Consider the following 144,179-nt stretch of genomic DNA (forward strand, 5'->3'; position numbering starts at 1 on the left):
AAGCACTAAAATAAACTGCTCTGAAACGTACCACAAAAGGAAGTTAGGACTTCCTTGTGGGGGTATAGCCCATTAGTAGAGCACTTGCGTCACATGAGCACAAGGCCTAGACTCAATCCACAGCAGCCAGAAAGATCTTCCTTGTATCCACAGTGAGGGGTCTCTATTCTTTCTGATGAACTATGGTTAGCTTTTCTCATTAGGGATAAAACTGCAGTTCTGTCTGAACTCAGGTGGACAGACTGAAGAATTTATAGAACATGCATCCCCATAACTTACTAGCAATGCAAAATTAAATTTTTTTCCAATTTCCTTACTGTATTTTTTCTTTAAATTTCTCTATCAATGTACTGGTCTTAAAAAAAAAAAAAGTAGTAAAAATAGGCTGGGCCCAGTGGCCCACATCTGTAACCCCAGCAGCTCAGGAGGCTAAGGCAAGAGGATCACAATATGAGGCTAGCCTCAGAAACTTAGTGAGGCCCTAAGTAACTTAGCAAGACCCTGTCTCAAAATAAAAAAATAAAAAGGGCTGGGAATGTGGTTCAGTGGTAAAGCGCTAATGGGTTCAATCCCTGGTACTAAAAAAAAAAAAAAAAAGTAGTAAAAATAAGATAAAATTCATATAGAGCAGCCAGAAATAAAACAAACATGCTAAAATGCATTGATTAATTATCAACTTCTTAATTTTGATGACCATACCATGGTGATGCAAGATGTTAACAGAGGAAATGGAGTGAAGGGTAAGTGTATTATTTTTGCAGTTTTTACGTAAGTCCAGAACTCTTCCAAAACCAACGCTTAAAAATGCATCAGTCACTTGGGCAGTTTATTTAATTAAAGTGCTTTGAGAATACAGTCTTCTTTTTACAAAGAATATTTGCACTTTAAAGATCCATGATGCTTGGTCTTTCCAAATTGTTTGTGTTTTAGAACTGTATATCCTCTGGAGAAACTGTTGAGTTAAATTGATCAAATTGCTGGAAAATAACACACACACACACACACACACACACACACACACATTTTCAAAGTAAGGTGAGCCAAGAGTTGAGGAAATCCGAAAAGAAATATGACTGGCATTCCCACTGCAGCTCAAAAAGTGAGGCTCTCTAATCTACACAGTAGTTTACACCATGTTCTATGGTGCTATGGTGTTTTATGCCACATTGCAATTTTTTTCCAATGGGAAATGTGTGCAGAATTAGCAGAACATAGATGGTTACTGCAAGAAAGAACCTTCGAGGGCATGCAGTGTCAGGGGCCTAACACCTCTAGGCTCAGGAACAGAATGTCAGTGAGTGAAGGCGAGTGACGAGTAGATGACAGATTGGTGGCACTGAGTCAAACCTGAAAAAGGGAGACATACCCTCCCCAAAGGGATTCCAAATTGCACTAAAAACTTAAGTAAAACAAGACAAAGCACTCCCACCAGATAATAAAACAGATTTACTAGTCATCACTTACAAATCATGATTCGGCTCCTTTCATTTTCCAGATGAGGAAACTAAGGCCCAGAGAGGTAGAATGTGTTCAAAGTCACATAGCACTTTTAGGACAAGAAGAGAACAGAATCTAGTTCACCTTTAGGGTCTAAGACTTCATAGACAACTCTAGGGTGATGGGAAAGAGAGCTTACTGATATTGGCCCTTAGTCAAGGGCAAAGGGTAATACAATAACAATGGATGTATGTAGAAGTTCACCTCCTGGACTCTGAGCTGCTTACAAACATCCATTCATTTATCCTGGATCCTTCGTGTGAAATACGTAGGTGGTGAATTTTCATATCATATGGGGAAGAACAAAGACGTAGCTGGTACAGAACCTTCAGCATCAGGAATGTGTAGCCAGCTAAGGCAAGTATTATCACGGTCTCCCTCCTCCTTTATTACTCTTGACACCTTTCTTGTGCAAACACTTCATACTTTAAGCAATTTCAATTTTATATTAAAACAAGCACTTGGGGATAAAAAGAACCAAAAGTTTCTCTAGTAGAAATGGGACCCTCTCCCATTCATTCCTCCAGATAGGTACTGACTATGTACTGTGATGATAGATACTGTTTTAAGCACTGGTCTTCATTTGCTTGGCCAATACTAACCCAACTGGGTCTGAATGCTGCTCCAGAATTAACTGGAATATGTGAACAGATACCACTATAATCTCCTTATTTTCATGGTTTATTTCCATTCAAATCCAATGGGAAATATTTGCATATAGATTCTGGAGATCCTCTCAACTCTCATTTAATAATATTTTCAATATTCTATATTTGTGGCTGCTAATCTGAGTCTACCTGCAACACACCTTATAATGGAACTATGTCAGAACAGATGAACCCAAGACCCACATGTTAAGAAGCAGTATTGGGAAGAGGGAAAAGGAAAATTAGATGATGTGACGGAAGAATTTACATTAACCAGTCAATAACAATAAGTAAGGTAGCATACTATGTTTCTTTTTTATCATTAGTCCCAGAATTAATGTAGAATTATAGAATATAATAAGATTACTTCCTATTCCCCATTTTTATAAGAAAGAGAAAGGTGACATTCATTCTTCCAATAAATATTCAGTGGTTTCCTAGCAAATACACCAGGCACTGAGGATACAGCACTGAATAAGACATGGTCAAAACTAAATTCCAGAAAAAACAGTCAAACATCATCATATTAAGTCATAAAGTAAATACAAACCAAACTCCTAGAACTTCCACAGTAGTCAAAGAATGGATATTCATAACATTTGGTGACACTGCAAAGACTAGAAGTACTTCCTGAACTATAAAATAAAACTAAATCGCATCCAACAATATTACATTTTAACTTCACGTTATTATTTACTTTGCTCTGTCTATGCACAAAATACCACCGGGCACTACAAAACAAAAATCTATGCTCACAACTTCATGTGTGGGGAAGTCATTAGAAAGACAGGCTAACCCATAGGAAACTGCTGATAAGAACTCTTTCAAAAGGAACAGTTTTTATGGCTCAGGCTACTGTGAGAAGTTACATAAGAATAATAGAAATGTCAAAAAGCAGAAAAAAATAATTTCCAATTGACATTATAAATTAAATGAAATCAAAGGGAAGAAAGAAGAAAAGGAGAATGAACCAGGGACTTGAAGATAGTCCCTGAGGATGAACCCTGAGGTGGGTGGACAACATTCCAGAGGGGTGAGCAAAGGGATGGAGGCAAGATCCAGAACTTGGTGCTGGGAGACAGGGAGTAGATGAGCTGAGCGGAAGCTGAGGAACTTGGCATGAGGTGAAGGTTGGGGAAATGGATACGGGGTGGCTTTCCACCAACTTACGGAACTTCTAATAAATGAGGAGTTTGGAAGCATTGGTATTCTTCTCTGAAATTAAAAAAAAAAAATCTACATGTGGATCATTCAATTTATTGTCACATTCCATTAACCTTTGGCCAATTCATTTGATAAAGAGGAATTTAACCAAAGTAATGATAAAACCTTGATGGAATTCAGATGAACTGCACTTAGAAGCAGAAAGACTGAGGTCATTATATTAGGCAAGAAGAACAATATTACAGTGTCAAATAAGATAGTCTAACTAGAACAGAGCCCTTTGGCATGGACCTCAGAAAAAGGACACCTTCCTCTTCTTTACCCCCCATCTGACAGTCTTGGCTGTTTTTCTACTAAAGACAGTTCTTGTCTGTAAAGATAATGAAAGAAATCAAGAAGTGAGGACTTTGCCCCAGCCGAGCACCAGTAACTACAGAACGTTGGTTTGAAAAAAAAAAAAAATCTCTTTATAAATGCAATAAAGAACAGGGCACAATGGCGTACATCTATCATCCTAGTCTCAGGAGGCTGAGGCAGGGGGATCACAAGTTCAAAGCCAGCCTCAGCAACTTAGTGAGGTCCTAAGCAAGTTAGTGAGATCCTATCTCAAAATAAAATATAAAAAGGGCTAGGGATGTGGTCCAGTGTTTAAGCACCCATGGGTTCAATCCCTGATACAAAAATAAATAAATAAATAAATAAATAAATATAAGGAAGCCACAGAGAATACAGACCACCTCAAGTGTCCTAAATAGGATAATAAAATTTCCTAAGAGAAGTATTCATGTTATCTCAAGTGTAGCATACACATGAATATACATTTGAATGGCCTACTCTCCACTGATATGAGTTTGTACATTTGGGAATATGAATTCTTATGGTTGGACCACTGGGATATGGTCAGAAGGAGCAACAGCACAGAAAAGACCTGGTTTCCACTTGTCTACTGGGTGGCCTTGGGAATGTCCCCAGACCTCTCTGGTTATTAGTTTCCTCATTTACAAAAAGTTAAAAATAACAATATCCCTATGGCAAGCTGATAGTTGGGATTAAATACAGCAAAGCCCCTTTTAAAATTATCAATGGATATGGAAACTTAAGTTGTTATTATTATGATTCCTGGTATACATATTTTCATTATATTACCACTTCAATTTGTTTATGTTAAATCATGTCTCTCTTCATTCTTTGAATCACTTATGAAAAATACTAGGCAGAAAATAAAGAATAAGTTTTGATTTCAATGTCAAATTCGTCATTTCCATTTTTAAGCCTATCAAGGCTTATTCTTTTAAAAAAATTTTTTTAGATGTTGATGGACCTTTATTCTATTCATTTATTTATATGCAGTGCCTCACACATGCTAAGCAAGCAGCTATACCCTTGAGCCACAACCCTAACCCCTAAGAAGGCTTATTCTTAGCCTTTTTAGAACTTTTTAGTTAATCCTCAAAACAGCCCTATGAGGTAGGTAGTACAGTATCTCTAAACTTACAGATGAAGAAACTGAGGCATTAAAAATGTAAGCAAGTTGGCCAAGATCTCATATCTAGCAATAACAACCATAAAAGCAAACCCTTTCCTGGTGGTTACCCTAGGTAGCACCATTCTGAGGGCTTTCCATGCATTATCTAATACAGTAGTCCTAATACATCTGTAAGGTGGATACCATTACCATACCCGCTTGACAAACGAGGAAAATACAGTGCAGAGAAATTAAGTCATTTGTCCAGATCACACAACTGGTACGTGGCAGAGATTTGAAGCCAAGCAGAGCTCTCCCTGTTCTTCTAATGCTACGCCAACCCTCTTTCATTGGTGGTATTTATCCAGCACTCTGTGTGTCTAAGTGAATTTTCTAGATAAATGTTAACTTCCTTAATACATACAGATACATACTTCTTTCAAATTAATTAACTTCCAATCTTTTGGCAAAATACACTAAATACTGTGTGTAACTTTCTCCTGAAGGCTTAGGGTCAATGTTCCAGTTGCTGAGCCTTATCTATTCTATTATCTATTATTTTTAATTTGTATAGAAGGTTTTTTTTTACAGTCTCTTTTCTTGATACAAACCAGCCAGTTATTGTTTTGTCACTCTGACCCTGCTGACTACTTTGAAACTAGAATATGCTATGTCGAATAAAAATAATCTGAATATGAGATTTAATAAGCTGAGTACATGACCTTTATTATAATAACTGTTATACTTTTAGCTGAGGAGAAAACATAAAAATATGAGCAATTGTTTTGCTAAATGAGAAATAATGCTAATACTGCTCATATTCACGTTTTGGGTTTATTTTTTTTTTTAATCTTGATACCTGTCAGGTATATCATGAGGTCACTTTCCTCTGAAAGGTTGAATCTTCCAAAACTGGAAGACTCATTCCCAAGTCCAAGCCACACACACCATCCTCAAGCTAACATTTTCTATTCTCTCCTTCTGCTTTATTTTTCCCTGATTACTTATTTCTTTCCCCTAAGTAGAACATACTACAAATAGTTAACTTTTACGTGAGACATCCTCTGTACCCACTAGTGTTCTAAGAATCCTATCTGTGTTAATTCATCCAGTGTTCACAACCACTACATTTTTACAGGTGAGGAAACAGGTGCAAAAATTAAGGAACTCATCTGAGGTCTCCACTTTATAATAGTGGAGGAGCTAGAATTTGAACCCAGGCACTCTGGCTAAAGAATCTGGGCCCTGTGAACTCTGCTCCAATTCCCTGAGAACAGTGGCGAGAAAGATGCCTTTGTTCTGTTCATAAATGAAAACCCAAGTGCTAATTTATTAACTGTCTACAAGAACTTCTAGCTCCTCTCTGCTACCCAAGTGCTCAATTCAGTTCACTATGCCTTCAGCCTCAAAGTTTGGCTCCAACAGGCAGACTAACTTCCAGACCCTTCTTTCACTTTCTAAATTACTCTACTGGTTACACTTTCTTTTGACCTACCAGCTGAGGAGCTGGCATGAAGCCCTGGACCCACCATATGGTCAATATATACTTACTGAATGAATGAGTATCTTACCTATATCAGAGCAGTTGCCATATACAAAAGTTCTTGGTCAAGTGGTATAATGACATGATGTGGTCCGAGAAATTGCTCTTGACAGAATCAAAAGATTTCTACCTTTTGTGAACTGACCATGGAATTAGCACAAATTCCAATAAGGTACTATGCACCTGGTATAGATTATTCACATTTCATCTTTAAAACAATCCTATGAGGTAGGTGCTATGATTGGCCCATTGTACTCATGAAAAAGATGACTAGAAACTAAGTAACTTGTTATGGGCCACAGAGCTAAAATATGGGAGCTAGGACTCAAACCATTGTAGTATTGACTCCAAAACACAGGTCTTGGAAAGCATACTGCACTGTCATTCTCTCTTTAATAATCTTATGGGATGTATGATGGAATCTTACAGCTACCATCACATATGGCATGAAACTGTAGACTGTGAATTGAAATAGTTTCCACCTACCAAGGGACTTGAAATTAGAGTAAAACCTATAAACAGAACATTCTTCTTTTGTAAGCAAAAGTTTCATTGGCCAGAAGTGATCCTGATTTTTCTGAAACTACCTGTCATGAGAAAACAACTCCTCGTTTTTTGGAGATTCATTCATTTAGTGACTATTTATGGAGTACCTGTCACTTGCCTGGTGATACAACGATGGCAAGTAAGACAAACAGTTCTGCCTTCACAGACACGGCTCAAAGGAAGAAGCAGAAAAGTAATTAGGCGACACACAGAAAATGCTTGGGGGATGAGAGCAGTAGCGCGGGGACTTGGGGGTCTGTTTCAGGCTGCTTGAATGACAGGTTAAAAAATGAGGCAGGAGAAAACATGGCACATTCTGGCAACAACCAAGCTAAAGGAAGGTCTGAGAACTAGATTTAGGGTAATGGGGAATAACTGCATGACTTCAAGCAGGGAAGGGAGACACCCTGATTTTTTTGTTTTGCTTTTTGGTGCTGGGGATTGAACCCTGGGCCTTGTGCATGCAAGGCAAGCACTCAACCAACTGAGCTACATCCTCAGCTCCTGATAACCTGATTTTTAAAATATCAGTCTAATGACGGGAAGAAAAATGAATTAGATAGGGACACACTAAAATCGGGGGAGACAGTTGTCAAATACTGTAACCAATGGATTAGTGGAATTTGTTAGATAGGAAGAATGGAGATGCAGGAACTGATTCAACATCTATTAAGAAGGTATATCCTTAATTAAAAAAATTGAGAGAGATGTCGAAGAAGAGGCATTGTCACAGATGCTGCCCAGGATGTGGTTTTAGGGAACTGAGCAGATGATGGGGTCAAAGATAGGGAATCCCAGGGCAGTAGCAGGCTGGTGGGGGGTGGGCCGAGATGCCATGTAGGTTGGTGGAGCTAACTGGCAGTCGGATCTTGGAGTCTGGGGCATAGGAGAGCAGGCTAGGCTGGAGGCAGAGGCTTTCTAGTCATCAGCAGAGAGATGGTGCCTGAAAACACAGCAAGTGGAAGGGCTCACCCAGACTGAGCAAAAAAGCCCAGGGGCAAAGAGCAGCAGCATGTGAAGGGAAGGCAGAAAAGGAATGTTCATAAAGGAGATCAGACTGAGCTTCCAGAGGCATGGGAGCAGAGTGAAACAGACACACTCAGACTCCATTTAACCAGAGTAACTCCTTGATCCAACGTTGTGGATGGCTCTTTCTGCCCGTCCATCCGTCCAACACAAACCCATCTGCTTTGAGGAAACTGGCTATCGTGACTCCCCTTCCCAAGCCAGCCCGCATTCTCTTCCCCGCCCCCCGTGGAGTGAAGCTGGCTCCCGAGGCTGCGGGCCGCTCCACCCGGACCTGAGTGACTCCCTGGAGACCCTGCTACAAACCGCACGCCGGCACAGCGGAGCACCTGCTCCCGCCCCACTCACCACGCGGGAGGGACGGTCCCTCCTTCAGGACAATCTCCAAACCGTCGTCATCTTTGATACTGCTGCTACCCGCTGCTTCGGGTCCCACCCTCCCCCTAGCTCTCTCCGGGTCCCCTCAACCTCTGGAGCACCTCAGCCCGCTGCACCGTTGGTTTTTCAATCAAATCCTCCTTCTTGCCACCAACCGGCGCTGGCTGAACCAATGCCGAGGCATCTTCCTTCACCTTGCCGAGCGCCTCAGCCAATCTGGAAGGGCCATGCTGCAACGTGCAGAGCGCCATAGCGACGGGTGACGCCTGCCAGAGTTGCCCTAGCAGCCAAAGAACGCTCAGGATCCAGCCCCAAGCTGCAGGCACAAGGTGGCAAGAATTGCTTAGCACTCTACTGCAGTCTTTGCCTGGACATTGAACAATCTATGAACAGGTCTCCCAATCTGTGCAGATTTTCCTAGACTTCTGATGCCTAATCTTTAGGAACTGAAATAAAATGGGTAGGAAAGAGCAATCTGGGGGTATTTCGGGAAATGCTGTGGACTCAAAATCAAATTGATTCTCTCCCAAAGCAAAGATCTAATTTGAAAAGGAAATCAATGCAACATGCTACTCATATGGCACAAAAACATTCTCAGTTGAGCATGCTGCATCTCGGGCAATGAGAAAATGGTGCTGTGAAAATAAATGACCTAGGATTCAAGAGGTCTTTATGTTACAACTACCACTAGTTCATCTTATGTCCTTGGGCAAGTCACTTCGCCTTGTGATATCTACAGATTCTTAAAGAAAAATTCAACTGCATTAAATAAAGCAATAAAAGGATACAAACAGCATGGAGCTTTAAGTATCAAATTTATTGAGTGCTAAATTTTGTCCCAGATATATTCCAAGTTATTTCCTCATATTATTTCACCCACTCGTCATATCCTTTTTCATCCTAGAACTGTAAACAAATTGCCTGAAGAGCCCAAAGTGACAGAGCTAGTAAGTGATGGAGACAGTAGAACCTATGCTGTGACTGTCTAGAGTCCTGTCTTAACCACAAGGATGCTCCCTTGACAATTTATTCAGGTATAGCCCTACCTCAATCCTACCTTAACATCCCTCAAAATGAACATTAAGTGTATCAGCACTTGACAAAATCTCCCAACCTTGATTTAAAATGAATATGGTGCACCCTTACCTAATATTTCTCTGATTTTAATAATAAGTGAACCCAAAGATACATCAGTACTTCAGGTTGTGTATTGTGAAAGTATTCTTATTAAAGAAAATAAAAAGAAAAACAAAAGGGAAAAATCCTATTTCAGGAACATAGAAAAGGGATGAAAGCCAAATCCAGGTGAATATACCAGAATTCAGCTTCAGGGGACATAAAACAATCAGGATTAATGCTGCTCTTCAAAAATGGATACACTATTTATTTCAGTGTCTTTTCTGATTCTGCTTTTTCTCTTCATCTAAAGTATACTGGGAGGTAAGAGGCAGAAACCCCTTATTTTCCTTCCTCTCCTACCCCATGTATCAAGCTGAGAAAGCTATGCCACTCTTGGAGTACAAAGTCAAGACAATAACCAACAACTAATTAAGTAGACTTTTATTGCTCTTTCAACTTCAGTAACATCTACAAAAAAATAGTTTTCTTCTAACAATTATGAAACAAATTTGAAAGGCAGGATCATTCACATTATAGACTTGGGTAGAGACTTGTACTTCATAAAAATGAAATATAACAGTTCTACAATTTAATGTTTAATTTACTTTGGATTTTATTATAAAAGAAAATATCACTGTAATTATAAAAGTCATAAAAATTGTTAACTGTACTGTGAAATTACACCAAGGTATCAAATATTACACAAATGAACAATAAAATTCAATTTTTAAATGTAGTAAACACTGGAAGATGCCCTCCCTTCTGCAAAAACAAAAACTTTGATAAAGCAACAAAAGCCACAGCACAAAAACCAATCAATGTGCAAAAAATTATGATTAAAAAAAACCTGGGGCTTAACAAGTACTCTAAATATGAGCTAATTAAACTTAATTTTAAAGATAATCTTTAGATGATTCCATTTCCAACTGTTTTCCTGTAATTGACACTTATTTTACTTTCTAAAGTTGGAAAAGAGACTTTCCATTAAAATTGCCAAATCTTAAAATTTGAACACCACTTTAAACCTTGAATGTCTTTAAAGTCTTTTTAAATTTACTTTCTAAAAATAAATAATTGTTGGAATAAACAACAGGGCATTTCACATATTTGCACTGCATAAGATAACAATGATGTGATCTACATAAATAAATTTAAAATATTGCTATTTAATATAAACATTTTGAATTACAATGTTATATCCATGACTTACATATCCAAAATCTGAGCACTTTAAAAACAGGATTCACCAACTGTTGAGCACATTTACAGAACTCATGTACATGACATAATCCTCTAACTAGCAAGCTCTGGTGGTATACCTCAATTTCAGAGACCATTTTTCTTCTTACAGAATTTTGAACCTGCCTTTGTGAAAGGAAAAAGTTAGAAAGCTATTTTATTCACACAGAGTATGTGGAAGAAACAGAAATGTTTTTTGGATGTAGAAAACAAAAGTTATTAAGTCTGAGTGGTAAACAAATCTTTATAAATACATGCATTAGCACATAAAAATTATATCCTACATGTTTTACAGAAGACTTGGCAAATATGAACATTGGTACGCCATATCTTTAAACAACCTAAGAGATTTAAGATTGATAATATCACACACATACACACACAACACACTCACTCAATACACTTTTGAAAGACTGTGCTTCATTTCGACATACCTAGTATTATTAAAAAATATATAGAATCATCCTTTTATCATAAGGAAGTTTAGTTCATTGTTTTCTCAAAAGCTGCTATTTTAGATTGAAACAGCCATCAGAAGAAAGTAAATTTCAAATGGTCAACATCAGAATTTATTATAGTCTTTGTAAACAGACATCTATAAATAAATAAAAATATGGTGGAGAAAAGAATATCCTGAGGCGGCTCTATGGCCAGGGTATTCAGTAGCACTAAGCTCTATTCTGAAAATCAAGGCATCTAAGAAAGTGCAGGGCTGTTTATTTGAATTTATTTTGTAAATGGAATATGTACAGGTTTAACTATTTTGCACCTTGAGGTAAATCAGTACATAGCAATTAGCACTGCTCATATACACCTATTTAAGGCAACATTTAAAAATCAATATATATAGTAAATTATATCTTTCACTGTCTTACAATGAATGCTATCCATGATTGTAATTTTCAAAAAGTGGAAGAAATACCATAACCACTTAAAACAAGCAGTCAATTACTTAAACATGAGTTTACCTTCGATCTTCAATGGAGGAGTAGTCATATCATATCATTTTGCAAGTCAAGTAGTCAAAAGCAAGCAGAAACCAATAAGGAATCAGAAACACCTTAAAATATTTTGAACACAGAGAATTTTGCAAGTCATGGTTTTTCTGGCACTGGACAATTACTATACATAATTAAATAAAATCACAGAAACACTATATCCCAGGTAGTTTTCAGTTTAAATTTTAAAATCACTTCCTGTAAAATAAGTACAGTTGCTAACCCTTTGATGTCCAAACACAAGGAAATGATGTGAGGAAATCCTCTAGTTTAGATACATCAGGGTATTTTTAAAAATAGCAGCAGATACCGGGACTTTGGAAATGACTATGCTGCTATGAATGGAAAGGAACCACTGAAATGGAAGCTCATAACAATAATCAGCACCATGGGTAATACTCTCCATCAATTGCCAAGAGTCTAAAACTCTTTTTAGGCAGTACCAAATGATGCCATCTACAATTTCTAAAGAAAAAGCAGCTAGATTTCCAACATCTCATCTGAGGCAGAAGTTGAATCTATTATAAACTCTGACAAAACAGTCTCAGATGGGGAAATTACAATAGTTATTATTTAGTTCAGAATGGATCTAAACACCTCAGAATTGCTAAAATACCAGCTTTTGGCATTTCTCATGATCTTCTATAAGATCAATTACTCATACTTTTATACTTTCATTATAAATGAATAAAGGGAACATTGGAATTACATTAAATTTTTCATCCTAATATTCATGTCACCATCTTCAGTATTTCTATGGCTTCTCAATATTTACTTGGATTTTGTAAATTATTCTCTTGCCAAATCAGTTTCACAACCCCATTCATCCAGTCCTACAGGCTTCACAAGAAAAACATTTATTTATTTTGTGTGGAGCTAAGAGTATATAAAAGATAGCTAAAACAACTTTCTAGAAGTTAAAAAGGCAGCTCAGAAAAACTAAGTAACAAACACTAACACAAAATAGGAAGAATGCCATCAATCTGAGCTATACATAAAATGTCTAATTTCCTTTTAAAATAGAAATATGGCAGTGCTTTATATCAAAGATGTAAAATCTGTCAACTGTTTTTAGATAATAAACATAAATGCAAGTGAGCACCAAGTATTTACATTAATGATTTACTCTCTATGTATTACCTTTTCAAATGTTTTTATAATATTTAAGTATCGTATCAATTAAAATAAATAAAATATTTTTAAATGAAATTGTGTTTAACCACCTATTAAATACAATCTATGCAATAGAAAGAATAACAGAAAGTAAAAGGTCAGCCTTAATAATTAATACTGATCACAAACCCATTCCAGAGAATTCTGACTCCTGATTATTTAATCATACTACTTATAAGCAAGAACTTGAACCTGATACAAACTAAACTACTTTAAGAGAGCAATGGTAAAGAATAGAGTGGAAATTGTGAATTTTTAAAAAGTACAGCTATTCAGAAAATAATTTCTACAAAGGTAGCAAAATTTAATTACTGCAAACTGGTATTTTATAGTTTCTAAAATTCATGAAGTTACCAATGGTGCAGGTGCTATTACAAATCATTTGCAATTTTACTTGACTGTCAGAAAGGAACCCTAGATATTAAATTTTAAGCTTTAAAAAAAATTCCTAAAATATAAAGGTTAAAAACTATAGTTTCCTTTCTAGAAAGTTCCCGCTTGACCTCTATGGTCAAGAAAATTCCATCACTTGTGATACATGATGGACTCTACATAAATGAAATGCACGGAGAAGCCATGGCACAGTACTTTATCATAGCATGGGCATACACCCTGTTCTTCCTATAAAGCACTAACAAAAGTGAAATAGTCTGAAAATTTTTAGAAACTCAAGTAAAAATTATAAATATATGGACTAAGTACGTATCACTTGAGGTTGATATGAATTGCTGCTGTGAACAAAGAGATTTAAGAAAAGCAGATTGAATGCATTTCCCCACGTCTTTCTATTGCGGAACAGAAAAACTTTCCCCCAACAGAATAAATATTTGAATAAGAACCATGTACCTCACTTCCAAGAGACCATTTCATTATTACACACAATATCCATGGTGCCTATTACAAACTTCAGATTCCACTTCAAAAAACCCAATGGTCATGCATAAATAGCATGACATACAATATTGTTATATATAGTGACATGACATACACACACACACACACACACACACACATTATATATAGAGATATATATATATCTATATATAATTCCTGTTGGTTTAATTCTATAACGAAGTTTCAGCATCCATGTATTTCTTTGACGGTTCATCTTCAAAATTTATTGTCACACTCACAGGTTTTTCTGGACTGTTTAAAACAAAGAATGAGAAAAAATGATTACTGAAAGAACAAAGACTGGATGTTGAAAACATCCAACAATAAGTATCTGTAGTAAACCTTTTGAGATGCTCATTAACACTACTAATTTATGACTTCCTATTATAATTTTACTTTTTTTTTACTGTCAGTAAGTTTAATTTAAAAAACACAGTAAAAATCCTCAAGTTTTTAAAAATTGCATGTTTTTGCTTGCAATTCATATTTTTCTTATAACTAAAGAGAAGTTATTTAAAGTGAGTCTGTGACTACATTTGATTTATGTTTTACTTCATGTGTGAACACAGTTGTAGTACTGACATTTACTTCACTGACAAATCCAGCAATATATAAATCTTTGTTAATATAAGCATCAGTTTCTTACAATAGGTAACAAATTGACAAAACTGTTGCCCCTAAATTTGGTTTACAAATACAAGACCAACACGCCTACTTATATGCATAAATATATGCTTTTTGTTTGTTTGTTTTGGGTACCGGGGATTAAACTCAGGGGTACTTAACCACTGAGCCACATCCCTAGCCTTTTTTTATATTTTACTTAGAGACAGAATGTCTCTGAGTTGCTTAGGGCCTCTCTAAGTTGTTGAGGCTGGCTTTGAACTCATGATCCTCCTGCTTCAGCCTCCAGAGCTGGACGGAATTATAGGCATGTGCCACCATGCCTACATGGCTTATGTGTTCAAGTTAACATCAAACGCTCTGAGACTCCACGTATATGGATTTAAATGATTGATTTTTATTCTAAGACAGGAATATCAGGATTCTGAAAAAAATTTTACTGAAAAGTACAGAAATACACTATGGGTTGCTGCCTTATTCAAAAAGTCTGAAGGAAAGGAGGGCTCCCAAAGATTTTTCTGTTAAATGACATAGCCAAGACATTCTTTATTTTCATGAAGGGAGGAGCAATCCAAATGAAAGGTAAAAGTATAAAAGATATGTTAATATTATTATAAGGCCTTTACGTTTATCATAAAAAAATTGCAATCTGGCCCAAAGGTGCTGACAGGATATAAAAAATAAGTGTCAGTAAAAAGAATATGAGTTCGGGATGATCCAAAATGACAAAGAATTTAACTTTAAAATTTTACAAAAGAAAGAAACAGCTCAGCTTAGAAAGATAGGACTTGAGAAACAATGACTGAAAAGAAAGACATAAGAGAGATAATTACAACAAAGGTTCTAAAGAGAATAGAGAAAGAATGAGAAAAAGCTAATTAATTTTTATCACAAGACAAGAGTTCAGAAAGATAGCAACTAACCAGAAATAGCTACACTGCTTGCATGCCTGGAAATGTTTTGATCTGAAGCCCAGGCAGAATATTCCAACACCCAACACAGCAAGTTATACAAGAGAGACTTTCTGAATATGAGTAGGACAACCTTGTAGGACAATGCCTCATTTCTCCAGAGACCTGAAGAATTCCTGAGGTCTCAGGCCTCCAAGTGAGAGCAAAAAGAGAAAAAAGTGTTCCATAACAAGAAACAACATCAAGGATTCTCTGAGTTTCAATACATGGTCCATTATGAAACTAAATGCTTTTATATCAATGAATTAATTTTCTTTCCAAATATCTTTAGGGAAAACATTTACCTCACCCGAAGAAATGATACACTTAAAAAAAAAAAAAAAAACCAGCAGAGCAAAACAAAATGAAATCGTTTTTCTTTATTCTTGGACCATCACAAAACATGACTCAGGTGGTATTCAATTGGAATGTTTAATCTCTTGTAATTATCTTTCTTTATATAGTTTTGACCTACATATTTTTCCATATTTTACTATAAAATAGCTCAAATTAATTTCAAATGATACAACTATAAATTTAAAAATGAAATTACAAAACACAATCATTATCTACATCTGATTATTGTCACAACAAAATGATGGATGAAAGCAAGAAGGGAGAGAAGTAAAAAGGAAAGAAGAGTGGTTTTGATAAGCAAGAATATAAATTAGGTTAAATGTAATGGTTTTACTGCATCAATATCAGCACGTTAAGTTGAAAACTGCCAAGTTTGAAAAGGCATAAATAATTATAACTACCTCGTGTTAGATCTGGTTACTTTGGCATTCTCAGTATTCATGGAAAGTGCCTTCCACTGTGCAGTTTTGGCCATTTCATCTGATATATTAACAACTGAGGGATCAACACTGAAGAACAAACACACTTTTCGGTTAGTATATGCAAAAGCATTAATACTGTCTTTCTTTTTTATCTATGTCATTATTTGCTTTCATCAACTTAAAATTGAGAAAATCCTTGCCATGCACTTAAACCAAGGCCTACAAAGATATCAGAATTTGGAGGTTCTATTACAAAGTTCCCATGGAGAATTACATCTTCCTTTATAATCAAAATGAAGAGTAAGATGAACTTGGCCTCACAATTTGATTTGGGGCATCAGTAGTACTCCTGCAATGATGCCCTGCAAACATCTTGGTCACAAGTAAATTATTGAAATAATATAAAAGGATATATTAATGTGCTTAGGAGTTAAAAAAAACATAAAATCAATTAGAAAGCCTTTATAATTGGCACAAATTTTAATATCAAATAAATATTACAATATGTAAGGAAAATAATTTTTAAAAACCCTTGTTTTTCATAGCCTTTACAAATCATTAAAAAAAAATTAGAAAAGGTGACACTTCACAATTAAAAATAAACCTCTGAAAATATTTTGACAAAGAAAAACAACTTTATAAATATCACTTTTAGCTGGCATTTACATTTTTGTGTCAAAAGTGTTGTTTTATCAAATGTATCGAAAAAAGAATGCCCATTCATTATAAGGGACAAATGTAATCACATTCTATGGTTCTATGAGTTACTGCAAAAATGACTTCCCGAACCCAAATCCAATGATGATGATATCCATAAATAATTAATTTGAGGCTCAAGGGTATCAGCACAAGTAATATGAAAGTATCATGAATCGTGAAGTTATCAGAAATATATTTGCAAGTCCTTTTTTAATGAAAAGAAATGTTTCATGCAAAAAAAAAAGCTAGAAATGCAAATGTGAAATTAGATCATGTTAAATTAACAATGTGATGGCAGCTGGGTTACAAAAATAATAAATAGTAGTCACTTAAAAGGTGTTATCTTTGTTTATACTTTAAATCAGAAAGTTGTTTCAAATTCAAGATTACAGAAAGTGTGACATGGTCACTGAGAAGTCTCTAGGAATGGCGGCTGTACTTTTTACCAAGACTTCTTTTTCAGAAGTACATAAAATTTAAGCGCCCAGTCACAATGGCAGAGCCATCCAATCTGAAACTTTTGCCTACGCTGAGCAAACAATTTATTCACTTGGTTGTGAATTTCAAATAATGAAAGAAAGGAATTCCTGAAGAAGTTTCCTCCTTCAAGTAAGAACTTTCCCATTAGAAGAAATCAATCTTTTTCAATATAGCATACATTTTACTGAGCCTCAAAATAAAACTAAATGGAAAATTTTTTCTATAAATTTATTGTTATATATTTACATTGTTATATAAATTATTTTCATATTTTATAAGGCTTTAGGTTTTCCAAATGCTTTCATATATTATCTCATTTGATCTTCATGGCAAGTAATCCAGAACTATTTAAGATGTAAAACTCTGGCAAATAAACAGATTAGCCATTTCTTGGCATTCTCAAGGTTCAATTTTTAAGCAAAGCAGAATTATGGTTCATCACTTAAAAGACAAAAGGAAAAACTCAGATATCCATTCTTTTGGTTAAATATCAGACAGTTAAAAATAAAAAAAAAATTTTGAAGCAGGCTAATCAACTGGTCAGAGAGAAACCAATGTGCATTCTAAAACTGAATTCTCTATAAATAGCTTATCAGAAATGGAATAGATATATGGGAAAAGGTATCAATGTGTACATATATACTATAGGTTTTTAATCTTTTAAAACTCCCCCCCCCAAAAAAGTACAAGTTTGCATTTCCCAAACTCTGCATCTTTTGTCCTTAAATTTAAATAAAAAATGGTTCATCAAAATAAAAACTGATGAATTATACAAAAAAAATCTATTAATATGTTTTCCATAATATGAGCCCTCAGACCTTTGAAAACTAGAGAGTGCTATAGGGTCTCTAAACATAGGTATATCTGGAGGGTTACCATATGGATTACAATCGTTTTATTTTCCAGTGCACACTGACTCCATTCCTGATAAAGGGTAGAAAGGAAAAAGCAAAGCTACCAAGAAAATGGAAATAGTCTGAAACTTGTGTACTGATTTAAAATTTCACCAGGATAGAAAGAATAATAGAAGACAAGTAAAATATATTAGCTTGACATGAGCTTTCATGTAAGGCTCTGGTCCAAGTCCAGCTTTTTCTTCGTTTCTGCCTGTAACCTGGTTGGGCAAGGACCAAGAGATTTCCTTTTCAAACTACAGGAAGCTTCCCTTTAGTTGATAAGATACAGATTTTATCATCTTTTTAAAAACAGATATCACTACTTTAAAGAAGCACTACATGACTTACTCATGCACCTGACATGTGTATATAATAACTTTTACAAAACAAAAGTTCCACCTCACCTGTATTTTAGGGCCTTGACTGGAATTTGCAGGAGACTTCCTCCTTCAAATGGAAGGTGCACAGTGTCATCATCATCCTGAAGCATTCGTTCAGCTTCCTTAGAGCACACAAGAAGGGGTTACTTCTCCCAGAATACTCCCAGAAGGGGCAGCTACTAAAGAACACCTTAAAGACTTGGAAACCCAAGCTGAAAACATTATTTAAATACATCAACTGTAACTAAAGACTTCATTTTATAATTATGAACACATACTTGTAGAATAAAGATTAATTTTCAACGGTATAACTTTCATTTCTGAAAGTGAATCACTAATACTATTTGAAAATCACTTTAACTACTTAAGTTTGAGTGCCAGCTATTATATGGTTACATGATGAGTTAAAATTTTGTGAAATCTCATGTCTCTTATCATATTATGAGGTGAATAAAGCCTCATTTGTATAAGGAAGGGTTTTTTAATCTCAGCAATACAGACATTTGAGGCCTAATAATAATAATATTTTTCTTATGGCAGGGGAGATAGGGGTGGGGAGATCTGTATCATATATTTTTCAGTCTCCTAGGCATCATCTACCCATTAGATGGCAGTTTGCAGCCCCTTCAGTTGTGACAACAGAGTATTACAAACACTGATAAATGTCTTCTGGAGGGGAAGCCATTCCAGGGTGAGAACCACCTGCACAGCACACATGGCATCAAATTATGGCATGCTAATAATGGAGGCAGGGGATAAGGCAGCAGGAGAGACTGAAAAAGCATTTATATTCTTCTTCCTTACACAGAAACCCCACTTATTTGGAGGTGGCAATATGCCCTGATTTTTAAAATGAAACAAAGAACTCCTACATTTAACTTCCCAGTAACTCAATGGGGCCACATAGTATAAGTAGGACTTACTGAATGAAATTTTTGGAAAGATTCCTTCCTTAAAACACAATTCCAGGGTAAAGTCTCTACTTTGCCTTTGGTCTTTCCTTCTTCCTGCTGCCTCTAATGCTAACATGACAGCTAGAGTTTAGGAGCCATATTGACCCATGAAGAAAACCTGAGGATGGAAACTACATGATGAGGATGAGAGGAAAGTAACAAGGAATCCCTAATAACTGTGGAGCCATCACACTAGTTTGAGAGTTTTACGTGGGAGAATAAATCCTTGTTTTGTTTTATTTTCCCTATTTTGTGCCACTGGGCCTTATTCTAACTGAACAAAAGTAATAAACAGGCAATTTGACCTAAGTATTTTATAAATAAATTATATAACATTTGGGGAAAAAAAATCACCAAAAGTTAATACATACTTATATATATATAACTTTAAAGAAAATAACTCTTAATTTTAAAATTTTGGAGCCTCATTCAAAGTAATATCCTACTTATAATTCTTGTTGAAAAGTAAACAAAACCAGTAATTTTTCTAATTCTACTTAAGAAAGAGTAACATTTAAAAAATGTATATCTTTCTTATCTTTGCTTCTCAAAATTCTAAAAGGGAAAACTGAGCAAGAAATTAGAATCAACAAAGCTATATGTTCTACATATACAGTCTCTACTTCTTTTTATTAAAGTGACGACCACATTAATAAAAAATAAAACTCAGATTATTAATATTTAAATCTTAGTATACAAATCAACTAGTGGTACATAATAGTACATAGATAAACCTTTAGCTGGATGTGATGGCATATGCCTATAATCCCAGCTACTTGGGAGGCTGGATCCCTTGAGCCCACAAGTTCTCAACCTGGATAACATAGCTGGGCACTACCTTAAACAAAAAAAGACTAAAACTTTATTAAAGTTTTTTAACAAAAAGATATTTATTTAAATCCCCTTTGCTATGTCAGATTATTAAATGCCTTTAAACCTAAAATGTATGCTAAAAATAATATAGTTCATGTATTTAAGGTTAAATCAGATGATAGAGTGATATAGTATTATTTTCTGTTGTCTATGTTTCAATATTGCTAAAAATTCTAATTTTGCTTTTGTAAAATGCACACAGTATGTAACTTTTTAAAAGTATCCATATGTCAGAACAATGAGGGGCAAGAGGGTGAAATGAGTAAGAGCTAGCATTTGGGACACATTACTTAACTTCTCCTGCCTCAGTTTCGTTATTTACAAAATGGGGATGATAACAGTCCCTACTTTATAAGGTTCTTATGAGGATTAAAGATGTTGATTCAAGTAAATAGAGCTCACTGTATGGTACAAAATATTAAAGAAGGGAATGACGTAAATCTATAATTATTGTTTTTTACCTCTTTTTCTTTTTTCTTTTTGTCATCTTCTTTCTTTTTCTTACTTTCTGGCATGAGATCATCAAGCCAACTAAGTTCTCTCTTTGTGAAACACAGGTCCATGAGCTTGCGTACAAACACCAATGCCAGAACCTTAAAAAAGTGGGGAGGAGAGAAAATAGTAACATATAATATGAATTATATAATTTAGAGAGGAAAGAAGTATTTAATAAATCTTCTAAATGACAAGAAATATATTTTGTTTAAGATTATTTCATACATTGTCTTATTGCAAAGAAACTGAGTCATATATATACACATACACACACACACACACACACACACACACCTTTTTGAACTGTCTGCTCAAAATTTAAAAAGTACAAAGGAAGAAAAAAAATTGACATTCTCCTGAGTCACTTGCACTCTGCATAGAACTTATAAAGGTTAGTAAGCATTGTGAATATCATAATAAAAAGATGATTTTTATGACTTTACATGATATTAAGTATTAAAAAAAAAAAAAAAAACTCGCAGTACAGTGCAGCATGCCTGTAATCCCAGAGACTGAGGCCAAGGCAAGGGACTGCAAGTTCAATGTCAGCCTCTGCACCTTAGCAAGACCCTATATCAAAATAAAAATAAAAAGCAAAAAGGGCTGGGGATGAAGCTCAGTGGTAAAGCACCCTTGGGTTCCATCCCCAGTACAGAAGAATCAAAAAAAAAAAAAAAAAAAAACCACCTCCTAAGCAACATGATGGTTAGAGTACCTATTGCCAGCACTAGGTTTTAATTTTTCAAACACATTGCAAAAAAGGACATAAAATTGCTTTTCTTTGACTGTAATAAGCATTTAAACCGCTTGGGTTTCCTCTTCTCTCACTTGTTATCTCCTTTCTTTTGCCTGTATTTTCCTATTGGTTTTTATACCTTCTGTTTATGAATTCATGAGTTCTGTGTAACTGGGATTCAAATCCTCTACCTGCCTTGTGTTACATATATTTCTCCCAGTTCACAATATCATTTTCTTGTTAATCATGCCTTTTATGATATAAAAAAACAATTATCTTCTAGGTATACAAAAATACTCTACTATAATTTTATTTTTTACCATTTAAATCCTGAATTCATTTATATACATGACAGAGTACAAACAAACGTACTTCCAAGAATATAGTTAACTCTTCCAACACCATATACTAAATTTCACCTCTGAAATAATCTGCTTATGATACTCAAGTGATAGCACTGCCATATATTCAGGTAAATTTGTAGATGTGTTAGTTATTAAGTATTCAAAACAAAGAACATGCTATACCTATTGGTTCAGGTCTTATTCTATATCCTTAAATAATGTTGTGAATTGAATTTTGTCCCATACTAAACAAGTTGAAATAATTCCAACTACTTGGGAGTCTGAAGCAGAAGAATTGCAAGTTTGAGGCCAACCTTGCCAATTTTTTGAGAGTCTCTTTCAAAATTAAAGGGGAAAAAATGGGCCAGGGACGTAATTCAATTGTATAGTATTTGCCTAGCCTGTGCAAGGCCCTGGGTTTAATCTCCCTATCCCCACCCCCTGAAAAGGCAAGCTGAAGTCCTAAACCCCGTATCACAGAATATGACCTTATTTAGAAATAGGAATATTGCTTATGTGAGTAAGCTAAGGTCATACTGAAGTAAAGTGGGCTTCTAATACAATCTGAGTGGTGTCCTTGTAAGACAGTCGAGGGACAACGCAGACACACAGGAAGAACCATGACACAACAAAGGCAGACAGGAGTTAATGTGGTTGCAAAATGAGGAATGCCAAAGACTGCCTGCAAACCACCAAAAGCCAGTTAATAGGCAGGTACCAACTCCCCTGGGCTTCCAGAAGGAGTAGGTACTGCCCACACCCTGGACTCAGACAGCTAGTCTCCAGAATTGTGAGACAATACATTTTCGTTTTGAGCTATACAATTTGTAATACATTGTTCCAGTGTCCTGAGGAAACTAATATAAACACTATTGCAAAGCTTCTTTTCTTTAAATTTCTTTTTTTCATTTTAGTTTATTCTTAAATATTTCATGGATTTTAGTTATTATTATGAATAAGATGTTTTCTATTTTTAGCCCTACTACAGAGATAGAAAATATCAATTCATTTTTGTCTTTTTAATTCTAGCCACCTTAACACAATTCTCATTAATTTTATTAAGGGTTTTTAGTCTTTTTAAATTCAATTTAAACCTGCTTATATTTATTTTACATCTTCTTGAATAATAAAAGCAATGCAGGGTACACATCTTCCTTTGAATATAACAAACTATGGTCAAAGTTTTAGAGACACATTGTTATAAAGGTCTCTCTTTTGTTACGTTATATAGATTTTTAGCTCAATTTTCTATCCAAGGTCAAATTTCCAAATATGTAAGGTTATATTAATGCCTTTTAAACATGCAATATAATTGCAATCAGGAAATATTACCTGGATAATTTCTACGGTTTAGTTTTTATAAGGATGTTCATAGCCATGTACATAACCAATTTTTACATGGTATTTATATAAGTCATCTATAGTCTTTATAACTTTTAAACTTCTACATCTGTCAATTTCTGAAAAAGATACATTGAAATATCTTATTAAGGACTCATTCAGGGATGTAGCTCAGTGGCAGTATGGGAGGAGACCCTAGGTTCAATATCCAGCCAGGAAAAAAAAAAAAAAATTTGTTTTAAAGGCATCTGTCAGGCAAGATGGTACATGCTCTAAATCCCAATCAATTGAGAAGCTGAGCCTGCAGGATCATGGGTTCAAGCCCAACCTTGAAGACCTTGCCAAAAAGGGAGAGGGGGAGAGGCAAAGAGAGAAAACCTGTTGTTTTGAATGCTTTGCTTTTTACATCTGTCTATCTCATTTGTTCAACAAAAATGTTCTAAATTCTGAAATTGTTAAAAAAAATACCAAAACAGAGCTCTACAGTACAGAGACTTTAAAAAGTCATTTTTTTAACTGACCAGAAAATTCGCATTGGAAAACATAGCTAGAAACAGTTAGTCCACATTGTCAAACACCCAAGAAACATTAAATGGGCTATTCCTTTTTCCAATAGCAATTATAAATATAAAGAGAATTACAATGAAAATATACATAAACAATCATGTTATTAGATAGTGACCAAAAAAGTCTGGAAAAAACTTACCATCATGGGAAAAACTACCGCGGCAGCTGAAGCCTTTATCACCCATAAAAGAACCAGACAAGTAAGCTGAATGACTGTGAAAATATGGACCTTCCAGAGAGGCACATAGCGGAGGTAGATCAAATCAGGCTGATGCTTGGCAGGCATTCCAAATAACTTTATACGGTCAAAAAACTACATAGAGAATGGAGAAGAAAAAAGAAAGTTTAAACAAAATATCGTTTCTGCTATTTAGGAAAAGAAATTCTACCCAATCTTAGGGTTTTCTGTATTAAATTTAAATGGTATGTTCTGATAATACCAGAGATTACTTTCTTTAACCAAAAATCTCTGGATCCAAGTAGAGAGAAAAATAAATAAATAAAGGCACTCACTTCAACTACTACAATTAACTTAATCAGAAAATTCAAAGCAAAACATTTTAATTTGGGGGGATTAAAATAGTTAGATCAATTCACTGGTCATTTCATCTCTTTAACCTTGTTTTCTAATATGTATGATTAAAACAACAATCTGAATGACTTTTAAGGATCTTTCCATGTATAACAAGGCTTATTTTATAAAAACAACTCAAAGCAACAAGTACTAAATCTTCATTCACTGAAAATGAAACTTTGAGCAAATTCGTTGGTCTTTTTAAGCTTTAAATTCCTTAATCATAAATTGGAAATAAAATGAGTCCTACCACCTCAGAAAACTGTTGTGAAAATCAAGTGAGATAATTAGATTCTTTCTTGACCAATGGGGAGAAGACCCAGGCTAAATTAAAAAAAAAAATGAAGCTGGTGTCTTTGAGAAGTCTTGCCAGCCACCAGTTGGCACCTTAGAACACAGCCTTGGCATGAGAAGAGGTGATCAGGTGAGGCTAACTATGCTGATCTAAATGTTTTCCATTATCATCTGTGCAAACCTGAGTAAGTTTTATGAGCTTGTTCTCCAGGAATTGTTATAAATAAGACAAGAGAAGGGAAATCACTGGCTAAACCTCCTACTTCCTCAGTCCCTCTATTTCTGTTACCTGAATTATGAAATTAGGATGTCTTCCTTTCTCCTTCACAACTATCATTTTGAGGATCACAGGAAATATTTTTTTGTGCCAGGTCTTCAAATCACATTGTGCCATACAAATGGCAGGCTTCACCATTTTTATAGGGAAATTAATACCTACCTTTTCTCCTTAAGTACTGAAAGTGCCATTTTACATGTTAGAAACAACATTTCCCCCCCATTCCAATTCTTTTGATCCTCCCTCTCACTATAGTAGTCTTTAGTGAGTTTAATTAAAGATAGGTGAGGATCACATCAATTCCTGATACTATTCTTTACAGAAAAAAAAAAAAAAATGCGCTGTAAGCAATAATCACTTGGCAAATGTGGATTCGAAGTCATCAGTTAGAAAAATAATCAGCTCTTAAAATACCAAAGAGTTGAGAATAAGTCAGTACCATAATGAAAACAGTCTCTTCAAATTTAATATAGGTTTAACTTTTTCTACAAATTCACTAAATACTTAAGACTTGCCTGAATTCCTTTCAATGAGGAAACTCCCATATAAAGGAAAACACCATATAGAACAGGCATTGGAATAAACTGTAAGTAAAAGGACCACAATTAGAACTCATGCTACAAAAACCATTTCACAGCAATGAATACATGGTGACAGAAGTAAAAGATCAGTGATAAGGATTAGACAAACTTCACATTTTTATATGTAAGAAAATGCTAATAATCAACAGATCCTTGGAAAATTGCTCATCTTCTACAAAGGAATAGGTTCAGTAGTTTAAAAGTACGATAGAATACTTGGCTTAAAAGCCTAGATAATTTTTAAACAAAATCTTTCTGTAGTGTACTTTCTACATCAGATTGCTGTGAAAATTAAATTACTTCATATACATTTAAAAAACTTGAAAAGCACCTGAAACTCAAAGAGCATTTATATTACTATGAATACCTCCCCTTCATTGCCAATACTGTACATAGCATTTACTAACTACAATAATTGAAATCCACCTCTGGAATAAAATACTCATTACTCTGGTAGTTAGAGAGATCCCAAATCACCTATCTGGCCCATACCTAGGCATTTTGTAGTGAAGCCTGGCTATTAACAGTCCCCATCAATTTACTCAAAAGCATAATGACCCAAGGGAGAGGCCTGTAAGAAAAAAAAGACTCAGCAACTACAAAGGAAATTCATATATACCTCAACTCACCAACCTAGTATGTTTTTTTCTAAGGAGACCCTGGAAGAAAAAGCAGTAATTCATCACCCTTAGAAAAGACCAACTAGGTTGGTTAATTGAGGTGTAGATAACCAACTCCCCCAGGGAACTTTTAAAAAATATTTATCCAAAAAGTAACTTCAGAATGATAAGGAATGGGAATGACCAGAATGAATAATTCCTAGAAATTGTTTAAAGATATGATTATTCAAGTAATTAAAAACAATTCTGTAATAATAATTTTAATAAGACTAAAAATCAGTGTAATGATATAGAAAATGGTAGAAATACTCTCTAATAGTGAGATGTGAGGGAATCAAAATGTAAGAATAACTTCAGAAGGTCTGGGATCTGTTTAGCTTGGGTGGGGCGTGGGGTGGAAAGGCACAAGTACCTGAAGATACTAAAACCAAACAGATACATAAAACTGGCCTCTAGAAAACAGTGAAACAATGACATTGAGGGAGGGAAGAAGGAAGGGAGGAAGGGAAGGAATGAATAAATTTATTTGGTTTTGATGCCTGCACTGTTATTTTTTATGCAGTAGGATTTAGTAAAATAAGGTGGAGTTCCTGGCCAAAGCACTGCTTAGTCCTCAGTAAATATTTTTATCATCATAATAGTGATTATGAGTTTCCAGAAGATTTACTTTTTTATGATTTCACTTACTGTAATGCATGGAACGCCTAATTATAATGACAGCACAAAATGTTAGTACCTTTACAATAAAACTAGAAGTATAAACCACGCAAGGCAGGCGTTAGGAGGGAGTGTGGAAATGGAGGATAAACACAAGCATGCTAAACTCATCCCGAAAGATAGGCTTAGATTAAAGGTTCTCAAAGATTTTGATGTCAGAACCCCTTTATACTCTTAAAAATCCTGAGGACTCCTCCCACCCACATCTCCAAACACTTCTGTGTGAATGTGTTAGAAATATAAGATATTCATCATGCTAGAATTTAATTTTAAATTGCCCCTCCCCTTTTATTTTGATACCACAGACTGAACCAAGGAGCGCTTAATCACTGAGCCACATCCCAGCCCTTTTTATTATTACTATTATTTTGAGACAATGGCTCACTAAGTGGCTTAGGGCCTCACTAAATTGCTGGGGCTGGCTTTACACTTGCAATCCTCCTGCCTAGGTCTCCCAGGGCCCTGGGATTACGGGCACGTAATTTGCTATTTTTAAATTAATTTGATAATAACAATACTAAGCCCATGATAAGTTAATATAAGGAACATATTTTTATAAAAAATTATAATTTCCAAGCCAGGCTCAGTAGTGCATGCCTGTAATCTCATTTTTACTTATTTTCTAATGAGTGTTTGTTACCTTTGTTTCATAGAGTGCATCAGACAGAATGCATTAACTTCAAAAACAGCATTATATTTTTAAAAACTGGTCAAATAATTTTCATCTACCTTTCAATATAACTTCCTCTAATATTTATAAAAAATTCTGAGAATATTCTCTCCTTTTAAATCATAACTAAGCATTGATCAACTCCTCCCAAATCTAGTCTTTAATACTACCCTTTTACATTACTTTTAAAATGGACACACCTATCACTGAAATGTTTACTATGCTAAAAACCTTACCAAATATTATTTCCAAAGTAAATTATAGGACATGAAACTGATGTTTTAGATACTGATTTCAATGTCTCATTTTCATACAACTAAGTATAAATGTTATGATAAATAAGATTTTTAAATGCTACCAGAGACTTTACCTTTAGTACTGAAGTCATGAACACAGAGAGGCCCATTAGAATAAAAATCATTAGTCCTGTAACTCGCTGTTCACGAATTCCCAAAAACTTGGGTTGTTCCCCTGGAGCAGAACATTCAGATTCAACTTTCAAGCTGTTGACATGACTTATTGACAACACCGTTGCAGCCACAAACCATGGAAGTCCCATGACAGAGCAAACTCCCAACATAACACCAACCATGAGCAAATCAAGGTGGTAGCCAGCTCCTTTCTGAAAAGTGAAATAAACAGGAATATCTATTAGTCTAAACTGGTCTTTCAGGTTAAAATTCTATATTAGTTATACAAAGGGAAGAAACTACTTTCCATCTTCCATCTTTTAATGTTCTAATTTGGGAACACCATAAACCTTTGAAGAAATCACAACACTTAAGGCAAAAGTTGGAAATCACCTTCAATTTGTGCTCCTTTCTGTTTATGATGACAGCTGTAATTTGTTGATCCATAAAGATGAGAATGGTACAGAGCAGGGCTGGAATAGCAGCTATTAATAAGGTCCACCAAGGATTATCTCCCAATGGGCTTATGATCCAGCCCCTATTTGGATCAGTAGGCTGTTAAAAAATTAAAGAAAAAAAAAAAAAAAAAGAGTTTCATTTCTCTACTGCACTAAATCTCCACAGCATAGACAGGGTCTATTCCAAGAAATACTAAGGGATAAAAAAGAACTGAACTAAATCTTGGGATGTGTACTCAGTTATTTGTAAAGAGTGCCAAAGGACTTCTTCCCGTTTTTACAAGCATGCCCCTTGCCATGTAACTTAGCCACTCTATATCTAGAGGCAGAATTTATTTCCCTTCCCCTTGAACCTGGGATGACCTTAAAACTTTAACCCATGAAATAAGGCCAAAGTGACACCGACTTCCAAGTCTTGACCTCAAGAAAACCTGCAGCTTCTTCTCTTAATGCTCTCAGAACCCTAAGATGATTATGCTGTTGAATAAGCCTAGATAAACTAAGCTTCTTGAAGACAAGAAGCAATGTGGTGGGGGAGCCAGGCAGGAGGGGTGGGGCAGACTACAACCACTCCCTCTACTTTGACCATCAGAGCTGAAGCCCCAGATTAGTGAATGCAGCCACGCTGACATCAGGAAACCATCAGATGACTGCAGCCACGTGAAAGGTCCCAGGTGAGATCCAGAAACCAGGCTACTACTCAGCTAAGCCCAGTCCCTACTGGCACATAACTACGAACAAACAAAGAGCTGTTGTTTAGAGATCATATTTTCAGGAGGTTTGTTAAGCAGCAACAGGACAAGCAAACCAGAAATCAATCTACCTACTTGATCAACTCCCAAATTAAAACTGCTATACAGATCCTGTGCTAGTGATCTTAGCAGGATGGTACTGAATCTGAATCAGCCCTTTGGATAGTATTTTTCCAAAACAACTACTGACAAAAAGCTGGAATCAGATATTAACACATTTTAATGATGTTAACACGAAACTTATTTTTGTAACAAAAAATTTTAAAAGACTGTAACAGAGTTTACGGCTCTTGGAGGATACTGGATGTATTGAAACTTAAATATATTTTTATTACCTAGATTTAATATTCAGGCTATTTTTCATGAAAGCATTTGACAGTACAAAAGGGAAACTTAATACTTTCAATGTTCAGGTATTCCAATCTTCCTACAGCTATATATAAAACTGCTTCATACTTCTATATCTGAATAAAAATATTTTATTTACACAATGCTTTCATTCTTAACTATTTCTTGATTTGTCTCCCCAAATACATTTGATGCTTCTCAAAATTGAGACTGCTATCTGAATAAAGAAATAAAGGAATAACAGAAATATATTTAGGAACCAGAATTATAGAAAATTATGTCAATATTTTAAATCAACATTAATTTAGCTTCATTTTCTTATATACTCTTATAATAAGACTTGGTAAAAACAGTGACTTTCCTATCCTAGCCATTTCTTAACAACCTAGTGGCACAATGTCTACATTTTTAAACAGAAATCTCCAAATTTAGAAACAAAAAATTAAAAATAAACTGTACCAAACTGCTCTATACTCACTCATATACTATATTACTATACCTGTAACAAAGATTAATTTTTCTTATTTTTAAATTTAATATTGTTGGTAGATTATTTTACATCCATGCACATGTACTTTGGAAACCACTGGTTTTTAAAATACTGTTAATTTTTTGATCACAATGAAAGATAAAGCATACTAAAATTATTTCCATTATATACCTTGTTTCAGATCCCCTTAAGCCACCTTCTTCCAAAAGAAGTCACATAATTTACTCAAGGCAAAAATAAATGTAACCAGTAACACAACTTAAAAGTTGCTTCCTCTTATACATCACAAACAGAGGGAGGAATAAAAAATTACAGACCAGAAAAAAAATACAGAACAGACGATTATCCAATATCTGGGGAGGGTTGGTTGGGGCACCAATCTCCTTGTGGTCAAAAATTCCAGTTGTAACTTTTTTTGTGGGGAGTGGGGGACAAAACTTGAACCAGGGGTATTTTTAACAGTGAGCCACATTCCCAGCCCTTTTATTTTTTTTTTTTATTTTGAGATAGGGTCTGACCAAATTGCTTAGGGCCTCACTAAGTTGCTGAGGTTGGCAACAGTAGGTACTATAGTAGATTTCAAAATTATGATTTAATACCCCATTCTTTACATTTATTTATACCTCTCTATGAATGATAGCATATATAGTCTGTCTGCATATGTTTTGATAAATTTTTATTTTTTACAATAAATTTTTGTGTTACTTTACGGTAATGAGTAATAAACCATTCTGTAAATATACATTATGCATTCATGGCATAACTTTTTCTTAATTTTTTCAATATTTCTAGGTCTTTGTGAGTCCTTTGAAAGTGCCCCCCACTAAATTGCAGCAAGCCACCACCCTACACCCCAAATCAGCATCTAAACTGCACAGTTCCAACCCAGGCTGTTCAATAGGATACAAGTTTGCCAATGAAAGTAAACAATTCAAATGGAGGCTTGCATTAAATATTTTTCTTATAGAAAACATTTTATTTTTTCCTGATTTTGCTGGAAAATGTTACATGGAGCTTTCCAATTACTGTCAGATACATGGCCCTTCTAGAAATTTAACTAGGGTCCCACTGTCATTTTTCTAAATTCAAGTTTAGGTTACTTCTTTGAAGGATGTTTCTCTTCCCCTGGAAAACACACTAAGAGAGAGATCCAACTAGGAAAGCAGAGTCCATTTTTTAAATGGCTCCCAACTCTTCACCATGGATGTTTTCATTTGCTTTGATATATGAGCTATATACTTTTCCTAAATAGGTTCTCTCATCTCTTTTTTTATTTCATTTTTTCATATGTGAGAAATACACATATAATTTTTCCTGTCAAAGCATCAGCTCTTCAAAGAGACTACACATACTAAGGGAGGAGTGTCTCATTTTTAAAGTAGTTGTAAAGTAGTTTGACATTCCCAAGGAAGAAAAAAAGCCACTTGTTTCAATCCTTACCTCAAATTTTTCAGGAACATGAAGTTTAGGAGATGGAACTCCTACAAGGTAGTCAACTGCAACCATTATTACTATTGTGAGAAATACGGCAAAGTCACTGATTGTCGATCGCACCTATGTTAAAGGCATTATGTTAATATAAACAAAAAGTATGTCCCCTTTCTAAATAATTCATCTCTTTCACAGGCAAAACATCACTAAAAAGTATGAACGGAATTTTTAATTACTGATAATGGCAGTGACATACATTTATACCTAATTCTTTCCAAATGATTACATAATTCACAACTAACCTTTGCTTTCTTGGTATCAGTATCTTCCCACTGTGAGCTCAGACATATACCATACATTTTTAGTATAAGTAATTTATAATTACTTGGCAAAGTATTAACCTTAAATGATATACTGCTATTTTGAAATAAACCAAGAAAATGAAAACCAAAAACATGATAACCAGAATTCCCAAAATTACATCCCAGTTACCTTGGTAGGAAAATAACGCTTGGTCTTAAATTGCTTGAGGAATGAAGACAGAAAAAATGTTGTGAAAAATAAGATGACACACCAAAAGAGCACATCTGGAATATAAGGTCCATGAGGACTACAAGCTGATCCTACAAATGCACCATGAAAGGTTTTACATTCCTGGAAAAAAGGGGGGAGGAAAAAAGAAAATAGAGGAAGTTTTCAAACATCCAATAAAATTAATAAACTTCATTGACTCTAAGATGCAAATTTTATGTTTCACTTTGCAAGAAAAGGGGCACTGCAAAGTCAACTGTATATAACACATCATCGATGAACTGTAAGACAGCACCTAAGTTCAGAGATGCTGTGACTTGTCTAAGTCAATGAAATAAGACTATTTCACTTATGTCCTCCTTTCCTTCAATTATATATTCCCTTTAGTAAAAGGACTATAATGAGTATTATTTATGAAATGTTTCACCTGCATTCTTGTTGGTCCACAATTTACTGTCTTTCCTGTATTTTTGAATAGGTGGCTTATACCAAAGCAGCAGACAGAAAATCAGTCTTATGCCCTGTTACAATGCTGAATAGAGATGGCTGCAGTAACAAACTGAAATCAGTAACAAAATCTGTGGCTGGATTTTCTGATTCAAACTCAAGATCTTAGAATTGAAACCATGGTCTTTCATGAGGAAGTAAAGTAATCATTAAGATAATATATCCTTTGACAAAATTGATAACATAATACAAAATATATCATATTTGATAGAAGTCCATTGACTTAATTTTCCTTTAGAAGAAAATTTAGAGATTAGAGGAAGTGCCCCAAATATAACTCATTTTAAACAACAATAACGAAAAAAAAACTATCACAAGAAAATTTTAAAGATTCCATTATTTTTAATTCCAATCCATGAAATTAAAGGCTATAAAAAAAAAAAAAAGAATGCCACCACCAACATGGCAAAATGAATATCAAAAAATATACTGGAGCCTGGCGCAGTGACACACACCTATAATCCCAGTTGCTTGGGAGGCTGAGGCAGAGGGATCACGAGTTCAAAGCCAGCCTCAGCAAAAATGAGGCCCTAAGCAACTCAGTGAGTCCCTGTCTCTAAAAAAAATACAAAATAGAGCTGGGGATGTGGTTCAGTGGCTGATTGCACATGAGTTCAATCTCTGGTACCAAACAAAAAACAAAAAAAACAACATATACTGGAAAGACCTGTGTCTCTAATGTCAAGACAGGATGCCCATCAGGAATCAGAAATCAAATTCTTTTTTTATTTTTTTAAACATTTATTTTTTTAGTTGTAGTTAGACACAATACATTTATTTGGTTTATTTATTTATTTTTTTAATGTGGTGCTGAGGATCGAACCCAGAGCTTCCCACATACTAGGCAAGTGCTCTACCACTGAGCCATAATCCCAGCCCCAAAGCAAATTCTTTTTAACAAGTCACTTTTGACTACTTCAATCAGCTATACCTCTTCCACAACAAAAAATAATTTGCTAATTACAAAACAGTAAAACATGTCTCTAAGTTGCTATGAATAGTACTGATTCATAAGAGAATTCCTGTGATGGAAATGTTATATATCTGCACTGTTTAATACAGAAGCCAAAAGTTTTATGAAGTGACTGTGGCTAGTCAACTCAGAAACTGAACTTTTTATTAATTTTATTTAAACTTAGACACATGTTAAGGCTACTGTTTGGATGGCACAGCCTTAAATTACCAATAGGATAAAATTTCAGATATTTTTTTCAAATTATTTAGTTAGGGGCTAACTATCACCTTTAGTGAGAAAGGATGGATTCAGTTACTTATATAATCCCCCTATTTAAAAAACAAACAAAAAAAAAAAAAAAAAAAAACTTCTAGAGAATTTCAGGGGATCTTTGTTTTAATTCTGACTGCTGGCTTCACTTAATATGTTTATGCCTAGCTCATAAGCAACACACCATGGATATTACAGAGCAAGGACAACATTTCCCAACATAATACAAGTGCCTATAATAGTATTCAGTATATAGCAGATGCTTATAACACATTTTGCCCTTTTTCCTTCCTGTTTTCTTAAGAGCTTGAATCAGACTAGACTCTTGAGTTAAACAAAGTTCACAAGTATGTTCACATCTTTTTAATAACTTTTAAAAAAATCTGAGAAGTGCAGTATAGTCTTTTTATCTCCCTAACCTTCATTCTTTTTAGCCTATAATTTCTAGTGCATGATACACAAAAAAGTGGGACCTCCTATTTGGTTAAAACACTATATTTTGAAAACATACCATAAATCCATTGATCAAGAAGAAAATAAGAATAATCTGAAAAAACTAAAGAATTTATTTAATACAATATTTATAGCATCCTCCATTTTGTAATATACTTACAGAAACAGTGAGATTTCCCCAGGAAATACTGTGTGCTGTTATATTCTCTTTCTTCCATAGCTCTAGAGTTTCATTACTAGGGTCAGGAGGTTCAATACATACACATCTGAAAAATCACAGTAGGTGAAATTTTTATTTATTTAATTAATTATTTAGTACCAGGTATTGAACCTGGTCAATGAAATAAGACTATTTCATTCCACTGAGCCACATCCCCAGCCCTTTTTATTTTTTATTTATAGACAGGGTCTCACTAAGTTGCTTAGAGCCTCATTAAGTTGCTGAGGCTGGCTTTGAACTTGTTATGCTCCTACCTCAGCCTCTCCAGCCACTGGTATTACAGGCACTGCACCCAACATGGTAGGTGAATTAAAAGTCACGCATTTCATGCTTACATTTTACTCAATCAACTGCACGGTGTGGTAGCTTTTAATTTCTTAATTTTTTTTCCATGTTGCAAAGCATGGAGACTAGAAACGACACATATCAAACAACAGAATGGAATAAGACTGGTATGATATTAATAAAATTAGTTCACATAAAATATTTACTTTATAAAATTGGTTAAATATATCCCTTGGGGGGAACATGTTTGTTTGTTTAATCTAAGAGGACAAAAAAATATTTTTAAAATAATTAAAAATTTTAAGATACCACCGTGTTTGGCAAGATTATTCTCCATTAAATCCTATCTCCTCAATCATCACAGCAGTCACTGTTGTCTCTTCCTATCCCTGCAATACAACATGTATTTATTCCCAATAAAAGTTACACTGCTATTGATTTTTTTGTGCTCGCACTAGACCTAATACTCATATTCACCCTTTAATGAATTTAAGATTCACTCTCAAATAAATAAAAATTTTCATCAGGACAATACTAAGAAAAATAAGATCAGAGTTCAGTTCATATTTAGAACTATCTCAACTGCCTAAATAAGCTAGAAACACTTAGCAAATGAACCTCTAAATATAAATTTAAAAAATAAAAACAAACATGATTACTCCCAAATTAGATAATGAACTGTTTGAGAAAAGATGAGAAGATGGATCTGGAGTCCACCCAGGTGTTGTTACTTACTAGCTGTTCAATCTAAGGCAAGTTTTAACCTCCAAGAGCTTCAGTGTCTTCAGACAAGAAAGGGGCTATGGTATAAACACCGTTCACTAGTATATTCACAAGAATTAAGAAACGAGCTTCAGTGTCTTCAGACAAGAAAGGGGCTATGGTATTAACACCGTTCACTAGTATATTCACAAGAATTAAGAAACACTCTGAACACAATGCTCAACGCTCATAAGCTATATGGTGAGTAGATGCTGTTCACATGCAGCTACTCAGTTAATCAAAAGGAAACATTATTCTAAGGCTGGTACTAACAATAAAAGTCATCATTCAGAGGTCAAAGGAAAAAGTGCACAGAAAGAGAGAAAATGAAAAAAAAAGTAAAGTAAAGCATGTAAGAACAAAGAAGACAGCATATCACAAATTTAAAATCAAAGTATCTCTAATGTTTTCAAATAGGTCAGTACTTATACAGAATTTCATACCCTTCCCTACTTTATCTATCAAAATTGAGGATATACTAGGAAGACAAAGAAGGAAAAAAAGTAACAAAAGTATGAAAAAAGGGGAAGATACAGGATCTCAGGTCAGGCTTAGGTGGAGAGAAGGAAAAAGGTGTGCACCCTTTCTACTTTAGATGACTACATATCCCTATATGTGTCAATCAAATGAAACACCACATTTATACCAAACAAGATTGTGAAAGACAACAAATAGAGACACTTCTTTGATATGTCTAGTTTTAACAGTCTGCTTTACTTTTATCTAAATATATTCACCAATCTTTTGTAACTATTATATGTCACTTTTCAAATCCTATTTTATTCTAGAGTTTTAGATTATGTTCATTTCATTCCTTCTTCTAATCTTTTTTTTTTTTGTCATCTTGATGGTTGAATAATACTTTTCTTATTCGCAAGGAAAACACTCCATTAAACACAAAATATACTAAAATAAAAATATACTAAAATTCTACCACAAAACTTCAATATATGATAACAAGTTTCAAAACTATTAATTAAGACACAAAATGTGAGGAATATACAAATACAAAAAATAATCCCACATCCTACTATACATGTAGGATGTGGTTATGTAGTTAAAGAATTAAAATCTAATATTATTGCCTAAAGCAAATATATGGTAGGCTAATTGCCAAACAAATTTAAATAGACCAATATAATTCAAACAGAAGACTGAAAATACACACATATAATTTATTTCAGTGAACAAAATGAATGAACTTGATGAACTACATTTATGTCCTCTGAAAGCTTTGGTAAAATCTCACCTGAAACAAATATATCAACTACTAGATGGCTGGTAGTTGTTGCTAGATACAGTGGGCATTATATTGTCAAAAAGAAAACACAAAAGGCATTTTCTTAGGCTCTGACATCTTGACAAAAATACTTTTTAATATTAGTGAGAAACAGCACTTACGAGTAGCTGGTCAGTTTATTTAAGTTGTTGTGCATATTAAATGCATATATTTCTCCTAAATGAAAAAGCTTCTCCAAAGCTTCATAGATGAATATGATGCAAATGAGAGCTGCAAAAGCCTCTTCTGTAAACCGAGTGATGTAACACACAAGGCTGCTCGCATCTGTTGCAACCAAAACAATGCACAAGAAAGAAGTCCACAGACCAATACTGGTTCTTAAAGACAGATAGGAAAGGTGATAATCTCTGTTCAGAAATAAAAATGTGAACATAATCAACATATATATAGGGAATAGTACTTGTACCTTAAAATTTTCATAATAAACAATAAGAACAAAACATGATTCCTAAAAAAAAGAGAGAGAAGGAATTATAGAATAACAAAATAATGATTAGATAATGCTCTACTTTTCTACTTCAACTGAATGAAGACTTACTGGTTATTACATTTATATAAAAGATTCATAGTACATATCTATTAGGCAATAAATATTTCAAAATTAATAGACCTCATTTTAGGAATCAATTATGAGAAGTAAATGACAGATTAAAAAAAAAAAGAATTGTATTTGACTCCCTCTGAAGACCAGGAAGCTACACATCAATACAGTAAAAACAGCTCCAATGTCTTGCCATCACCACCGCCACCTCCTCTCCCACCATTATAACCAGAGAAAGGTGATTTCTTTTTTTAAATTTCAAACAAGCAGCTACTATATTTCAAGTCATGAAAGATTAGAATCACAGTCAGCTTGTTTAGTGGGTACAAAATCAGAACAAGAGTTAGATGAACCAATTATTTAAAAGCATCAAGTTGTTTCAGGCTAAAATGTTCAACTGCATTTATGTCATAAAAAGACAGTATTGGCCCTGTTGAATTCAAAGCATACCAAGTCCAATCCCCTGTATTACCTCCACACCATAAATAACCTAGTCAGTGGAAACTGACACTTCTCTCTGATTGCTTCAGTCTCATATCTGTTAAACAGGACTGACTGGTAAAGTTACCTCTTTCTAAACTTCCTGTATAACAACAACGTATTGTTTAACAAATAGTTCAGATGAATATCTTCTTATCGGTTGAAATTTGCTAGAACAAAGGATTTTTATGATCTGTTTATCAGTACTCAAAATACATTGATTTTGCATTGATGGGCAATCTTATTTTCCTCATCTCTAAGTTACTGAGGTTGGGATGGTGGTAGAAGCCTTGATGGGGCCAACCACAGTGCAGCCCAAAAAATTAAAAATGCAGATATTGATCAGAACTTTTCAGTTGCTAATAAACAATAATATATAATTGTACATATATGCAAATACACATGATGAATAGAGAACTATTACTTACCTGCAGAATTTAAATAAAATTTTTTCAAACACTAGAACTGGACCTGTGCTCCCCAGTATTGTTAGAGGTTGCCCAGCAAACAATGAATAGGCAATCCCAGTTAATGATGCTCCAAAGAGAGACTCTATTGCACTCTGTTCAAGGAAAAAAGAAATGAATAGAAGCAATACATCATAAACACATTTCTTACCTAATATAATACATGTTAGACAGCTGTAAAATAAAAATACAAGCCAAGTAGTTACAAATATAATGGAAGCACAAACTTATGGCTCTTAAAATTAAAATTTCATTACATAAAACTACAAATACATTCCAAATACACAGAGAAAACTGATTTGTTTTGGTATATTTAAAAGTAAATTTTTTGTAATCATCCTTAATTCAAGGCAATACTGTGAGATGCAAATAGTAAATGGAGGAGACATATATCAGGGATTCAACTCTATCTAAAGATGTGTGTTATTTTTAATATCTCTGGCATGTCTGAAATAGTTCATTAAAAAACACATTTAAATGCTCAATACAGAGGTACAAAAAAGAATCTTTCAAATAGATAAGGAATTAACATTTGACCCTATTTTTCAAGCAGATTTCATATATAAACTACTGATAAACCTAATCAATTGATATCAAAAATGACATACTTAACATAAACAAAATCTCCATAAAAAATTCATACCAACCATAATAGAGAAAGTATCTTATCATTAAAATTTGACAAAATAAAAAAAAAAGATGAGAAAAATGTACCACCACCACTATAACATCCCAACTAATTAGGTTATGAGATGATAAGGGGTGATGATACACCATACTACTAGACAAAGGGAAGGGGTCAGAAAGAAAGAATAGTTTACCATTCACAAACACCACAGCCAAGTGGAATGTACTACCCAGAGCGGGAAAGCCCATAGTTGGTAAAGACAAGAAAAGGAAGTTTTCAAGACAACACTCCTGAAATGAGAGGCAGTAGGCAAAGAGAGTAGGGCTTCAGGACCAGATCCAAAGTGGAAGACTGGTTAGTGCCATGCACTGAGCTCTGGCTATATCACAACCTTTGAAAGCCAAAGCTTTCTCATTTTTAAATGGGAGGAGATTACAACTAGGAGACCTTAAGTGGTATTTGTAGAAACACCCAGCAAGCACAGTATATGGCACCTGGAATGTATTTAATAAATAATAGCAGTTCTCATTATCAACTGTAACAAGTATCTTCCAAAATCAGAGCATTCACAAAGTAACAAAGACAACAAAAGTATAATTCAACTATCAGAATAAAAACAGGATGAAACACATACAAATTTGTCTCTTGGCAACATAATGGAGAAGCATCCATATTAATAATACATTTGTTAACTGTATGAGATAATTTATTTTCTTGCCTATGGGAAACCAGTTTGTGCTAGAAGACACTGGTAAGCCACCACAAAATATTTAGGAATGAATTTTGGTTAAGCTTAAGGGAAAAAAGTGTAAATGATATTGAGGGGGAAAGAAACTGAGAAGAGGAGAGTATAACAGATGAAAAAAAAAGTTAACAGGAGCAGATGGGCACAAAATTAAGGTTCCCCTCCCTCAACCTTGGTTTAAAAAACAAATGGTGCCACTGAAAACCCTTCCTCACAGCCTCTCCTCTTCCTTACTGCCATAGCTACAAAAGCAAAACATTCCCTTATCCAGATCTATTTTTCCCCTTACCCAGACTATTTTTTTCTAAGTTTTGCTCAACTTGTAGTTCATTCCCAAACTAAAACCTGTCTTTCCCTTAGAAAATCACAGCCCCATTGCAATGTCTTCTCTACCACACTCTACAGTTATAAGTTTCCATTTTGCCTATCAAAAGCCCTCTTCACACCTCCCTACTGTTCTCCTTTACGACTGTACTAAATCACTGAACACCTCCTTCTAATTATTCCTCCTCAAAACTTCTAGTTGGCTTCTGCAAAATTACACCATCCTCAATTCTCTTCTAGGGCTCTGGCTATACCTGTGTCCAATCTATTGGGTCATTTTCATTTTCCACCCTGCCCCTCTACCCCATCTCTCCTCCATTCCATAAATCTAGGTTACTTACCACTTTTCCTTCTCCTTCTCTCCCTATAAATTATCTTCCTTGTTAACCTCCACTATTTTCAGTTTCAAATCTCATTTATGGTTTCCCAATCTGTACATTTCCCCCTTTATCACTCTATAAACTCTGAAACTGTACCTCCTAGTACGTCCATTTCTACCTAAAGTTCAGCAAAGCAAATGAAAACAAATACATGATACTTCTGCTTTTTTTATTTATCTTACTCCAATTCCCACCACTCACGTGGCACAGCAAACCACAGTGTAGGAACCATGTATATATTATCATTCTCTTTCACTTAGGTTAGCATCCTTGAGGACAGGAGACACGTGCTCTTATACTAGTCTGCCCTCCTCCAGTGCCTAACACACATCACATGCACATGGTATCAAACAGCAGAAGGAGACGGGCAGGTAGTGACAGTCCACAAGAAAGAAGGAGCACTTTCATGAAAGTAACAGATAAAACACATTTCCACAAGGACCAGCAGTTACATGTACAATTTGTGACAGCATTTATAGCAACTTACTAAAAATATCTGCTTTTGATATATTGAATACAGAATAAGGTAAGAAGAATCTAAATAATCAAAAATAAATTCAGAGTTGCATGAAAATTTTTGTTTTCAGATTTATCTTGTGTTCAGGTCATTAAATACTTCAAATGAATAATTATCATTACTTAGCTTTGGATATTTTTTTAACTTTTATCTATAAAAATATAAATTTTAACTCAAGAGTAAATATTATTAGGTAAAAATACACTTACAAATTATAAATCATCTCATTTAAAGGTCATTAAAATACATGAGCCCCGCCCCCCAAAAAAATATTTTTCAAAATTTTACAAAGTACCATAACTCCTAATACAGTAATACATTAAAAATTTCATTTTAGTCATATCAAAAGAAAGAGGCAATTTTCAATTATATTTTCCAAATAAAAGCCTTTGCTACTTTCACACAGATTTATTAGTAGCAAAATTAAAGTAAATATCACTTCAAAAATCCATCATCTCCACAATTATGTTCTATTCTTCCAAATAGTCTAGCTTGGGCCTACCAGCCAGGGCTGATGGATTCATATTAATCATATGATTCTAACTAATCCTATGATACCTCACAGGGTGAAATAGCCCCACTGATGAATTCCCCCACCCACAATCCCCCACAATCCACCCACCCACCAGGAGACAATGCAAGCCTTTTACTCAATTATAAAACCATTCCATCCAGCAAGGCAGGATAAGTTTTTGTTGTTGGTTTTTTGTTTTTGTTTTTTACCTCAACTGTGCATCTTCTCCTGTTCAAATGGCTTCCCCATGTTTTCCACAGCAATTACCTTTGGGGGAAGTCTGCTTTGGGACAGGTTAATCTTGCTGTGGGTAGACTCTTCAAATAAAAGTACCAATAGTGAGACAAATGCATACAGACACTTGCCTCTGAAGAGCTAAGAGCCTGGCCACTACCAATCTTGGTACTCACTATTCTGCCTTCTGTAGCTTCTCCAAGCAGCCCTCCAAAAGTGATTACAGGAGACATACAGGCACAGTATAGGAAAAGAATCGAGGCCAGGCACTGCAGGCTTAATGCATCCTTGAAGTCACTCAAGAAAAAAGGTGCTTTCCTTTTGATGTCAAGTATCAAACCACCAAAAAGCCTAAATAGGTGAGATGAAACTCGTCAAACTGTACACTAGAGGATTCTAGCTAGTTCACACTAAAACTATGGGCTACATAAAACTGCTGGTGCCTAGCGTTTTCTCAACAAAAATTTAAATCCAACTTAAAACAACAGTATAATTTATAGAAGATACACTCATTTAATCTACTGATGATAGAGGAAAGATCTCATTAAGCTAAAAGAGACAAACACATTTTTTTATAGACTATATACTGACAAGACTGCAGGCAATGATTTTATATGAGTAAATGTAACTTTGGACACAAATGTGCAAAGAAATATACAATAAACAAAACCTAGCCATTCATGAAAATATGCATAAGCAATTCTACTCATTATTGTCTACATTATATATCTTAAAGGCACTGTTAGAAATACAAAGAATGCAATTATAATCAAAGTATCCTTTAAAATGAATGTAGTATGCTGTACTTAGTTGCACAAATAGTTATTAAATAATTTTAATAACTTTAAAAAATTTGTGCTTCAATTATATAATTATTTCTGTCTAGGAACAAAACCTAAAAAGCTATGTCGGTATACTTAGTTTATTACATATGTAGTCAAATTAGTACATATATTAATAAACCTATGAGATTAAAATCTATATTATATTTATAAATGCAAAGGGGTGAGGATGTAGCCTAGTGGTAGAGCAGCTCTGGGTTCAACCTCCACACTACAAAAAAACGAAAAAAAAAATTCAGACTTTTAGATACATCTAACTTGAAAATTTCCCCAAAATATATAAGCTCCATAAAAGGAGTTTAGTAACCTATCTCCATTGTCTAAAATACTACTTGGGGGATAGTAGGTACACTCAATAGATGCCAGTGACTCAATCCATAATTCAAAAAAGTTCTGTGTCATAAAATAGGTAATAATTCAAATATCAATTGCAAGAATTTTTTTACAATTAATTAAGAAATTAATTGTAAACTTTCAAATGCTTTGGATGTTCTGAGCTTTCTCATTCTATTTATTTTAAAGCTAATAGTGAAATACATCCTAAACATACCTTTACAAGTGTTGGAAGTTATTCTATAAATAATCTGATATCAAGGGAAATCAGCTTACAATAAAAAGATGCCAATGTATCTATAACATCAAATCAATAACTAGTTATTTAAAAGATGGCTTATAGAGGCTCTAAGGTGACTGTGAGATTAGTGGGGGGTCTAATTCAGAGAATAACTCTATCTCCATATAAAGTTCAAAGAAATGATAGCTAATAGACCAGCACTGTCTACACAGCAATGGTATTTTATTCTTTTATATTCATAGAAACTAATACATTAGTCAATGAGTCACATTGTGAGTTTAATTTATACCCAGTATGCCCATTGTTATTTTTCTTATACATAGGACCCTTTAAGACATGTCATCAAAATCCCTAATACAGTGTCTATATATGGTATCCTAGTTTTATAAGCAAAGATTTTAAGATTCACGATTTTTGAGTTCCATACTGCTCCCCAGTAGACAAAACAGCATCAATACCCATATATATGGAAACACCACAGCATTTATCTACTTCTACAAAACATTTTAAAACATTGTAAAGATGTTTATACCTGGCAACAATTCTATTCTTTACTCCAAAAGTTAACTTTTTACTTTTTCTAAAAAGGTTTCCACAGAGAATATTACAATTTAATCATGCTTGTCCATGTAATTCTATAGTATCTCATGATATTTTACATATATGTGTGTGTGCATAAAATATTATATATAAATCTATACGTAATACAAAATCATTCATTATAATTCCTCTTCCCAAAATTTGATATGATGAACTCTATAAGGACTCTAACCCTTCATTAAAAACCTTAGTAGAGGCAATGAAAATTAACCTATATACCAAATAACTGCAATTTTTAAATATATGGTCCATTATTTCCATTTTAAACTAAAGTTTGGTATGTACTATTAAAATTACTTTTAAATGCATATAAAATTTTCTCAGAACTATAGAACTTATACAATAATATATATTTTTAAAAACACAAAAGAAAGACTGTATAATATTAGGTTCCAAATACTTGGAAAGAAAAACAAAATGTTCATGCTTTTTTCATCAAATCAAACCCTGGTTTCAAAAAGATGTCAGTATCTGGGTACCCACCGTCCAGTCCTCTGCAGCTCAGGCCCAGCATGATGAGCAGCCTCCTTAGGAGTCTCACCAGATACAGGGGCAGATCCATTGGGAAACACTGGAATCTTTCTCTTTTCCTGAATTTCATAAAAATACATTTTCAGAAATCTGTTTTTTAAAAAACTGAAGTGGTACCTTTGATTGAAGGTAACATCAGACCTTATATGGATTATATATCTAATCAGTGATCTAGAAAAATGCTTCCTAAAGTAAACTTCTCATTAAATAAATTACACTGTGAAAAAATAAATTAATTACACTATGAACAGAATCTAATGTATTCTGAATTTATGATTAGCTTTTTGTATCATATATTCTAAACATGTAAACATACAATTTCATTTACTCTTCAGCAATAGTTATGAATAGTCTCCAAAAAAAACCTCTCTCTCACCAGAAATCTTTATAAATACTGTTCATATCAACTACTGAGAAATGTACACTAATTTTGAAAATGCTGTTTTTCTTTCACTAAAATACTTCCCTTTAAAAAGTAGCACAAGAATTGTTTATTAAACATGTTTTAATGAAAATCAGTTTCCTGCTATATTTCATTTTAAAGAGTACCATTGCCATGACATAGGAGAGTCTCTCTCACAGTGAAGACAAAGGATTGAGCTTTTAATTTGTTACCTCAAGAGGTAACTAAACTAAAAGACTATGTACATGTTTGCATACATATGCACATATATGTAAGGGGAAGGAGGGAAGCAAGGGAGAAAGGAAGGAGACAGAAAATGAGGCAGAGTAAATGTGGTCCCAGGAAGTCACCTGAAGTCAAAGGCTCTGGCTCAACCACAGACTTATATGGCCTGGTTTACATATCCAATATTTATAAAATTACAAGACTCATCTGTAAATATAAGGTTACCATTTGAAAATGTCAAAATTAAAACCACCCTAGGGTAAAGAGGAACCAAATTTATAGAATTCCTAGAAAACAAAAACAATGGAAAACTCTACATAGCATTTATGTATATAAAAAATTAAGCACTCATATTACAAAAAAAAAAAATTAAAATGAATCAAATGTAAAAGGTAGCAAATGTAAAAACAAAAGTCTTTCCTAAAAAAAAAAAAAAAGTGAAATGAAATCAAACAACTAAAATCAGAAACTGAGGTAGGAAAAAAAATTCTTTAAAAAAAAAGGTAAACTGACATTATTACCCTATGTGCATATGATTACATGACCTGTGTACGAGACGAATGAAAAGTTATACTCCATTTATGTATGACGTGTCAAAATACATTCTGTTGTCATATATATTTTTTAAAAGCTGCTGTTTAAATATGATAGATGATTAGCCGCTAGCTAAACAACAAGGAGACAAAAACTTCACAAACTGAGGAAAAATATATAGAGCAAGATGCACAACTGTTTTCAAATAAATTAAAAACTTGGATGAAACAGATAATATACCAGAAAAGCATGATTTATAAAAACAAACCCCAGGAAAAAAATGGAAATTACAGAAACCAAATTCCACAAAAGAAATAAGTAAGATGTTAAACTCTATCATATGACAAAAGATGCAAGATCAAACTATTTTACAAAGTAATTCTTCCAAACTTTTGAAACCAAAATATTCCATACCATTTAAACTGTTTAAGAACAACAGAAAAAAGAAAACTAATGTTTTTATGAAACAAATGGAATAATGATATCAACACATGAAGATAGCACAAAAATCTATAGACCACTCTACTTACAATGGCGCAAACATCTTAAATAGAATAGGGACACAGTCTACTAGCACTTTAAAGTCCAAGCTGCACTCACTCTAACAATACTAGTGTTTTACATTAAGAAATCTACTAATAAAATTTACCAAACAGGTGACAAATAAAATTAATATAATTCATTGCCACAGATGCTAGAAAGGCATTTGATAAAAATTCAACATCCATTTATACTAAAAATTTCAATAAAATAATAACTGGTACTTTCTTAACATGATAAAATGTACATTTTGGCCCCAATATCAGTATCTTATTTAATAAGGGAAACACTAGAGACACTGACAAGAGTTAGAAGCAAGATAAGGAATGCCCTTATTTTAAAGCCACTGCTAGTTAATACTCGTCAGTTAACACAATTAGACAAGAAAAATATTACAGGTAAAAGATCTAAAAATGTAGGGAAAAACCTCTCTCTTATTACAAACAGTATGACTGAAAAAACTACCATATATAGGTGTGTCTCCCTCTGAAGACAGTCTACATTCTACCTTCAATGTGTATTCCTTGTTTTATCCCAAAGGCCTCTCACTCTTGAGATAGGCCGTATTCTGCCTTGAATATGCCTCTGCTTTCCTAAATAAACCTTCTTGTTTCTGAAAACAATAAAACCAACACATACAATTAAAAAAAAAAAAAAAAACTAAGAAGGGTTTTAGGACAAAAAACACATACATGTAAAAACAGTTCACACACACACACACTTACACACACACACACACACACAAATGAAACTAAGACCTCATTTACACTAGAAACAAAGTATTCTATGAATATGCTCTCCAAGAAGCAGGCAAAGTATAGATAAAGAAAACTTTGACATTCTTTGATGCAAAAACTAATGTGAAACAGAAAATTGATTGGGGATAGACATATCATGTTCTTGGAAAAAAAAAAAGATTCAGTGTCAGAAAGATGTCAATTCTTCCTCAGTTCACTGGGAAATTAACTGTAATCGTAACTCTAAAAACCAGAAGGTTTTATTTCTGGACAAAGAAAGCTGATCTTAAAGTTTATATAGAAAACTAAACATGCAAAGACGGTCGAGAGAACTGAGGAGGAAAGGAAAAAGAAAAAAAAATAGGCAAAAACAAGTCTGGACCTGCCAGATATTAATATATACCAAAAAGCCACAAAAAAATTAAGTAGTATAGAATTAATTCATGAATAAACAGAATATAAAAGAAATTCAAGAATCAGACTCAAATGTAGATGGAAATTTAATTAATGTGAAGGCCACATCATTAATCAAAGGTGTAATGCTTAATGTTTTAATGACCTGGGATAACCAGGCAACAAGGTACAAAAAAAAGATAAAGTCTGATGTATAATCTCATATGACACACCATGACAAACTCCAAAGGATCAATGAATGATTTTCAATGGTCAAAAAAAGGTGGTAAAGGGCAATGAACAAAACAATAATCAATGTACACTCAGAAAAATGAGAAATTATATCCCATCCATGTATGATATATCAAAGTACATAAATGCATTCTACTGTCATGTATAACTAAGACAAATTAAAAAATTAAAGACAATAATTATGAATATTCAACCCCACTCATTAAAGAAATGCATATTAAGACCTCATTAAAAGATAATCAGCAAGATAAACATACCAATCAGACTGAGAAATACTTGAAAGTTTATTAGTGAGGATGCAGGGAAACAGGCAGTCCTCTAACTGAGAGTTTTAAAACAGTTCAAGATGACAGGGGATTCTGGTAATATCTACTCAGATTATAAATGACTCCCCCTTTGAACCAGCAACCTATTTCTGGAGACCTATCCTAAAGATATATTTATATGAGGCTAAAATGGCCTGTGAGTACCATGGTACAGTTTGTAATAGCAAAAGACTGAAAATAACCAGAGCTCAGGAATAGGATAAACAATGGTACATCCATAAATGGAACAGAATGTAGCTATAGAAAAAAGAATAAGGAATAGCTCCATCATTACTTATGAACACATCTCCAGGATATACTATTATACAGGTTAGTATTCCTTATCCAAAATACTTGGAACTAAAAATATTTCAGTTTTTTAAATTTAAACATATTTGCACAGATTCTACTAGTTCAGGATTCAAAATCTGAAACATTTTAAGCTTCATGTCAGAATTCAAAATGTTTCAGATTTTAGAGAATTTTGGATTTCAGATTAGAAATGTTCATCCTCTATAAAAAAAGATACACAATATTATATATAGTATGAAAACCTTTGGTAAGACAGAGGAATAAATAAGACTGTATTATGGGGCTGGGATTGTGGCTCAGTAGAATAGTGCTTGCCTGGCACGCAAAGGCCTTGGGTTCAACTCCCAACATTACAAAAGGGAAAAAAAAAAAAGAAAGACTATATTACACGTGCATACTTCCATGTTCTGAATTAAACTAAACACAACAAATCGTCACCCAGAGAGGTGGGCATAAGGGTAAGAAGATAAAGGAGACAAGGTGAATGTAGCTCTGCCACCTACCAACTGAGCTGAGGACCTCACACACTAAACAGTGGTAAATGCTCTCCCACAGAGCAATGTCCCAATACTTTTAAGACTTTTTAATCATAGCAATGTATATTCTGAAATTTTATCTAGTTGTTTTTTTTTTTTTTTTTTTAAATTAAAAAAGTAACTCATGGAAGAAGACCTCTGGATGCTTACCTGAGAAGGAACACTTTTGGGTGGCTCTATACGTATGGAAGGATCCCATTCTCCTGGAGGCAAAACAGTTACTTGATCTAAAAATTCATCAATTCCAGATAAGAGGTCATTTCTGTCTTTTGCTTTATAAGCTACATCATGAAAAATCTAAAAAGAAAAACAAATTGGGTATAAGAATTTTAAAATGGTAAATTCACTTTAGATATCATAAATAAGTTACCCACCCTGGGCAACAATCATAAAAGATAACTGAATGAGGCCTGATCTCATAATAAAAAAATAAAAAGGATTGGGGATATAAATTTAGAAATTTCTTGAAATCTAAGCTAGGAAACCTTTCAAACCTCAAAGAAAGTAGTCAAAAATTTCAAATGTTTAAAAATAAGAATTAAAAAATATCAATACTCACCGATCCTTACCAAAGACAAATATTTGAAAAGTAAATATAAAATAGTAGAGACATTAAAGACAATTTTATAAGCTGTACTATGAAAGAGAAGACTATAATTTAATCCCATAGTAACTGTGTATTTCAAAGGTATTTAACTGTTATTTCAGTACCTCATCTGTCATGAGAGTGGCTATCGATCTGCCAATTTCATGGTACTGTGGTGCCTTGCCTGCTGGACCCAGTAACAAAAACAAAAACCTAAGGGAAGATTGAAATACATAAATTTAAAAACAAAAAGCATACACATGAATCTATACAAACTTGTGTTGAAAAGATCATTCAAATGCAAACACAGAATCAACATTCAAACCTCTTTTTCAATCCCCTACAAGAACAACTAAAACAATGGCAACTCAAAGTAAAGCAGATCACAGAGCTAAGCAAAGGCCTTCAAAATTAACTATCTGTGCAGCAGTCAGATCACATCACCCTTGGGGCCAAATAGGAATGAAGAATGTGTTTTTCATTTAATCCCCATCTTCTTTAGGATTAAACAAATCTGGTCTGAATTAACAACAAAAATAAATTAGTATATACAATGAATATCAATCCTATTAAATATCTGTGAGTTCTGTCAAATAAGTAGTTAGGAGTATACACAAAAAAAAAAAACAAAATTTGTAAAGAAGGGAAGAACAGAGGGAAAGGAAGGAAAAACAAACAAGCGTGTACACAAAAAAAAATATGTAATTCTTCAAATCTGCAGTTCTCAACAAAAACACTTAATATTATAAATATGTGATTTTAGTCAACAATTCCCTTTGAAGGGAAAAATAATTTTTACTTATACTCCAAATTTAACAGAAAAACTCTATTTTTCTAGTGACTAAATAAAAAGTATTTCATTTTCTCTTTGGTTATAACTTTGCTAACACTACAGTAAAATATTAATATTCACACTTGTTCAAACTTGGAAGTATTCACCCTCCCATTTTATGAGAATTTACATATGAATCCTCAGAGTTATTTTTCTCACTTATCTCAATACTTGCAACATTAATGAAAACTGAAGGCTGAGGTACAGCTCAGTGGCAGAGAACTTGCCTAGCATGTGGGAGGCACTAGGTTCAATCCACAACACAGAAAGGGAGAGAAAGAAAAAAAAAACCCTCAGTAAAACAAATTGAAAATAAGTATATTTCCATCAAGTTCCTATTAATTCTTCATATTCATTTATAAAAAAATATATATTTTAGAAATGAGATTCATCTAAAATTAAGCTCCTAAAGCTAACAAACTATAGAACTGTCTCTTGCATAGCTAACAGACTGATTAACACAACACACAACTTGCAAATTTTTCTTATAGATATTACCCTCCTCCCCACCCTCATTTACTTATGATGTTCACTGAACAGAAAATTTTTACTAGGACAGAACAAAGCATTTTGTCTAATTCAAAGGTATTATTACATTTAACCAACCATGAGGTGTCCTCACTTCATAAATGAAATAGAAAATTTAAGTAAGGCTTGACCCCACTTCCATAAAAAGAAGGGACAGAGAAAGAATTCAACTCCATTTTCTCTGATTACAATGTTTTGCATTACATTAAATAATATGTCTCCAATGCTTAACTGGGCATGGGAACATAGCTCAATGGTACAATAGATACTTAGGAGACACCAAGGCCCTGGGTTCAATTCCCAGCACCAAAATAAGTAAACAAATAAAAAATAAAATGGCTCACTGTTTTCAAACTGAAGATTCTAAGATGCCAAACTTCTTATAAAGATACACATGCAAATTTTTTTAAAAGAATGATGTTATTTTATTTTTTAGCTCTAAAAGAAAGATAACTGTTATGCTCTAATACTCAAAGAATTTTGGTACACAGAATGAATATTAATAATTAAAAAACTTTCATTACACAAAGCAAGATGCTTGTTCTTTCAGTGAATAAAAATTTTTAGGTTGGAACATGCTCAGAGAATGTTAATTGGAACCAATTTTTACCTCGTAGGAACAGGGACCTCAGTCAACCCTGAGAGAAGGACGGCGGGAGCTAGTCTCACAAAGGCAATTATAGGTCTTTCCAAAAAGTCTACTTCTCCCACCAGGACATTGGATGCCTCAGCTCCCGTAGGAATTTTCCTCATGAAATTCATGTCAACCTATTGACAAATTCATGATAATTAAAAATAAAGTTTGCATGATATTTATAAGATTAACTAGAGGGAAACAGGTAAGAAAATTGCTTTTCAAGAATACTATTTTCTAATCAAAACTTGTGATCTAAAAGATGTATAAATGCCAAAACTTTCACAAGAATAGAGAATGAAGTGGACGAAAAATGCAAAAGCAAGCAAAATACATTTATCAGTATTACTATTTAAACTCTCACAATCTTTACTAATTAAAAATCTATATCAAACACATAAACTTAAGAAAATTTTCAATGAATATAGCACTATTCATTAAAAACTATTAAGGACATGTAGTTCACAAACTAACAATGGTTCATGAAATTATACACAGTGCTAAAATATTCAATATTTTCTATTATTTAGTCTTAGAAATGATTATTTCCTTTATATTTTTATGTTTCCCTTAAAAAAAAAAAACTGTAACATTGCCCAGTATTTTCATTAAATGGGAGGAAATTGTCATTTATAACTAAAATCTATAGTCTTTATTGGTTCAGATTTAGCATAATGCCATAATAAGTGAAATTTAGTTGTTGCCTGTGTATAATTACAAGGAAAAGGTTACAAACATGATACTAAAGTATGTGAGCTTCTTTATTTATACAGTTTCACACAAGTCACTAAACGACCACTTACAGGGCTATCTATTAAAAATAAAACCAGCACTTACAGCGGGCCTCTTGAGTCCCACACCCAGTGTGCCACAACTACAGTGCCAGGAGGCAGACTCCTGCCCAACAGGAGACAAGGAGGTGTACACAAGGATAGGCCAAGTAAAAAAAGGTAAAACTGTGACAGAGGAACAAAAATAAACGGCAACTGCCATGTCTAGAGGAGATCTATACTGTAAATCACATTCATTTAACAAGAATAAAATGCAATTTAGTTATGAACACTTTTCACTGAGCTGAAATAATATAGCACCAGTAAAAATAAGAATAAGTTAGCATATATTAAAAGTACAACAGACATTCTGTATAGCTAATCTCTCTAATCCAGGCTTTCTATAATTTTAGAGTCTGACTCTCAGCAAAGTTACAATGCAAATCATGTAGACTTCTTTTCTGTAAAATGTGACTTGCAGACTTTGCATGACAGAATAAAAGGCTTTAAAAAAAATGGATCTTGCTTGACATAATCACATTTAATAAAAAGCCTTACATTGAATGCAAAAATATTACAGTATCATGAGCATCCTGTAGCAAATTAATCATAAGAAAAGACCAATGCCTACATGTAATCAAGCATTTATAAAAAGGATTCATGAAGTATACTTTAAATTCAATTGTTGTCTGAGTTGTTTTTTGCCCTGTGCTTTCTAAATGTCTTCCCCCATTTCAATCTAGCAAAATAAAAAAGCACAGTTAAGAGATATATATTATACACATATATTTTTTAAATCCATGCCTTTTAAATCCATGCCACAAAGAAGCACCAATATTTTTCCCAGTGGCATTCCAAAGAGCAATAACACCATGAGACAGTAATTCTGGGATGGCCCAGGAAAGGCTGGATCATTAGTACCCTAACATCAGTCCCAGAATTGACCTGCCTAGTGGTGGTAGCTCCAGAACAAAGCTGAAGTTCAAAACGTACAGAAGTGTCACATCTATGGGTAGGTATAGATGGAAATACTGTATTACTTTCATATTATTCTTTCAGAATTGTTAAAACTAATAAGCATGTATTTATTCAAACTCTTGAATTTAGCCTTTCTCACAATTTCTGTTCTTAAGTGAACATATCACATGTATCACAAGTAGGTATGTAAGCACCAAGTCTGCCAAAATATTTTATAAGCAATGCTAATGAAGCTACAAATGGCTAGTTATTTTCTCAGAATGATTATGAAAATTTAAAGGTGATAAATGGCAGAATTACCTTGCTGAAGTCAACAGTACTATTTTCTCTGCTTCCTCCACTTCCATTACCTTTAATTTCTCCACTTTTACTATTGTCCAAGTTTCCAGGAGCTGACTGTGGAGAGGCCAAAATGCCTATTTTTAAGAAAAAACACAATTCCAATTAGTAAGGGGAAAATTCACTTCATAGCCTAACTCTGTTCATATACTGAAAGTGGTGGTTTTATTATAAAAGCAAATGTGCAAAGTTTAAAAAAACAAAGTGCCAGGTGTTAGTACATATCAGCAAAACTAGAATGACATTTTAAGCAATGAAACTGCACATCTTAGTATTTAAAATAATATAAATGGTGGCCTTTCCAAAAAAAGAAAACAGTGAGTCAGTGTGGAACCAAAGATGAAAGAAGACCTGAGTCTGATCACCACTACAAATACATGTGAATGGCATCAGGCCTAGTGATGGCTAACTACACTTAGCATGCTCACGCTAGTAACAATATAAAGTCTCTCAAAGTTTAGGAGCTACTAAATGTATGTTGAATTTATCACTATCTTTCATAATCTTAACAATTTGCTTAAGAATTTTCATTTTCCTGTAATAGTTTTATTATGTACAAAGACTACTGTAATTTTTCCTAAGAAAAATAACTTTAAAGATGATAAGCAAAATTTTTACTTTCCCAGTGCAAAGGTTAGAGGTTTCATATCAAAGAAATCTGTATTAAAATAAATACTACCATGGGTTGTGGAGGCACAAGCCTGTAATCCCAGCAGCTTGGGAAGCTGAGGCAGGAGGATCGTGAAAAGCCAGCCTCAGCAAAAGCAAGGTGCTAAGAAATTCAGTGAGACCCTGTCTCTAAATAAAATACGAGATAGTGATGGGGATGTACTCAGTGGTCAAGTGCTCACAAATTCAATCCCTGGTACCCCAAAATAAATAAATAGATAGATGGACAGATAGATACTACCACTTTTAGCCATGTGATTAAATAATTTACTCAATCTCTTGATTCAGATAAGCCTATCAAATTAGTTTTAGATTAAAAATGATAGTTGTTTGGATTACATGATAGAAATATATGTTCAAGCAACAATATATTCAAGTGACACATTGAACAGCAACATTTCACAAGAACAAAACAACTAAAAAACACCACGTAGTATGAAAACCCAGCTTACCATTACAAGTTTGGCAAAAAGTTCAAATATCAAAAATTTCAAATTCAAGTGGATTGCACAGAATTCTACAATTAAATGCACCTCACTTTTTTCAAAACACCAAAGATTTTCTAGTCAAAGAATATGAACTATATTAAAAACACTGAATATCATAGAGGAAAGGGCATTGAAATACAACAAATACTACCTTTAGTTTTAATAGTGCCACTTAGTTCATGATCCATAAAAATTAGCTTAAAATTTATTTTATGCTTAGATCTTTGAGATTCATATTGGTAGTCAGGTTCATGAACTTTAAGCACAAGAGATGTACTAAATGCAACCAAGAGTTTTTATTTTCATAGCACTTTAAAAAATTAATTAATATTGAAATTAAATCTTTAGGGTTCATCACCTAAACTCAGTGACCTCTGTGATATCCACATCTGTTAAATACATAAGTGAGGATATCATGGTGACTTAAAAATCTTAGTACAGGGACAAAGATTGTGGCTCAGAGGTAGAGCACTCACCTAGCATGCATGAGGCACTGGGTTTGATCCTCAGCACCACATAAAAATAAAATATTGTGTCCACCTATAACTAAAAAATGAATATTAAAAAAAAGAATCTTAGTACAAAAAGTAAGCACACTCTATTCAGCTCATTCTCTGGAAAAAATAAACAATTCTGAAATAAAAATTACTTCCTAAGACAACTCATCCTTCATGTTAGGTTAACATGGATATGCCGTTAAGATTCCTCTGCTTTAACCTTTGTCCCTAAACTTCCAGAACAGTGTCTCTCCTTTGCCCAGGGAGGGAAGAAAAGTTTTCCAGCATTCCTCAGTGGTTTCCACCTATCTCACATTTAAAAAATCAAGGAGAGTCTAAATAAGGCCCTAGGGGTAACTGCTACTATTACAGACTTTTAAGTGGTAAACTGTATTTAATCTGTGGATATACAAGCAAAAGACTGTTTAAGACATAGTTTTCCAGAATAATTCTAGCCACCAGATTTGGGAGAAAGAAGCAGAATGACAGGGCTGTGGAGGAAAGTGAAGACACAAGAAAAAATGATGCAGAACTCAAATGAGGGGAAGACAAAAATGATGTGGAACTCAATGGTGACAAAGCTAGAGGATATGACCTGAAGTGACTTGGCTAGCCTCATTCTTCTTTCAGAATTAGCATGGCAGGTGTACATTAGAGCTTTCCACCTTAATCCTCCTGGGTAGTTCTTCCAAACCTCAGCTAAGTTAAAGCTGTTGTCTTAATCCATAAAGCAAATCTCCCTCCTCCTACAATGAATTCCTAGGGGTCAGAATTAAGTCACCAAAAAATAAAGCTCTCAACCATTTGCACAAATAACTCAGAAAGACTGTATTTATTTGCTTAAAAGAGACTCTGAGGAAAGAATAAGGTGTCTATCAATGGGGTCCACATCTTAGATGTCAGAAAGGGAATTTTCAGATCCTTTCTTCTACAACCTAGCTGCTCAAGTTAGCAAATATTCACTTCATCTTCTTAATAACATTCCTTCTCTTTAAAAAGAAAACAAGAAAGTCAGGCATAGTGTCTACAATCCCAGTGACTCGGGAGGCTGAGGCAGGAAGATCACAAGTTCAAGGCCAGTCTTAGTAACTTAGCAGCTCTCTGTCTCAAAATAAAAAATAACATGGACAGGGAACACAGTTCGGTGGTAAAGCACCTCTGGTTTCAACTCCCAGTATAGGAAGGAAAGGGGGAAGGAACAAAGGAAAGGAGGGAGGGCCGGAGAGAGGGAAGGAGGGAGGGAAGGAAAGAATGAAGGGATTATATAAATAAAATCAGCAATGGTTTTTAAATCATACTCTTGTAAATCTATTTCACATATTTTTTTTTTCAAATAGCAAGTCTAACAGAGAAAGATAACTCAAAGGTATCAGTTTTCTGTTATTACAAACTTGAAAGAAGAAATAAAGCAGGGGCTATCAACTCGGGAAAACTATGCCCCAAGAGACATCTAGCAATATTTAGACATAGTTGGTTTTCAATGGGGGGTGATACTGGCAACTGGTACACAGCGGCCAGAGGCTGCTGAGCATCCTACAAAACACACGTCTACCTCCTCCCACCTAACCATCCAGGGAAGAATTACTCAGTCAGAATGTCAACAATGCAAGGCTGAGAAATACTGAGTTTGGAAAAATACTTACTAAATATGTCTCTTGCAAATAATTATTCTCCCAAGAATAACTGATAGAAAACTACCTCCTTTTTTATTATGGATATGCACAAATCATGACTTCATGACACACAAGTCTACCACATTAGCCTTTCCAATACGATGCTGGGGCCACTCTCCTCCTCGAAGGTGGTATCAGACATCAAGGAAATTCCACTAGAGTTTCCAGGTGCGTTAAGCACCAAACTTGATAAAACAGGAAATAACGTATAGCAGTTTTTGTTATTTTTCTTCAGTCAATACCAACCTTCTACAGATGTCTTCTTAATAGTAATTATGAGTTTCTTTTTGCCTTTAGAAATTCCCCCTTCCCTCCATTTTAATTTCTTCTCTTCAGAAAAGCTGATAAAATCACTGCCAAAAATTCATAGCATGGTTGGACAACACCTGTGATTCTCAATTCTCAGCTAATTGCTTCTTTTATTTCTGTAGGATGGCATAACACAACACTGTAAACCCTTATGCCTCCTCCTTTTTACCCAAAATTTCAGAGACCCTTATTTCATAACAAAGGAGCTGATAAAACAAGAAACATTCAGAATTACCAATCAATTTGACACAGGTAAAAATAAATGAAAGTTGAAAATCATTTCTGACCCAGAAAAAGGAGAAAATTTTCCTAGCTCTTTTTAGTTAAGAGTACTGATTATTTCTAAGTAATTGTTTCTAGGTGTTTTTTGTCTCCTTTATGTCCAGTTACCTCATTGTTAATCTACACTTTTCATGAAGGAGTAAAAGTCACAATGAAATATAACACAATAGATTTTGTTTTAAGTAGAGCCAAGTTCAAACCCCTGCTTTGGTCATTTACAATATGATACTGACAGTTCTGTTTTTCCTTCATTTGTAAAATGGAGATAATACCAAACTTAAGATACTATTACAAAAATTTAGAAATATGATATCTGAAAAATACCTAGGTACTTACTATCAAGCAATCGCAATTATGACTACAATCATAATTAATATTACAACTATTTAGCCACAAAACTTCATTGGTACTTCTAAATGTGTGCATAAATTCTTTCTGCAACTAGAATAACCTTTGATTAAATGTACTTGGTATATCTAGATAAAGCCAATAGGGGGAAAGAGTTTTTTTGTAAAGTGGTAGGAAACAATGATTAGTAGAATTTAGGCTTCCACTTACTAGCTGTGTGTAGTAAGACTCAGAGAAGTTAAACTAACTTTACTTGAGTTTTTTAAAACGGGTGTACATACCCAACTTACACAAATCTGTATATTGAATAGGGTAACTGAATCACTGTACTGCCACTGAAGTGTTTAAAACCACAATTAGGCCAGGTGTGATGGCAAAAGCCTATAATCCCAGCTACTTAGGAGAAAGAGGCAGGAGGATCACAAGTTGGAGGCCAGCCTCAGCAACTTAAGGAGACCCTGTCTCAAAATATAATTTAAAAATGGAACTGGGGATATAACTCAAATGATAGAGCACTTGCCTATAATACATGAGGCCCTAAGTTCAATCCCCAGTACTGAAAAAAAACATTAGTTAGTATTAGTATATATCATTGATGCTTGTCTAAAATGTTTTTTAAAAAAAAAAAAAAGTTACTAAAAGCACTTTCTTTTTTTTTTTACTAAAAGTACTTTCTAAATACAAATTACATTTAAAAAACTATGAGAATAAATGTTTATATAACCAATGTACAAGAAAGAACCAAAGTTACCATATCTATAGTCCTTAAATAAGCTGTAACTCTTTTTGCCCATTAAGAAATAATTCCTAATTTACACATAAATATTTATATATGTCCTAGACATAATTGTAGGAACTCTGGTGCTGCAAATCTTACAGATACTTTAGATTAAAGTTAAATATGACATTCAACAAGGAACAACTAAACTTTGTTACAAAATATAACAGCAGCTTTGAAATTAGAATTCCAGAAGTCAGTTATCAGAGAACCTCAAACTTCTCAGAGGCAAAATGAGAAAAAAGAATATAAGATCCTGTCTTTATTTTAAAAGCCTCAAATAAATAAAAGGCACATCATCTCATTGTCTATATACGTATATGTTCATTTGCCTTATGAGTGAACTGCACAAGAAAAGCCACCATTCTTTAAAAAAAAAAAAAAAAATTAAAATCTTGACTGCCTTGACCTCTAAAATTTCAGTGAAAAACTTTGAGGGCTTAAATTATGTGTAGTCTTCTTTGAATTCTTTTTAATAACATAAATATTTAACAATTCTACTCTTTTCTACAATAAAGAAAAAACATGCAGAAGTCAAGATAAATAATTAGCATTATCTACATATGCTGCTCAAGTTATGTGCTGAAAGGCATTCCAAGTGCAAGTGATCCAGAGGCAGAAAGCACCACACATGGAGATTTGGGATAGTTGCCTGGAGTTAAGTCAACATTTTCCTCATTCTTCTGTTCCTGGCCTTTCAGTGCTTCTAAGTCTTCCTCGGGCGGATGAATAACTACTGTGGGAATATCATCACTGGCAGGTGAAACCAGTAGTTCTGGGGCCTGAAGCTGACTCTGTTGGGAACTTCTGGAGGTCAGGCGACTGATGCTAGGGCTGGAAGGAGGACTGTTTTGAGGGGTGGGAACTGGGGTTGTACACCTTGAGCCTGCAGGGGTTCCACCTCTTGAAGAAGGAAGAAGATGACTGAGAAGAAGAGATAAAGGCGATTCTCCTCGCAATGAAAGGTTTGAGGCAGAGAGACCTGTTCGCAAAGAATGGCGGGAGGCTGAAAGGCCTTCCCCTGAGATAAAACAAATAAATGAAAAATGATGAAGTTCACTGCAGACGGCATATGTAGACACAAAAATCAATTTACACCATAAATCACAAGCTTTAAAGGCCCAATATTTCAAATTCATGCTGTGAGGGTTAGCAAATCAATCAGATTTTAAATGTTAGAAAATCACTGAAAAATTATTTAAATGGCAATTAATTCCCTGAACATAGATTTAAAAAAAAAAATGTTAATGACAGATTGTAGGGGACAATATTCTGTCACAAATTAGATGACCAATACCCTGTCATTTTTACAAGAAACAAAAATCAATATGAAGTTACTGCTTAAATAATAAATGGCAATTGAGAATACAAAAATAATATAAAAAATAGAATCCAAACAAAAACTTACTAGAACTAATAATTTATATTTAGTGCATTTTTCCTACATTATATAAAACAGCTGCAGATGTCTTAAAACAAAAGCCCACATTAATATTACCTAAAAATTCTAACCTAAAATTTCTAATCTAAAAATTTCTAACCTAAAAAATTTCTAACCTAATATTAATTATTTATAACATTGAGCCAAGGGCTTGGTAGTGCTCAAGTTAAGTTAATATGTAAGATGTATCAATTATTTTAAAAAGAAAATTAGGTCAATTTGAAAGGATACTAATTATTGAACTCTCTAAAGATATTTATTAATAAATGTCCTAAAGTGTTTGTTTTAACATAGGCACGTTTAACCATATACAATCTTTTAAATTAACTAGAAAAAAAAAGCAGTTTACCCACAATGTAATAAGATAGTAAGTCTATAATATTTCGAAATGTCATGCAGACTTAAACATCCTATATTTCTATTAAGGTACGTCTTATGGTATATTTAAGCACAGCTTAAAAGAATACCATTCTTTTTTAGGAAAAACATGAGAAATACAACAATCAATCCCATATGACCAAAATGATCAAAGCTGCATGCTCAAGAAACCCAGAAATATTAAAAGATTAACCTTTGATCCATAAACAACAACCATTTAGTTAAGGAAAATAAGCTACATGCAGAAAAACTGTTAAATTACAAATACAACAAAATAACATGATGAAAGAGCATTTACAAGAAAACAGCTATTATCTTGTGATTAAAAGGAATCAAATTACAAATGGGAGGATAATCAGAAACCATTGCATAAGGGGAATAAAGATATAATAGGGTGCCTCAGGGTAAATGAATTCATTTTGCCAAACGTGAGAACATATACTATATGAAAGGTGAAAAAGAAAGGTAAATGGTCCCATACAGCTTGCTTTTAATTAAACCTAAGTTTTTTACCCTACTCTAAACTTTTTTATCCCATTCTAAAGGTTCCTTGAATGAACCAAGGCATAATTTTCAACAGATTTAAAGGAGTCAGATTAAGTATAATACACTGAGCTGCAAAAGATGATTACTGTCAACCTGACATATATTAAACTCATGGCTATTTGCCCATATAACACTTAAAAGTCATACTATTATTTCAGGTCAGAAAAGATGAACAGACACTGTATGCCACACTCCACTCACCATGACTGTAGTCCTCATAAGTTTTGGGTAACAGTAGCAGTTAGAGGCAATAATGACCCTCCCTAAGCCACTCTAATCCTCATACCTGGGTCTTCCAGATTCGCTGTTATCAAAGTTCTCCTTGAGAACCAAAATAGAACCCCAGTGATGTATTCTTCTACTTTAGACACAAGAAAATAAGGAAAGGCGACCCTTCCAATGTGCCAGCCTTAAGACACGAACAGAGGAAATGGATATAAAAACGCTGTTTCCACATCCCACATGACCTGCTACCAGCCCAGAAAAGAGGGTGGAGAGCTGAGGCATGTGCACCTGGGCCTGAGCCATTCTCGGTATCCTGAAAGACACCAATAGGTCACCCTTGGTGTAAGACAGGCCTTGTCATAAAAACCTTCCACAAACTCTATAAAGAAAGAGCAGTGAAATCAGAAACACCAAGCCAACAACACTTGTTTTATGCCCAGCGAATATAATATATTCAGGTGGGGGAAAAATTTTCAGGAACAAAATCTCATACAGGTATAAAGGTTCAACAAGATTTAGAATTTCTAAAAAATTGAACTAAAATTATAGAACAAAATGTATGCCTCTTTAATCAAGTATACAACAAGTCACCTTGAATAGAAACAAAAAAGCAGAAGGAGAAGTAATTCAGGGTAAGGAATCAGTGGTACCATTTAAGTATTACTTAAAGGAAATTAGTTTGTTTCATTTTAACAGAGTGAAGGCTTAATTGTTCGTATCCAAGTGATTTCTAGAGATGATTCTATCATGTTGTTAAAAAAAAAAAAAGACATTTCTAATAGGCACAATAACAAATTATACTAAAAATTATAAAATGACCTATATAATTCTCTGGAAATGTCATCCTTCTTTTCCCAAATGTTAACTGTAACATACTGGAATGCTGTTAGAAGTGTTAGCGAAAACTGGATGCCACAACTTATCTCACCATTCCTTTCAAGCAAGTGAGGGTCAGAATGTTTCTTGCCTATATCTGCAAAAGATCGAACAAGAGGAATCCGACTGGTGAATCTTTTCTCATTCTGGTGATGATGCCTCTTCAGGAGAGCTTCTCTGACATTCTCTCTTATGGACTCATCTAACTGGCCAGAAGCGATCATGTTGTCTAACACCATGTCTATTCAAAGGAAAAACAACAGTTATTGTGGCTAAGCAAACCCTGAAATGCCTGTAACAAAGGAAAAAACAAATTCCAAAGTGAAATCTCAACAAAAATGAGAACCTTAGATTGCTCCAAGAAGTATTACTCTCTCCTAATAGTGGATAATATGCATAAAGATAAATATGAACATTACCCATTCAGTAAAAATGAATAAATTACCGCGACCCTTATTTCACTAAAAACCATTACATTTACAGAGAAGTTACTGTTTTACACTAATAGCCTTCCTAAGGTGGAAAGTGCTTTTCTGTATGGATGCAATGAATTCTACCAAGCTGAGTATTTCATAATATTGACTTCCCAAGACGACAATATTATTAATATTATTAACAATAATATTAAAATATCTCATATTTCTCCTGCAAATTGTTCCAGTAGATGAATAGCTGGACACATTCACTCAGTAACTATTTACTAAGTGCTCACAATGTGCGGGGAACACAGAAGTTTACAATAAAAAGCAAAGTAAGTTTTTGCTCTCATTCTTTCAGAGGTATAAAAACCAATGAGGAAATAAGTAGATAAAACGTCATGAAGCAATAACTCCTAGGAGGAGGAATAACCAGGCTCTGACAGGGATGTGAAAAACGAAGACTGATGGCAATGCCACCTTAAACATCACCGTGGTAACTGGGCTATTTTTACTTTACAAAGTATGCATAAATATTTTCAAACAGTGGCACTAATTTGAGATTTTTTTAAACAGTCAAATTATCACAACTATAATGATGACTCTGAAAGAAAACTGGAGGAACCAACCTAGAAGGTAACCTATAACAATAACACAATGACAACAGTTTACCATACAAGTAAACGCTGAACTATACTATATTTACATTGTATTACATGTTCAGTGGGAAACCAAAGTAAGACCCATATGTATACATTCAATATTCCTAATCCTAACTCAATTTTTGACCATTTGTACAAGACAAAATAAGAACTTCTACAATTTAAAGATTTCTAGCACATGGTTAAATCTAATGATCAAGTAACCTTGAAATATTCTAGTCTGAAAAATTCCAGTTAGTTTATAATTTCCTTGAAGATCAAATGCTTAAAAAAAAAAAAAAAAAAAAAAAGATCAAATGTGAAAGCCAAACTATCAAATTTACTATCTCTGAACTTCATTTTCATTTTTAGGAATTTTAGTTAAGTGACCAAATAGCTATATCCTAACCATCCTTTTCTACTTCTACTTCCACATTATCCTCTAAATCTCTCTTTCATTTGCATTGCAATACCTTCCACAGCTGACCAACAGAATTGTTTCTAGCTTAGTCTATCCCTAGAGAATAAAAGGATGACTGACTTCTGTTCTAACCTCTTCCTAATCTAAAGCTACCCTGCACTATTGCCAGAACTCCTTGAGCATCCCTCTGGATTTCACTGCCCTCAAACTTAAATACCACTATGATCACCAAAATACCTACACCTGATAAAACCCAACTGTCTTCCCCCAATAATTCAAAATTCATCACAATCTATCTTTATTTTCCCAATATAGCTCCCACTACTTAAGATATGGAATTGGCTTTTCTGGGATTCACACCTATCTATCTATACTTCCCTAGACTTTTCCTCCTGCTGCCTCTTCCTTTGGAACACTTTTTCTCTTGTAGTCCCTGTTCTTTATTCCCATGTACTCAAATTCTATGAATAAATTGTACAATTAATATTCTCTGTGGATCTTCTCTAGACACCTTGATCCAAAACACAAAGGAAAAAAAAAATTCATTCCTCTGAATTTGCAGAGACTCCATACTTGCTTATGGTATTAGTCACTCTCTTCTTGATACTACAGTCATGTCTGTCCATTTTAACATTCTAATCTCAAAACTTCTTAGAGACCCAAAAAAAGTATCTTTATTTATATGTCTATTCCTCCTACTGCCTCTGAGAAGAACAGAAGTTCAACAGAATAGTTACATAAATGTATAAAATGCCACTTTATTTTCTTAATGCTATTATTTCTCTTTTTATACCCTTTCAATACCTGCTATTTCATCTAGAGTGCTTGCTCTCATGTCTAGCATGACTGTTCCATTTAGGATGCAACTCCTCAGTTCAAAAAGACTGTGCAAAGAGAGAGTTGCCACATAAGGTTTACTCCATCGGTCACCACCATCTTCAACATCCTCTTCAAATTTTAGCCATCTAAAAGAATAATACATAAAAATACTTTATAAATAATGACTATTCCATTTTTTGAACTTTAATAAACATACAATTTCATTTATAAAAAGAAAAAAGTAACCAAAAAAACCCATCCCCAGAACAACATTTTCACTACAAACACATTTTCACAAATTAGGCCAATGGTTCACAATGTTTCTTTTTTAGTTATCATAAGTCAGCCTACAAAAAAAAAAAACTTTAGAGTTTCATATTTTCCACTTCTAATCTTATTTTAAACTTAAAAGAATAAAGGACTAGGGCTGGGGTTCTGGCTCAGAGGTAGAGTGGTCTCTTAGCATGGTGTGAGGCACTGGGTTCAGTCCTCAACACCACAAAAAAATAAAATAAAGGGATACTTACTGAATAAATAAATAAATAGATGAAGGGTTAGTTAAGGAAACAGATTTGAAAATAAGGAGAAAAATTAAAGATAAATTTCCAGACACTGACAAGGAAATTCTCTGTTAACTAATTTAAAGCACTTGATATATTCCATAATTTCAACTTAATATATTTATTATCAAAAGAAACCAAGTCAAGTCAATTTTTAACAATCTATCCAACATATAAGAATCAGCAGCATTACCTGGCAGTTTCTTTCCATTCATATTCTTCTCCATCTCTGTAACATAGTTCATCCATTTCCGTGAAGAGATCGTGGGGAATGTGTTCTTCATCGTCATCTTCAGTACCAAGGATGAACTGAACTCTCTGGGAGGGTGTATCTTGACAAAATAAAATTTAAATACAAAGTTTTCCTCCACTCACTCAAATATATATTCACAGTTTTCAAAGTGAAATAGTTGCTATAAACAAATATATTTCATCAAAATTTTCTTTTGATTATTAAAATATTATAATTTTAGAAGAAAACTAGGACCAACAATTCAGACCCCCCCCCCCAAAAAAAAAGTTATCACAAGATCACCATTACAAAGAAGAAATAATATGTTTAAAAAAGTCAAACTAATGTATAACTAATCTAAAACAAACAAAAATAAGCAACATCCAAAACATGGAGTGCTACACTCAAAGTCAGGAATTTTTTCTCATCAAAAACCCATGGGAGGGCAGAGGCTGGGGCTCAGTGGTAGAACGCTTACCTCACATGTGTGAGGCACTGGGGTCGATCCTCAGCTCCATATACACAAATAAATAAAGATATTGTGTGTCTATCACAAGTAAAAAAATATTTTTTAAAAAATTCCTGGAAAGGCTGGGGTTTTAGCTCAGTGGTAGAGCGCTTGCCTAGCAAGTGTGGGTTCAATTCTCAGTACCACATATAAATAAGTGGATAAAATAAAGGTCCATCAACAAACAACAACAACAACAAAATGGGAGCCAAGTGCAGTGGCATACATCTATAATCCCAGTGACTCGGGAGGCTGGGGCAAGAGGACCAGGAGTTCAAAGACAGCTTCAGAAACTTAGCAAGGCCCTAAGCAACTTAGTGAAACTCTCTCAAAATAAAAATTTAAAAAGGCTTGGGATGTGGCTTAGTGTTTAAGTGCCCCTGGATTCAAAGCATGGTACCAAAAACAATTAAAATGAATAGAAATGTTAGACAAGATAGAACATTTAAATATAGCTAAAGTCAAGAATAATATAAAATATAGCTAAGTTCAAGAGAAAAAAAAAAAAAAAGAAAATCTCCTAGTGTAAAAAAACAATGAAAAACTCAAAGTTACAAGTATACAGGAACTAACTTTTCTAACTGTCCCTACTGCCATGGGAAAACAAAGCTATGAGCTAGGGGTTGAGAGGTAGGACAGGTCACTGCAAGAAGCAGATATCCAACTGACAACATCTAGAAATAGACAATGTGTGTAGTACAGGATCCCTAAAGACAGAAACTTGCATAAATATTAGTTTGGGACAGTTAAGGGGCCTAAGGCTTTCAATGTGAAAAAAAAAAAAAATCAAACTGCTGAATATGAGAAATGAGTTCACACTGAACATTTAAGCCTAAGTAAATGTCCTCCAGGTATTTGTAGATGTAATAAACAGGACATGACAACAGGTTAAGGAGCAGATCAGAGAGAATTGTTAAAGGAAAAGACGAATCTGAGAAAATTTTACAGAATGAGAAACAAAGATGGAAAACACAAAAGGTTAAGCAATATGGAACAGAATATAAAGGTCTAACAAGAAGAGCTCCAGAAAGAGGAAAATATAAGGAGAAAGGTGAGAGGCAATCTGAAAAATTTCCAGTATGTATATGACATGGTCTTCATACTGAAGGAATACCCTGGGACCTATACAGAAGAAATGAAAACATATGACTAAATTTTTCTACTGTTTTGAACTTTCCAGCATTTAGATCTTGCACATTTGTTGCCAGTTATTCTTAAAGAATATTACCAGTGCCCATAAATGGCACTGTACCCAGAGGGAAAAAGAACTGATTTTATAGACTGCAATCTTGCTAAACTCACTTATTACTTCCTTCCACATTTTGGGAGGCTGTTTTGGATTTGCTACCTGTATGATCCTGTATCTGTAATAAAGACAATTCAAATTCTTCCATAGCAATCTGTACGCCCTTTAGGTGCTCAAGTACAATACGATATAAAAGTGGTCAAAGAGAACATCTTGCCTTTTTCCTAATCATAGGGGAAAAGCACTAATCTTTCACCATTAAAAGTGATATTGAAAGCACACACCTGAGGATGAGGTAGGAGGATCACAAGTTTGAGTCCAGCCTCAGAAATTTAGCAAGGCTCTAAGCATCTTAGTGAGACCTTATCTCAAAATAAAAATAAAAAGGGCCAGGGCCAGGCATGGTGGCACATATCTACAATCCCAGCAACTCAGGAGGCTAAGGCAAGAGGATTTCAAGTTCCAGGCCAGCCTTAACAACTTAGTGAGGACCTAAGCAACTTAGTGAGACCCTGTCTCAAAATGAAAAATAAAAAGGACTGAGACTATAGCTCAGTGGTAAATACACCCCTGGGTTCAATCCCCAGTACTGGTCTTATTTTTTATCAGCTTGACATAGTTTCTGTCTATTTCTAGTTTGCTTAATTAAAGTTTTATCATAAAAGGGAGCTGAATTTTGTTAAAGGTTTATTTTAGATGTATTAAAATTATTATATAAGTTTTCTCCTTTGTACTACTTATTTACACTGATAGATGCTTAAATTTTAAACCAACCTTACACTCCCAGTTGGTTATCAAATTAGTGTCATATTTTTGCCGTAACAAATTACCAAAAACTTGGTGGCTTACACAACACAATTTTATTCTCTTACTAGTGTTCTGCAGACCAGAGGTCCAAAATGAGTGTTACAAAGCTAAAATCACAGTGCTGGTGGGGCTGGTTCCTTCCAGAGGATCTAGGGGAAAACCTGTCTCTTAACTTTTTCCAAATCTGAATACTACAACCACTTTTTTCTTTCCTCACATCTATTCCCAGTCTGATATGCTGACCTCCTCTATTACCAAAGACACCTATGATTATATCAGGCTTACCTGCGTAATACAGAATAACATCCCCATTTCAAAATCCTTAACTGCGTCTGCAAAGTCCCTTTTGCCATCTCAGGCAGCACGTACATGTTCCAGAGATTAACATATAGATATCTTGGAGGCATTATTCAGCCTAGGTCTGTCTATTATGACATATTATTCTTTTTAAATATTGCAGGATAAGATCTGTTTTTATTTTGTTCAGGATTTCTGAATCTACAATCACAGGAAGTATTTTGTCTGTAGTTTCACCTTCTTGCAACATCTGTCTAGTTTTGATATTAGGGTAATGCTGAATTCATAACATGAAATTACAAAGTGTTCCCTTCTCTTAAATTTTCCAGCAAAGACTATTAGTTCTTTTTTTACATGTTTGTTTGAAATCGTTCCTGAAATCATCTGGCAGTAAATTTATTGTGACAATATTTTTCGACTATACAAACTCAATATCTTTAATAAGTTTATACACTTCAGCTTGGTCATTTATATCCTCTTTCGTTTCCTCCCTCCCTTCCTTAGTCCCTCCTCTCTTTCTTTTCTTGAAGTGGTGGGGAATCAAACCCAAGGACTCATGTATACTCAACAGGCACTCTACCACCAAGTTGCAACCCCAGCCCTGTGGTTTATATTCATAAAGGATTGTGCCCATTTCATCTAAACTATCCATTTTGCTGGCACAAAGACATTCATAATGATTCCTTATTAGCCTTTCAGTGGTGTCAGTACAGAAAATTTTTATTCCCCCTCACTTGATCAGAATGTTTATTAATTTTACTGATCTTTCCAAAGAATCAAACTTTGGCCCAAATGAATCTTGATGTGGGGAAAAGGGTATACTTGTACATTGCTGGTGGGACTGCAAATTGGTGCCGCCAATTTGGGAATGGAACCACCATTTGACCCAGCTATTGCCCTTCTCGGACTATTCCCTGAAGACCTTAAAAGAGCGTACTACAGGGATACTGCCACATCGATGTTCATAGCAGCACAATTCACAATAGCTAGACTGTGGAACCAACCCAGATGCCCTTCAATAGATGAATGGATAAAAAAAATGTGGCATTTATACACCATGGAGTATTACACAGCACTAAAAAAATGACAAAATCATGGAATTTGCAGGGAAATGGATGGCACTAGAGCAGATTATGCTTAGTGAAGCTAGCCAATCCCTAAAACACAAATACCAAATGTCTTCTTTGATATAATGAGAGCAACTAAGAACAGAGCAGGGAGGAAGAGCAGGAAGAAGAGATTAACATTAAACAGAGACATGAGGTGGGAGGGAAAGGGAGAGAAAAGGGAAATTGCATGGAAATGGAGGGAGACCCTCATTGTTATACAAAATTACATATAAGAGGTTGTGAGGGGAATGGAAAAATAAACAAGGAGAGAAATGAATTACAGTAGATGGGGTAGAGGGAGAAGATGGGAGGGGAGGGGAGGGGGGATAGTAGAGGATAGGAAAGGTAGCAGAATACAACAGTTACTAATAGGGCATTATGTAAAAATGTGGATGTGTAACCGATATGATTCTGCAATCTGTATTTGGGGTAAAAATGGGAGTTCATAACCCACTTGAATCTAATGTATGAAATATGATACGTCAAGAGCTTTGTAATGTTTTGAACAACCAATAAAAAAAAAAAGCTTAAATCACTTTCATCTTCCTTTTCTGATGAAAGGATTAAGTGGCACAATTTTGCCTCCAAGCACTGCTTCAGGTGCATCTTCCAGTTCTCACTTTGCACAGTGCCATGCTGAAAGAAACATACATACATCAGAATCACATCCCCTCTGGAGAAGACTCTACATCAGTTACTTGCCTATACTGTGTTTTTATTTCAGTGAGTTCAAAATTGTCTCTACTTCTGTTACGATGGCTTCTTTAACCCATGACTACTAAGAGTTTGCTAGGTTCCATGCAGGTCCCCCTCCCCGTGTTGTGGCCTGGAAACTATGTTTAGGCAATAAACTCAGGCAATCTCATTTGCTTCTTTTAGCTATCACAGTCCTGTGCTGCCTGTTATCCAACATCTGGAACTATAACTTGTTTCCTATATTATATAACTATAACTTGTTTCATATATTATATCCAGTTTTCTATCTATTTAAAATGAAAGGTCAGGTATAATTCCGGTTACAAGAATATTAAATTCTGGGGACCTAATATACAATATGGTGACTACAGTTAATAAAACTGAATTGAATATTTGAAGTCTACTAAGAAAGTAGACCTTAAATGTCCTCACCACACACAAAAAAGCAACTATGTGACATGAGAATATACTAATTAACTTGACTGTGGTAATCATTTGACAAGGTATCCATATATCTTAAATACATATAATTTGTATTTGTCAATTATACCTCATTAAAGCTGGTGAGGGGTACACTCATACATTGCTGGTGGAACTGCAAATTGGTATAACCACTATGGAAAGCAGTATGGAAATTCTTTAGAAAACCTGGAATGGAATCACCATTTGACCCAGATATCCCCCTTGTAGCTTTACACCTACAGGACTTAAAATCAGCCTACTACAGTGAGGCAGCCACATCAATGTTTACAGCAGCTCAATTCACAACAGCCAAACTATGGAACCAACCTAGATGCCCGTCAACAGAAGAATGGATAAAGAAATTGTGGTATATATACACAATGAAATACTACTCAGACTTAAAGAAGAATGAAATTATGACATTTCTGGTAAGTGGATGGAACTGGAGAATAACATGCTAAGCAAAAAAAGTCAATCCCAAAAACCCAAAGGATGAATGTTTTCTCTGATATGCAGATGCTAATTCACAATGGGGACATGGAGAACAGAGGTACTTTGGATTAGATAGAGAGAAATAAAAGGAGGGGAAATATGGGGGTAGAAAATAGAATAGAAGCAATTAGACATCACTACCCTGTGTGAATATATGATCACATGACCAGTGTAACTCTACATTATAAATAACCAGAAGAACGAGAAGTTATACTCCATTTATGTATGATGTGTCAAAATGCATTCTACTGTCATGTATAAAACTAATTAGAATATTTTAAAATGTTCCTTTAAAAAAAGTAAAAATAAAAACTAAAGCTAGTGGCAGAAGAACCAGTGGGAAAATAACAAAAAGGATAAAGTACAAAATAAAATGGAAGAGAAAAGTCAGTCCTTTTTATTCCATTATATCTACAATCAAAAGTCCTGTGTAAGAGGGGGCAGAGAGAGAAGAGGGGAGGGGAGGGGAGGGGAGGGGGGATAGTAGAGAATAGGAAAGGCAGCAGAACACAACAGACACTAGTATGGCAATATGTAAATCAATGGATGTGTAACTGATGTGATTCTGCAATCTGTATATGGGGTAAAAATGGGAGCTCATAACCCACTTGAATCAAAGTGTGAAATATGATATATCAAGAACTATGTAATGTTTTGAACAACCAACAATAAAAAATTAAAAAAAAAAAAAAAGTCCTGTGTAATCTTTTTTTAGAAATAAGAAAGAAGGGACATCATTCATAGCACTTTAAAAGAGGACACAAATTGGTAGTTAATAATTAAATCCACTTCAGGGACATATATCTTTTCTAGGAATAATTACTATTAAAAAAAGTCAAAAACTTCCAACATCATAATTTATTTTTCAAACCACTATACTTAGACATTTAATCCCATATCATTGCTTGAAAAATCAAGTTACCAACCTTAGTGAACATGTAAACACAGTTTAGTAAAAAAGTATTTCCATTCATAAAAATATTATGTGCCTTTTATTCAGTATGAATTGTAGAAGTTTACTGATCCTCTCCCAGATGACACTAAGATATCCTAAACTGGACAGGTACATCATATGGAACAGTGAAATATTTCTAAAATTACTTCATATTAAAGTTCACAAGCCATTTTTTTTAATTGGTATCCATTTTCCCTTTGCCAGTTACATGGCCTTTGCTGATTACAAGACCATTTAATATTTTATTAGGTCATCACTGTCTCTTAAGAGGTTCTAAAGAGATGCCTGTCATTTAGCCTCTCTAAAGTTTCCTAATCTATAAAATGCATAATATCTTTAGCCTCTCTAAAGTTTCCTAATCTATAAAATGCATAATATCTATCTTTTAAAACTGATGAGAAAGGTCTGAAGGTGTAGTTCAGTGGTAGAGTGCTTACCTAGCAAGTATGAAGCCCTGAATTAGATCCCTGGCACCACAAAATGACAACAAAAAACAACTCTATTGCAAAAATTAAATAATAGCACATGTCAAAGGATAGGTGGAATGTTTGCAACTGAATTTTTTTTTAAATACATGACAATAGTGGAATGCATTACACTCATTACTACCCATATACAGCACAATTTTTCGTAACTGTTTATAAAGTATGTTCACGCCAAATTATGCCATTATTTTACTAGGCCATCAGTATTTGTCTCATGTTCATGTCGTAGCTATATTATACATGGTAACTTTTTCATTTTATGGTTCTTCACAAAAACCTTGCTTTAGCATAGCACACAAGTGCCTGTAAGGGTACAGCTCACATAGCTTTACTAGAAAGCACTCACTGAGACTATAGTGTAGACATGGCCACATGGGCCCATAACAGCCTACAAACTGCACAGTTATTGCTTTGGGGCTCTTCTTTCCCACTGAGCCTCAGGGCCACTTAAATTACCACATTCAATCCCTATGACATTAGAGATTAACATTCTCTTTCCTTTACATCTATATCTATATCTGATTTCTGTTAGTATTTGCATAATTCTCTGCTTTTATGTAACAAATGAATCCCTATTCTTCTACATAGACAATACTGTCGAATGAGAGCACTCTTTTCGGAGCAGATAATCAAGTAATGTAGCCTCATGAATAAAAGCTTCTAGCCAAAAATTATGGTTTAAAAGGACTTAAGGTTCCTGTAAGGAACCTTGGTATTCCAGATGTCTGTTCAATACATATGCAAGTAATTAAATATATGGCAGAGAAAAGGATATAAAATCCTCCTAAATTGAAAGTTAAATGACAAAGCCCACCTTTTATTATGCCAAGGCTGAAAAACAATGAAGAAAACAAAGCCCTCCACCTTTAATTTTTTCATTTATACCAAGATCTTCACCTATTAACCAAATATCTTTCTTGTTCAAAGAAAATTCTGTAATTGGTATCTCTAATGTACATAATGTGGCTAAATTACTACAGATAAACAATTTTTAAAAGAATGGGTTCAATTAAAAAGTTAAGATACTTTCCAGGATAAGAATTCAAACTGTTAATAGATCAACTGTTTTCTCTTACCATAAGGAGGAGATTCCCGTCCATCTTCCTTATCTGATTCTTTATCTTTCCTTCTCCGGTGGTGATGTTTGTGCCCACGATGCCTGTGCCGCCGCCGACTCTCCTTACTAAATGGGACGTGAACTCCAATATACACAGCTCGGTGACCTATTAAAAGATTCAAAAACAAACTGATGGTTTCCAAAAGAGAAAAGTGCTGGCATTCATAAAAGTGCATCAAAATTTACTGTTAACAAAGAATTATTTAAAAGTTCATAAAACTAACAATGAGAGTCTTCGTTACCCCTCTTATTTTACAGAGTACTACACAAAATGCTATGCCCAAGGGGTAATACCACTAATTATTATAAGATATATAGATGATCTATGTAAATAAGCATTATTTTGTACCTCTAAAAAGATACTTTGAGAAAGAAGAGCTAAGCTCATATGAAATAATATTATACAAACATAAGTTTATTCGACATTTAAAGCTAACCTAATTAATAGAGGTCTTTGAAGGGTACATTTATTGATTATTAAATACTTTTCAATACATTTGACATGTTAATAATTATAAATATTAACTTATTTTAGATGTTTTGGATAAAGATCCAAATTACTAAGGATTGTATCAAAGGTAAATGATCCAAACACTCCAACTAAAGGGTAGAAACTGTCGGATAAAAAGCAATGCAGTTACTGTATACTGTTAAGACAGAAAAAGCTACTACTAATATTGTATGATCCTGATTACACTTTAACCAAGAAAACCAAGTTATGAAAGGCAGTATCTGCTTTCACTCACTAAAAGAAACTGAATCAGGGAACAAAAGAGCAAGTAGCAGTATGTCAACTGTTGAGAGAAAAGGATATGACTTCTTTGAAAAGTTTAATAAGAGAGGTTCCTATCTAAGTTGTGTTGAGTAAAGAGGGACAAGGTTCAGGTTCCGTGGCTCACAGTGACTCAGAAAGTTGAGCCAGGGCACCCACAAGATGAAGGCCATCCTCAAGAACTTAGACCCTTTCGTTTAAAAAAGGATGGGGGGAGCTGGGGATACAGCTCAGTAGTAGAACCCCTAGGTTCAAACCCCATCCCTTTCCCCTAAAATGAGGGACACAAACAACAAGTTGAACTAATGAGTCACAAAAAACATCTGATATAGTTACTTTTTGCCTTTATATACAAAATTTTAAATATGCTGAAATAATAAATTTAATGATATTCTTCTCCTAACAAATTCCATTAAGATGATGAAGAAATAAGTATTTATCAGTCATTCATTCTATATTTGTAAATTTGATGACTAAAATTTCCTTGGAACCCCAAAATCAATACTTATAGAGATACTGAGTTCATCTGTGGACACACACAGAGTAGCAAAAAGTTTGGGTAGTTGCCTAAGGTTCATGTTTCCAGCCAAGGCAAAAAAGGCGACATTCTTTTTCAGTTGGCAATACATTAATGTCAATAAAGTGCATAAGCAGTCAAGCATAGTGGTGTGCACCTGTAATCCCAGCTATTCAGGAAGCTGAGCCAGCACTTTCCCTAGCACATAGTAATAAGCATCTGATAAATCTGTATAGAAATTAAATCTCAAATTATTAAAAATAAAATTTTATCAGAAATTTCTGAATTTCAAAATTATTTATATAGGACTTCTTTGGGGAATGACAGAAATTTCCTGGAACCAAAGCAGTGACAGCTGCACAACACAGTGGATATTAACAATGAAGAGCATACTTTAAAGGGGTAAATTCCACTTCATAAGAATTATACCTCAGCAAAGAAACAATGGCAAAATTCAGTGACTTCACCATTTTATTTCAGTGAAAATAAATATTTCCTTCTGAATACCAAGAAGAATAGAAATTAAAGAGTAAAATTCCTATCCCTATGCACTGGGAATTATAAAGTTGTTACTCCAATTAGTACTAATGGGTCTTGGCACACAAGCCACAATGCACCAAGATAAAAATAAATTCTACGAGTTTGCAGTTCAGAAAGGCCAGATAAACCAGATAAGAATACTCCGAAATCCAAAGATTAGAAGATTGGGCCTTATTGCTTTTTCTGCTTTCGTTTTGTCTTCAGTTACAGATTGTCTCCTTCTTCACAGAAGCCCTACTAAACCTAGACTTTTAAAGTTATTTGAAAATAAATAAATCTCAGGGTGTAAATGAGAACTCTTGTTTGTCTCTTTCCACCTCCTTCTTAAAAGCAACAGATTAACAGTCTGTATACAACCAGCTCTCAGATTTTAACATGCAATTCCTAAAGAGATCCCAAAAATGTCTATCAAAACATTTTCTATGAACAGCGACTTAATCTTAAGTTCAACATTGACATCATCAATAAGTCATGTTGCTGCAATGCTCACAGACATGATGCACGGAGATGGGCACATTCCTTCTACAGTACATTATCCATGTCAGTCTATTCATGTGACAACATCAGACAAACCAAAACTGAAGATCATTGTTCAAAATATTTTACCACTCCTTTTCAAAAGTGTTATAGTCATGAAAGACAAGGAAAGAAGAAAAACTGTTAAGAGACTAAGGAGACATAACAACTAAATGTATGGTTGAATCCTGAACTGGATGTTGGAACAGAGAGGAAAAAAAAAATTATGGGAAAAAAATTGATGAATTCTAAATAAAATCTATGGTTTAGTTAATAGTAAACTAGCAGTTAACCAATTACTAATTAAGTTAGTAATTAACCTAGTTCATTTCTATACTTTCACTAATGTACACTGAATATGCAAAAATCAACACTCCTGATACTGGGAGAACCCAGGTGAAGTGCTTATAGAAGTGGCCTGTACTATCTTGGCAGCTGCTCTGTGTATCTAAAATTATTTCTTCCTGCCTAGAGAAAGTGGCTGGACCAGTAACTCCCTTGCTCAACAATTTTGCACAGGGGTTACTATAGCATTTTAAGAGGCTGATGTAACAGACCTATAAAATAAGCATGTAGATGACAACTAATAATAACTGTGGCTTATTAGTTGGGCACTCCAGCATGCTCATAATTCAAATTACCCAGTCAGTCAGAAATGAGACAATAGAATTAACTGATTTTATATCTGTGGCCATTCAGTTTTCCAAGTAATAATAATGATCGGTGAGGTCTGAGATGCTCTCTGAAATCCATCTTATGCCATGATAGAGTCTGTCTAGCAAATAAATAATCAGGGAATGTTCCATTTCTACACACAGATGGTGGCTGCATGGGTGTTTGCTACACTGTTACTCTACACATTATACTGAAAATGTGTCCAGCCCTCTTCTAAATGTATGCTCTCCCCCACAAGAGTAAAGAAAAGTGTCTCAAGAAACAGTAGGTAAAACTTAAAGAACAAACAATCAGTAATTTCAGCTGCTAATAAGCATATTATTTTAACAAACTTACTTTCTAGTTCTTCTTTTTCAAACTTGGTGTTTACAGTTGAGCTAGTTTTGCCAAGATCCACAACAGCTTCTTCATCAGGACCCTAAAAACAAATCATTATTATTGTGAAACAGATATATACTGAGAACATACTGTGTATATCATTCAAAGTGGGCAAAAAATTTTAAAACAAGACTATTTTCTCTCAAAGAAAAGAATTCTTAGAGCTAACTATAATCCTTATAAAGTATACTTTGTTTTTTTTAAGTCCACAGACCATTCAAAATCTCATAGTAAGAACAGAGGTGGCAAAGATTTTTAAATGGTCTTCTGCGGAAGTTACTTTATCCTCAATAGAAAGAACTTCCAGGGTCAGAGATTCATGAAAGCCTGTTGTGAGGGGAACACTTTCATGTTAATATGGAAGGCTTTCTTGATTTTTTGCTCTTACACCTTCTAACAGCAATATTCGATTGGATTACACTTAGACCCAAAATATAGTACCATTTTCACTTATAAATTAACTAAATCAATGAAAGCTAGGGTTTTTTTTATTATTATTATTATTTTCCCACAAAAGAAAAGGTGTGCCAAGTTGGGCATGATGACACATGCCTATAATCCCAGAGGTTCAAGAGGCTGAGACAGGAGGATCTCAAGTTCAAAACCAGCCTCAGCAATCTATCAAGGCAAATCTGATACCAAAACAAAAGAAAGAAAAGCTATACCAAAATTTTAAACTCTAGGGAAATTCTACCTTTCAGGTGTGAAAATTCATCTTTATCAATCTTTTTATTTTGTTCCATTCTTTAATACAACAAAAAAAAGCATGCTTTTGTAATATCTATTGTAAATTTTGTGTTGTTGTTTTGTTTTGTTTAGTGTGTGGTCCTGTGGATTGAACACAGAAGCACTTACTTTACAATTAAGTTACATTCCCAACCCCTTTTATTTTATAGGGCCTTGCTAGATTGCTGAGGTTAGCCTCAAACCTACAATCCTCCTCCCTCAGCCTCCAGAGTTGCTGGGATTATAGGCATTGCACCACCACACCCAGCTACACAGACTATTTTTTAAAGAATAGAATTTCAGTTTTAACTTCCTTGTCAAATTCTAAAAACTTTGAAAAGAATATTATAATCATCATTAACTACATATTATGAACTTAGCACACATGACTGTGTGTCACAGATGAACAAAGTCCCTTCTCTCAAAAAGTTCAATTCTAGGTTCAGATAGGATCAGCTGTAGCTGGCTCTGGATCAGTGTTTAGCATGAGCTGTTGGAGGAGTCCTATAAGGGAACACCTGCCCCAAACTTAACAGTGCTAAACCTTCAGCTTGAAGCCTTCTTTAAGCATATACAAAGTAATCTTATACACAATTTTCCTTCACTATCCAAATTTTATTTTTTTTAATTTATATTAATACTATTACTATTAATCAGGAATTGAACTCAGGGGTGCTTAACCACTGAGCCACTTCTCCAGGCCTTTTTTTATTTTGAAACATTGTCTCCCTAAGTTGCTTAGGGCCTCACTAAATTGCTGAGGCTGACTTTAAACTTGGAATCCTCCTGCCTCAGCCTCACCACCTGAACCATGAGGATTAAAAGAGTGTACCACCACACCTGGCTCACTATCCAAACTTTTAATGTCTAAATTCACACTATCTAAACTCAAACTGAATTGATTTGCTAAATTTTTCAAGTAAATTCCCTGCTGTCCAAACTCCACTGTTTGTTACCCAAAACTCAGAACCAGGCACAGTATATTAAGACCTTCTAATATCCAAAAAAAAAAAAAAAAAGAGAGAGATCTGGATATCAAGAGATACTTGTACATGATTCTGAAAAACTGATATTTGATTTATACAGGAAAGTGGGAGAAGTTATGACTTGCTAAGGCTCCACATTTAAAGGAGGGGAAACAGGCTGAAAAGAATAGCAATTTCATGTAATGGACTATGAAGGAAGGCAGACAACAGTATATATGTTTAATCAAATGGCTTCATAGTTCTTCACACTTCCTTAGAAATAAGGAAAGGCCAAGCAGGAAACCAAACCTAATGCCAAAAGCCCAAGAATGAGTAGCTATTAATTACCAACTACTAACGAAGTCACACTCTAAATAAAACCATTAGCTAGCCTTCAACAACAGCATGTCATCCGATTCCTAAGCACATATAGGTACAAAAGACAAATTCTCTCCTAGAGACAGAAATTGTATCCTGAGAGGCAGCATACTGTCTATTTCAAAAGGAATTAACGGTTCCCGTTTTAAACTTTCATTTAGCCAGCACAACTGCCAGGATAGGAAGCAAAACAATACAATTAACTCTCACCTTCAGACAAACAAATCATTTATTTCTCTGCAACCATACTTACATATTGAGATCTACTAACAACCCTACTTAGTTAACACTGAAAATAGTTTGTTAGGCAATCTATTATTTATTTTATAATAAATTCACATTTTATCACTACCTTATGTTTAGTTTTAAAAAAAATACCCTTTGACCTTTAAACATCTATCATAGAAAAATATTTCCATATGTGCAAAAACTGGAATGTAAAAACAGGGTGCTCATCAACATCTCTCATGCTCTACCCAGCTTGCTCCCACTAGACACTGTGAAGCCTGGGGCAAGTCATTCAACCTCTCTGAACTCTTTATTTTCATTGTAGCAGATGCCTAATAATGAAAAACATGGAACAAAAATGTGTCAATAAAAGGAAGATACACTAAGGAACACATAGTACACATAGTGTACTAAGGAACACTATGACATTTTGAAAAACAGACCTTAAAAAAAAGTAAGTAGATCTAAATGTACCAATACAAAAAGATCAAGGGTACAGATTCAGTGAAACAATAAATTATAGAGAAATAAGATCACATGTTAAAAACTCACAGTACTAAACCAAAATTTTATTTCTATATGTTCATGTCTCCATACATATTTACTTATATTAAAGAAAAAAGGAAAAGATCTAAAAAGACCCATACCAAATTGTTAACTACTTGTTTGTGGAAAAGGAACTGGGTTTGAAAGACAATCAAGTTACAATGTTATTTTATTGTTATCTTTAGTTTTCAATTATAACATTTTCATGTTTAACTTGCCTTACAAACTAAAACTAAAATTTTTAAAGCCTAAAAATCTTACAGCACTAACATTGAAAAAAAGGGGGGGGAGTGTTACACATGCCTTTCTTCCCTCCTTTAAAGCATCACCCAGTTTTTTGACTGTGAAAATGAATAGGAAAGGCAACATCTCCTATAAATGCCAGCATCAAGCGGGCTACACACACTGGCCATGGCTGGGAGTGGGGCACGAGGGCGGGGTGCGGGGAGGGTGGGGGGTCTTTACAGGATATTGAACCCAGGGGTGCTTAACCACTGGGCCACATCCCCTATTTAGAGACAGGGTCTCGCTCAGTTGGTTACGGCCTTGCTAAGTTGCTGAGGTTGGCTTTGAACTTGCAATCCTCCTGCCTCAGCCTCCTAAGCCCTTTGGATTACAGGCATGTGCCACCATGCCTGGCCACAATGGCCTTCTTGATACAGGGTAAGGAATCCAAAAGTCTGAAGGTTATATATGGCTACATACTGAAATCCCTGAGTAGAGTAGTGGGGTATTTCAAAGGGTCAGTGCTTTTCTAAAAGAAGCATGTGTATCTTAAATCCTATAATTTTAGGGAAATACTTTATATGTCATATTTCTTAATAGAGAATAAGTTAATACTCCATGTAGAGTACAATTTTGTGTTCTTTTTAAAAAGTTTACAAAAACTGTATTTACATATTAAACATCTGTAAAGGAAAACCTGGAACTGCTAAAATCATCTCACTCTGGTAAAAAGGACTAAAGTGCAAAGACAATCACAGTGTTTCACTTTTTATTACATCAAACATTTTTTTTTTAATTCAAATTTCCATCCCCTACTATCATCTTAAAATTTGGATCTAGAAAAGACTTTTCTTTCTCTTTTTGCTTCCAAAAATATAGTAGAAAACTAAAAATGGTGACCGTAAAAGCAACCCTTGACATCAAAATGTTTCATTTTAAACCCAGCTAAGTCTCAAAGGTCATTACTTATAAAGCCTACCTAGAAAGAAAGCAAGCCATGGCACTAGGAATGTTCAAAAACACAGAAGAATAAAGACATCCACATTATACCAAGGTAGGATAGAATCCTCCTAAAGGAAATTATTTAGACTTGTTTTCAATTTTGTATTTATACAATAAGGTAATAATGTTACCACTGCACTTTAACATAAAGAACAGCATATTAATTAAATATTAAATATCACACACACAAAAAAAGTTTTAAATCTCTCTATTCGAAATGCACTACTACAACAGTACTTGTGATATAGGAAAACCCTGGAAATAACCTTAATAGAGGAATGGCTAAATAAGCTATGATACATGACCCAGAACACAAGCTACTCAATCATTTTATAAATAAAATTTTGAAACCAAGGCTAAATAATTTCTTTGGTATTAGAGTGAGTCAATCCTGCATATTAACATATTTCGGATATCTTTTTATTCTTTCAGATATTTGAGTTTTTCTAGTGCCATGGCTTTGAATTGAAATTTGAATTTCAATTAGACAATCTGAATTTGAAGAAAGTTTCAAAGGACAGGGGGGGAAAAGCAAAAAGCAGTAATAGCCTCCAATAACAAAGAGGATCCATGCAGTCTAGAGACTGTTACAGAATATAAGAGTCACAGACAACTAGAGACCTCCTCAGTGTTCTACCTGAAATTATAAAACAAATACTTGTCACACTACTTCCATGAGGAGATGCAGACACTCCAAGTGTTAATCAGTAGATACACACCAAGATACACACAGAAATCCCATAAGGGTTATCAAGTATGTATATATTCATTGGCAAAAATGATCTCTTTCCAAAGATGGTTACTTTATAATTCCCTCTTAACTTTTTTTAATAATTAAAATGTAAAGAAAAGCAAACATTCTGCATAGAATCAGAAAATTTTTTTTTTCAGAAGAAGTAATTCTGCCAAGATCATTCTGAAATGTTTTGCCAAGGTCCCCCATCTTCTATCAGCTTGGGGTTACCATTAGCTGGGTATCCTTAAGGTTCTACTATAATCTTTCTGCTGAAGCCCAACAGGAGAGGAAGTGAGGAAATCTCTCAGTAATATGGTCTTTTGTTTATCTGTGCTTCCCCTTGATAATACCTCTGTTCCCAAGGAATCCTGAACAGTGAAAGAAGTCTTACTTCCTTAAAGCACAGGAACTAAAGAACACAACCATTCATTCAACAAAATTTATTACTCCACATACTACAGATACCTCAGTGAATGAAAAACTGTCATATAATCAAATGTCCAGCTTAGCACTTAATTTACAACTAAGAAGTGACTCTCCATAAAAAATCCAGAGGTAATGAGTTATCTTTGTTATTCTTAATGAATAAACAAGATCTCATAGACTCATAGATATAAAATGGGCTTTATTTTTTCCAGTTCAATTTTCTTTCTTTTTTTTAATCTAGAAAAATGAAAGATATACACAAAGTCTACATGACTTGAATAAGATCACACTTTCAGTGAAAGAATTAAAATTAAAATCCAGGTCTCTAGAGTGCCAGTTACATGAGTTATTAATCCACTACACTACAGAACAAGGTCATTATAATATATGCCAAGAACATATAGCATTTTTCTTTATTAACTTATAATTACAAATTTATGAAACAACTTTCTTAACTATCTCCCAGGCCCACCCAATAAGTTACAAGAAAGGAGGAACCTTGCCTGTCATGGTCACCACTACATTTCCAGACTCAAGCAGTATTTGTCTGCCATTAGTCCTTTAATAAATATGCATTAAACAATATGTTTCAAAGGTCAAGACTGCAAAAAACTTGTATTGTATCCACTCAAAAATTCCTTGTGGACACAATTAAAGCTCAAATATAAACAGGCACTCAATATTTTAATATTTAATAAATCAGCTTATAATTTTTTAAAAGTTCAACATCAACCTATGATGAAACAAAATTCAATTCCCAAATAACTAAATGACACATTTTACAATTTAATTCCTTATAGTCATTTATCTTGCCTGAAAACAAATTCCATAATTTTTATACTTTGTATAAACTCTATACTTTTTGTTGGTTAAATTACAAAAAAAAAAAAAAAGACTTAGCATACTAAAGCCAAAGAATTAAGGAAAAAAAATGTTAATAGACTATTTTAAAATATTGCATTAATCTAGTATAATACCCTCTTTGACACCCTGAGGTTTACAAAATCATTATTAGAACAGTCATCAGAGATCCCTACCACAAACTAATTTTTCTATTATATAAGACATATGGCTATCACCCAAAACTAACATCTCCCATAAATTATGATTATCATGACTATTAATCATGTAATTTCACAGCTATCAAAATTTCAGCTTCAAAACATACTTAACCACTAAGATGAAGTGATTTCTTTTCTAATATCTTAGCCAAGCAATTTTTAAAGCTTCGTTCAAGTAATTTTAACTATGGCAAAAACTAATCTTACAGAAGAATAAAGATGCTACAAACATTTCTAACTTTACACAGGATTTACTCTTCAGCAGATGACTTCCACGGCCAAGGGCACAAAGGATGATACTATTCTAAGCCAGTGCTAATCAAGTCTGACATTTCTCCAAGCTTCACTATTAAACTTTGAAAAATTCAAGTTTGCTTGTAAATAAAATATTAGACCTTAGCTAGATACATACAGGTAACTTCTCTTTCAGACGAAACCACTCCATAGCAACACAGGAAACGCCTTGCTTTTGATAATATAATGCAGTAGTCCCCTGAAGTCCAGGGACAGTGAGTACCTATCTGATTTAGGTCACTGTGCTTTGCAGAGATGAATTCTTCTAAGTTACTTTTATGGTACAGCCAATCACTGTCTCCCAAGTTGCCTAATCTTCCAAGCTAATAACTACAACTTACGTGGGTCACAGCATAACAGATTTGGAAAGTAAAAGGCCACTTAGAAATACTGAAAGAAGAAAGCAGCAATCAGTTTTCAAGGGAAATCTTTATATAAATAATCAGTCTATGGGCATACTCTAAGGATATATGTGCACGGGTGGGTGTGTGTGTTGGGGGGGGGGGGGGGAGAAAAATAGATTTTCAACAATATGATGGGCTTAATGTACCCTTGTCACTTAATTTCAGAAAAGACCCCAAAATGAAGAGAGCTCTGCCTTTTTCAGTAGTTCTCAATTTTTACTACCTAATAGGTTACTAATAATAATAATATTAACAAATCATATGGTTTACAGTATCATTTCAACCAAAAATTAAATATTCATATGGATAATGGTTGGAAATGAAAGAGGAAATGAGTAGCACCCCTCTAACTTTTGGTCTCGGGATACCTCTCTACTCAAAAAATTACTGAAGACCTCAAAGGACTTTTTTTGATGAGTTAGGTCTATATTTATCATATAGAAATAACACTGATAAAACTTTGAAGTATTTATTTAGAATAATTTTAAAGATAATAAAAACATTGCCTGGTAATATATAATATTTTAACAAAAAAATAACTAATTTCAAAAATAAAACAATTTAGTGAGAGTGACTTTGTTTTATATTTCTACAAATCTCGTTATATGTCTGATTTAACCAGATGTGATAGCATAAGTCTGTAACTCCAGTGACTTGGGAGGCTAAAACAGGAGGATCATAAGTTCAAAGCCAGCTTCAACAACTTAAGGACCCTAAGCAACTTAGCAAGACCCTGCGCAAAAACAACAAATAAAAAAGGATGGGTAGATGGCTCAGTGGTTAAGCACTCCTGGGTTCACACCAGCTCCAAAAAAAAAAAAAAATCTGATTTAAAAGAAAACAGCTGGATTCTCATCTCTACTTCTACAGTCAATCTGATGTGATTCATGATTTGGCTGAAGAATATTTGAAAATCCAGTTTCACACCAACACAAATAGAAAAAGAAGGCATGTTTCACTATTCTTTTCAGTAATTGTAGATATTCCTTTTTGATTCTACAAATTCAACTAGTATTCATTTCTTAAATTAGCTGCAATGTGGAATCTGAAAGTATTTTAAATGAACACACTGTAAATTGTTACAACAAAATCCACTGGTCTTTGTTATACTGGGTTTCTAGAAAACAATACATTTATTGACTATCTATCAAGTTCAAACACTATGCCAAATACCATCATATATGTTCTGTCATACAGGTTAAACCTTCAAATATTTCATTTTATAGTCAATTTTGACTAAAGGTCAGAGAGTTTAAACAACTTATGCAAGGTCCCAGAGCTATTGCACAGTGGGTTTAGGATTCAAGCCCAGTCTCCCTCAGAACGTGGTTTTTCCTCTAATTTCCAACTACATTTAGTGAAATTTAATAAAATTATATTTCTAACTATAGGGTTAAGACTGGGGGGGTACAGCACAGTGGTAAAGCACCCCTGTATTTAATGCCCCGTACCAAAAAAAAAAATTTTTTTTCAATGTAAATTAAACTAAAAATATGCTGTTTGTATTTGCTCACACAGATTTGCTCCTCTGTACCATCAAATTCTATATCTTAACAAAGCAAATAAAGGACACTTATTTCCTACAGAAATAATCTTATCTAATTCCACACACCCCCAGTTGGAATTAGAGGAAAAACCACATTCTGAGGGAGACTGGGCTTGAATTCTAAACCCACTGTGTACCAAGATCAGAATTTAGGCATACAGAGAGAACATTGAGTTTCAAAAAAGAAATTCATAAACCACTGGAATAACGAACAACTCCTGAGAAATCCAGCCCATATCCTTACACCTGAATCCTTGCCCAGTTTTATCAAAACTCAAGACGGCCACAGACATCTAGGAATACACACATTAAAGACTCTGGTAACCAAGAAATGACTTTACTTTCATTATAGCAGCAAGAGGCAGGTGACTAAAGATGCTAATGAGACCTGCAAGATAGGAAGAACATGATTAGAAGAGGTGGGAGCAAAAAAAAGCACAAGAACTCTGGGGTGGAACTCCATACCCCAGCCCTGACGCCAGCTCCAGTTCAGGCCCCTTGCTACTGTCCCCCTGCAGATGTTAAAAATCCAGACCAAGAGGAGGCAACTCACCAAGATGGCTCACACCCCACTTTCAAGTGTGTACTACTTTTCCTTCATAATAAATCCTCTTGCTCTACTACTCATACCTGACACATTCTTAAATTCTGTGTCATGTCAACAACCTTCCACCATGTTTTGCCTTGGAGCCAACAGATCATGTCTTGAATCCTTTGAAATCAGAAGCCAAAATAAATCTTTCCTCCTCGTAGTTGTTCTTTTCAGGGATTTTGGTCATAGCAATGAAAAGGTGACTAACACTGTAACATAAAGGGTTATTATTCAAACCCAGGTTCTCTGAGTTCAAAGCCCATGGTGTTCCAAAAGGTCAAATTCTCTGTCCTAAATTAAACTACACAAAATCTTATTTGCTTGAATAAAATTTTATTTATTCACATGTCTTATTGGGAGACTTATAAGTAAAACATTAATTATTCAATCACAAAAATATTCACTAAATTATTTTTAAATATTTTAAATCCACTAGCCATCAGTAACACATAATAAAATTAAAATTATTACCATAAATGTTAACACAGTAAGCCAGCATAAATATAATAAACACGAAGATATTATCTTAATTTGATTTCCACAGATAAATTTGAAGCAGTCAAGAAAAGAAATACCCTCGTAAAATAAATGGAAACCTGCCTCATTTTACAATCTATGTTTCTGTGAGGAACACTGCCAGCCCACATAGTTAAATATCCCTTACATAGTTAAATATCACTGTTGAGTTCACATTGCTTAATTTGGGCAACCATTTCAGCTTTCACCACCACTAAAATTTAGACTCCACCATGTAAGACCACCACCTAGTGGCTATTAGGAAAATGAAATTTTTTTCTCTCATGCTGTATATAGGGTGAACACCTGCTCCAAGCCAAGAAATTCTAAGTTTCAAAAAGCTCTGCAGCAGCTGCTGTAACAAATGTGGACATTTAATTTCATCCAGAAAAAACTTAATCATCACAAAGGCAAAGTTCTATTAAATGTTTCAATTATCTACAAATGGAATTCAGGATACAGTAGATTATATATATATATATATATACAATATTTTTTAAGAGAGAGAGAGAAAGAGAAAGAGAGAATTTTTTAATATTTATTTTTTAGTTTTCGGTGGACACAACATCTTTATTTTTATTATGTGCTGAGGATCGAACCCAGCGCCACTCGCATGCCAGGCGAACGCACTACTGCTTGAGCCACATCCCCAGCCCGAGCTATATTTTTTAACATGAGCTTTTTATATGTAACACTGAATAATCAATATGTTACAATGAAGAAGATTTACAGCAATTTCTAAAAGTTGTTTCACATGCCCACAGCACTTAAATAATTTTGTTTTGAACCACATTTCAAAATACAGCTATAATTTGATGTGCATTAAATAGTTGAAAAATCTAGTCCACAAATAGTTTACATAAGGCAAAAAATGTCTGCCTTAACAAAAATGCCCCAGTAACAAGTATACTTTGCAAAGTATCTGTTTTAGTTGTTGTTGTTTGTTTGTTTGTTTGTTTGTTTTGGTGCTGGGTACTGAACCCAGGACCAAACACATGGTATTGAAACATTCTACCTCTGAGCTAAACCCCCAGTCCCTCTATTTTTCTTAAGAATAATATTTCAGAGGCTCAGTGGTAGAGTATTTGAATAGCAAATGTAGAGAGGCCCTGGGTTCAATCCCCAGTACTACAATGATGAAGATGATGATAATGCAGTAATAATAAAGACTTCATACTTAAATACTAGAGACAGATGACACAGTTCGATTTACATTTCCATTGAGAAAATGCTTATTAACTTAGAGTACTCATACCAGTTTACTATAAAGGTGTAGGTGTCACCTTGGGCTACAATTTGTTAGAAAATTTTATCTAAGAAATTACAAAATAATCTGGAAAAAACAAATTGAAATTGGTTTAAATATGCCATTACCAAAGTCAAAATATGGTTTAATATTGTAAACTCATATATAAATAAATTCAGGCTTTCAATAGAAATGAGCTCTCTCACTTCCTCTAAGGCGTTCAAGCCAGTGAAGAGTGTCTAACTTTAAAAACTTATTCATTGTGTTCTTTATTTTAAAATTTTTGCTCTTTTTGCTCTATGATTCTTGATTCTAATCCCTCAGAACAAGAGTTCTCAGATCTCAACACTACTGACATTTTGAACTAGGCACTTCTTGGTTGTAGGGGCTGTAGGATAGGATACCTTGTAGGATAATCCAAATCCTTGTAGGATGTTGGGCACCATATCTGGTCTCTATTCACTAGAGGACAGTAACACACACACAACACACACACACATCCCATTATGATAAACAAAACTGTCTCCAGATATTACCAAAAATGTCCCTTAAGGGGCAAATGTCCCCCTGTCCCTGTCCATACACACCCATTGAGAATCAACAATTTAGAAACAAGTAGGAGATACTATCAATTTCCAGCACTTATTTTCCTGAGGAAAAATTTAAAACTACCAGGTTCTTACCCAAATGCCAGTATGAACTTACACATTAACTAAAGCCTTCATGCATCTTTTTTATGAAAGCTTAACTATGCAGGCTGAAATATATCTTAAACTTGCATATAAGAGTTTTACTGAAAATACCTGTTCTCTATGTACAGCAATCTCAATGACGTCATATGAATAATTTTACTCTATAAAATACTTGTACTGCAGTTTTAATAAAACACTTTAGACATAATAAAAGCAGGTTAGAAATCCATTTTTAAATGCAATTTTTGAAAACATTACAAAATAAGTCTTCTGGCCTTATTTATTTCCTAAACTTTCACATTACAAAGTGGCAAAGTACTTCTACATTAATTCATGTATGCCTCCTGAACACAACAGAAAAATACTTGGCCAGGTATTTTATTTAACATTTTCCCAAGTTGGGATAATCCAAAACTTTCCCAATATTCTCCATATTTGTTCTCAAGCAACAGGTATTAGTTTTATGTAATGAGTGATGTTGCCTAACAATAATAAACAAATTGATGCTTAAAGAAGTCAGGCAAGTTTAAAAATAAAACCATTAGAGGTCATCCAGTTCAACATCAAAGATTTGGGTATGAGTTTCTCTTCCCTTCACAATACTTACTAACATGATACCAAAGTAATTTTAACAGGATAAATTGACAAGGATAAATAATAGGAGAGAAGATTATAAATGAGGAACTTCATAAAATCTTTGGAAGATATAAAGTTAATGTAGAACAGCTATTGAACTCGGAAAATCAATGACAACTTTAAAAGCTAGTGGCTTTTTCTACAAAGAAATGAAGTAAAATTCCAAAAAGCAAAACCCCTGTGACAAAATAACTGAGATTAAAAAAAAAAAAGGCCAGGTATGGTGGCACACACCTGTAATCCCAGCTACTTGGGACAATAGGCAGGAAGATCACAAGTACTGAGTCTGACCTGGCAATTTAGCAAGATCCTTTCTCAAAATTTAAAATAAAAGCTGGGGATGTAGCTTTGTGGTTGAGGACCTCTGGGTTCAATCACCAGAACCATCAAAAACAAATAAACACCTTACAATGTGGAAAGGTTTATTTTGGTTCAAGATATTCAATCATTGTGGACCTGTGGTGAGGAAGAAGATCACCATTGGGAGCTCTCACCTTGGGGTAGCGAGGAGGAGGAGGCAAGGATGGGAAGGAGCCAGTATACCATTTCTCCTTCAAGGGCACACCTCCAGTGACCTATTTCCTCCAACTAAGCTTCCCAACAGCACCTCAGGCTGGCCAAACCATTTTACATGGCCTTTGGTGGACATTTCAGATTCAAATCAAAACATCATGTTTAAAAATACAGCACTGCATAAATTTAAGTGATTACAATAATATATGTATTTAAAGAATAGTTTCTAATTATAACCCAGAAAATATCTCCACAAATTATATTAGGGAAAAAAAAAAGAAATTATAAATGGAACAAATTGAGAAGACCCTACCTGTATGGTTTGACACTTTTAAATTAATGTTTTTCAGAGTTAATATCAAAAGGTTTTCATACAAGATTAAAGTCTGTTTTTTAAAAAAATTATATTAGCCTAAAATTAAGACTACATACTATAAAATTATACGTATGCATATCTAGTTCAATTTGTCGACCAGTTTATTTTGGCTGCAGATAAAATATTATGTTCTAGAACCAGAATGACTAAATTCAAATCCTGGCTCTTGCATTCACTAGCTAGGTAGACCACTTAACCTCACTGGATCTCAGATTGTTTACTATCTGTAGAGAGTAACAATAATTGCAACCGATTGCCTATAAAATCAATAAGATATTGAACACAACAAGTTTAGAAAAGTTCCAGGCAAAAAAATAAGCATTTTATTAAAACCAAATATTAGTACCATTCTACTATTTTTTTCATTTTTACTGCTCATATTAGGTTTATATTTTATATTTAAATGAAATAATTTATTCTATACATATTCACTTCCATTTCCCAACTCATTTAGAAGTTTCATATGCAAGATTTTAGCAATTCTGTCTGTATATAATAGATGCTTCGTGATGCCTGTATGTGATGATAAAAGCAAAACACAATATTCCATGCTAGAAATACTTGAATGATCAAGGCAAGTCACATATAGCTTCTTTGGGGGTTAGGAGGGACGTATTTACTGGGAACTAAACCTAGGTGCTTTACAACTGAGCTACAGTTCCAGTCTTTCTTCTTTCCTTCCTTCCTTCCTTCCTTCCTTTATTTGGGATCAGGTACTACTGAATTACTAAGCGTCTTGTGAAGTTGCTGAGGCTAGCCTCAAACTTGGGATCTTCCTGCCTCCGCCTTCCAAGTTGATGGAATTAGAGGCACACATCACCATACCTAGCCAAGTATAACTTTTATTTGCCCTAATTTGAAGAACTGTGTCTTCAAATCTTCGGTATCAAGAAAGGAAAAACAAAAAAAAACACCAATTCAATCATAGACAGGACACTATTGTCACTTGCCTTTCATGTGTAACTCCCAGCAACATGGAGAGAAGAAGAATATACAGCTGTGAAATATAATCAAAACCTGAATATAAAGATTTAGCACCAATCCCACCCCCCACCCCCCAGCCCCCCGACACCAGGTGATTACAAGGTGAATGCCACAGTACCCAGTTAGCACCAAAGTCACAGGCTTATTCAATACAAATGTTTTCCTAGTTAATTTATACAACTGTGTTACTAAAATTATAATATGTATTATTTTAAATATCCATGTTGTTTTTGCATTATCAGCCAATTCTTCAATTAGACAAAACATTTAAGTGCAATTTATTACTACTTGAATCATTTGCATATTTGTGTGTTGAGATATATTTATATATTTCAGAGATTTTTTTTTAAACTAGCCTTCTACAAGACACTTACATTTATTCTCTTATTTACTCAGTCATCCAACAATATTTATCAAGTGCCAAGGACACAGTATTCCAGAAATGAGAAAAAGTCCAGTATGTTCAAATAACTAGTAAAATAAGTTGGGTATAATTGCAATGTAGAACAGGAGGGAAAAGCAGTACCACAGAAAGAGGTGGAGAAGGGAGACAGTGCAGGCTCATCCCGAGAGCAATGGACTGCAGACAGGGGAATGACACGCAGCACTGTGTTTCTGCAAGGCACCGCTGTAGGTAATTATGTGTGGAAGCTGGAGGCCAAGGAGAAAGTTACTGCAGTATTTCAGGAAAAAAGAGTAAGAAAATTAGGCCTAACCTATATGGTCAAAGGACGTGAAGAGAGGCAGACTGACTCAACATGGTTAGGATGCTGAATATACTGGATTTGGAGTTTGGATGAAGGGAGAGAAAAAAATCAAGGATGCTGCTCACATTTCAACCACTGAGCAACCAAGTGAGTAGTGGTTTTATTCACCAAGGAAGGAAATGCAAAAGGAAGGAAAGGTTTGATAAGTTCTGTTGAAGATAGGCTGAGGTATCCAGGACAGTGGTAGAGAACCTTTCTGAGTTTCTCCTGATTCTAAAGCAGGCAAAATACTGAAGTAGGTGAAATATTTACCAGGATTGAGGAGTAAAGGGAAGCAGCCTGAAGAGAGCAGAAACATTTAATGTAGAAAACAGGAGATTAGAAAAACACAGGAGTAACCGTGTTTGTGTTGTGGCCAGATAAAAACATGAATTTATAGAGTCATACTATGACACTATGTATGACTTAATTTTTTCAGCTGTTTTGAGCAATCCTCCCTCACAAACCTAATTATTAAGGATTAGGGACTTAGTAAAATGTTGAATACAGATAAGCACAATAATTACTGACCTTAAATAACAAAAGAAAGACAGAAGATAAGGACTATGGATTCTGAGCTAGACAAGAAAGTAAGTGGAGGCAGCAGACAGGAAAAATAAGGGTGCAGTCCTACCTAAATAGGTTCTAAGAAACAGGATTATGGTAATAGTAGAGAAAGAGGGATGAAGGGGAAAAGTAGAGTGTAGTGAGACCTGGATATCTAAATTTAGGAACAGGGATAGAGAGGCACTCCCAGGAGATAAGACCATGACAGTACAGAATGAAAATGTCCTAAGAGGTGAGAAAAATCAACAAACGGAAAGGATGTGATGGTAAATAAGGTAGATCACTCACAAGCACTCTTAAATAACCCAAGATAGTAACAGGCCTTAGCCTGGCAAATCTACAAAAGACTGAGAATCAGATGTTGACATCCATGATCAGGAGTGAACAGAGGAAGTGAGAAATACATACATCGTCCTAATACTAGGTTCCATTGAAAACTTCTCCCACAGTCATCAAAAACTCAAACATACTAATTACACTTGAAAACCTCTCAAAGGAGCCAGATGCAATGGCACATACCTGTAATCCCAGCAACTTGGGAGGCTAAGGCGGGAGGATCACAAGTTAGAGGCCTCAGCAATTTAGCAAGACCCTAGTTCAAACTAAAAACTAAAAAGGACTGGGGATGGGCTGTGGCTATGGCTCAGTGGTAGCATGCTTACCATGTGTGAGGCACTGGGGTCCATCCTCAGCACCACATAAAAATAAATAAATAAAATAAAGGTATTGTGTCCATCTACAAGTAAAAAAATAAATTCAAAAAACAAAAAAGAACTGGGATATAACTCAGTAGCAAAGTAGCCCTGGGTTCAATTCCTAGGACTACATACATAAAGCTGAAAATGTTATTATTTTTTATAAAAATTTTCTCAATGAACAAATTTACTCCTCTACTCAGATTATTCTATTTACTGTAGATGTGGAGAGAAGCAGCCATCTCTAATCACCTGAAACTCACCGCCAACAAAATACAATCTCAAATAACTCCTATTTGAAGTTCACAATCATAATAGAAAAGCAATGGCATATAAAATAATCCCTTAAGGCTAATACATCCAATATTCATTACATAAGCTTTTAAAGCAATTTATTGCTAAGTCAGTGCCATTAGCAGATGGTAGTGAAACAAGTTAACATATAAAAATTGAACCAATGACCAGGAATGGTGGTGCACACCTATAATCCCAGAGACTCAGCAGGCTGAGTCAGGAGGATCCCAAGTTCAAGGCCAGCCTCAGCAACTTAGTAAGGCCCTAAGCAATTCAGACCCTTTCTCAAAACAAAACCAAAAAAAAAAAAAGGGGGGGGGGGGGCTGGGGATGTGACTCAGTGTTAAGTGCACCTAGATTTAATCTCCAGTATAAAAAAAATTAAACCAATGATGTAAAATATGCAACTCACAAATAAGATGAAACTATGAACCTTTTTCAAAGTATAATTTATCATGATCATTCCTCAACAGAACAACAAGGAACTATCTTATGCCTACTCTGCCAAGCACTCTGCTAAGCTCTTCTGTCCTGCAATACCCTGTACACTAATTTTGAAGGCTCAACAGTATTTAAAAAGGTCCAGTAAGATCTCATCAACAGAATTAAGCTCTCTAGCAATCTCAGATATCAGAAAGCCTAGACTCAGAAGGCAGTCTGAGGAAGTAAATATTGTGTCCAGAGGGTATGTAGGGGAGCTAATAGATAACCCTTCTCCCATCCTCGATTAATAACTATATGGTTTGACTTATCTATAACAAATCTATAGCAGATACATTCAATTAAGAGAAAAAAGGTTAAAACAGATAAATTGTTTAAAACAGCCTAAAGCTAGTTATAGTACGTTGTATTTTCAAAAGGAAAGACATCACATTTTAAATATTTTAAAGGAAAATAACTATATTATGTTTTAGGCTTCTAAACAATTTATCAAATTGTAATGATATTCTTTAACATCTGATGCTTAAAGGCAGAGTAAGTTCAGTGGTAGAATACTTTGCCTAGTATGAGCAAAGCCCTAGGTTCAATTCCTAGTACCACAAAAAAAAAAAAAAAAAAAAAAAGAAAGAAAGAAAAGAAAAAAGAAAGAAATGCTTAAAGCAATAAACCAATTTCTAATTCATGCTCACACAGCCTTCCAAAGAATATTCCAACACCAAGGTTTAAAAACAGTCAGGACTTTCTATTCTGTATTTCCTCAATCAATCTGTACACTAATTCCTTTAGAATGTTGCTTAATGTCCTTTAGAATGTAAGAGCACAGGATGATTATTAATATCAAGTTCCAAGAGAGACATACAGCATTTGATACACATTATTTTCCCTGATCACTGGAAAAAAATCTGAAGAGATTAAGTAAAATAATTCTCATTGTACAGATGAGAAAAGTGAGGTTAAAGATGTCAGCAGCGCAAGGCCACCTGGTGGCAGAGTGGAGGTAAGGAACTCAGGTGTCTCTGAAACCCAACATGGGCTTTGTACACCTAAGCTGTGCTACCTCCAGATTTTACCCTGCTTTGAAAATAAGGGTCTGGGTTTGTGTGGTTATTGACTCTCCCATTACTAACCAAAAATGACTTAACTAAATAAAATGAAAGACCAAATGAAGGCCAATTTTTAGTTTGAATGAATCCATTATTGCTTTGCTAACAAAAGGAAGACCAATTTGCCCGGAAACAAAAACTCATAACAGAAATTTATCCTGAGGACGCTGCTAATGGCAGTGTAAAAATGGATAAGGAAGCTCCTTGTGGACAAGTTATAAGGTCATTTGGGAACTATTATCCACAGCACAAAAATAAGTACTCAATATTATTGAACAGAGCCTACTAGTCAGTGCATTTGGCTAGTTCTAGCACCTGTACAAACACACATGGACAGGGAAATTAGGGAGCAAACTCCAAGAAGAATAAGGGCCCACAAACCTAAAATCACATGACTTAAACGCATGAGAAAAAAGAAAGTTCCATTATATAATGATTCTAAATAATACTATAGCACAATTTCAATATAGTAGCTGATAACTGATCTGGGACTTCAAATCCCTCTTTTTGTCATTATGATTATGTACATTAAAAGTCACTGCTAGGGCTAGGGTTGTGGCTCAGTGATAGGGTGCTTGTCTAGCACATATGGGACACTAAGTTCCATCCTCGGCACCATAAATAAATAAATAAATAAATTTTAAAAAGGCATTGTTAAATGGATTCTACTGCCATGTATAACTAAAAGAAAAATAAGAAGTCACTGCTTCACATAAAGCAAAAGTTATATAAGGATTTATACAGAAATAGTTTTCCAACAACCTAATTAAATGTATCTAAAAACTTATAAATATATTTCATAAAATTTTCATTTTACTGGTACTCAACACTCACTTGCCTAAAATCTTGGTTTAAAAAATTTATATATATATATATATATATATATATATATATATATATATATATATATATATTAGCTGGAGCATAATCCCAAGGTCGTGGGAGACTAAGGCAGAAGGATCACAAGTTTGAGGCCAGTTTCAGCCAACTGAACAAGGCCCTAAGCAACTTAATGAGACCTCGTTTCAAAATAAAATACAGAAAAGGGCTGGGATATATCTCAGTGGTAAAGTGCCCCTGGGTTCAATTCTGAGTACGCCCCCCCCCCCAAAAAAAAAAAAAAGTTAAACACTCTTACACTGGGGACTAGGGATACAGCTCACAGGTAGAATGCTTGCATAACATGCTTGAGGCTCTGGGTTCAACCCTCAGCACAGCACCAAAAAAATAAATAAAAGAAAACTTATTTGGAATCGATCCAAATTGCAAATTCACTATTTACTCAATACTCCCAGCTCAATGGAATGAAGGCAATGAAGATTTTCTTCTACAAGCAGTTCTATCAAGCAAAGTAAGATATTTTTCTCAATGATTAAAATTAAAATTAAACCTTTAACTTATTTTTAGTTGATTAAACAATTAATGAGTCTATGATACCATCCTAACATTCATTCACTGAACAAGTATTATTTTTTCCTGAGAATTAAGCAATGACCCAAAAAAGTTTTATCACCAGTCCTGAGGGAATCTGGAGGCAAGACAGGAAATTTTCACTCAGCTATTAAATGTAATATTAGCAACTTAATTCACAAAACTTACAGTAATAAACACTTTTAAATATAAAGAGAAACACCTATAGTAAGCTTCGAATTAACTGAGGCAAACAGAGCTTTCTAGTATCATACTAGTAAAATTATCTAATATGGTTAAATATTTGATACTGACAAATAAGGATCTTCGATTAGTCTACACTAAGGAGAAATGGAAGGCCAGGGGAACAACAGTGGTTTGGCACTGACCGTAAGGTTCAAGGCCTGGAAATTTTCAGAAAATGCCTCTGTTGGTGCATTCACATTTGTAACATAGGGATGATAACTGTCTGAGATACCTAATAAAATGCATGGCTCAGAGCTGGCTTTCTCTAAAAAGTTAGTTACCTGTTCTCCACTGTTTTACACTGCAGCAAAGAACAAAACCATAAATCCTAGATTAAGTTCTGCATCAATATGAGAAATATGACATTCCTCCCGCCCAGTATGGAATAAGAAAAGGAGTGTGGTAGGGTTAACTATTTCATCAAAGAAGCTGTAAATGCAGGACACAGTGAACCACAATCATAATCCCAACTATTCAGGAGTCTGAGGCAGGAGAATCAGTAGTTCCAGACCAATCTGGGTAATATAGCAAGACCTGATCTCAAAAAAAAAAAAAAAGTTTCCCCAAGAGGCTGTAATTTGAATTTAACTGAGGTTTATATTCAAACTTAAACACAAAAATATTTTCAAGAAGTGGGGGGAAATCATCTAATATTTCCCCCAAATATTGGCTTCTAAAAATTGGCTAAATAGAAACTATATCTAGGGCTTATTTCTAACATCTTTGAAGTGATGGACATTACACATGGTACCTACATAACATCATAAAGAATGTATGATTTCAATGATGTCTTCCCACAGTACTACTCAGGGCTACAACCATTCCCATGAACTCAACTCCAGGGGTACCCTTGGAGCAAAAACAGGACAACCACGTGAATGGTGCCCCGTAAAAATGGGCCATAGTAATTTCAGCCAATGTAATAATATGGGTACATTCATGATCAAAAAGAAGTACAAAGACCACAAAGGAAAACTCTAGGTTGAAAAAAGTCTGAGAATAACCAAGCAGCTATTTCCTTATACTGAGGGACCACATTTGTAACAACACCACCCCAGTTTCTTCCCACATCCTGCCTTCCCTTTATATGTCACTAATCTAAACAAACCCCTGGATAGGAAAGTGTTGAAAGAGAGGAGGATCAGGACATCAGTAACATACAAACTCAACATTTCCAAGGGACTCATGCATTCACTATATAATTTAGTGAGACAAATAGCATGTGATTTTACTAACGGGTATGTATTAACGACCTTAGTATTTATGGGATAACTTGGATAACATGAAAAATTAGGTAGATAATAAACATTAGAACATACTAACAGTCATCCGTATATCTTTTTGTGGAATAGTTGGTATGCCAACCCACAGCATAAAACAATGTAAGAAATTATCCTATTTTACTTAATAGCTAACATTTTCATGGCTCAAAACTGAAAATAGTGTACAATAAAGCTTTGCTCCCACTCTTGTCTCAATCCCTACTCTCATGAACCCTTTATGGCAACATTTTAGTTTCCTATTATCTCCCTAGTGTATTGACACAAATACTAAAAAATACAAATACATACTTATGTTCCCATTAGAGAAAAGAAGTGTATAATACAAACTCACATCTTGCTTTTTGTTGTTGTTGTTATCAGTTCAGCATCCTCCATAACAGTACATCCTCATTCTTCACAAGCTATAGTATCACACAATGTGAATAGACCATACTCATTCAACCAGTGCTCTATCAGGTTGCTCCCAAAGCACCTTAAGTGATAAATTTTTCAAATCTATACTGTAACAAAATGAGTTCTAATTATAGAGAAAAAACTGAATCTTCAAATAGATTTAGTCAGTAACACAGGAGTTGCTTTCTTAGACCCCTAACAATACAACATATTAATGACCTACTGTTTTACATATTTTCTAAGAACCACCCAGAAATACTAACTCACATGGTTGCATTCTCTTTTCAAAGTTAATCAATATGGGGGTAGAGAGAGAAAATGGGAGGGGAGGGGAGGGGAGGGGAGGGGATGGGGGATAGTAGAGGATAGGAGAGGTAGCAGAATACAACAGTCACTAGTATGGCACTATGTAAAAACATGGATGTGTAACCGATGTGATTCTGCAATCTGTATACGGGGTAAAAATGGGAGTTCATAACCCACCTGAATCAAATGTATGAATATGATATGTCAAAAACTATGTAATGTTTTGAACAACCAATAATAAAAAAAAGAAAAAAAAGTTAATCAATATGTTATGTTCATTATAGGACTTCTCGGAGCCTTTAATATACTATTATGCATTGTGACATACTCCACATTTATTTGGCTACAAAACAGATTTTTAGCAGAATCACCCATAGATCTAGTTAGCATTCTGTGAAACAAACTAATGAAATGTGAGGTCAATGCTATTTCAGTAAAATATAAAACTATGAACTTTTAAAAAAGACATGAAGCCAAACTGAGTTAGTCTTTAGAATACATTCTTTGTCGGGTGGTGGCATGCCTATAATCCCAGCAACTCAAGGGGCTGAGGCAGGAGAATCACAAGTTGAAGGCAATTCTCAGCAATTCAGCATGACCCTAAGCAACTTAATGAGACCATGTCTCAAATTAAAAAATATAAAGTAGCTGGGTGCAGTGGCACACGCCTGTAATCCCAGCAGCTTGGGACGCTGAGGCAGGAGTATTGCAAGTTCAAAGCCACCCTCAGAAACTCAGTAGGCCCTCAGCAACTTAGCAAGACCCTGTCTCTAACTAATATAAAAAGGGGTGGGGATGTGGTTAAGTGCCCCTGGGATAAAATCCACAGTACAAAAAAAGAAAATTACATTCTGTAGCTGGTTTTTTGGATTATAAACCTCTTCAAAACTGAATGTAAAGCTATTTGGCCCTCTTGCAGAAAAAATGCACACAAACAGAAAATTTTTCAGTTTCTGGGGATTCATGGACCCTTGAGGCCCATCCACAGAATTCAAGGTCATCTATTTTTTAAAAGGAATTTTAACTAGATAGTGCCATATTATCTATAGCACCATTAATACTCCAAATACAAGGATACAACCCAGAGCACTTCTCATGCAAAGTTAATGAAAAAACAGAATTCATTATAAGATTTACTGTGGTACAAAGCAAAGCATACTCACAAGGATCATATTTAACAATCATCAAGCAAAAAAAAAAAAAAATCTATAAGAACTGTTACAAGGGATTGTAGTCTAATTTTTACGATACACCTCATATTTCAAATAAATTAAGATTTTTACAGGCTGAAGAAAATTGACTTTTAATTCATTCTAGACAATATGAAAATAAGCATTTTTTTTTTCTTTTTTTGACTCAGGACCTCACCATGTTGCACAGGCTGGCCCTGAATGCCTGAGCTCAAGCAGTCCTCCTGCCTCAGCTTGCCTAGTAGCTGGGCACCATTCTCACCACCATGCCCAACTTCAAAAAAATTTTTTAGAGCGCAATGTATTTCATATTCAACAACAGCAGCTACTAAAAAATAATCTTGTGCACACCTGTGATCCCAGCGACTTGGGAGGCTAAGACAGGAGGACTGCAAGTTCAAGGCCAACCTCAGCAACTTAGGGAGACCCTGTCTCAAAATAAAAAGGATTGGGGTATGTAGCTCAGTGGGGAAGGGCTCCTGGGTTAGAGCCTCAGTAACCACCTACCCCCTAAAAAATACTGCTACAAATTTTAATGTGGCAGCCCTGCATGTTGGTGTACTACTTAATCCTGTTACTAGGGAGGATACGGCAGGAGGTCACAAGTTCAAGGCTAGCCTTAGCAACTTAGCAAGATCCTGTCTCAAAATAAAACAAAAAGGGCTGGAGATGTAACTCAATGCTTGCCTAGCATGTGCAAGGATCTCAGTTCAATCCCCAGCACTGTAAAATAAAATTAAAACTTTTCAATCCCCAGCACAGAACAACAAAATTGAATTGAAGGTGGCAATATGAATGCCCAGACGCAATAAGGAAAAAAAAAAAAAAAAAAACTGGGAGTTTTAAATGTAAATCAAAGAAATCCCAGGCATGATTACAACTCACATCTGGTCTTGACAATAGTAAAAGAGGAAGGCCAGTGAGAGCTGAAACTCAACCCAGGCTCCTCTCATCAAGCTTCATGCTACCTTGCACTGCCTAAAGAAGGCATCCATAGAATTCATACTCTCCAATTCACCTCTCCTTTTCTGCACTTCCTGACACAACTTTCTCCCTCCACCTAACCAAGCTCCACCCACTCATAGCAAATAGGGTGGGTTGAGACAGGGTCTCACTGATTTTACAATGTTCTCAAATTGTAAAAACTCAAGCAGGAGGATCTCAAGTTGTAGGCCAGACTGGGCAATTCAGTGAGACCCTGTCTCAAAATTAAATTTAAAATATGCATGATAGAATACAAATCTTGCCGGACATGGTAACACACGTCTGTAATCCCAGCAATTTGGGAGTTTGAGGCAGGAGGATTACAAGTTCAAGTCCAGCCGCAGCAATTTAGCCAAACTCTGTCACAAAATAAAACGTTAACAACAACAACAACAACAAAAAAGGCTGGGTATGTGGCTCAGTGGTAGAGCACCTATGGGTTCAATCCCCAATACAAAAAAAAACAAAAACACACACACAAATCTGTATCATAACCACATCATTTTCCTACTCTCAAGTACTGAAGGAAGTACTTGGCCACTCTCATAGCAGTCATTTGAAGATATGTAGTCCATGGAAGAAAAGAATCATTAATTCAGTCAACATGGCTCTATCCTCGTCAGCTAGCCCTCTGCCTTCCAGAAGAATGTTAAAGGCAACACTACTAGACCTGTAACACAATGTCAACCATAGGCTCCTTGGTGGTTTACCACATGCATAATTACAAGTAATCCTCAATGTTCTCAAATTGTAAAAACTCAACAAAATGTGCAAAAAAAAAAAAAGGAGGCAAATCTCCATGTAAACTAGAACGGTGGAATGACTTTATTATCATACATGCTCATCACAAAACTGAAAATAGTGCATGAACAAAAAAAATAGGAACTGCTGAAGCAACCATAATCACCAAGAGGAAACTACAATATAAGTCAAAATGATGCTTGGTATGGTGGTGCATGCCTGTAACTCCAGTGGCTTGGGAGGCTGAGGCAGCTGGATCACAAGTTCAAAGCCAGCCTCAGCAACTCAGGGAGGCCCTAAGCAACTTAGCTAGCCTCTGGCTCAAAATAAAATGTATAAAGGACTGGGGATGTGGCTCAGTGGTTAAGCATCTCTGGGTTCAATCCCCAATACCAAAAAAAAAAAAAAAAAAAATCACAATCAAAATGACATTGATCCATGACTAACCTGTAACATTCCCCTCATGAAACACCTGAATGCTCCTTTATAAAAATGACCCATTTTGTCAGCTGCAGATCTGATCTACTTTAAGATATTTGTGGTAAGACACAATAAGAAAGGGGAGGGAAAGAGGAAGAAAAACAACCCTTTACCGGATGTTGACAAGTATAACTACCAAGGTTTTAGAATATATTGGTTAGCACACCACATACCACTAAAATAATATACCAGTTTCCTCCAGTGCCAGGTTATTTTGGCTTTCAATTTTAACCTACTCAACTAACAGGAGTTTAGTGTAACAAAACTAAAATACACCCTAAGCTCTCTTGAAAGAAAACCTGTCTAACTCCCAGTTCCAATTACCTGACAAAACAATTCTTCAATCCAACTTAACTGTTCTACAGTTTCATTTGGAGAGATGACAGATTTGTTGTCTCTCCCTTTCCTACAACTCCATGAACTGTGGCCCAAAGATACCAAGAATAATGCAAAAAGGTAATAACTATAATGGTAATGCCTGGGGTGCCATGTCTCTAGAGCTATCAACCAGTATCCCAAAGAAAATGCTTACTTGCAGGTACACATAAACCTTTCATTTTAGCCATCACCAATAAATCCAAACTGAGTTAATATCTTTCATCTATTCTAACGACTTTAAGTATTTCTAATAAACTCAAGAAATGTTTTAACTGGTACTTATAAATGACATGTAAATGCTATCACTGTGTTCACTCCAAATGCCAAAATAAATTCATTGAAGGAAGGACCTTTCCTATCTTGTTTATTTCCCTAGCATCTGGCACCCATGAGATACTTAATATCCACAAAATGAAAGAAATAACAACAAATTCCATGGTACAGTCCCAAAATTTCAGTGGTAACAGAATTACATTAAATCATGTACACCTTAAAAGATTATTTGCTAAAACTTAGCAATCTTTTAAATAGTTATCTATTATAACAGAATTTAACCTGTACTAGAAAATAAGACTGACATCAATTGTGACAGCTACAATGATGAGTTTTCTACCAAAGCAAACAAAACTTGCATGTTTGTAAGATAAATGCCTTTCTTCCCCATTGCCATGAGTGAAACCAAAGAATGCAGAAGAAACCTTAGAGCCTAAATTATGGAACAGATGGGCTCCACTTTGAGTAATATAAACTGCCATCAATTTATTCAAATTATTTGCATAATTACAAAGATGACTTTTTATTAATATAAATTTATTCCTATTTTTTAGCTATGCTAAGCAGTCTATGAGTTAAGTTATGACTGACAAATATCATAATCTCACTAATGACTTTCATTTACCAGGAAAAAATGAGTAAGGAAAGATTAAAGTTGTGGTTTTGTTTTGTTTGTTTGTTGGTACTGGGGATAGAAACCAGGAGCACTTTACCATTGAGCTACTTAACCAGTCCTTTTTTATAAGGAGCCAGGATCTTGCTAAGTTGCCAAGGATGTCCTTGAACTTGGGATCCTCCTGCCTCAGCCTTTCTAGTTGCTTGGATTATTGATTGTGTGCCAGCATACCAATATTCCTCTCCAGTTTTCAAATCATACTATTTCTTGTTCCTCTGTTCCATTTTTAGGCTGATAGCTTGCTATATTTGAGTTCCATTATTGATTTGTATAGATCACTATAGCCAAGTCTTACTTTCCACAAGATTTAAGAGGTACATCTTCCAACTCTCCTCCCTGCCACAACATCAACAGCTATTGAGAATTCATTTGCCATTTGCTGCATACACAAACCACACATACACACACACCTCCCTTGAATATAACTTCTATGAGAGAGAAGAAGCTGGTTCTGTTTTGTTGGACACTACAGAATAGGTCCTAAATAACTGCTTTACATTGAATGAATGAATGATTTGGAGGGCAACGGTCTTACATGCTGCTTCTGCTAAGCAGGTAATATGTGAGAACACATCAATTTCTGTCCAGTTTTATAAAAACTCAGATGCAAATAATAAGGCTAAGAACATGCAATACTGTATTTGATACACACCTTTAGAACAGGTGCTATACAACAGTTTATTCAAAGACTACAGAAAGAATTACAGCAAATTCCATAGGAGCTTCCACTTTTCCATTACTATCAACGGGAAGGATCTTCCCAACAACCACTGCTATATGACTTCCCTGTCTGGAAACAGTTTTCCGCTACATTTAGAAATATGAACATTCTGAAATAACGAATGACTCCTTCCCCAGGCCTTGACAATAATCTTAAAATTAAAGGAGGGAGGAAACAGGTTTAAGGAAAACTCAAATAAAAACACGTGAAAAGCGATTTTCCTGTTAGTTGTGAAAGACTGGAAAATTTTTCGTGCAACTTTCTCTCCTTGGCTGGTCAAAGTAATTGGAAGCAGGAAAATTTCTAACATGTCCCTTGAGTCACTAACTAGGAAGAGAAAAGAATCACAACTGTGGGGGCACATGTGCTCCACTTAAAAGCAGGAAGTGAGTCTCTTTCTTGAGGATGGGCCACTCGTCCATCATCCCAATGAGAGGTATAACCTTTTGGAAATTCGCCCCCACTCCCCCCTAACCCTAAATTCAAAGCCAGCCTCACTGGGACACGCGATTTTCCCAGGCTCATGAAGCGGAGCAGCACAAGGGGCTCGGAACACTGTCACCCTTCTCTTTCTACTTGGCCTGCGACAGGAGGATACTCCTCCAATTCTTGCCAGAAAAGGAGGAGGCAGACCTGGCAGTCAACAGGGAAAAGAAGCCTTGGCCGCGAAGGAAGACGACTTGTCCACGCGGCCAGAGAACTCACCGAACAAAGCACACCATGGACCGGGTGGGGAAGCTCAGAAAAAGGAGGAAAGATTCACACCAGTTCTTCCCACTGCCTGGGACAAGAGACAGGTGAAGTCGGGGTCCTCCTTAGGAAAAGATGGGTTTTCCAGGGGCTAATCTGAACTCCAGCGCCAAAGCAACCTGAACCGCGACCCCGACTAGAGAGAACACCGGAAAATAGGGGAGATGAGCGTGCGGAGAGAAAGGATGGAGTGGTCGCGGTCACCGCGGGCCCCGCGGGTGGCTGGGTCTCGCTGGAACCGGGCGTAGGATGCCCTTAGCGAGGATGCCGGTGGCGCGCAGCCCGCCGCCCCGACTGGGCCTCCCAGGCGCCGCCGCCCGCCCCCTCGCACCCGCGCCCCGGGCGGCCACACAAAGGGGATGGCGAGGCGCGCCAGCCGCCGGGAGTCGGAGGGGCCCGGGACCAAGTGGCCGTACCGCGACGCTTGCCGCACCCCCGCCTTTGTCTGCCTCGCTCAGCACCCTGCCCCCGCCGGGGAGCCCCGCCGCCCGCGGCGCCCTCACCCTGCTTGTTACCCGGGTGAGTAGCGGTCTCATCTGTTCGCCGGCCCCATCCGCCTCCATGGCCGGCCCGCCAGCCCGCGGCGGCCGCTACAGTGCTGCCCCGCGCGGTCCGCCAGCCGCAGCCACTGCCGAATCCCCGGCGCGCGAGAGGGAACGAACGTGCGTCCGTGCGCGAGGCGCGCTCCGGGAGAGCCGGGCGCTGGGCTAGGAAGCCGCAAGGCGCGTGTATCCGCGCGGCGGCCGCGGGGTGGCTAGGGCAGGGGAGTGAGGCCACGGCGCGGAACGTGGAGCTAGAACTGAGCGAGCGCAGGACGGAGCGAGGAGGAGGAGGTAGCGCGTAGGGCTGGGGGCGGGGCCGGAGGCAGTGACGCGCTCGGCGCCGGGGACGCCCCGGCACGCCCCCGCGGCACGCCCCCTGCCAGTTTGGCACCGCCAGCCTGCTCTGCGCGCCCGCGGGCCCGCCGGGAGGCCACCCGGAGGTGGGGCGGGGGTGAGACAGATGGACATTTGTCTTAGCCAATCGGAGGCTCGCAGGGATCCGCACCCCCCCAACACCCCCCCACGCACACACACACACACACACGCACACCGCCCCCCCCAGGCCCCGCCCCTCTTTGTAAAAACTTAATTGACCGAGGCCTAGAGTCTAACTAGTTTTTCGGGTCGGAAGCTCCCCTGACATTCGGAAGTGGGGTGGGGGTCACTACCTCCCCTGGTTCTGACCACATGTTTTACAGGAAGGCGGAAAGCGGAGCCCCCTCCCCTTCCCTTTCAAGGAACTTATGGGTCTTCACGACTCCTGCAAATTTTTTTTCTGTCTGTACTGTAGGCATAAACTCCAACTCTGTGTCTGTGAAGGAAGGGTACACTTAGCCAGGTATCTTCATGCGTTTTCCCTGCTCAAGTGCAACACTACAGCTCCCGCACTCTTGAGTCCTCCCCATAGGGCACCTCTCAAGTTATCCATATCTGTACCTGGAGATGATCAAGGAAACTTCCACACAGCATCATTGAAGAATTAAGTGACTATCTATCATGAATGTGCTTGCCACATAGCATGCTTATTATTGTCATTGTTAACAGAGTTCTCTTCTTTTTTAGTTAAATAAAGATAATAAAAGTTTTAGTTGAGAAGAGCTGAATCCAGTTACGGAAGGAAACAAATATGCATACCAGAGGATCTGGACCTCACATCATGTCCATCTCTAACAAGATAATTAGTAAAGCCCTTTGTCATCAGTAGTTAACTAAGTTTATTGGATGGCCCATTGCTGGTTTGGGTCCTAGATCTCTTTTGTTCTAAATTTCCCAGAGACTTACAGTTAGGCTGTCATATATTGTTCAATAACTATACAAAAAGTAGTTATGCTTCTATTAGTACTAGCTACCATTTAAAGGTATATTTAAAGGCCTACAATTAGGGACTGTGACATTTTGCAAGCATGTTTCATCTCTAATCCTCACAATACCACAAAATATGTTTGCTCTGGTTTGAATGTGTCTCCAGAAAGCATATTTTGGAAACTTAATCCCAAATGCAACCATGTTGAGAGGTGGAGCCTAAGGAAAGGTGTTTAGCTCACAAGGGCTCCAACTTCAAGGGTGGATTAGTGATGATTATAAAAGGGCTTGAGGCTGCAAATTCTGTTTCTCTCTCATACATGCTCTTCTGCCCTTCTGCTTTCAGAAACGGGAAGCCACAGGAAGAAGACTCTCATCAGATATAGCCCTTCGACCTTAAACTTCCCAGCCTCTAGAAATGTGAAAGAATAAATTTCTTTATAAATTACCCAGTCTGTGTTATTATGTAATACCAACACAAAATGGACTAAGACGAAGTTGCATCCCCATTTTACTGACAAAGAAGCTAATGCTCACAGAAATAACAGGTTTTAGTTTCTATCAAGTAGAACTTTCTATCATACCATTTTAATGCCTTGCTAAATAAAGTGGAACAGCTGGACATGATGTCACATGCCTGTAATCCCAGCAGCTCAGGAGATTGAGGCAGAAGGATTGTGAGTTCAAAACCAGCCTCAGCAATTTAGCAAGGCCCTAAACATCTCAGGAAGATCCTCTAAGTAAAATATTTAAAAAGGAGCTGGGGATGTGGCTCAGTGGTTTAGTGCTCCTGAGTTCAATCCCCCGTAATGAAGGAAGGAAGGAAGGAAGATGAACAACCTTAAAGAAAAAGAAATGATGGTGCAGGCATGGTGGTGCATGCTTGTTATCTCAGCTACTCAGCAGACTAAGGTAAGAGGATCACAAGTTCAAGCCAGCCTGGACAATTTAGCAAGACCCTGTCTCAAAATGAAAATAGCTGGTGAGGTGGCTTAGTAGTAGAGTACCTCTATGTTCAATCCACAGTACCATGCACACACAAAAAAGAAACAACAATGAAAAAGCATAAGAAAGAGAAAGAAAAGAGAGACATGGGAGCAGGAATATCTCCTAAAGCTTTTTAAGGCATCAGTCATTTGTGACTATACCATTATTCTCAAAGTGAGTATAATTTATTGAAGAATGTGGTTTGGTCTCTGATACAAAGCAATATCTTCCCATAAAACCATAATTAGTATATACAGAACAACCTCTGTTCCCTTTTCTCTGCTTGATTTTTTTTTTTTTTTTGCATAGCACTTATCTCCTCATAACATTCTATGATTTTATGCTTTATTTGGCTTATCATCCATCTACACACACATACACAGAGAGAGAGAGAGAGAGAGAGAGAGAGACTAATGAGTGCTCCAAAGTTTTGTGTGGGCAGCAATTAATTGTTTTGTTATCATATCCTTAATGCCTACAAGAATGTTCAGCCCTTATAAACTCTCAGTACATGGGGTCATTGAGCAAATATACAGGTGGGGCACAACCTTCATTCTTCCTAAAACCCTAAGAGCATCATGGATGATGGTTGAGCCTGTGGTCAAGAACAATACAGGAGCCAAGACCCTGGCTACCAGAGTACAAAGTAATAAACAGTCAACTTGAAATAAAAATATGTGCTCCTCAGATCTTGCTAAATAATGAGGGTTTCTCTTCATCCATCTTGTAAAATGGAAAAGAAATGAATTCTTGGTTTATTGAATCTACAAATAGTTTTGAATTACTTCTGTAGTGCCATATACTTTTTTTACTCTTCATTTCATCCCAACTGCTAGAGGAAGAAGGTAGTAAAGGTCTGAATTATAAAATTTATTAATCTCAGTTACCCAGTTCGTCCAAGCTCAGCCAAAATTCATCCTGAGGTGATGGTATAGTGAGTAAAGAAGACATTGAGGCCAGGTGTGGTGACACATACCTGTAATTCCAGCAATTTGGGAAGCCAAGGCAGAAGAGGTCATAAGTTCCAAGTCAGCCTCAGCAACTTAGCAAAGCCCTAAGTAACTTAGTGAGACCCTGTCTCAATATAAAATATTAAAAGCTCTGGGGATGTGCCTCCGTGGTTAAGCATCCATGAGTTCAATCGTCAGTACAAAAAAAAAAAAAAAGATAAAATTGCTTTATGCAAATGTAGATGGCTATTGTGTTTCAAGGTGCTGAAAGGCAAATTGTTCTCCTAAGCATTTTAAATATTTTTTTTCTGAAATGTAGCACAGGGGAATATTTGCTAAATAGATGTGAACGTGAACCCAAATTCATCATTAAAAATGAGCTAGTGCCAGGTGCAGTGGTACACATCTGTAATTCCAGTGACTCGGGAGACTGAGGCAGGAAGATTGGAAATTGGAGGCCAGCCTCAGCAACTTAGTAAGACCCTGTCTCAAAATAAAAAATAGAAAGGGCTGGCATGTAACTCAATGGTAGAGCACCCCCGGATTCAATCTCCAGTACCATTAGAAAAAGAAAAATTTGAGCTGGTAGTAACTAAAATCAATGAGTTTTAATTGCATCCTAAATTCAGGACACTTCCTGAGTTTCTGGAATAGTAGGTAATCCTAGCAGGGACTTGGCAAGATCTTCAGCCTGAGAATTGAACCATCTTCCTGCAACACAGTTCTCCAGGAGCCAACACAAAGACAAATAGCAGTTTCTTTGTCATTTTGAAAAGCCTGAAACCATCTTTTTTTAAAAAAATTTTTTTAGTTGTAGATGGATACAATATCTATATTTATTTGTTTGTTTATTTTTATGTGGGAGGATTGATAGGATTGATCCAAGGTTTCACACCTGCGAGGCAAGTGCTCTACCACTGAGCTATAACCCCAGTCCCTGAAACCATCTTTCATCTTTAACAGGAGATCCTTTGATAACTATCTTCCTTGCTTCTTCATATAATTTAAATGTTCCTAGTCATCTGATCCTACAAGGTGCTGGGGGAAGAGAAAAAATCGACAGCAGAAATAAATCGACAGCAGACAGATTTACAAGAGAAAATATAATTTTAATTACACACATATGCATGGGAATCCCACAAAACATGAGACTCAAAAGAGCCACATGATTGAAGTTTACATAGCATCCAGAGGTACAGAAAGGAAGAGGACTTAGGGTTAATAGGAGGGTGATGGGAGGAAATGTTTAGTGAAGAATGTTTGTCTTGTTATGCAAATAGCCTCTCAGGTTAATAAAAGTAGCCATGGAGCAGACTTGGAGAGAATAGGTAATAGTTTGCATGTCTTCTATCTGCCTTCAGTGTCTTCTGTGAAGCAGCTAATCTTCTCTAGTTGATGAGATTCCAGGAAGAGGATTCATGACAAATGAATTCATTCTGGGAGAATCTACCTTTAGGCAGATAAGGGAACTTTAAAAAAAGCCCCTCTCTGCTTTTGGAGGGAGAAAGAGAGAGGGCTGGGATTGTGGCTTAGTGGCAAAGCACTGTATGGGGCGCTGGGTTCAATCCTCAGCACCACATGAAAATAAATAAATTTATAAATAAATAAATAAAATAAAGGTATTTTTCTACAACTGAAAAAATGTTAAAAAGGGAAAAAGAAAAAGAGAGAGAGAGAGAGACAAGAGAAAGGCAGAGACCTTGGTGCTGAGGCTGCTTTTGAGATCTTCAGTGTCCTTCAGTTCAAAACTCAGTGTGGGCCAAGCACAGTGGTGCACACCCATAATCCCAGCGGCTCAGGGCAGCTAGGGAGACTGAGACTGGAGGACTGCAAATTCAAAGCCAGCCTCAGCAACAACAAGGTGCTAAGCAACTCACTAAGACCCTGTCTCTAAATAAAGTATAAAATAGGACTGGGGATGTGGCTCAGTGGTTTAGTTTCCCTGAGTTCAATCCCATTATGGAACAACAACAACAACAAAAAAAAAAAACTCAGTGTGAGCACATCCCTGTGATCTCAGCAATTCCACTCGTAAGGCTGAAAAAGATTGCATGTTCGAGGCCAGCCTCAGCAATTTAGAGAGGCCCTGTCTCAAAATAAAAACTTCTAAAAAAAGGTTGGGGAATATAGCGCAGTGATAAAGCACCCCTGAGTTCAATTCCCAGTTATGATAAATAAGTATTCAGCATGCCAAAGTGCCATATTTGGGGGGGATCATTTTCTGAAACCAACAAAGGAAGACTAAAGTCCTTGGAATAGTGATTTCAAGAATAGCCTGTGCATCGTCAATAGGGGAAAGACAAATGTGTAAGACTGGAAAATGCCGCACCACACGACACAGATTACCAAAGAGGTTTCCGCTTTATTACAAAAGGCTGTGTGTTTATATAGGTCTAAGAGAGGTAGCAGGGGCTGAGGTAGATAACAGGTTGCCCGTTTATTGGCAAGCTCTTCCATATGTCAGTTCTGGAGCCCAAGAAGTTAATTCTAATTAGGGCTAAGGCTTCCCACTGGCAGGGTTTGAACATTGACACCGGCTGGAACGTTTCACGCCAGTGAAAGAAACAAAGAGGGTAAAGAGGGTCGTTAGACACCATGTTGGGGTTTTTTTCTGGGGTGCTGCGCCATTATATGTTTTCCCAACAAAATGGAAAAATGTGTAAGTAATCATTGTTCTTTATTTCATAGGCTAGGCATATAGATAAATTTTCCCCAAAAAATAAATAATAATAATAATAATAAAAACCTAGTCCCTAATCTGATGGAATTCAGAGTGGAAGAGATGGATAAGGTACACTAATATCAACAATGTATGTAATGGGATAAGTTTTGCTGGCTGCGGAAGATGTATATCAAAGTGTTTGGAAAAACTACAGAGAAATACAATAGATTTAAATTGATTCATGATGGATGATGGTATATGTGATATAACATGGAATATATTTGGTCTTTGTTCCTGCTTCCTGTCACAGAGCTTTGTAAAGCCTTTAGAATTTCTTGAGAGATGCTACTGTTTTTTTGTTATTTAAAACAAACCACTTTGATAATGCCTGAGCTTATGATCCTGAGCTCACCTAGGGTGGAGCTCAAGATGGTCTCAGAATAGGGTCAAGTCACCAAAAAAAAAAAAAAAAAAAAAAAAAACAAGTGATTGGAGAATCAAAGGGCTAGCATTTTCATCCTCACTCACTACCTCTGGAAGGGGTGGTGGGCTAGATCAAACTCTGTAACCTTCACAATTTAGTAAGACTCTGTCTCAAAATAAAAAATAAAAAGGACTGGGGATGTAGCTCAGTAGTACAGCACCCTGGACTCAATCTTAAGTACCTACCGGAAGGAAGAAAGGAAGGAAGGAAAGAAGAAGAAGGAAAGAAGGAATAAAACCTCTGAAGCAATAAGGTTTGATGAATTTCCACATTGCTGAATATGTGGAGGTTCTCCAAGAAGACATGAAATCTCCAGGTTCCAACCCTGATACCTTGCACTATTCATCTCTATCTGGCTGTCTAACTGTATCCTTTGTAATACCTTTTACAGCAAACTGGTAAATTGGGTGTTCCCTGAGTTATATGAGTCATCCTTACAAAACATTATCAAACTCAAAGAAGTGGTCACAGGAACCCTTGTTTGTAGACATTTGATCAGAAGTATATGTGACAACTTACTGCTAACATGACCAGTCTCTGAAGTGGGAGCCGTCTCTTGGAACTGAGCCCTCAGCCTCCAGGTAGACAGAACTGAGTAGATTAGATAGAAGGTAACTAGTTGGTGTCCTCCAGAGATTCTTGGCATGTGGGGAAACACCCCCACACATTTAGTCTCAGAAGTCTTCTATGTTGAGTGTGAGAGTAAAGAAAAAAATTGGATTTTTTGTGTGAGTGTCCTTTTAAGCTATAATTTCATTAATTAAGTGAGAGTGGAAGAGGCTGAAAGGGGCATTACAGGCAGAGATGACAGCAAGATCAATGGCATTGAGCTGAGGGGCAGGGTGACTCTGATGAAGTCAAGTCACACTCCAAGCTGATTCCCTTTGTGCCTGTAGTTTTATCTTTAGGCAAGTCTCCTCACCTTGATGACCTTTATGGAAGTTGTTTTAGGAATAAAAGTGACATCCTCCTCACAAGATTGCAATAAAGATTACAGGAGAGCCCCCAAGCACAGCACCTACCTGTAAGAAACACTCAGTAATGTTTATTGTCAGGATCTGTTTGAGCACCATAGGTAGAAAAAAGGTGGACTGCCATCAGGGAAAGGGCCTATAATCCAGGATCCTGAGAAGCTGATATTTCTATCAGAATGAAAACTCCAATGCAGGGACTGTGGACTGTATCCACCTTGTTACTGCAGTCATCCCAGAGTGCTTAGCCCGTAGGAGCCATCCAAAAAATTTTTTGGTACCAAGGATTGAATTCAGGGGCAATTAACCACTGAGCCATATCTCAGCCCTTTTATTTTTTATTTTGAGACAGGGTCTCATTGAGTTGCTTAGGGCCTTACTAACTTGCTGAGGCTAGCTTTGAACTTGCAACCCTCCTGACTCACTCAGTCTTCCAAGTTGCTGAGATTACAGGCTTGTGTCACTAAGTCTGTCTCTCTTTTGATGCTTTGATGTGTCTACTGGAAATTTTTAAAAAATATTTATTTTTTAGTTTTAGGTGGACACAATATCTTTATTTTAATGTGGTGTTGAGGATCGAACCCATCGCCCTGCGCGTGCCAGGTGAGCGCGCTACCACTTGAGCCACATCCCCAGCCCCCTACTAGAAAATTTAAAATTATATATATGTGGCTGCCGCCACCACCACCACCATCATCATCATCATCATCATCACCACCACCATCATCATCATCAGATTGAACCAAGCACCTTGTGCATGCAAGGCAAGCACTCTACCAACTGAGCTATATCCTCAGCCCACATTATATTTTAATTGGATGGCACTGGGTTACAAACCATGGTCAAAGGCAATGATAAAGGAAATGGAAAATATAAAAGTATGGAAGTCAAATTGATAGAACCTAATGATTCGTTAGATATAGAAAATGCAGAACAATCAAAGGCTACACAAAACCATGAACATATTGCATTTGATATCCCTGGAAAGATGGGAAAACAGTCCTGGAGCTGAAACAGAGCTCTGGGCTGGAGAGATATAGTTCAAGAAACTTATTTGTATCAACTGAAGAGACAAAATTCCTAGGCTAGTATACTTCCCAGACATCTTTGAGGGCTGTCGTTGTCTAAAGTCATCCAGAGCTGGATACAGTGTAATCCCAGCAGGTCTGGTAGCTGTGGCAGAAGGATCATGAGTTCAAAACCAACCTCAGCAACTTAGTCTCTGAATAAATGTTTTTAAAAGGGCTAGGGATGTGGCTCAGTGGTAAAGTGTCCCTGGGTCCAATCGTTGGTACCAAAAAAAAAAAAAAAAAATCCAGAGAGACAGAAGGACAAAGATGGCTACGATTAAGTGACATATGACATGGAATGTATGTTAGACATACAATTTATGTAAAGTGTAACACCATAATTTCTTAAGATACTTTTTCCACTTTCAAACTTATACAAATTTTTTTCATCTGTTTTCACTTATCAAAAACTGTGGGTGGAATATGCATCATTCAAATATGTTCACTGAAACATTCCTGGTAGGAAAAAACTGGTAATCATTAACATGTCCATCCATAAGACAGATTGGTTAAATATCTTTTAGTACTCCAAATGTTAAAATGCAATTCACTCTCAAAAAGAATGAATTGCCACAGAAGCAGAAAACAAATCACTTTTTTTTGCCAGAGGTTAAGGATGGGGAATGGTAACTGAACACAATGGGACATAAGGAACATTTTTGGGGTGAAGGAACTATTCTATTTTTTGATCATGATGCTGGTTACACAACTTTAGGCAAAACTTTATATACAACTTTATGTCAAAACTCATAGTACTGTACACTAAAATGAAACTTATTATAAGTAAATAAAACCTCAATAAACCTGACTTAAAACAAAAAGAAACATATAAACACCAGCAATGGTGGCACCCATCTGTAATCCCTGCAACTCAGAAAGCTGATACAAGAGGTTCACCAAGTTTGAGTCCAGCCTCCGCAATTTAGCAACGCCCTAAGCAATGACAGGGGATTTTGCTCTTTAAACACCCAGTACCAAAAAAAGAAAGAAAGAAATATATAGACAATTGATGTATACATTGTATCATCTGGAATTGATGGATTGTTTTACATTCACTTGAGTTTTACATATTTGTGATTCTACAGTGGTTCAATGTTGCTGTGCTTTAAAGAGTTTATCGCTGCATACCTTTTGTTTTAATACTGGGAATCAAATCCAGGGCCTTGTACATGCTAGACATTCTCTCTACCACCAAGCTACACCTCCAGCCCTTATTATTTTATTTTGAGATAGGGCCTTACTAAGTTGTCCAGGCTGGCCTCAAACTTGTTATCCTCCTACCTAAGCCTCTTGAATATCTGGGGTTATAGGTATGTGCCACTGTGCTGGCCTCAGCCTCTTTAATAAAATCATTACTATAGAATTTCTTTTCTTTTCCTTCCTTCCTTCCTTCCCCCTCCTCCCCCGCCCTTTGGCGCTTGGGATTGAACCCAGGGGTGCTTTACCACTGAGCTACATCCCCAGTCCTTTTTATTTTTTTTTATTTTGAGACAGGCTGTCACTAAGTCCCTGAGGTTCTCAGGAAGTTGCTGAGGTTGACTTAAAACTTGCAATCCTGATGCCTCAGCATCCCAATTGCTGGAATTACAAGCATATGCCACCATGTCCTGCTTTTACTTTAGAATTTCAATCATTTTGTTTTTTTGCTAATATATACAAAACAATATGCATGCCTGTTTCTCATTTCCTTTATGCACATTTGTATTCAGAAGGAATTACATTTATTCAAACTAAAGACTAGAAGCACTACCATGGTTAAATAACACAGGGAGTTAGGAAGGGTCCTAGAACTGAGCCATACATAGGCTAACACTCAACTCATTGTTTGTTTTGCAATGTTGAGTTTTTTCAAGTCAGTTCAAAGTCACTGAGCATGTAGCTTTGTCAGATATCAGGTTCATATGCTGTGATCTACCATTTGGGTAACAGGTGGCCAGTATAGAATAGTGTACATTGGCACTCCAAGATGTGCCAGCTAATTTCTTCTAAATATTGTTACAAGTTTTGATTTAGGTAGTGTTCTTTAAAAGTCAGAGTCCACCTAAGTACACCTGGGTGTGGTTTATGTTTCAATCGCTTTCAGAAGACTGTTCTTCTTGGGCTAGAGAAGCATTAGACAGATCCCTGTTGCTCATGTTATATCAAGAGAACCACTCTTTACATTTGGTTAAATTATAATAAATACCCCTTTTATGAAAGTCCTTCAACTAAGTCCATGAATATGGCTGCTACAGATTTGGAAAGGAATACACCTAAACCCAAGAGGAAATCAAAATCCCAATATCCCATTTTGGAAAACACACAAAAAAGTACAATAGAATAGGAAGCCAGAAATGGAAGAAAAGATTTCTTGCCATGGAATCAAATCAATCAAAACAAAGTGTCATCATGAATTCATGTCGAGATCACTGTTTAAATTGGTTTGGATCATCTTGTCATGTTGGTTCCACATAATATTGTACCTGCCTCTGCACTTCCCTTTCCTCTTCCAAGAAATGGGAATAATCTAGACCACAAGCCCTTCTCTATTGCAAGATCCACACAGCTCTGAAAAGATGAATGATTTTTGTTTTGTTTTGTGATGCTGGGAATTGAAGCCCCCAGGGCTTCATGCATTCTAGACTAAGGCTCTTATCACCACACCAACCTAACCCCAGCCCAGATTAATGTTTTTTCATAACACATTTGGCTGCCCAAACTTAACCAAACTGACATAAGGCTGTTAATAATCTTTCTTTCCTTTTATTATGAATATCCATAGATCTCCCTGCAGAAATATTAATCTAATAACAGGATATTGTCCCTGACTTTTTTTTTTTAATAACATAACTGGCTTTATAGTGTTTATCTAAAATATGAAAAAGATATGAAATCTAAAAATATTTGGCCCAGGGCTGGGGTTGTGGCTCAGTGGTAGAGTGCTTGCCTCACATGTGTGAGGCACTGGGTTCAATCCTCAGGACTAAATTAATTAATTAATTAAAAAAAAAAAAACTAAAAACAATTAGGTGCAGGGGCCCATGCCTGGAATCCTAACTATTCAGGAGGTTGAAGAAGATGATCACAACTTCAAGGCCTGGGAAATTTAAGAGACCCTCTCTCCAAATAAAAAATAAAAAGGGCTGGGGATGTAGCTCAGTTGTAGGTCTCTGGATTCAATCCCTGGTATTATACAATAGATAAATAAACAAAATATATATATATATATATATATATATATATATATAGCCTTAGGGTTTCAAATTAAGGACTGTCAATGTATTAACTCTTCTTCTGTTTATCCAAAGATGTCACAAAGGCTAATAAGGTAACAGATAAGAAAATACTTGGCAGAGTTAAAGGTAATGTGCCTACCATAGGGAATCCTGGGGATCCAAGTTTCTAGAATTCCTCCGCTGGTAGGGAGACCCTCTCCTGCAGTTTTCATCGTCTACCTGCCCTATGTCTTCTTTTTTAAAATGTATTCTTTATAGGTTTTTTGGTTTCACAAGTTTCTACAACGAATAAATTACTTTTATATTGAAAAAAGAACATAAACATTATTTTTAGAACAAACTAATCTAAAATACTAGTGGAAAACTTTGTGCATTATAATAAGAACATCTCAAACTACTACTTCTAAAAAGCCAAACACATTAATAGTAACAGAAACTAAAAACAGAGATTGGGGAGGCAGCTCAGTGGTAAGGCACTTGCCTAGCGTCCCTGAGGCCCTGGGTTCCATACACAGTACTGCAGTGTGGGAGGCCACCCTGCCTATGAGCTGAGCAACCTCTCTCAGCCTTGAGTAAGGGAGGTGTTTGATCTGGCATCACACGCCACGTGCTGGGCTAAGCAAGTGGCCTCCACCTTCGTTCAGCCAAGAAGTTTGCTCTAGGCCTGGGCTTGGGCGTTACCCATTGGGATTGGACAACCTCCTTTGAAACCTTATCCCCTGCCTTATGGTGAAGAACATTCCATCAAAAATCCTTTGTGTGTCCCCCTCTATAAAATAAAGAGATTCTGGGTGCATGCTCTCTTTTTCCAGCACCTTCCAGCATGGAAGCTGATCCTTAGGGTCCCAGAGCAGTCCCACCCTCCATCTGAGAAATTCTTGTCCCTGTGTTGGGTGCTTTCTTCACCGTTATCTTAGTTTAATGTTGCAGCCAGCTCCTTTGAATCCAGCTCATCTCATCAACACAGGTTGTTGGTAAGACTGAAATAAGAAAAAAAAATTTTTTTTGAAAAGTGTAATTGTAGTATAAAGATATTCAAAATCTGTTCATGAGAACCCCTTCTCTATTTACACCCAGTCAGAAACCAAATGGGTTAAACTTGGGCCTTCCAGGGGATCTGTTGAGTATGGGAGTCCAAAGGAAGAATGTGAAGTTGTTAGAGTGGATATTCTCCATGGCATCTTTTCTGGATAAGGGAAACAAAAAGAATATTTGAACAAAGAGAAAGAAAACTGCAGGAGTTTCAGAAAGTCTTACACCTAGGAAACAAAACCCAGTTGGTAGAGTTGCCCATTGCTTAGCAACCTAATGAGGGTTTCATAAAGTAGCATTTAAGTCCATAGGTCACCAGCATCAGCAAACAGAAATTTAAGTTGGAGGTTTTCTGCCAATTATTATAACAAATCTTCAAAGACCTTTCAAATAATCCTTCTTTAGAATGGAAGCTTCTAATATTACTGCTTGCTTGGAAACGAGAATTTCTATTTTTTGTTTTAAATTCTTTTAGACCAGGATTTCCCAAATTTACTGGGACTTGGGGTATAGGTCAGTGGTAGAGCACTTGCTTATCCTGCATGAGGCCCTGGGTTTGATCCCCAGCACTATGAAAAATTAAAAATAAATAAATTTTAAGTATTTTCTGGGTTACTTGTGAAAGATATGGATTTCCTGAAATATTATGATTCATTAGGTGTGGAATAGGGCCAAAAAATCTATCATTTTAATGAGTTTTACATGATTCTTGTGACCAGTAAATTTGAAAAAACATTCTTGTAAACATTCATTTCCATTCTAGTATTTCTTGCTACTTGTTAATTACAAGCTGTCCTTATTTTTTAGATGACTTATTAATGTCTGTCCATTCTATCAAACAGTAAGTTCCATGAAAGTGGGGACAGTGTCTATTCACTGTTGTATTCCCAAGGAGTAGTATGGTATCCAGCATTTATCTGCATACAAACTGTATTAGAGCATGGAATACTGTGATATAATAATATTTGGTCTCTGACCCCCAATTCCTGGCACAAAGCTCTCCAAACTCATGTCATCTCCTAAGTGATAGGGTGAGAGGTGCATCTTTTCTGATATTTGAACTAATTTCTTGGAATTTCCTAGGTGAAAGGAACATCTTTTGTTCAAATGAGGTGATTCCGGGTGGACTTCTAGATAAGGACTGGTCAACAGAAGACCAAGACATGATAAGAAGTTTGATATTTTCAGCCCTATCTCTATTCTCCAGAGAGGGGAGAGGGGCTGGAAATTGATTTACTAATAGATCACTTTTATAGGATAATACCAAGTGCTTCCATAAAATTCCTGCATTAATGAGTTCAGAGAGCTTCTGGGTAGGTTAAGTTATCTATGTGCTGGGAAGATGGCATACACCCACTCCACAGAGTCAGAAACTCCTGGGTCTAGGACCCTTCCTTCCTACATATCTCTTTATCTGGCTCTTCATTAATATCCTTTATCATATCTGTTATTAATACAAGGTCATCCCTCAATATCCATGGACCTTCACAAATGCCTGTATGCATGATTGTTTGAGTCCTTCATATGAAATGGCAAAGTACAGGGCTGGGGATATAACTCAGTAATAGAATTCTTGCCCCACATATAACAAGGCCTTACGTTTGATCCCCAGTACTACAAACAATAAAGAAATGAAATAAAATGGCATGGTATTTTTGCATGTAACCTATGAACATCCTCCTTTGTATTTCAAATCATCTCTAATTACTTGTAATACCTAATACAATGTAAATGCTATAGAATCATTGTTATACTGTATTGTTTAGGGAATAATAACAAGAGAATTCAACTGTATGTGTTCAGTACAGATGCAATTCTTTTTTCTAATATTTTTGATCTGTGGTTGATTGAATCTATGGATGCTGAGAGCTGACTAGACTATAATAATCTGGTTGATAACAGTGTTTCTCTGAGAACTGAGGGACTCTAGCAAATTTATCTAAGAGGATTATAGGGCTCTCTAGCCTGAAATCACATAGGGTAAAGCTGAGAACCTCTAGTTACAATTGGTGGTTAAAGTGTGGGGCAATTTTGTAGGACTGAGCCCTTAAATTCTAGAGGATCTGTAGTAACTCCAGTTAGTATAAGAATTGAACTCAATTGTCGGACACCTAGTTGGTGTCCCCTGGAGAATTGCTTGGTGTGTGGGGTTCACATACATCTCCTGTCTAAAGTGTGGTGTTGAGTGTGTAAGGGTAGAAGGAAAAAGCAGTTCAGTTTTTTATTTTTATTTTTTTGGAACCAGGGATTAAACACAGGGGTGCTTAACCACTGAGCCATATATCCAGCCTTTTAAAAAATATTTTACTTAGAGACAGGGTCTCCCTAAATTGCTTAGGGCCTTGCTAAGTTGCTGAGCTGGCTATGAACTCATGATCCTCCTGCCTCAGCCTCCCAAGCTGCTAGGATTACAGAGTACGCCACTGTGCCTGGCCATTTTTTTTTCTTTATTAGAGTCAAATATTACTATTTATGAATGATCAGCTGAAGGTAACATATGAAAAACTTAATAATAAAATGTTGGAAAGGAAATAGTCTAAAATGATAACATCAACACCTTTGTAGGGGTGGGTACTGGGGATCAAACACAGGGCCTCCAACAAGCTAAGCAAGTACTCTACACTGAGCTACATCCTCAGTCTTTTTATTTATTTATTTTTAAATTTGAGACAGAGTCTCAATAAATAGCCCAGACTGGCCTCCAACTTTCAATCCTCCTGCCTCAGTTCCCAAGTAGCTGGGATTACAGACATGTGCAGCCCCCATGCCTGGTTGACATTGACATATTTCTTTAATCAAGCAATGAATTAAAATTTCTTTTGTCATCTCTTCCTCAGGATGGAAGGAAAAGTTCTACCTTTGGAAAGCACAATGTGAATGTAGAATACCTTGTACTCAGGCAGGGAGTTTTTGCTTTCTTAAGAAGTGTGCTGTGCAAAACTGGAAGAGGATTGCAAAAGAGAGCATGCTGACTGCCAGGTGCGTGGAGACATCATATTCATAGAGCCAACAAACACCCCATCCATATCTATTTATCCATCTTTTACTTAGGCAAGAATATTGCATGCTGATCTGATATGAAGAAAAGGGGGGAAAAAAAGATACATCTTAACTTCCTGGCTCCTCTGAGGCCAGACCTGTGGGAAGTGATTGCCAAACAGGTCAGGGGCCAGTATAACTGTGTGGTTCAAGTTTCTGCTAATATTTAGACTCACCAAAAACTGAAAGAGCAAAAAATTTTACAGAAATCTGGGGTCTGCTGTAGGTGGTGCACACCTGTATTTCCAGAGACTCTGGAGACGGAGACAGGAGGATTGCAAGTCTGAGGCCAGCTTGAGTAGTTTAGTGAGGTCCTTCCTCAAAATAAAATTGAAAAAAGGGCTTGGGGCTATAGCTCTGTGGTAGAACACTTAGTGTGTGTAAAGACCTGGGTTCAGTCCTCTGTACCACCACCAAAAGAAAGAAAGAAAGAATCAATTTGGATCTGTAACCTCCAAAAGAAACTTTCTGTGGTCCTCTCCAGGGCCTCAAAATGCCAGGAAAGTCTTTTATCACTGAGCCACATCCCCAATATCTTTCTGTAGTTTTTAAAAGATTAAATTAGAGACGACTACTGACTATTAGCTGGTTGAAATATGGTCCTTGTATGGATATACAGGGTATACAGTAGGCCTACTACGGATCTATCATTAGGCTTTGCATACACAGGCCCTAGTAGATGTTCATACAGTGTTCCCTGAATCAATTTGTCAGGACAAAATGAATTCTAGAAAGTGAAATACGTAGAGTTATCGTCTGTTCTCCAGTTGCAGCCTGCCTCTATGACTCCACCAGCCACACTGGGGATGCTAGCTGTGCCCTCGCTTTTGGCCTTAATATCTATAGATACCTAAGAGTACTGTGTCCTGGGTTTCTGATGACCAAGGTTGCTGTTTCTCCCCACTCTTTTTTATTTTATTTTTTTGGTGGGGGGACCGGGGATTGAACTCAGGGACACTTGACCACTGAGTCACATCCTCAGCCCTATTTTGTATTTTATTTAGAGACAGGGTCTCACTGAGTTGCTCAGTGCTTCACTGTTGCTGAAGCTGGCTTTGAACTCGTGATCCTCCTGTCTCAGCCTCCTGAACCACTAGGATTAAGGCATGCACCACCTCACCTAGCTTTTCCCAATCTTGACTCCTGGTGAAGGCTTCAGCACCATCCACATGCAAAACCACATGTAAAATGACTAGCCTGTGGGCCTCAAACAATAGCTCACAGGCCACATCTGATCACCTGCTTTTATAAATAAATTTCGGTCCGAACACAGCCATGCTCATGCGTTAGGTATTGTCTAGGCTGTGTTTGGTGTCACAATGGCAAAGTTGAGTAGAGTAGATATCATCTGACCCACAAACCTAAAATATCTACCTCTTGTTCATTTAGAGAAATTTTGCCTATCCTAAGCTATCCAGAGGGCCAAGTAATAATAATTACTATAATAAAATTTTTTTAAAAAATATTGATTGATTGATTGGTGCGAGACATGAAACCCAGGACTCCACACATGCTAAGCATATACTCTACTGCTGAGCTACATTCTCAGCCATATAAAAAGATTTTATACACTGAAATTAATAGACAAATTATGAAACAATTATGACTACTATTATTAAAGAAATAAGAATTACAGAAGACCTCAGAAGATGGAAAGACCTGCCATGTTCATGGATAGGCAGAACAAACATTATCAAACATTGCTATACTACCAAAAACAATGTACAGATTCAATGCAATTCTTATAATAAAATTCTTATGTAGCATTCATCACATGCCAGGTAATATCCTAAGTTCTTTGCATATGTTAATTCTTTAGTTTCACAACAATGCTATGAGGTTAAGATAACACAGCTAGTAAGTGGCTAGCATAAAAGAAAAGTATTGCAAAATACAAAAAAAAAAAAAAAAAAAAAAAACCCAAAAGTTTTAAAAATTATTTTTATTTATTTATATTGCTGTGCTGGAGGTTGAAGCCAAGGCCTCAAGGCCTCATGCATGTTAAGCAAGCACTTTATCATTGAGCTACACACTATCACACTACCACAAAGATATTTTAAATGATGAGTAAAATCATAATTTGGAAGCTGTACCAGAGCAATGAACAAATCATGAGGGAAAATATGAGAATCATGTGATTGTAGAAACAGGTTATTACTAATAATAACCTTCTGATCAGCTGCAGACTTCTTTTCTGTATGGGATTAGATGAAAAAGTAATGTATAAGAAAAAGAAGATAGAAATGACATAAAAGTGCTTTATAAAAAAATGTATTAGCTGGGTACAGTGAAGTATGTTGTAATCTCAGGGACTCAGGAGGCTGTGGCAGAAGGACTGCATGTTTGAAGTCAATCTCAGAAATTTAGCAAGACCATGTCTCAAAATAAAAAGTACTGGGGATGAAGCTCAGTGGTAGAGTGCTTGCCTCGCATGTGCGAGGTCCTGAGTTCAATTCCCCATACCTAAATAAATAATTAAAAATTTAAAAATGTATTTATTTTAGAACTTCTGCTATTTAAATTGTCATTTCTGCTTTTAGGTAGTAGTCACCTTAGAATAGTCTTTATTCGATTTTTAAAAAAATTTTTTTTCTTAGCTGCTGATAGATCTTTATTTTATTTATTTATACATGGTGCTGAGAATTGAACCCAGTGCCTCACACATGCCAGGCAAGTGCGCTACTGCTAAGCCACAGTCCCAGCTATTAAGTTTTTTTTTTTTTTTAATATTTAAAAAACTTGGGCTGGGGATATCGCTCAGTTGGTAGAGTGCTTGCCTCACATGTACAAGGCCCTAGATTCAATCCCCAGCACCACAAGAAAAAAAAATTATACATATATATATATATATGTGTGTGTGTGTGCGCGCATTTATATATATATATATATATATATATATATATATATATATATATATATATATATATATTAAACTTACATTTGGAAATTACTTTAAGATTCTCATAAGAACCCCAACATTTTTAACTTATAGCTCCATAGTTATTAAGTTTTAGTTTCAAGTCATATTACTTATATTATTTAGCTTTATGGTTCACTTTATGCATGAGGTATGGCCCCCCCAGAGACTTTTGACTTCTTTCAAAAAGTAAATTCACTCCAAAGTAATTCCAAGAATAGATTTTCCATTGTCTTGCCTGAATAGTTTCGCTATTATACATCTGAACGTAGCACATAGGAAGTACTCAAGAAATCATTGTTAAATAAGTTTCTCACCTTGCGTGTGTGTGTGTGTGTGTGTGTGTGTGTTGTATGTGTGTGTTTTGCTGGGGATCTAACCTAGAAGCATTCAATCACTAAGTCACATCCCCACATCCCACATCTCATTTAGAGAGAGTCTCACTAAATTGCCCAGGTTGGCCTTGAACTTGCCATCTTCCTGCTTCAGCCTCCTGAGTCTTGACTCCATACCTAACTGAGTTACTTTTTGAAAAAGAAGTTTGAGGAAGTCTGGGGAAATGGTAACACTGTCAGAAAACCTCTGCAGGTGACTACTTTGAAAGAACAACATGAATTCTGCTCTTTAGATGACATGGATTCACTTCAACAAATGTTCTTCGAGGGCCCAAGCTAGCTATGTCATTTGTAGAATCCAGTACAGAATGAAAATGCAGGGCCCTTGGTTCAGAAAGCAGGGAAAAGTTGTTTTCCTTCCTTCTGCAGCGTCCTTTTCAACCTGATGTTGTGTTTTTGTATTTGCTATTTAACTTCAGGCTCCCTCAGGCATGTGAACACTCTCAGGGAGAGCACAGACCCTTGCAGATACTGCAGACCCTGAACATTATTCCACAGCTGGGCACAGATCCTCCTCATTTGCCCACATGGATCAGGAGGGCAGCAGTGGTCACTATGTTCATGTGGATGAGTATCCCAGAGGGACAGGATCAGGTGGAAGTCTAGACTTCAGGACACTGAAGGCATGTTGCACTGTGCCCTTGGACCTCACTTACAAAACACAAATTCAAAGATTACTAATGAGTACAAGATGATAACTTCCAAGCATTAAACTGCAGGTGTGCTCATGAAGAGGCCCTACCAATAAATGACTGTGTACTAGGTCCTCAGGGTACTCTGTGATCAAGACAAAGATGGTGCTTGTCTGGTGAATCTTTCTGCCTGACAGGGAGAGTAGACCAGAAAGTAAGAAAAGTACTCTGCAGTATAAAAGAGATGGATGAGAGGGAAGGCAAAGCCCTGCAGCCTCAGTCCTGACGTGAAGGAGGGTGTCCCAGACACACAGCCTGCTAGGTGAGACCTAAGGCCTATGGAGGAATAAAAGCAGTTGCAGACAGAGGAAACAGCACTTGAAGAACCAGGGGTAGAGAGCATAGGGCATTTCAGGAACAAAAGAGGCCGACTAAAGGGGAAACATACATTTCAGGGGTGGCAGATGAAAGACAGCAGCTTTCTGCATCATGTGAGTTCAAAATGTTGTTTTGAGGTCCATGGGGAGCCCTTTAGAGGGTTTTAAGACTCTAGGACTTGATCAGACTTGTGTTCGTGTTAAGATCACTCAAGGTGCACAGGAAGAAGTTCCAAAGGACAAGGCGGGAAAGTCTGAAAAGAAGAGCTGTCGTGGGGGAAAGGAGAGGAAGAAAAGATCAGCTTGGAAATGTGCAGGATGCACCAGATAATGAGAGGAGCTCCCACCGGGGTCTTTCTTCTAAGAAAGACCTAAGATATGGAAGATAAAGTCATGTAGAATTCATTGCCATGTTCAACTACTAAATGGGGACCAGACATGCCCAAGAGAGCAGGCTATGCCTGATTGGTAGTGCTTCTTTTGGAGGTCTAGGTCAGATTAACAACAAACCCTCACCACCCATTGTCCTAGAATTATTATACAGCAGTGAGGCTTAACTGCTGTTCTATAGCACGTGGTCAGCATTCAGTTTCATACCCTTCTTTTTTTTTAATATATATACTTTTTTAGTTGTAGATGGACACAATACCTTTATTTTATTTTTTCATGGTGCCGAGGATCAAACCCAGTGGCTTCCACATGAGAGGCAAGCACTCAACCACTGAGCTACAACCTTAGCTCCTTCACATCCTTCTTGACAAAAGAACTTACTCTACAAAGCAAATTCAATAACCTTGAGGAAATGTGACCTGAGAAATTTTTGTAGAGGCAAAATATAAAGATACATGTTTCATTCTTTTTTTTTTTTGAAAGCAGAAGATATGTGCTTATGTGTTTTCAAATGCTATTTCCTCAGATAGGAGGTTAATACACAAAATTTAGCAAATGACTCAACCACTTTAGGCTTGAACACATAGAATAGCATCAAGAAGTGGTAAATGTTGGGGTGACAGTATCTTAACATTCAATGTGCCCTACAACTTTGTGATCACCTGGCTACTTACCACATTGTAAGAATTCTCTAGCTAGTTTTCCGAGTGCCAATGATAGTTTTAAAAAAATAATTTTACAATCATGAATCTTCAGGTATTTGTTGAACTGTGCGACAAGAACTATAGGGAACAAAAGAGATTGTTAGAGGAACAGCAGTCTTAGCATCTGAGGATCTTGGTGGACATGCAGAATCGTGCGTAATTGTACACTTGAAGTTTGGGAAACACTACTCCGAAGATTTCCTTCCTTGACTTAAATATATTCTCAATGGACTTGGGAAAGCCTCAGGAAACTGTTGAGGGCAGAATTTAAAAACTGCTAAATGATGTGATGTGAAATGTAAGGGCTGAATTATTTAATGAAGGATGGCTATCAGCACTATTGATTTTCTCAACAGATATCAGAATATTATTTCCATTTTGTGTTATAATTAATTGCGTCCTGCCTTATGTGTTGAACATTAATAAATTCTGTAAGGGTCAGGAACATGGCATACACATCTTTGCATTCTTCTTGGCACTCTGTATAATATACATAAACACATAAAGATTTGTTAAATAAATCAATTGAACATCTTCCTTTTTAGTGATATGATCCTGCATGTTTTTTGTTTGTTTTGTTTTTTTTTGTCCTTAGTAAAAACCTAAGAGACTGTTCAAGGTCAGGACAGTGCTTGCTTCAGTCTTTTCCATGTTTTTGGTTCCCTAACATTGCTCCTCAGCCAGCTGTCTTCCCACAGAGGGAAGAGAGAGCAAAGCTTGTCCCTTGACCACACACCGGTAATTTGAGTCAAGAAGAGGAAACAAGCCCTTCGGGAAGTGAGCCGATTAAAATGCTATTTCCTCAGATATGAGGCTCATAAATAAAATTTAGCAAAAAGAGTCAAAACACGTTAGATACTTATATTCCCTAAAATGGTAGGAATAATTGATGTCCTGTGATAAAACAAATTGAAAACTATGGGAAACTTCTTTCTTCCCCCATGGTGACCTTTCATCTTTCACACCTTGTGCACAATGTGATCTGAAAATCAGCAAAAGAGCTTTTTTCTTTCCCCTTTTGTTGGGTAGTAAATACCAGCTGGAGCATTATGAGCGGTGAGTAATACACCTGGCATGAAACCAAGGTAACTGCCACCTGAAAACTTTCCACTCCATTATCCTCTAGCTCAGTGTCTCATGGTCCAAATGAATGAATGAATAAGCGAAGAAACTACTTCTATGGTTCTCCTATGTAGGACTTTTCCCACAGCTTTGAGTGCCTAGTGAAGCTACTGTCAACTTTATTTCCCAAGTTTATTCCAGGCCCAAATGTTTAATCTCAGAATGGTCCCTCAGCATACAGATAGGTTCTTTCCTGGCCACAATTTAGGATGTTTTCAGTGAATAGGAACTGATTCTAAACTGTGCACAGTGGTACAGGCCTGTAATCCCAGCTACTCAGGAGGCAGAGGGAGGAGGATTACAAAATTGAGGCCAGCCTTGGCAATTGGCAATTGTCAAAATTAAAAATTTTTAAAAAGGACAGGATGTTAAAATTAAAAATGTTAAAATTAAAAATTTTTAAAAAGGACAGGGAGAATCACTTGCCTAGAAAGTACAAAGTTCTTGGGTTCAGTCTCCAGTACCAGACTCTCTCTCTCTCTGTCTCTCTCTCTCTCTCTCTCTCTCACACACACACACACACACACAAACACACACACACAGAGGAAAAAATAGGAAGAAACCAATTCTAATATGGTAATAAGCAAAATATGTTTTGGAATCTCATTTTTCAACAACAAGCTTCCAAATGTTATCTGCCTCTCCATCCCTGAGATCACTTCTTAAAGCTCAGGGAGACTTGGCTACCTATGCACAAAGCAGGCTTGAAGTTTAAGAGAATCAACACATGCAGGAGCAGCCATTACCAAGGACCAATAAAAGCCGGTGATTGATAATCCATTTTTCTTACCCCTGAGTCTGGATCATTCTGAAGTGTGTATTCTAAGCTTTGCAGTGGGGTTGAGCTCCTAACAAACCTTGGATTGGCTGCATTTCCTATTGCTGTATCATGCACTTCTCTACATACCAACGTTTCATACGACTCCCCAATGAACAACTGTCCCTTGAATTTTTGTCTCAGGGGGAACTCAAACCAAGATGTCAAGGGGCTACCAAAAAAAATTTTATAATGGATTCCAAAGCCAAGTCTATAATCCAGAGGATGATTAAAAGTTGGCAATACATAGATACACCATGCCTAAATTTGCTACACCTATTTCTTCACTCACAGAATCAATATTCATCATATTATTTCCTCCAGATCTGAAGGTGTTCTTCTTACTGGATGACTTCTGCTGGTAAATACTTTCGCAGAATGAATTTCCAATCACTTTAATGTGCTTTGAAGGTTACAGTGCAAACCTCTGAATCATGATTCACAGGTGTTTTCTGAAACTCTGATTCTGATGTACTTGGTGACCTTGGCCATTTTAATGCCTGTGTTGGACTAGAATGCCCTGGGTTGTGAAGCCGTAATCTATATGTACTAGATCAAAATAAATTTTATTTTTCAGACTCTTAGATCAAGGAACTCACTCCCTCACCTGCTGAATATTGGCTGCTGATAGCTTACAACTCAGTTCCTTTCCAAGAGTGGCCCTGGGCCAACGGAAGTTACATTGCGCAAGGTTACATAACTCCCTGGGGACAGCCAGCATCCCAAAAGACCCAGACCCTTTGCCTCAATTTGGAACAATTCTGAAGGGCCATCCCAGATCTAAAACTCTGTGTAGGATCAGCTGAGGCCTCTTTTGCAATTATGTTGGGGTTCGTGTCCCCTTTTGCCCAGTCCTGCTTTTCTTCTTCTTCATAAGTGCTATTCCTGAGAGCACACCCCAATTAACCTACATAGGAAAATCTCAGACTCTGAGTCTGTTTCCTGGAACTTCTCACTAAAATTACACAATGAAGAAAGGTGAGAATGGCTGGGGAGTTTAATTCAGAGGTAGAGTGCTTGCCTAGCATGTGTACAGGTCCTGGGTTCAATCCCCAGCACTGCCAAAAAAGGGGCGGTCGTGGTTATTTTTGGTAGAAACAGAACTCAGTGGTAGAGCACATGCTTAGCATGTATGAGAACCCGAGTTTGAGTCTCAGTAACACACCACACACACACACACACACACACACACACAAGAAGTATTCATTTTAATCTACTATCAGCTGTGCACATTGCTAATGGTATATGTAACTTGAGGTCACAGAAACCTACAAGACACAAGTATGCATTTGTCTATTTTACTTATAAAAATGCATGGGAAAAATAAAGTGGATAGGTAGGGCTTGGCTATAGCTTAGTGGCAGAGCAGTTGCCTAGCATGTGTGAGGCACTGGATTCGATCCTTAGCACTACGTAAAAATAAAGGCACTCTGTCCATACACAACTACCAAAAATAAAAATAAATAAATAAATAAATAAATAAATAAAATGCATAGATTTGGTTAAATTGTAGAAAACAAAAGTGTAATAGCACCTAACCTATAAAAGGGACTCAATAAATATTTCCTGAATTTTTAACTTTGCTCTCTTACAATAAAATATGACTTACACTTGTCTCATAATTCAGTATTTTAAAAACTATATCTTTAAGCAATTTTTAAAGCTTCATATTTTTATCTGCATGGGGTAAATAAACTAATTTAGCCAGGTGCAGTGGCACATCTATAATCCCAGTAACTCAGGATACTGAGGCAGGAGAATCACTTGAGACCAACCTAAGTGTCTCAAAGTAAAAAAATAAAGGGGAGTGGGCAGCGGGCCTTATAGCTAAGTGGTAGAGTATCCTTGCGTTCAATCCCCAGTACTGAAAAAAGAAACCATTGTAGAAATTATCAGATCAACTTTATCTTCTTTATTTTCTCTTTCTTTCTTTCTTTCTTTCTCTCTCTCTTTCTCTCTTTCTTTCTTTCTTTCTATAGCAGAGATTGAACCCAGGGGCACTTAACCACTGAGTCACATCCTTAGTCCTTCTTATTTTTTATTTGAGACAAGTTCTAGGTAAGTTGCTTAGCATCTTGCTAAATTGCTGAGGCTTGCTTTGAATGTGTGATCCTCTTGCCTCAGCCTCTGGAGCTGCTGGGATTACAGGACTGCACCTGGCTGGATCAGTTTTTTTTGAGTTTTGTTTTTTAACCTGAATCCTCCCTGAGTGATGGAACATTACCACATTTCATAAAATCAAAATGCCCAAGAGTCATCAAGGAAAAAAGACTTAACAAATAAGATAGCTCATGCTATCTAGCTTGCTATTAATGTCATAACTACATCTCCTTTAAAATTTTTTTTCTTAGTTGTTGATAGACCTTTTATTATTTATACACGGTGCTGAGAATCAACCCAGTGCCTCACATATGCCAGGCAAGTGAGCTACAGCTGAGCCCCAGCCCCTACAACTCCTTTTGACAACTGAAAACATAGAAATGTAAACAATGTTCCTTTTCTTGAATGACAATTTCAACACTCAGCATACCTGAGATTAACCCACCATTGTCCCTAATGGACTCTTGCTTTTTTCTCAATGTCACAGTGATAGAAACAATTCAAACACCTCCTGCTCCTCAGGGCCTTCTGCTTATCACTGGGTGTCTCACCAAATTCCCAGTGCCATACCCACTTTTGTCCCTGGAGAATTTATGTAAATCTTTTCCTGATAATATTTCTCCAAACTCAGTCAAATTTGGTGTGTGGGAGATGAGGGACAAATTTTGAAGAAGAAACAATGTTACCAATAAGTATATTAATTAGAACATAAAAATAGGAATCCAATGATAAAGTAAAAATGGTAAATGAAAGGAAGAAAAGGTAGAAGGGCATTTATTATGCTTTTGGTGCAGGCACATCTGTGGGCACCACTTCCTCTAATTGCTAGCTACTCCAGCGGTTTAGGAGTTAGGGAGCTTTGGTGGGAATTCTTGCACTCTTCCCTGCCCCCAAGTTCATTTGCTAAAATCCTAACTCAAAGTGGTGGGCTAGGAAGTGGGTCCTCTGGGAGATGATTAGGTCAGGGGGCAGAACTCTTATGAATGGGACAAGTGAGAGAGTCCTGAGAGGATTCCCACCAGGTGAGCTTTAGGCCCTCACCAGACACTGAATTAGTTAATCTTGGACTTCCAGCCTCCTGGACTGTGAGAAGTAAGTTTCTCTTATATCTCCCAGTCTATGGTGATCTGCAGTAGCAGCCCAAATAGACTGGGGCATAGTATCATACTAGCAGCAGTAATAAATAGACATCCAAATATATAATACTGAAACATATTAAAAGTTTATTTCTTACTTAAGTAGTGCTAGTTTCTGGCCGGTGGGTGGCATTCCCCAGACATCAGGCCCCTTTGTGTTATGTTAATTTTATTGAGTAATTCTGCCTTCCCCCAAGGCCTCCCTGTCATCCGCATCCAGCCAGCAAAGGAAGAAACAGAGCAAAGGAGGAGACATGCCTATTTCTTAAAAGCCTTGGCCCAGAAATGTCACAAGCTGCTGCGCATGTTCCATTGGTTAGAATTCAGTTGTATGATAGGCTCAACTACCTGCAAGGCAAACTGGCAAACAGTCTCCTTGTCTGTCCAGGAAATCGGAAACTCATTTTTGGTAAACAGTTCACAGACTCAGACACAGAGGCCTGGTGTAACATCACAAGCAAACACCAAGTTTTTCAAACCCTACTTGAAGGATCTTAAAAGATGCCAGATGGCTGACTGCTGGAATCGTCAGTGGCAGAGAGGCTGATGGGAGTCCACCTCCTTAGCTGTCCTCTGAATGACTAACACTTAATATCCCAAAGTAACTCTAAATCCTACAACGACAGTCTTTTGCCAATACACCATGGAAGGCCCCAGAGTAAAGCACTTTGCTGCAAGGCAGGATAGATGGCTTCTTAGGAATGGACTGAGGAATTAAGTCAGCCTTCTCCCCCTCCCCCTTCTAATGAAATAGCCACATTGTTTGGGAAAGTTTCTGAGATCATTATCCGGATGCCTCATTGCACTGACACTACTACTTAGGGAGCTAGAATTTCAATCATAAAGACTAGTGAAACTTAACCAGTTCCTTTTCTGAATGTTTTGTCAGCAAATGGCATTAACTCTTCTTGTAAAAGGACAGATAAGGAAGAAAAAAGAAATCATTTCTCTTGACTCACTCACATAAGAAAACAGTGAATCTTTCACCATTCAAGCCAGAGACCAGCATTTTGTTTGAAGAAGATGACAACTTTGAGGTTAATGGTATTCTTTTTGTACTTACTCACTCTTAGAGATCAAAGACAGAGAATCATTCACCATTCTCAAGATGGCTTCACAAGAGAGGAATCTGCAACCCATACTGTATTTTTTTTTTTTTTTCAGTTTGAAAAGAACATTCCTGAGGGAAAATATGCTCAGGATTATATGAGTCAAGTGAAACTTCCTTTGTAGGAGGCTTTTGCTTCGTGGTCTAAATGGTTAACTGAGGCATGTCTACACACAGAACAGCCTGATAATTAAAACTGTCAGTGAACACCACCACACTAGATATTATCAGTGTTTACCAGCACCGTCAGCTCATATTTACAAATCACTTTATAATGTTCACGAAAGTATCTTGACTCAATTATTTATTTCTATCTAGTCACATAGTGTGGGTGGATAATCTTTTTTTTGTTTGTTTGTTTAAAAATGCTGTTTACATCCCCCTACAGCAAAACCAACCATGTAATTAATTTAGAGTTGTTTTTCCTTAAAGAAACATTAAACATGAGAATCACTTTCTTTTCACCTAAGCGAAGAAAGGAAAAAGCGCAGAGTTCTTATAAAAATACTTAAAAATATAGTTTATTTCTGCATGATGGTCAGTTGAGAAAGGAGAAAAATAGAACATTATAAGGAAGAGGTGGGAGGGAAGGGAAGGAAGTAGAAACGATGATTAAGGGAAGAGCAGATATAAAAAGAGAAAGGAAAATAGGGATGACCCAAGAAAGAGAGCAGAGGAAAAATAAAAACAGGAGAGAATGTGAATGAAAATGAAGCTAAAGGAATAGTGGTAGAATTTTTTCTTGAGAGAAGTGGGGTACATTTGGGTAAAGAGCAGAGCCCACTTACTAGGGAAAGGAATTGAGGGAAAGGTTTTCTGGGGTACTCCAGTCACTATGATCAGAAGAAGGCTAAGGAGGAATGAGTCTAACACAGGTCTACTGTGGGTTTGGTTTCCTACCCTTACTTTGGACTCTATAAAGAGCCATGTCTCCCCAGGTGCAGTGGCTCATGCCTATCATTCCAGAGATTCAGAGACTGAGGCAGGAGGACTGCAAGTTTGAGGCCAGCTGGGGCACCTTAGCAGGACCTTGTTTCAAAATCAAAGAAAAAGGATTGGGGATGCAATTTAGTGGCAGAGTGTGTGTTGAGCATGCTGGAAGCCCTGAGTTCAATTCCTAACAAAACAAAACAAAGAAACCCAACATAGAGTTCTTATAGCTCCTCATTCTCAGACATATACTCAAGAAAATTGAAAATATGCATTTACACCAAAACTTGTACAGGAGTATTCAGGGCAATATTATTCATTATAACCCAAAAGTAGAAACAATGCAAAGGTCCATTAACTGATAAATGAATAAATGAAATGTGATATATACATACAACAGAATACTATTCAGCTAATACATGGATAAACCTTAAAATCTTCTAAGTGAAAGAAGAGAGACACAAAAGGCCACATATTTTATGATTCCATTTACATGAAATTTCCAGAATATGCAAACCTATAAAGACAGAAAAGAGGTGATTGATATTTTCAGGGGCTGGTAGGAGTAGGGAATAAGGAGCTACTGCTAATTATGTGATTTCTATTACGAGTGATGAAAATTTTCCTGAATTAGATAGTAGTGATGATTATGTAACTTTATGAATTGACAAAAAAAACCCTCAAAGTTATTTTAAAATTATGAATTTATCATATGCAAATTATATATCTTTTTTTTTTTTTAAAGAATCTACAAAATGCTTAAAGAAGTGAGTTGAGAGGAGTCTCATAAGTGTCTCTGTAGCTGGTTTTGTTTGTTTGTTGTTGTACTGAGGATTAAGGTCAGGGTCACTCTACTACTGAGTTATATCCCCAGCCCTTTTTTTTTTTTTTTTAAAGAGAGAGAGAGAAATTTTTTTTTAATATTTATTTTTCAGTTTTTGGCGGACACAACATCTTTGTTTGTATGTGGTGCTGAGGATCGAACCCGGGCTGCACGCATGCCAGGCGAGCGCGCTACCGCTTGAGCCACATCCCCAGCCCCATCCCCAGTCCTTTTTATTTTTTATTTTGAGACAGGATCTCACTAAATTGCTAAAGCTGATCTCAAATTTGTGACCCTTCTGACTCAGCCTCTTGAGTTGCCGGGATTACAGGTAAGCACTACAGTGTGTGGCTGTCTGCTATTTCTTATTTGCCTTCAGCTCAGAATAATGCTTATGCCCAAATAGCATAATTTGGGGTGGTGTATTCTGATCCCCTTCAGCCTTTTTTTGGGTATATGATTTGCAAATATTTTCTCACATTTTATGGGTTTTCTTTTTAACTTTCTTTACTTTCCTTTTTTTAAAATTATTTATTTATTAATTTTGCAATGCTGGGGGTCAAACCCAGACCTTAGGCCTGCTAAGCAAGTGCTCTACCACTGAGATACACCCCAAGCCCCTGACTGATTTCACGTTTCTTCCCCTCCCCCTCCCTCTCTTTCTCTCTCTTTTGCTTTCTTTCCTTTTTGTTTTGTTTTGGGTACTGGGGATTTAATCCAGGGGCAATTTTCTACTGATATGCATCCCCAGCCTTTTTAAAAAATTTTTTGAGACAGTGTTTCCTTAAGTTGCTAAGGGCCTTGCTTGGTTTTACTTTAAAAAAATATTATTGGTTCTTTTTAGTTATACATGACAGTAGAATCCACTTTGATAAAATTATGCAAGCATGGAATATCTTATTCTAATTAGGACCCCAGTCTTGTAGGTGGGCATGATGGTGGGATTCACTTTGGTGCTTTCACGTGTGTACATGGGAAAATTATGTTAGATTCTACTGTCTTTCCTATTCCTATTCCCCCTCCCTTCTTTTCATTCCCCTTTGTCTAATCAACTGAATTTCTCTTCTTCCCTTCCTGATTTCACTTTCTGGATGCACAGAAGTTTTTAATTTTCATGAAATCCAATTTCAGAAGGAGGGGATTTTGCTTTAGGTATTAAATCTTAGAAACCATTGCTAATCCAAAAATCATAAAGATTTATGCATTCTTTAAGAGTTTTATAGACTTAGTTCTTACACTTAGGTATTTGAGGCATTTTGAGTGAAATTTTATGTCATGAAGTAGGTGTTCCTGTGAACACCATTTGTGCCAACACCATTTGCACTAGCCTATTCTTTCCCCATTGAATCTGCTTGTCAAATAATTAACTATTAATTTTATTCTGCACTCTAAATTCTGTTCTTGTTTGTACCAAACATTTTGTTTCTGTGCTAGGAATTGAACGCAGGGGTGCTCTACCACTGTCACAGTCCCAGCCCTTCTGTGACCATTTTGTTTAAGTTATCTTTGTTGGAATACGATTGTTCAATTTTTCATAGTATCCTCTTATAACACTTTTCTCCTTTTTTTTTTTTTTTTGGTAAGATTGGTAGTACTACCTCTTTCATTCCCATTTCGAATTTCCCCTCTTCTATTTTTTTTGTCAGTCCAGTTAACTGTTGTCAATTTTGTTAATCTTTTCCAAGAATCAACTTCTGGTTTTGCTGATTTTCTCCATTTTTCCTCTTTAGGCCTTTGAAATGGCAAGTTTTTGTTTTTTTTTTTTTTTTCTGGACAAGAACTCCAAAGCACAGGAAACAACCAGAAAAACAGACACATGGGACTACACTAAAATGCTTCTGCACCGCAAAGGAAACAGTCATCACAAAGAAGACAGTACATGTGAAATGACAGAAGATATTTGCAAACTGTATATCTGACAAGGGTTAATGTCCAGAATGTACAAGGGACTCAAAATACTCAATAGCAACAAAGAAATAACCCATTTAAAAAGCTGGACAAGTGGGCTGGGGATGTGGCTCAAGCGGTAGCGCGCTTGCCTGGCATGCGTGCGGCCCGGGTTCAATCCTCAGCACCACATACAAACAAAGATGTTGTGTCCGCCGAAAACTAAAAAAAATAAAAATAAATAAATATTAAAAAAGATTCTCTCTCTCTCTTAAAAAAATTAAAAAAAAATGGACAAGAGATGTAAATAAATTTCTCCAAAGAAGACATACAAATGACTAACAGGTATATGAAAAAAAAATGTTTAACATCTGTTTATCAGAGAAATGCAAATCAAAGCCACAGTGGGATATCACCTTACTCCAATAAGAATGGCTGTTATCAAAATGGCAAGAATGACAATATGGACAAAAGGGAACACTTGCACATTGTTGGTTGGAATGTAAATTAGTATACCATTATGTAAAACAGTATGGTAGCTCCTCAAACAACTAAACTACCATATGATCCAGCTATATCATTTCTGGGTTTATATCCAAAGGAAATGAATTGGTGTGTTGAAGAGACACCTGCATTCCCATGTTTACTACAGCACTAGCCACTGTAGCCAATGGAAACAACCTAAGTGTCATCACCTGATGAATGGGTTAAGAACATGGACATAGGGGCTGGGGCTGGGGCTGGGGCTGGGGCTGGGGCTATAGCCCAGTGTAGACCCTGTAGACAGGGTCCTACTAAGTTGAAGTGCTTGCCTCACATGTGTGAGGCACTTGGTTCGATCCTCAGCACCACAAAAAAAATAAAGATACTGTGTTCATCTACAACTAAAAACGTATTTTTAAAAAAGAACATGTACATATACACCATGGGATACTATTCAGCCACACACACACAAAAAGAATGAAATCCTGTCATTTGTGACATGAGTGGAACTGGAGATCTTTATGTTAAGTGAAACAAGCCAAACACAGAAAGACAAGTATCACATCATCTCACTCATATGTGGCATATACAAAATTGATTTCATATAAAGAGTGGAACTGTGGTTACTAGAGGCTGGAGAGTAGGGGAGAGAGGGAAGGGTGGGGAAAGGCAGATCATCCAGTACTAAGTTATAGTCAGATAGGAGTAAGCAGTTCTGGTGTGTTACTACTGCACAGTAGAGTGACTATAGATGGTGATTGTGTACAAGCTAGAAGAAAGGACTTTGGTTTGTTTGTTTATTTATTTATTTATACATACCAAGAATTGAAACCAGGGATGCTTAACCACTCAGTCACATCTCCACATTGCTTATTTTTTATTTTAAGACAGGGTCCTACTAAGTTGATTAGGGCTGTGCTAAGTTGCTGAGGCTGGCCTTGAACTTGAGATCCTCCTGCCTTAGCTCCAGAGTTGCTGGGATTATAGGCATGTGCCACCACTCCTGGCCAGAAGAAAAGACGGAATGTTTTTACCAAAAAGAAATGATAAATATTAGAGGAGACAGATATGTTTAACCTGATTATACAATGTGCATGCATACAGAAACATCACATAGTACTCTAGTAATATGTACAATTTTTGTGTTTTAGGTAGCAGATTAAAAATAAATTCAACTTACGAGTAAAAATAAAATAATCAGATAAGTATATTCTAAACTACATAGAGAGATAAGGACCATAAGAGATAAGGACCTGCCGAAAATAAGGCAGGGTAAAGATCTAGAGTGTACTAGAGTGGGTATTGTAGACTCGAGGCCTCAGAGAAGTGCTCTTTGAGGAAATGACATTTTCATAGACACCTAAATGCAGAGAAGATTCAAACCGTAAAGATCTGGGCTAGGGAATGTAGTTCAGTGGCAGAGCGCTTGCTTAATATGCACTGAACCCTGGGTTCAATCCCCAGTCCTGGAAGGGAAGGGAAAATAAGAGGGAAAGAGACAGAAAACAAGCAAAAAGTCATATCGATCTGCTGGAATAAAGTGAGGAAGAGAAAATAGCAGATGCATAGACCCTCAGGCAAAAACTGTACTTGTCATGTTTGCAGAAGAGCAAGTATTCTCATGTGACTGGGGAAGAATGAGCAACGAGAAGACTGGTGAAAAACAAAGCAAGCAAGGGATTCAGTGATCCTGTATTCATGATCTTATAGGCCTTTCAGGTTTTGTGAGTGAAAGAATGAAATTGTTGGTTTTATATTTATTTATTAATTGTACTGGGGATCCACTGAACCCAGGGAAGACTTTTTAGATTTTTTTATTTATCTATATTTATTTATTTGGTACCAGGGATTGAACCCTGGGATGCTCTACCATTGAGCCACATCCCCAACCCTTTTTATTTTTTAATTTTGAGACAAGATATCACTAAATTGCTGAGGCTGGCCTCAAACTTCTGATCCTTCTTTCTCAGATTCCCGAGCCTCTGGGATTACAAGTGTACCCCACCACACCAGCTAATTTTACATTTTGAAAAGGTCACTCTGAGCAAGGTATCAGAAATGACACTGTGGGAAAGCATGAGTGAAGTTGGGAACCCAATGTGGTGGGCAGACCCTGACTTGGCCTCCAATGCATCAGGCTCTTGAACAGAACTGTATCCTAAGTACAGGCAGAAACTGCGACCTGCTTCTTAGCAACAGAAGAGAACAAAGATGAGGGGCTGTCATTCTCCTGATTAGGTTATGTTACCTAAGATTTCATTTCAGCGGATTGGAATCAGATTTTTATTACACTGAAGAAGTAAAGACCATGGTGTGAACTACCTGTAGAGAGGGCACTATCCAGGGAACTTTGAGAGCCCTCTGGGATCTATGGGTCACCCCTAGCCAACAGCCAGCAAGATGATGAACTTTCAGCTATGTAAACACAAGGGACTGAATTTTACTAACAATCAGAATGAGCTCAAAGGTGGTTTCTTCCCTAGTTGAACCTCTGGATAAGAATGCAGCCTGGCAACATCTTGAGTGCGTGAGACTCTGGGTGGGACATCTTGCTAAGCCTTCCCAGGCTCCCGACCAATGGAAACTGTGGAATCATACGTGTGCATGGCTTTAAGGCATTAAGTTTGTGATAATTTGTTTCATAGCAACAGAAAACCAATACAACCAATTGAGATGTTTTTGTGGCAATCCAGTCAAAAACTGATGGTGACTTGGATTAGGGTAGTCGCCATGGAGATGGGGAGAAGTGTTCCAATTTGGAGTGTGTTTTGAACACAAAGTCAATACATTTTGCCAATAGCTTTTGCTGAAAGTTTGCTTATGGAACATGCAAAAAAAAAAGAGGAATCAAAGATGACACCAAGACTAGTCCCATACATACAAACACCCAGTTTATAAAATTCAGTTGACTTACAACTGTCCATTTTGGAAATCAAATTCAATCAATCAAGACATGCTGTGGCACCACTTCCAGGAATGCACTTGACCCTTTTCTAAGCCATCCACCTCTACTCATATATCAAGGTTTGACTGAGATGTTTCTTTCCCTGGAAACCTCTTTCATGCAGTACATTTGCTTACTTCTTGTTTCGTTAGCACATTGCTAAAACATTCTTATAGCATTTGCTTCATGAACCGTAATTTATATGCTCGGTCTCCTCCACAACCTTGTGTTTTTCATCTGCACATTCCCAGAGCCTAGAATAGAGTCTGGAACATGTAGGAAATATCCACAATTTTAATGAATGAATACTTGCAGTCTTTCCAAAAACACTGAAATCATCAGATTAACTGCATGTTACCTGATTCTGCCCTCTCAGATCAACACAGCTCATCTCGCTGTGTGATCGATTAAAGCATACAAGCGGTGTGTTCAAATATTACCTGTGTTGTAAATAAGCTGCAATATGTGCTCATTTCACAGTGCTAACTTCATAAATAACATCATTCATAATATACACACGGTGTACTTGTGTGAGAGAGGGAGAGAGAGGATTCCATAAGCTGAAAGAAAATTTTTTAGCTAATTTAAGTTGCAGATCCAGCATTTGCCCTCTTGATTTATCGCTTTCTAGTCTTGTAAGAGGATAAAAGTAAAGTTTTTTTAAAAAGACTTTTGAAACTGACACTTAACTGTGATAGGACATGAAAAAAGGGACAAAATAGATTCTTGGGTCCCTTTAAGAAGGGAAAGGAATGTTCCAATATAAAAAATATGGTATTCATGGGCAACAGCTAATTCAAACACACCAGAGTGACTTTCCAGGCTCCAGTCCAATTGTATGATGCATTCAGAAGCCCTGTGCCTACTCCTAAAATGTCTCAGATGAAAGACTTTGAAAACTGTTCATGAGCATTACTGGTACTGAACACTGCAATGCTGGCCGTTTAATTTTGTGACCAGAAGGAGGAACTTCTATTCAATATTGAACTCAGCACTGACTATAGACCACTGACTATAGTTTTGCTAATTCCAGAGGACAATACCCACATATACCCACCCACAAACACACCCACACACATGCACATACACCTCCTATTTGGGGCAGGTAGCCTCAAACAACTGGGTGTGTCTGATCAGTTCACCATTTGCCTTAAAATCTTTTTTCCAGTGGCTCTGGAGGCTGAGGCAGGAGGATCGCAAGTTCAAAGCCAGCCTCAGCAATTAAGCAAGACCAGAAGCAACTTAGTGAGATCTTGTCTCAAAATTTTTTTATTTATATTTTTTTTAGAGAGAGAGAGAGAGAGAGAGAGAGAGAGAGAGAGAGAGAGAGAATTTTCTAATATTTATTTTTTAGTTTTAGGCGGACACAACATCTTTGTTTATATGTGGTGCTGAGGATCGAACCCGGGCCGCACACATGCCAGGCGAGCGCGCTATCCCTTGAGCCACATCCCCAGCCCTCAAAATTTTTTTAAAAAGGGTGGGGGAGCTGCTGGGGATGTAGCTTAGTGGTTAAGTGCCTCTAGGTTCAATATCTGGTACCAAAAAATATTCATTTTCCTACACATATCATTCAGATTATTATCTCCTAATAATCACAAATACATAATTGCTATCCCTTGGGAAATTTTTTGGCAATAAGATTTATGATCTGAAGCATGACTGAATTTCTGTCTTTCTGGTTAAAAAAGATTCTCAAAGCAGTCCATTCCTTTGGTTATAGTTGTTCACATGTTAGAATCAAATCTAAAATGGCAAGCCCAGAAGAAAGCCAGGCCTAAAAACAATCAAAAATGTAATTCTGCAACCTGTACACTCAGAAAAATGAGAAATTATATCCCATCTGATTCAAATGTATGATACGTCAAGATCATTGTACTGTCATGTGTAACTAGTTTTAAAAAAATGAGAAAAAAAAGTGTTCTCCAAGGACAAAATTGAAAAGCAGAAGAAATCTACATTGCTCAAAAGATTACTTAATCTAAACTTAGTTTTCAAACAAGGATAGAAATACCATTTGATAATGACTGACCTGTATTTATTAGTATGACTTAAAGTCATACAAGAAACTCTATCAAATGCCAAGTCTCAACATTTGACCTGTCACCTTATAAAAATTCAGGGAGCTGTCATTGTTGAACACGAGTAGGAATTAGGATCTACTTTTAGAAAACATTTATTATATTTAATAAGCCTTTCAGAGTTCTATCAGTGGCTCTGTTAAGGAGGTCAAAGAAACCTATCAAGAATGCCATTTAAAATATATATGCTTATGAAATGGAACATAGGGAGGTAAAGAAATATTTGTTCTATGGTTATGAAACAGTATTTCAGAGCCAGAAAAAAAGTGTATAAAAGCTTTCTTTTGGAGAAAATAAGGTAATTTTCAGATTAAAATAAATAAATAAATACAAAATCTAAACATCCAGCAATATAAATTAGTAACTCAACATGGTTTAACTAGTGAATAATGCTAAGTTTTGCCAGAAGTTTCCATGAAAATGTTCATACATGGAAAGGAGAAATTTCAAAAATGTTTTCACGTTGATTCTCTAAATAGGAAATCAGACCAATTGCTTAGCAAATTTTCTAACATAGCCTGGCTCCAAATTTAATAAATTTAAAATAATGTAAGATGTACAAGCTTATTATCTCTTTCTTTCTTTCTTTTTTATTTGGGGGGGGGTGGTGTGGTGCTGAAGATTGAACCCAGGGGTTCTCTACCACAGAGCTATATCACCAGCTCATTTTTATTTTATTTTGAGACAAGATCTCACTAAATCGATGAGGCTGGCCTTGAACTTGCAATCTCCTGCCTCAGCCTCCTGAGTTGCTGGTCTTAGAGGCATGTACCAGGTAGGCCTGGCAAGTTTCTGATCCTTTAATGTTCTTGAGATAATTTCTTGTAGCCTTTGGGAGAGGTAGTATAAGTAAGAAATGACTGTTTAGTAATTCTGAGATTAAGAAATACAATGCTTTGATAGAGTTTTGAGAGTATATTCTTTTAGGTGTTTCAATTTTATTTAAGGAAATTATTTAGGGATACATAGTTCTCAGTTTTCAAACTAAAATAAAACTTTTACTTTTTTCATAACTTTACTGATTTTTCTTGCTTTATATTCATCTCATCACTACATAATTTCTTTGGTTCTAATGTAATTAAACTGACATGACAAAGTTTTTCCTTCATATTTTAACTCTAAAAAGTGAAAGGAATAATTAGAAAGAACAATGGATTTGGACTCAAAAGTTCTAGGTTTGAATCTTACACTACCTGCAATTTAATGCATTTTTCTCATCTGTAAAATGGGGATAATAATTTTTACAACCTCTCAAGTCATGGTGAGGAATGAGACTCTAACGGCTTTGTCTGTGAAGATGGTAGACTGACCACATTCTTCCTAAAGCCTGACTGCAGCCTCAATAATTTCCAAAGGTATAAGTCCACAGTAAGGATTGGAGCAAAGAAGGAAGCTACAGGAACATAACTTTGGAGATAAGAAGACAAAACAGACAAGGAGCTATCAACTGGCAACCCTAAGAAAGCTAAACAAAACAATAGTGGAAAGTGATAATTTTTAAGACTCGCTAAACAGTTAAGGAATTGGTGAGACCTTCCAGAAACAAGGGATAAAAGGAGTGTTGAGAGCTTGGAGGTGTAGCTCAGTTGTTGAGTATGGGCCTTGCATGTGCGAGGCCCTGGATTTATCCTCAGCAAACCACCCCGCCCCCAGGATTGGTACAAAGAGTACTGGTTCAAAGAGTACAATATTGGTATAAAGAGTACTGATTCAAAGCTGTTTAAGAAGCAATGAAGTTCCTATATCCCCCTCTCCATTCCATTTCATTGGACAAGCTGCCTATCCCTCACTCTGGCAGAAGTCTGAAAGTTTATTCTATGGATAACAGATAAAACAGGGTCACTGAATTTTGGGAACACCTAAACAGTCAAGGAGACACTGTCATGATAAAAACAAAAGATTAAGTGCAGGAATTCAACAGTATTATAAGATATTTCCCATCCACCCATCCAATCCTCTCTTGCATGAACATTTGCAGTCAAGACTTTATCTCTCTCTGGGCAGGAGACTGAGTCATCTTTTATGAGGATATCTGATCAACCTAATAGGAAAGACCTAAATACTGACCTCAGGGGTTCTTTAACCCAGAGCCAATGCAGTTTGCCCCATATATGCAAAGCTTCCAATCAACTTTACAGTAGATTAATAAACACAAATGAAACCAAACAAAATAAAACCAATGGCCACCAACATTCAAGGAAATTTTCCCATGTAAAACAGGGAGAACCACAATAACAGAAGAAGGGGGAAAAATAGCCACTTTGAGAAAACAACTATGTAGGAAGGAAAAATAAATCTTCAAATTAATATTGTCAAGATCCTTAGAGATAAGAAAGCATATTATTGAGAAAGCATATCTAAGAGAAAAAGCAAACAGAAAGAAAAGAGTTTTGGGGGAAATAAAAACATCATAGCATAAATGAAAAAACCCAACTGAAGAGTTAAATGATAAAATTCACACAAAGGAAAATTCCCAGAAAGAAGAATTAAAATTCAAACAGAAAATAAACGTTAAAAAATAGGACTAGTCACGGACATCCAACAACTAAATAATAGAAGTTCCAGAAAGAGAGAACATGGAAAACAGAGGGGAGGAAATTATATTCAGGAATACTACCAGAAGGATTAGACACTTTTTTTCCAGACTAAGGATCCCACCAAAAGCCAGGAAAATAAATGAAAAACAAACTTGTGCTAAAGTATATTACCATGAAATCTCATAGTAGTGAGATTAAAGAGAAGATCCTAAAATCTCTTAGAATATAAAAATAGGTAACATGGAAAGGGCTGATTATCAGAATGAGAGTGGGTTTTGCAACAAAACCCTAGAATCTAGTATATACTGGGACAATGTCTTAAAAATTGTCAAAGAAAATGAATTCCAATATGGAATTCTATACCCAGCCAAACTATTCATCAACTATGAAGTTAAAATAAAGATATTTCTGAATATACAAAGTCTAAAATAATTTCTCTCCCATACAACGTTGCTCAAGAAGCTACTGGAGGATATGCTCTACCAAAATGAGAGAGTAAACTAAGAAGGAGGAATATGTGAGATGCAAGAAATCAGCTTATTCCTGAGAAGACAATCAAGGGAAATTCTAGGACATCAGCTATCTCAAGTCTAGAGTAAATCAGTTGAGA

General features: G+C 36.0%; 1 protein-coding gene across 4 annotated transcripts; it reads right to left on the bottom strand.

Annotated features, from left to right (window-relative positions):
• Positions 1-9,811: 9,811 nt before the first annotated feature.
• Positions 9,812-104,699, bottom strand: Slc4a7 (solute carrier family 4 member 7). 4 transcript variants are annotated; one of them, XM_027932145.2, is made up of 26 exons: positions 104,448-104,699; positions 76,122-76,203; positions 72,725-72,871; positions 64,553-64,691; positions 63,785-63,945; positions 61,555-61,743; positions 58,689-59,057; positions 52,954-53,069; positions 50,882-51,039; positions 49,037-49,124; positions 48,476-48,622; positions 44,041-44,147; positions 41,718-41,892; positions 38,161-38,294; positions 36,813-37,058; positions 34,305-34,410; positions 31,921-32,082; positions 31,438-31,551; positions 28,343-28,504; positions 27,910-28,161; positions 25,467-25,535; positions 23,946-24,119; positions 20,785-20,916; positions 18,522-18,619; positions 16,022-16,129; positions 9,812-13,941 (listed from the first exon to the last, which is right to left on the bottom strand). In XM_027932145.2, the coding sequence occupies exons 1-26, from the start codon at positions 104,493-104,495 to the stop codon at positions 13,860-13,862; spliced, it is 3,765 nt and encodes a 1,254-aa protein (XP_027787946.1). In that variant the 5' UTR covers positions 104,496-104,699; the 3' UTR covers positions 9,812-13,859. The 4 variants fall into 4 exon arrangements, with proteins under 4 accessions (XP_027787946.1, XP_027787945.1, XP_071475693.1 ...); XM_027932144.2 differs by lacking the exon at positions 58,689-59,057; XM_071619592.1 differs by lacking the exons at positions 16,022-16,129; positions 58,689-59,057.
• Positions 104,700-144,179: the final 39,480 nt, after the last annotated feature.

This window comes from Marmota flaviventris, chromosome 1, assembly GCF_047511675.1.
Source record: "Marmota flaviventris isolate mMarFla1 chromosome 1, mMarFla1.hap1, whole genome shotgun sequence".
Lineage (NCBI taxonomy): Eukaryota > Metazoa > Chordata > Mammalia > Rodentia > Sciuridae > Marmota > Marmota flaviventris.

Bases quoted from the DNA above. Each gene is read 5' to 3' on its own strand.
- Slc4a7 (XM_027932145.2), bottom strand. From the start codon at position 104,495: ATGGAGGCGGATGGGGCCGGCGAACAGATGAGACCGCTACTCACCCGG. The intron at 63,946-64,552 runs GTAATGCTGCTG...TTATTCTTTTAG, and splicing joins GAATGGAAAGAAACTGCCAG to ATGGCTAAAATTTGAAGAGG. The intron at 25,536-27,909 runs GTAAAGTCTCTG...TTTTACTTACAG, and splicing joins TCATGACTTCAGTACTAAAG to TTTATTCCAATGCCTGTTCT.